We start from the raw sequence: 142353 nt of genomic DNA on the forward strand, positions 1-142353 counted from the left end.
GATCACGACCCTTTTGGTTTTTGAACCTCTCCTTAGGCCTTCCTCTTGTTTCCACTGATAGTGCAGCACTTGATGATTCTCCTGTGCTTCTCCTTCGCATTTCCTCGCTTAGAAGAACACCCACAACATCATCAAACTTAAGAGTATTTGTGCCAGAGATAGAATTACTTACAGCCATCACAAGGCTGTCCCAACTATCCGATAGAGATGATAGTATAAGGAGAGCTCGCACTTCGTCATCGAAATTGATTTTCACTGATCGAAGTTGACTTATGTTTGTGTTAAAGTCATTTAGGTGTTCTGCAACTGAACCATTCTCTGCCATCTTTAGATTGAACAAGCGCTTCATAAGAAATACCTTATTGGATGCCGATGGTTTCTCGTAGAAGTCGTCAAGTGACTTCATCAAGTCCTCCGTGGTCTTCATCTCCGAAACATCTCCGTGGCCTTTAAAGTGCCCCTGATTCTTGTCCGTGAAAATTTTGGTTTCCGGTGAGTGATTTTCCTTCACGCACGATGGCTTCTCCTCATAATGGGGGCCTTACAAATGTGCGCTTTTACCACAGAAAATTACAAGGGTAAATTAGGCTCCATACTTAACGTAAACCTAGTCCTAAATCTAAACCCTAATCCTAAAGCTATATATATATACACACACACACACACACACACACATACACATACACACACCATAAACCAAACCCTAAATCCAAACCCTAATCCTAAAGCTAAATCTAACCCTAAAGCTCAATTTCTCATCTCTCTATCTCTAGCTCTCTCTCTCTCTCTCTCTCTCTCTCTCTCTCTCTCTCTCTCTCAAGATGTTCTCATGGCGCATGAACATGCCAGCTCGTTTAGTGCCTGCTTGCATTAAACAAAAGATGTTTGTTGCCGTTGCAAAAGATGCAAGCATTTTTGAAGGTTTGCTACAAGCTTTACATTAAAGGGTGTTTCTTAAGCTTAACCATAAGCCCTTGATCTCACCACAGAGTTGAGCTATATAGGCATTCATCCCAACAAGGATAATTTTTTAGAAAATTTTGGCATCAACGACTTCCTTTGGCACTCTCGTTGTTGGGAAAAGTTTTCTTGCAGCAGCAGCAGCTCAGCAGGACCAAGGAAAGTGTGGGACGCATGTCTATTCTCACCAGCCTTCTTATTGCAGTATTAGTGAGAACCACGATTAATTTGTCAAACCATGGGACAAAGCTGACTCGACTAGTACATAGAGGCTACAAGAGGTTGTCAATCTCTCAAAAAACAACTAACAACTCGCATCTAACTCAAGTACACTCAAGTGATTGAAATCACCAAAAGCCAATCGCTTATCAGCAAACGATTCACATCCGCTACAGCATCAAATGGCATCCAAACGTAATGAAACTTCTAGGACAATTTTATAAGACCTAAGCACACATGCTTATGGTCTCAAACCCCACTTTCGGTCAAGTTCCAAAATTGCAATCATTAACAGCAGTGGATTTTTGACCTAGTCGTTTTCGATCCAGAATGCATCTAAATGCTTAGCAATGATGTCCCAATACCCTGCCTATGCTTAGTTTTCGATTTAAAAGTGTAAATTCCTAGTTATGATGAAATTAAGCTGCGGGTCGACGACGCCAAAAGCTACGAAATACTGTGAACTGCTTACGTCAATGCGTAGAGCTCTGACCTGCGGTTGCAATGCAACAACCGCAATCGCAATATGACAATCGAAGAGGGAGTAGGAAGCGCGAGAGGGAGAAAAGTGAGTGCTAATAGCTCACGTTGTGTATTTCTTATCCAAAACTTAATAAAATCTTTACAAAGTTGGCTTTTATACCTTAGCCAAGGTCTAAAATGTGTAATGTCCGGTGCCCAAGACCTTTGAGACTTCACACTTATTGTATCTACAACCTAGGTACACTAAGTGACCTATGCTTTACATCTTGGAACTCTTATTGAGCCCGTAGCACGTTACAATTATCACAATGGCTAAATAAATTAGGAAATTACAATAGATGGCCATTTTTGGAAAAATGTGAAAAGTGTGTAACTCCAATCTTCATTGCTTCTTCATATTCATCTTCGATGTTCATTTATAAGGCTTCGATCTTTAACAGCTCCTGTTAACTAACGTCGGCTCAGTTAACATTCCCCCATTCCGATTTTAGTGCCCGTCTGGCGCTGTTGAAAAGTGTCCTTGGAGGTTGTGCAAGGTTTTTGATTGGTTGTGATGGGCTGATTGTCTTCATTTGTTGTTGGATTTGTTGATGAGGTTCAATTTGGTGGAGCATCTTCATTGGTCCAAATATGTCTGATGTGAGAGATGATGTTGCATTTGTCCGTTGTAATAACATAATGAGGAGGCTTGTGTTTATTTATGAAAAGTATGTACAAGGGAAATATAATGATGAGGTTCTAAATTAGGGTCTAATACTTGGATGACCAAGGGAAAAAAAACCAGTGGGAAAAAAGTACCTTTGGGATATGCGCATTATTGGAGTACTTATTAGCATGGAAAATATTAATTAAGTACTCAAAGGATTATTTGCTGCTAGATATGGAAGTAAAAGGCAATATTTATATGAGAGGGAGCATGATGGAACATTGGTTTGTCTGTTGTAGTCCACTCAAGGTGCATAGGTGGAAGAAAAAGAGTGTCTAATCCATATATACAATGATGGGACATCCTATTTATGCATACACAAAAATGCATGGGAAACAATATGATGTGCAATAAAGATTTTGAGGGTTCTTCAGAAAGATGGTGTAGCTATAAAAGCATATGACATGGCTTTGCAAGCTAGAACCCCTTTAAGAATGGTTTTCGTTGACGAGAATATTTGCTCTCATCTTACTGTGCACTGTGCGTGAGTCTTGGACTCTACGACACGCCACCAATTATAAGTTAATAGACTTTGACTCTTACGCTCATCTCATCCAGCATGAGCAACACAATTTAGATATGCTCAACTCTTCCAGCTTGAGCGTAAGCCTAATAACTACGACTCTTAGCACAAAGTTTAATATGACTTGAAGCTTTGGGATTGATGCTTTGCTCATTTTATGGCTCAGCAGCCCGACTCTAACTATGCCAAAGAGTGTTTTTTGCACCCTAGCGACTTGACTCTTTACATTCTTGTGTTTACTACAAACATTTCTTCAGGTAAAAGTAAGCTTGAATCCTCAAAAAGAGGATTAGTGAAGGACCAAGTTGGCATTGAAGGTTTCTTTTACCATACCTGTTTTATCATCTTTGAATCTGCATTCATGTTGGTTCAATTGTCCTTCTTTGACTGTGAAGACTCCATTATCTGTTTGATTCTCTAAGTAGGCATGTTGATAGGAGTCTTTGATGTTGTTGTAGGCCTTTGTTTAATGTCTGCATTTGGCTGCTCTCTGTCATTTTTTTTAGCCCAGCCGGCGTCGGGAAAAAAAAAATTTAGCACACATTGAGAGAGGAAAAGAGAGAGAGAACATGCATAAACAAAAAACTCACACATTGAAAGAGGAAAAAAGAGAGAAAACATGCATAAACAAAAAAACGCACACACATTGAGAGAGAAAGAGAGAGAAACTAATTTAACGTCGTAGGAAACTAATTAAAATTAAAAGACCTAAAGATCTAGCCGACGAGGAGTTGAACTCAAGACATATTATTCAAGAGGGAAATGGCATAACCAATCTATCATACTTGGCATGGGTGATAGAAAGGTTATACCATTTATCTCTTTTTATTGGCACACACATCCACACAGGCGCACACACACAAGAAGAAGAGAGTTATAACGTCGTAGGAAACTATCCTAAAAGACGTTAAAGATTAGGTTAGATGTAGACTTACGTTAAATTAGATTTAGGTTTATTTAAGTTAAATTAGATTAGATTTAGGTTTATTTTTAGTTAGATTTACGTTTATTTACGCTAGATTTAGATTTACGTTATATTATATTAGATTTAGGTCTCCATAGACTGCGATGCCTGCATGAAGCGGGTGAAGAAAGCCCTCAATGGAATATAGGGTATTGCTGCCTTCACTCATGGTGGGCTCCGTCGATCCAAAAGTACTGGTGAAATGTCTTCAGAAGATAGGGAAGAAGGTGGATCTTCAGGGCGGCAAGAGTCACTACATCCCCGACAATGACCATCTAGACAACCTCTAGTCATTCAACAACAACTTCAAAGTTAGTAACAAGAGCAAGAACGGTCCAAAGGGCCAATTGTTGTCGTCAGATGTGGATGGAGATGAGGCAGCGTCACCGCCGGAAGTTAACTCTCACATCTTTAGTGATGAGAATGCCAACTCTTGCCGAGTTATGTGAAAAATTATGTGTTAAATCAGTTTTAAGGTTCTTATAATCCCTGTTAGTTTAGTTCTTTGTTTTTAATATAACTTAATTTACATTAGATTTAGAGTTATGTTATATTAGATTAGACTTAGGTTTATTTAGGTTTACCCACACACACACACACACACACACACAAGAAGAAGAGAGTTTTAACATCGTAGGAAACTATCCCAAAAGACGTTAAAGATTAGGTTAGATGTAGACTTACGTTAAATTAGATTTAGGTTTATTTTTAGTTAGATTTACGTTTATTTAGATTTACGCTTATTTACGTTAGATCGAGTCCACGCAAGAATTACTTACGGTTTAGGGTTTAGAGTTAGACGAACAGTGAAAAGATCTACTGTGAAAAGATGTTAAGATGCTGTGAAGTGCTACAGCTAGAGAAGAGGCAAAGGGGTTTTGTCCACTACATGCAGTATCATGTAGACGTGGGTCTGTAGATTTCTTGTACCCACAAATATAGGTATTGACCAATAAAGACGAGATGATAACCCGGTGGTTCTGATCTCCGTGCACCTCTAGACCGAGGTGTGCGGGGATTGGACATGACTAGAGAATGTGAGAGAGAGAGAGAGAGAGAGAGAGAGAGAGAGAGAGAGATAAGACGAAGAATGCCAATAGAATATTAAATTTGTTGTCCAGGTTATAAGATTTTTATCCTCATTATGAGTAGTGACGAGGATGTGGGACCATCCAACCGAAACACCTATCTCTCAACGAGGGTCTTATGTCCTTGTAATCAATGCAAGCATGCAGTGCGATGGACAAGACGTGTTTCTTTGCAGCACGTTCGCGAATTTGGCGAGTTTGATCCATCTATTATAGATCGAGTTGTTGCCAATTATAACTCGTCGGACTCTGACGCTGGCCAACAAGCAGCAATCTTGCAACCCAAAAGACGTGTTCGCAGGCGCTTTGGTCAAGCAGCATATGTGAGGCCACAAGATGTAGCCTCTGACAGCTCGGGGGATGATCATGCAGAGCACATTCCCAACGAGGCAATGTTTGAGCCCGAGATTGATGAAATGATCGAGACAATCATGGATTCAGAAAGGCTTATCTATGATGATATGAAAAGTGAAGCCGATACGCCATTGTATAATGGAGCACGTATGTCTAGATTGAAAGCACTCCTGGTTCTTCTCAACATGCAGGCAAAGTTTGGATGGAGTGACACTAGCGTCACAGCGCTTTTCAGGTGATCTATTACAATTAGTTTACTTTAATAAAACTCTAAATGTATAATGATTTGATAGATTTTTACACGACTGTATCGTATTTTTATGTTGTGTAGATTGCTTAAAGAGCACATACTACCAGCTGACAATGTGATGCCAGATTCCCGAGATGAAGCAAGAAAGATTTTGCGAAACTTGGGGATGGATTACAATTCTATCCACGCTTGTCCTAATGACTGCATTCTTTTCAGAGGGGAATACATAGACATGGAGAAGTGTCCGAAATGTGATTCCGAAAGATATCGAGTAGATCTCCACGGGACAAAAATTCCACAAAAGGTTTTGGGACATTTTCCTCTACTTCCTCGCATCAAGCATTTCTTCGAATGTAAGTCCATGGCCGCCCTAGCATCATGGCATGAGGAGAATAAATCTTCGGATGGTGTGCTACGAATTCCTGCAGATTGCGCAGCCTGGAAACATATAGATGGAACATGGTCGGATTTTGCCAGGGAAGCTCGAAATTTGCGCTTAGGCCTGGCTATGGATGGCGTAAATCCATTTGGTCAAAGATCAACATCTTACAGTGTATGGCCCGTTGTCATCGTCAACTACAACATTCCCTCGTGGTTGACTACGAAGAAGGGGCACCTATGGCTAAGCTTGATTGTGCCAGGGCGATATAAAGTGGAGAATATGGATGTGTATCTTCGTCCACTATTGGAAGAGCGACAACAATTGTGGATTGGCATAGAGGTGGTGGATATGAGCCGACACACAGGACGACGGAATGCTTTGATCAGAGGCATTCTAATGTGGACCATGCATGACTATCCCGGGCTAACAGAATGCTCAGGTGATCTATTGACACTCCTCACTCAGACACTGTAAATCTTGTTTTTTTCCATAGTTGATCTATTATCATGTGTATACATGCAGGGCTTCAAACAAGCGGATACAGAGCATGTGTCACATGTGGACCTAGACTGAATGCACGTAGGGCGCCCTCACTGAAGAAGCAAATCTACGAAGGTCATCAAGCGTATCTTCCAGAGAATCATGTGTTATGCGACGGCTTTTTGGGAAGAGAGCCACCAAGGATGTCTGCACAAGCATGGTTAGAGCAGAAGGAGATGTGCGATGACGGATTGCCTCCAGGGATGAAGAGACTATCTCTATGGTACGAGTTACCATACTAGCCCCGACTCATGATCAATCACTTGCTCGATCCAATGCACATATTCAAGAATGTGGGTAATCTACTATGGGACCATCTGACCGGCAAGAAAGATACTTTGGGAGCCAGAGTTGACCTTAGAAATGTGGATCGTATGGAGCAATATTGGCCGCAAACAGCGTCTGATGGATCGATAAAACTCCCTAAAGCACCATGGATTTTCACAGGAGCCCAAGAACGCAAAGTAAAAGAGACCATTTGATCTTTGCGGAGCCCCACTGGCATAATGCACTGGCTCCAAACGTGTTTTACTAAAGAAGGAAAGCTTACCGGTTTGAAGTCACACAATTGGCATAAAATGTGTCAGGTACGTTCATAGTGGACTTTAATATCATTGCATAAAATGTGGACTTTAATATCATTGCTGCACATACTTTACAGTTTATTTTACCGGTTGCCATTGAGGGATGTTTGTCTCTCGACATCCGTAACACAATCTACAAACTTGCAAAGCTGGTGCAATGGATCTCACAAAAGGAGATCAACGTAGACTCCATACCATTCGCCAAACTAAATGCTGCGGAGCTTGTGTGCATGTTTGAGAAACATTTTCCTACTACCATGGTAACCATTCAGGTGCATCTTCTTGTTCACATAGTTGATGAGGTGGAAATAGCTGGCACAGTTCATTCCAAATGGATGTTCTTCTTAGAACGTTTCATGAAAACGCTTAAGGGATATGTGCGTCAAAAGGCACGTCTGGAGGGTAGCATGGCAGAAGGTTGGTTGGTATCAGAGTCCCTAGTGTACATTGGAGAGTGGCTAGACGGATTTGATAAAGCCCGGGACACGCTATGGCGAACCATAGATGATGAGCGCATATATGGGATTGTCATGTGCAATCTCGGTGTTGAGAAGAAGATGACGGAAGATCTAGAGGCTAAAATCAACCGATTTTGCATGCTTCACAATCCAGTGATACAAAAGTGGATTTCACAATATGAGGATGCAAAGCAAGAGCGACAAAGGGCACGAATCGAGTGGAGACGGGGAAGACGACCACCGATGCACTATCCGACGGTTCTGGAGAGCCTACCAACATTCATGAGCTTAAGATGGTTGCACAACCAATTGAAAAGCGCACAACAATGCGGTGGCGAAGTGACTGAGGAAGAGTGGGAGTACTCTCGGGGTTGCGCGACCAAGGTAAGTTTGCAATGTACGACTAGCTAGTGACTTTATTTCTAAACGTTTGAACGGCCACTCATAATCTTTGTTCGTTGTAGTATAAGTCATACACAGCAGCATGGTGTAAAGGTCGACATTTTAGGGTGGAACGGATTGACAAAAAGCGTTTTACTCAAGATTGTGGAATCATGGCAAAATTTGAACAGTCTAGTCGACGACGTTCCTCTGATGCAGATCCTGTGGTGGTGGAACTCACTTACTTCGGCACGCTACAAGAGATTTTGAGGATCGATTACAGAGGATTTTTTGTCGACTTGTTCGACGTGCAATGGTTCAAGATAATCATGGAGGGTCGCAACGCTACTGTGCGTAGAGGAGAGTCTGGTTTTCTTGAGGTGGATTCTACTAAGAAATGGACTGACCTAAGAGACACTTTCGTACTACCCGAGCATTGTGAACAAGTAAGTATGTAAATAGTTAACATCCCCCTCTTACAAGTTATGTGATTGAAAGCTCTCATGTAAGTTATGTGGCTCTGGCAGGTAATATTTCATCCTACAAAGTCTACATCAAACTGGTGGTACGTCATAGAGGTAGCCCCTCGTAGTGCAAGGACGTATGAAGGCTACCATGTGCCAATCACAACGGCATCAATGGAGGAGATCAGAGAAGATGCTCAATCAGAAGCCGTTGCGGTGGTGCCAAACGAGCATCAAGATGCTACTACTCTATATGGGGTGCATGCAGAGGAGCTACAAAATGAAACAGAGGATATGTGTTTAAACGGAGAGCTCTATATAGATATAGGAAGTTATGCTGAGTTATGCGAGGATGAGAGAGAGATCTCTTACAGCCACAAATATTGTATTTGAACAATTTTGCTCCGTGTTGTAAAAGCTCTGGCTCTCTAAGTACTTTCCATGGTGTATAACGCTCTTTTCTACTCGCGCTCACATCTTTTGATTGAAAATTCTGAGTTTTCGACTTGCCTCTTCTATCACTCAATTCATTGCGTCATTGTATTTATATGCGTCATTACATCATTGTATTTAATGATCTTTGCGTCATTGTCTACTCTATTCATTCAATATTAAGTTTAAATATTCGTGTGTTTAATGCAGGTATGGATGATGAGGAGTTTCTTTCTTCTTTGTCACCGCAGCAGAGACAGTGGTACGTGGAGCGTCATCGCTCTGGCGCATCATCGCGCGTTCCTACTCCATCCGCATCTCCCTCTGTTTCGGAGCATTCGGCGCGATCTGAAGCTTCGGTGTCGACAAGACGATCTTCACACTCGTCTAGACACCGGCGCTCTAGTGGTGGTGGTGGCAGTTGCTGTGGGGATTCTGCCGCCGATGCCTCCACACCACCTCGTGTTCAACGAGGCTCTTTACCCTCCCCTTCTTTGCCCGCCCCCACACCAGCCACAGCATCGCCATCTATGCCAGGTTTTGCGCGGCTGACTGTTCCTAGCAGCTACACACCTCTACCTACTCCGCCAGGAGCCACCCCACTCGACACTCCTCGCTTCGGGGCCCAGACGCCGGTGGAGACACCTGACATCCGTACCCCCATGGACACGCCGCTAGAGACCCCTGCCGAGACACCCAGGTTCACGCGTGACCAGCCAGAGGGCTTGCCTTACTCCGTCGACTTTAGCGGCGGCATCATCATGGATGATGACGGCAAGAAGGTGATCTCGCGCATGCGTGGTCCTTGCTCTCAGCTGTTTAGACACTACATACTAAACAAATGGAGTGAAGTACCAAGTGATTTAAAAGCCAGAGTCATCAGCATACTTCATGACGAGTTTCCCGTTCCAACACGGGATCAGCGCTTCAATGAAGACCTGATGAAGATTCGAATGCGCGAATACTGCAAACACAAGCGTTCCGAAGGGCAAAAAGCAATCAAGCATGGGTGGAACAGGCCAGATTGGCTGGCCAAAGAAGATTGGAAGAATGCGAAGAAAGCAGCGCGCGAGAATCCCGACAAGTGGAAGCAACAAAAGGATGCAGCCAGAGCGCGAGTAGAGGCAGGGAGCTCGCACCACTTGGGGAGCGGTGGATGGGCATCATTTGAGGCCGATTTTGTAAGTGTTATCGCATTGCTCTTTATGTTCGATAGTTTAGGGTTTATGAGTTTTTTAATTCTAACATAATGAAATCTTTGTATGTTTTGACAGTGGTCGATGACAGGACGTGATCCCACACCGTACGAGCGCGAGTACGCAGGCAGGAAAGGCTTAAACGCCCTGATGGACATTCTCAGTTCTCGCGGCGGCATGGTTAGTATTAGGGTTTACTCTTTTCTATTTTTTGTATTGTTTTGTAAATGTCGTTATATGTTTATACTTACTGAAAGCTGTCTTATTGTCTTTTTTTGCAGAATCCGACAGATACGCCGCTTGGACGCGATGAGACGTCTGACTAGACGACGTCAGTTTAGCCGTAGCTAGATAGCATTACTTTAGGGTTTCTCATAGCTTATGTATCATGAGACGGATTTTATACGTCTTTTTGAACCATGTATATTATTACATTTGTCACCGCAGTTCATTTTGCCAATCAATTCTTTATGCCTATGATGTTGTACAATTGTCATTATTACATTTGTCAATCAATTCATTTTGCCTATGATGTGTACAGTTGTCAATTTTACGCTTGTCAATTTTGCAAACAATGCGTCTTGTGGGTGACTATTTTGGGTCTATTATCTACCCTTGCACTTTTTTTAAAAAGTGAATCAAGTACAATATGCCGGCTAGCCATTCATCCATTCACAATAGTTTAGGGGTTTCAGTCTTGTAAACTGAAGGGTTTCATGAAAAGATCCTCAGTGGGGGCACCAAATGACGGGAGCAAAGCGAACCCCGAACCCCGACGGCCTCTAAAACACCGGGGACCGAATGGCGCGCCTCGAGCCTGTCATGGTAAAGCAAACAGGGGGCACCACCTAGCTTCAGCGGCTAGGACGCAAACAACACACCACCATAACAAAGTTTTCATCCAAGAGAGATGGATGCTTGGGAGTAATGATGAAGAGGAAAGGGAATGAGATCAAGTGACAGAGAGAGTGAGAGAGAGAGAGAGAGAGAGAGAGAGAGAGAGAGAGAGAGTGAGGGAGGGGGTATAGCGGCTTAGTACTTAGGCACCACAAAAGGATGGCGAATCCGCACACCTCACATGGGCAAAACATTGCAAGAAAACATACTCACAAAACCTTAAGCTTTATTTAGAGAATAAGGCGATGAAATGGGGAGCATAGGGTAGGGGAATGAGAAGGGAGAGAGTGGTAGAGCACATGGTGGATAGGTGGGAGTTGATGGCGAAGACTCGCACGAGGGTTATGGCCATCATCCTTCATTTAGTTGCCTTTCATCTTCCATAGCCAAGGGTGTAGAGGTCATGCTCAAGACAAGCATGGTGATTGCGGTGATGGTGATGGTGTGGGTGTGTGTGTGTGTGCACTAGGCACACACAGTGCATAGTGTGTTCTTTGGTGATGTTGTGTGTGTATTTAGTGTGATGGTGACCCCTCTTTATATAGGGGAGGAATTCTAGAATTTAGAAATGAAGAAATCATTATCTACATAGGCCATGTGACTGTGGGCCCCACTTGTCTGGCTGTGTGTATATGTGCCAGAACAGCAGTCTCATGAGAGAGAGACTAAGAGAGAGAGATGGGTTGATGAAAAAAAGTGAGTGGTGACATGGAGAATAAAGTAATTACAAGAGGGGAGAGAGGGGAGTGTGTTCAGAGGTGAATCTGTGTGCAGATGTGTGTGAACACAAGAAAAATCAGGTAACCACCGGGTGGGGATGGGTCTGTGGGCACCTTTTTCAGTGAAACTGAGTGTGTGTGAGTGTGGGGAAGGTTATTTAGCTACAAGACAAGAGACATGGCGCCCTTTAGAGAGAGAGGGGGGTATTTGGGTCATGGGATATGATAGGAGAGAGAAAGAGGGGGTGGGGTATACTATTTTGGAAGATAGGGTAAGTTGCATGTGAGTTGGTGCATTATTGGTGAGTTATAATGCATTATTGGTGAGAGGTGGGGTAGCTTGAGGGGAGAGAGAAAGGAGAAAGGACAAGGGGAAGAGAGAGGGGGTTGACCTTTTGAGTGGAGGAGAGGAAAAGGGACACCCGACGGGGCAACAGTGAAGAAAAAGGAGGCAAGGTGGGGATGGGCTACCCCGCAGGCATGAGGTGGCCTATTTTACCTTTCTTATATATTTACATAATCATACTTTACTTTTTTCTTACTTTTTCCAATGCCTTTTATCACTCCCTTCCTAAGAGGGGGTTTTCATGGCGTGGGGACGAGAGAAGAGGGGTATGGGAGCTTGGCTTGTGAAAAGCCCCCATCAACGCGGTGGGTAGTCCTAATGATGCATTGATTGCAGATAGCACAAGGGAGGCGAGTACAGCCAGGTTTGTCCAGATTTCGTCAGCATTCGGACGTCTCATGTTTGACTTGTTAGTGTCGAGGCCCGAACTAGCAGCTGCAGTGGGAGCATTTGCAGTAGGGGTTGTTATTCGTGTGATGGCTGACACTAGCATGATGCATAGTGGAGTTTTGCAGACCATACAGAGTAGTCTGTGGGATTTACATGCAGGCTCTAGCATGGGTATGCACGCTCGCTAACCACCAGAGCGTATACGACTGTGTGTAGATCGGCAGAGTGAGACAATGGGCATAGGTTGAGAGTGTCTCTTGCCTAGTTTCTTGTACATACTAGTAGTTTAGATAGTAGGCCTCACTTATTGGTGCATCACCTTTAATTGGGAGTTTGTTAGGGTAAAGGCAGTGTGCCTCTTACCTTTGTCGGACATGTTAGAGACGTCCACTCACATCAAGCGTTCTCTCTCTCTCCCCTTCTCGCTCTTCGCAAATGTACCGCATTCCCACACTCACAACTGTTCTCCAGGAGACCTTGATGCAAAGCTATAAGTATCATGTCTAAAACTTGGCCATCTCACAATAGACTCACATTAGTCGAAGTGCTCACTTTGTAGCCATAACACGTGTACCATTCATGCCTATAAGCTTCCATCTTCATTCATTCACTCGAATTTTGGTTCGCTCAAAAAATCTCCCTCGCCACACGGTAGCACTCAACTCCACCCCATCATGTTGTGTTCTGTCTCGTCCTGTCTCTCCACTTCCTGCATGCGCATTGCACCTTCAATCATTTGATAAAATACAAATCCAAAAAATGGTTTGGTAGCAATAAAATGTGAGAAGAATGGTGTGTGGTCTTTGTGTGACTTCCTCCCTAGAAAAATACCATTGATACTAATGTCAAAGTCAACGACATGGAATTGTAAGTTAGAAAGAGAGAGATAAAAATCTCTGAACCAGTATACTTGGCAATGAATAGATGATTATACAATGGGGGTTGGTGGTTCTATTCATATACCTACTTGGGGACCTTAAGTATCCCGCCTTAGGAATTTCCCTTACCCACGCTATATCAAATAAGTAAAATAGATACCTACTAGAAAAATAAATAATGGGACCACATTAAGCATTCACTTGACATGCATAAACTTGAACACCCTTTTTGCAAATCATAGTGGACATATGTAAAAAGGTCGAGTCAATGAAGAAGATGCCATGAACAACCCATTAGTATGTCCACTACTAGGGATTTGCAACCATCAAATTGTCACTAAAAATAATGTCATCTTGAACATTGATTGCCTCATAGAAAATTGAACTCTAGACCACATTACGTTCAAGAATCCCTATTCACGAATTGTGAATACATCACGTCCAATATTTTTAAGATAATGAACTTTTGGAGCACACCTATCCCATAACTATGCCAACAACAATGGATTGCTTGCATTTTCAAAACAGTGAAATTGAGAGAACTTTGCATGCCAAGCATGTAGATGGTGTACTTTTAATCATTGTTCTTTGAGTTGATGACATATTGCTTGTAGACCAAATTGGGGGATGTATTGCTGATTTTAAGGTTGATTTGAATGCCATTTGAAATAGAGAATTTCGTGTTTTGGCATCATTGTTTGGGGAAACAATTTAAGCAGTGTGATGGAGGTGTTTCTTTGCGTCAGAAGAAATTAAATTGTGACTTTAGTCCCTGGATTCAATCTTTAAGACTAAAAGACTATCTATATTACTATAAAGACAAGTTTCAAGCTTGGTCTTCATGATGTTGAAGATTACTTTGAAGTTACTCTCTAATAATACACATTTGGTTACCTAATTAATGTATGCATTACTGAGGAGAGATCTTCAATATGAAGTCTCATTGGTGAGTATATTTATGCATAGCCTAGTGCCTACGTAGTGCAAGGAAATTAAGAGGATCTTTGGTGCTTAAATGGCACTATATAACTTGTGTTGTTCTATCCCAAGGGGGGATCATTGTTGCCATATATACAAGCCTTTTTGGAGTTGGAGTTGGATTGGGTTGGTTGCTATGATGCATGAGTGTTAATTAGTGGTTTTTATTTCATGCTTCTAGTTGTGAGATTGAGTTCAGGATAGCTTTCATAGTTATGTTTCAGTTTGTTTGTCTCACTCGCCTTATGATTGGCTTGGGTGTCGGATAGCAGTATGCTACCACCACCATCTTTACTGACAGTTAGAGTGCTTTGGCAGTTGTAAGAAACCTAGTGTTCCATGCTTGCACAAAGCACATTGAGGTGCATTATCATTATGTCAGGGGCTGATTGTGCAAGAGAGGCTAGTTTGGCTTATGTGCCTCTGCAAGACAAACTATTGATGTTTTCACGGACTAATCACATAGGTCTGGCACCTCCCTATAAATGAGTGCTAGCTCATGTTCAACGGATTAGTCCTAGGGGGATTTTCCTAAGAGAAATTTGTAGCTTTTGCAAAGCTTTGGGTTACTCCCCTTCGTGACATATCACATAGGTTTGGCACCTTCATATACACAATGCATGTTGGGCTCACCTCAATGGTGCCCTTGCTACACAATTCATATTTCACTTGATGCATTGATTGCCTTGCTTTTGTTTGAAATAACTCCACATTAGAGGAGATATTCAGCATATATGTAGAAGCACTTTTGAATTTGGTATCTAAAACAAAGAGTACAATTTATATTAAAATATTATAAATTTTTGATTTATTGCATAGGGTAGTGTCATGGAACTCTTAGCACATAGTGTACTTCTTCTTTTTAGGAGTACCTTTCTAATCACAAGAGCTACATGGTATGCTATGATGCAACATCAACTCCACTATCACAACTAGTTGACTCGTCTTAAGTAAAAGTACTTCATAAAAGGACCTCCCTTGGAAAAAGGCACGCAACCACTTGCTCATTAAAAATGGTTACTACAACTCGTTGCCAAATTGTGCAACTTGTACGTATAAGAGAACACAAATGTGACACAAAATTGTGTATAATATCCACCATAATAGGCAAAATGCACGTCCATGAAAAGTCAATAAGATATACAAGATCAATCAATAATGAATTAAGAGCCATTAGGTCTCCCCAATCTCAAAAAAATAAAAATTCTTTCAAATCATATTAAGTGCATAAGTGAAGGGTGAGTTTAGGAAATGAAAAGACACATGAAGGTGGAAAGTCAAAAGACGAATGAAAGTGGAAAGTCAAAAGACGAATGAAGATGGAAAGTCAAAAGACCTTTTGTGTCCTTGTAAATAGGTGTTTCTTTGCTCTTTCATTGTTAACCCTCACGGCTCACGGACACCTTATCACCTACAACGGACGTTGTATTATTTACTTGGTAGAGTCAGGTACCGGGCTTGTCGGTCCAATAGGAAAAGGGTAAGAGTGATCGCCGATGAGAGGCGCACTCTAACTGGAACATTCAAGGGATTAGTTGGCTAAGCATGGGTGCCCAAGTGTGAATGGGGTGAGCTTATATAAAAGTCAACTAAACCTAAAATTCACTCATTCTCTCAGTTGTGCAATTGAAGAGTGCTCTTGCTCCATCTCCATCTTCTTCTTCTTCATCTCCTTGTGTGTGTGTGTGTGTGTGTGTGTATGTGTGAGAGAGTGAGAGAGGGAGAGAGAGGGAGTGTGTATGCGATCGAGCATTACGAAGACACGACGGCGGCAAAGCGGTGTCTCCCTCTTCTTCGCAGCGAGGAATCCTCCACGAAGCAAGCGTAGAGCGGTGAGTGACACACCATCGTCATCTTTGAGCTTACTAGTTTAGGCTTGTTGTGTACTTGGAGCCATTTGTGGCTCGTACGCGGTGTATCGGCAAGTTCCTTGCATTGACACGTGCGACATACGCGCATATTTTTGGTGCCGCTGCCGGGGAATGCCATACTCTAAGCTTGAATGGCACTCTGTGCTTCTTTTGTGGTGCAATTTCTATTGTAGGAAAGGTAAGGAAGGAGGGTGTGTGTGTTGAGAAGAGGGATTTAGTGTTATATTGTGTGTTTTTTTTGTTAATGGAGTTTTCAAAGGTACTGTGTTTATTCTCTGCGTATTAAGGTTGTTAGTTTTCTTTCTTAATGGAGTTTTCAAAGGTACTGTGTTTATTCTCTGTGTACTAAGGTTGTAAGTTTTCTGTATACAGTAAGTAGGAAGTAGATATGTGAGAGTTAATAGAGTGTGTTAGTGTGTAACAGTAGGTGTATTAGTTAGAAGTAGGTAGATAGAGTGTGTGTGTGTGTGTGTGTGTGATCTTGCGCAGGCCGTGGCGATCTTATCCTTATTATAATATATATATATATATATATATATATATATATAATTTAAAAAATTAAAAGTACGACCGAGATCGGGAATATCTCCCAGACCCAAGCCCAAGCTCACGCTCAGGCCTAGGTCTCAGTCGCCTTTTAAAATTACGAATTTTAGCTTCACACGTAGCTAAAAATCGATTTTTTGAGGACCAACGAAATTTCAGATGCTCGAAAATTGTGTTGTAAAGCACACAACGACCCTCTAAGTGATACGCTCGTTTCGAGCTATCACACACTTTAATCAAAAAATCAAACATTAAAAAAATATTTTAAAACGTAAAAAACACGAGGAAAAACGGACGCTTAAAAAGGTAAGCGGTTAACCTTCGAGGTTATTCGCCGACGCTTGTAGGGTGTCAAAAGCACATGCATATGCGCTCTAGTCGTGTGCTAGAGACGGAGCAACTAGAGAGAATTTTGACTTACGCGAGTTCTCAATATCCACCTACTTTAGGTTCCGGGCCCTCGGCGGGGACCCAAGGTAGTATAAACCAAGACCCGAACATAGCGGCTAGTGACTCTTCCTCTGACTACAACGTCATGGAGGGTTTCCCAATGCCTAATCCCGATAGCTCAAGCCAAGACATGCATGCCATGGGCCCGCAGTCCGGGTCGAGCGTGCTTATCCACCTGAAGGAAACCTTTAGTAGAGCCACTCGCTTCGAACATGGAGCTAATGATGTAAATGAGGGGGGTGGGGAAGTAAATTCTCCATTCGTGACCAACGTAGACCCTATACCGTTAGAGAATGTGCACGTGAATACTTCATTCACTACACCTCCTGACTCTTCAGAGTTATTTCCCTCCGAGGTCATATTACCCGATGGTAGAAGCCTTGCCGAAGTGCAAGAGGTTCAGCGATATATCCTTGCAGCAAGGGAAAAGTAAGTCGAGAGCTTATGCAAGGCGGAGCAACGAAGAGAGTTAAAAGCGAAAGCCCCTATGTCAATATCTTTGCTAGGAGAGCAATCGAGTGCTCCTGACTTAGTAACCGCTAAGGGCCAACCCCTAGAAAGCAACATTGCATCTAACTCAAAGGACACCCCTAGCACCTCAATCCTAGATGGAGTGTTCCTAAATGAGAATGGGAGTACGAACTACAAATGGAAACTCTGACCGACCTATACACAGGTCACACCTATCACGTGGGTTGGTTAGATTTTCTACAATCCACAATGGGCGCTACTAGTGTGGAGGATCAACAACAAAGAGTTTGTGAGGTCATCCATAGGGTCATTGAGTTAGAGAGACAGAACAAAGCGATCAACATGCCTTCAACGGGTCTCATGAGATTCTTGGATACAGGAAAGACTAACAACCGACCTTATCGGATCCTCCATATGTTGTTTCTCCAGAGGTCTCAGTGCAATCTGAGCCCACAAGTGATAGCTTCACCTTTCCAAGTCTAGATCGTCTTTCCCTTGATGACACCACGGCTACCATGCCTACCCCAATGATGGGCATGCCGAGAAACACGCCATGGACCTCATTTGTTAGTAAAGCACCGCTACCTGGTAGCTCAATGCCTGCAATAGTACCTACAAGTGTGTACCAATCGTATACACCCATGGGTCCTCGTACTCATGTAGTCCCTACTCCTCCCATTATTTCAACTACCTATGCTCCACAACCACAACACCCAAGTTCTTTTTTCCATGGGACTATACCGGCTAGCATTAGCATGTCACATCCGACGTCTGCTATGCCTAGGGCCACACATATGAACTTTGGACCACCACCAGGCACAACATCGCACCCAACGTGGAACCCCAAGGGCTTCCTATGCGCCAAGCCCCGATGCCAATACCTACTCCACATGTAGTCTTTGGAGCGCCTTCACCCACGGTCCCTACTCATTAGGTGACTTGGCAACATTTGCTCAAGCTATTGGTCGATCTATTGCTGAGAATATGCGTAACACGTCTGATAGAGAGCTTAGAAGTAAGGTAGTACAAATAGCCAAGCTCACACAAAAATTTAGTGGAGACGGGGATGTGAGAAAGCATATCGAAGTGTTTGAACAAATATGCGATTCTCTAGGAGAACACAATGACCTACATAAGAGCAATGCTTTAAGCCTAACCTTAAGTGGAAAGGCTGGGGATTGGTATAGAACCCTAAGGGTGGAAGAAAAAACGATTTACTCTACTCTTAGGAGACTGTTCTTAAAAGAATACATATGAGAGGGAGTACTTTGGGGTGTAGCCTCTCAGCTCTAGAAAGCCCAACAAGAGGAAGGAGAGTCCGTGAGAGACTTTATAAGTCACTTGAAGTATTTGAATTCTCGTTGTAATCCAAATGAGCGCTTCAACAATAACCAATTGCTTGATAGATTCATTAGGGGATTACGATATGAGGATATCTACAATGGCCTAGTCATTAGAGGTATCACCACTTGGGAAGCAGTCACCACCAATGCGATCCAATTGGAGGATAATTTAATGATTCAAGGAGAAAGAGTGTCTGTTGAGACTAAATCTATTAGCTCACAAGCATCGGGGCATCAACCAATGACCCTAAAGCCTATTGCTAAGGAGCCAAAGATATCTGAGATGACTTTAGCAGATCTTACCAAGGCTATTCAAGAGAGTCTTAGAGACAATCATGCTCCGCAGAACAATCATATGTATCCAAGAAGAGAGCAACAATGGTGCTCAGTATGCTATGGACCGCATAATACCAGTGAATGCCCTACTTTTAAAGTAAAATTCAATGGGAATTGCAATGCATGTGAAAGGTATGGTCATCAAGCTAAGGATTTCATAGTATTTAAGCGCGCGAAGGCCAATAGACCAACCTTAGCATGGACAGACACACCTCGAGTGCCTGCGTTGATGCCGGCCCCACCTCTTGAACAAACATCACAACACATGGTCCCTAGGGCCCAAAATGTTGTTCAAACAACACCTTTACCACTTCCAATGCTAGGACCGCAACCACCACATATGAGAATCACTTATGTGAATCAAGTGGGTTGTGAGTCATCTATTTCTTGTTTGGAAGGTTGCGAGGAAGATATAGATCCTAATATTGCCTATGGGATGGATATGCTTGAAGAATGTCCACAATACTACATGGAGGACTATTGGGGACAAGTCAAACGTGTATATCAAGTAGCTGCTCTTGCGGCAAGAGGCCAAAATATCAATTACACTGCTAAGAGACCACCTCTTCAATGCTATGAGTGTGGAGGTCCACATCGTGTAGCCGAGTGTCCTATTAGGCTACAAAATAATGCCACACTAATGCAAACCAATCAAGCGAGCACGTTTACAATGCTGATACTCATGTGTAATCGATGTGGCATAGATCATTTGATTGCCCAATGTCCAAATAATCCAAATGCACCGAAGATCATGCCATTAAACTTGATTGAAGTTAACGAGGAGCCATCACCAAGTACACCTGTGGTACCAGTAAACGTACTCACACGATCAATGCTCCAAAAACAAAATTATATTCTTGAGGAAAGAGACACGGCATCAATTGCCCAATTTCAGAAAAAGAAGAAAACACGAAGAAAGAGATCGCAGAAAGCAGCGAAGTCAGACCCTAGTTCAAAGTCCAACATAGGGACTGGTGACGACCCCGTATATATGAATGACGCTGAAGAAGATTTTGATTCAGGAGAAACCATGGAGACCAAAACAACCACTAACATAGAAACCAACAAGGAAGATCTTCATGAGCCACAATAGCCAGGATCCAAAAAGAAGATAGGAACTTACCCAAACCCTACAGAGGAGATTGAGCGAATCAAGCAATTAAGGAGTTTGGTAGAAGATACCCAAAGGGATCAAGAACCAGCACCTAAGAAGATCCAGATTATAGACACCGTGTTCCCTACGCAACAACAACCTCACCAAGTCCATAGACCCTTAGACATACCTAGTGTCATCCAAGAAGAAAGTGACTTAAAATCATGGGAAAGTGGGCGTACTCACTTCTCGATGGAAAGAATGTTTACAGAGGGACTACCTGATCCTATCGAAGAAATGGAGATCCCATCTTCCCCACGTCAAGGGACTAAGTCCAAAAGGTGCCGTTAAACATTGCAAAATTGATGGATTTCATGTCTTCAGAAGTTAGAACCACCATTATGTCCAAACTATATAAAGACCCTAAGCTAGTCTCAGCTCTTCAAGCCTTCCTCAATGGAGAACTAAAGTTTGGGCTACCACAATTTGCAGAGATGGATGGAGCTGGGGAGATGCCAATAGAGGAGGAACACTTAGATCCACAACCCAACCTAGATGAGAACCTTGTTATAGAAATACCTGTTAACAAGTTGGGACAATACTTTGAGGGTGATGAATCCAATGCGACCATACCAATCACTACTAAAGGATTAACTGTGAAGGGAATCCTTGATGGTGGCGCTGGGGTTAGCATTGTGACTAAAAATTGATGGGAAACTATGGGAAGACCTCACCTTGCGACCACAACCATAGTAGTGAAAAATGCCAATTTTTCTATTGTTAAACCTATTGGGATGCTAGAAGACCTCAAGATCAAGGTCTTTGGACATAAAATAAGAGTTACCTTCATTGTTATGGATTTCTCCAAACACACTATAGCATCGGAGATGATCTTAGGACGTCCTTTCATGAGGGAAGCAAAAATGGTGCATGACTGGTCTAAAAACCATGTCTACTTGCAGTTCCAAGATTCTATCATTCGAGTGGATCTTGTGACTCGTGTAAAGTGGACATTGATGTTGGAGAAGATTCTCCTTATATGGATGTACTACCTGGGATGACTGAGTCGGACAATTTGGATTGGGTCCACTTAGCAACAACCATAGACGCTTGGGGAAACAGGGGGACGACCTGGGTAACACCTGAGGGGGATGAAATGCCCGTACCCTTAAATATGCTACAAGCAATGCATATAGCTTTTGACAAGAATAAATGGGTCCCTAAATCTTCTTTAGCGACCATAGCTAGTGCTAAAAAATAGAGGCCTTGTAAGAAACGTCCCACTCGCCCCAAGAAAAGTAAGAAAACGTGGTAGTGGATTCCTAAACGACTATTGGAAGCCCAAGGCTACTATCAAGGAAATGATCAAATATGGGTGCCAAAACGTAAATTGTGTTCTTACCTGTCACCTGACCCATGTGCACCCAATACCGTAGCTCCAAAACAAATCAACAATCACGGAAAGAAAAAAATCACAGAATGCTACACACCCGCTCCAGAGCTAGTTTGGGTACCGAAAAAAGAACGATTTGTTCCACCTAGCTCAGGAAGGGGAGACTCCCATGAAGCTTCTAGCTCCTCATGTAATGCATCCATAGAGGTAAAAGCTTCTCCACAGCCTCCACCTACAATAGTGGACCTCCATGAAGCTACAAAGGAATCCACACCTCCCAATGTTCAAGAATCACCTAATGAACCACTTCAAATTCGATCCTGGGAGAGTACCTTACCACCCTTGCAACTCGATGAGGAACCTAAGGTAATAGAAAACTACTGGCAAAAATCCCCACCTATTACCATCTGGAACAATTGGTTTCAAAGGGTGACAAGCTCATTTCAAACGGTACGATCTACCCAAGGAATTGCTGAGAGTCATCATTCACTTGCTTCCCTCTCAACCTTCCTCCCTGACCTCTCAATCTCCCAATCTTACGGAATGTATATAAAAAGCCTTATACTCACAAAAAGCAAAAAAAATAAAAATAAAGAGCAAGAGCAATTAGCAAACGAGTATGCACAATAAAAGTCAAAACATTGACTCCGACCTACACATTCACATCCGGTCCACTAAAACAGAAACCTATGCCATAAAACACCTTTGATCCTCATCACTCGAGTGATGGAGGGTAGGTAGGATTAGTACGATAGGAGTGTTTCTGTTTTAGAGTTGAGTGATTAGCAAAGTTCTTTTTTCCCACTGATGTGCCTCCTAGAGGTATTGTTTGTGTTTCATAGTGTGTACAGGAACGTATTGCTGTGGTTAGGATTTGGACCTTCATGGAATCTTTCTCTCGTTCACACTTCAAATCAACCGCGACCATCAACACAAACAGGTGTTTCTTGTCCATTAGCATTGCCCGTAATCTTTTTGCATCCATGTTTGTCTGCTTTAATTGTGATTGGTAGCATAATATTCAGTGCATTAGCTTAGTATCAAACATTAAATTCAATGTAATTTTTTGTCATAATCACTTGTTTAGGTTTCAAAATCAAGCAGTCCGACTAAGCTAGTTTGACCAAGCTAAGTGTTAGAGATCTTCTCTTAATACCATGGGGAATGCCTTCCTAATAATTAATGGATACTTAGGTTCTTAATCCGATTTAAGCAGCATTGTGTGAAATGTACTAAGGCTTTCTAGTGGGCTTTCCCTATTGACCTTTAGCTTAAGTATTATAAAGGGAGTTTACTAATGTGATGAGCCTGGGGAGGGTAACAGTGTTATATGACCCCCCAAAGTTACAAAATTAAAATGCTGAAAACGAACAAACAAAAAATCAAAGTGCCACAATGCAAAATCTAAAGCGGAAAGAGAAATCTCAGCTTTGATTTGGTACTTCACTCACATGTATCGCCTATGGTACTAGAGCCCTAGAGGTTCCCAGTGTGGGTGCTTTTCCTTGAAAAGCAAAAAACCCAAGGCATACAAAATAAGCACACACATCAAAATTGAATCAATGTGAAAAAACTTTTGGGGGGTCAAAGAAAAGGTAATCAATCAGGCGATGATTTCATGAGAAATTCCTTTTGTTGTAGCTTAACTACAAGGTCTTCTATGTATAGCCTCTAGTCAGCCCTCGAACATGAAATACTTGGCTCTCGCGATTAAACAACTTAATTGACCAAAGAAAATTAAGAAGCTTACCCATGGTATTAATAGTCGATCTCTAGTGCCTTTCGACTGTTAAATTAGCAACCCCAGACTTGTTTAATTTTTTACCTTTACATCTGTTTATGCATTTGATTATATTGCAATTTAATGTTTATTACTGACAAATGGTTTAAAATTCTGTTACCAATCACATTGTTTGCCTACAACTGCATATGCTTTTTAATTCTATATGAGAATGCAATTACTATGCCAATGTTGTTTGATTTTGCAGTGACTGAAGAAGGCTAAGGACATTCATCTCAAATGCTCTTCCACCTCGACGAATGAGCTTCAACTCAATAGCTTCCGAGGACGGAATCTACATCAGGAAGGGGGGCATGTTATCCCTCACGGCTCACGGACACCCTATCACCTACAACGGACGTTGTATTATTTACTTGGTAGAGTCAGGTACCGGGCTTGTCGGTCCAATAGGAAAAGGGTAAGAGTGATCGTCGATGAGAGGCGCACTCTAACTGGAACATTCAAGGGATTAGTTGGCTAAGCATGAGCGCCCAAGTGTGAATGGGGTGAGCTCATATAAAAGTCAACTAAACCTAAAATTCACTCATTCTCTCATTTGTGCAATTGAAGAGTGCTCTTGCTCCATCTCCATCTTCTTCTTCTTCATCTCCTTGTGTGTGTGTGTGTGTGTGAGAGAGAGAGTGAGAGAGTGAGAGAGGGAGAGAGAGGGAGAGAGAGAGAGAGAGTGTGTGTGCGATCGAGCATTACGAAGGCACGACGGTGGCGAAGCGGTTGAGCGCGGCGTAGCGGCGTCTCCCTCTTCTTCGCGGCGAGGAATCCTCCACGAAGCAAGCGTAGAGCGGTGAGTGACACACCATCGTCATCTTTGAGCTTACTAGTTTAGGCTTGTTGTGTGCTTGGAGCCATTTGTGGCTCGCACGCGGTGTATCGACAAGTTCCTTGCATTGACACGTGCGACATACGCGCACATTCATTTTTCCTTTAACGTTTTCTTCTAAGTTCTCTTTAGTGTTTCGCTCTCTCTCTCTCTCTCTCTCTCTCTCACACACACACACACACACACACACACACACACACACACATACACAATGTTGTATTCATCTTTCTTAGGTAATATTGTTGCAAATCTATGTGCTTCCTCATTGCCTGTCATTACGTGCTATAGATTATCGCATGGTTTTTTTTTGTTTTTGAGTGGAATCTTTGAATTAGGAGCACCTTTTAATTTTTTTTAAAGCCATTAGGAATACCTTTTAATTTTTTGAAAATTAGGCTCACCAAGTAACCTTTTAATTTTTTTAATGAATTAAGAGCCATTGTGATAGATAAAAACAATTGGAGTGGTAGGCAAAATGCATGTACATACAAAGCCAATAAGATATACAACATCAATCAAGCATGAATTAAGAGCAGTTGTGATAAAGAAAATCAATTGTAGTGGTAGTCCATAATTGGATACTCAAGGTCAATGGAGTAAAATATGATGGATTGACACAACATTGTATACTCAAGCAAGTTATCATCAATTTTATGCAATTGGAGTTATGACCTATTGTCAAAGTAGATAAGGATAGAGTGGAGAAATGATGGTACAAGCTAAAAGAAGATGCCATCATAATAGCTTGATGTGCACGAACATCCTCTTCGGTCTTAACCCACAACATAGAGGGAAAAAGCCACCTCGAAGAAAGATTAACTTTGTGCTTCCTAGCTTGGTATTTTTTGGCCTGCCCAAAGGGCAAAGGCTATAGAGATCACTTCTCTTTTTGCTGACTAAAATAGAAAAACAGTTGAGTTGTATTGTTAAGCATTTTTTGACATGTCAAAAATGTTGATTGGTTGAAATAAGATAGTAGGTACTCATTGAAATGAATTGTGTAAATTTAATGATGGGCATGTCTTGAGTTTTGAAATATGAAATGAACTCTCATATATCAAGGAAAAGATTTTGGGTTGCCCAATACCTTTGGAAGCATGAAACTTTGACAGCCTTACATGTTAAATGATAAAGCCTTAGAGGCTCCACAAATCCCAAGAGTCACCTTTTCATTTTGAAATTTATGCTACCCACCTTTTCATTCTGAGAATTTGGTTCACCCCTTGAAACTTGAGGTAATAGACTAAAGTTGTCATTTTTGTTAGTTAAAACTTTATGGAAGGAATTTATCATTTGGGCTTTAACCTTTAAAGATTTTTTATTTTTATTTTTAAAGATTTTAAAGCTAAGTTAGAACTTAAAGATGTAGAACTTTTAAAGTAAGGTCTCCGATGATCCAATGAGGACCTAGAGTTTTTTTTTATTAGAAAGTAAAACTTTGAATTAAAGAAAGTGATAATGTTACATGGATCCACAAGTAGGGGGAGGGTCACCCCGAGACGCTAGAGTTTTATGACTTAGAACTTTAAAGCTTTTAAAGTGGGATTTACAACTTAGGGATCTACAGTTTTAAATTTGTAAAAAGGGTTCTAGAGCTTAAAAATGTAGAGTTTTTAAAGTGGAGTGTAGAGCATAGGGATCTAAAGCTTAGGGTGTAGAGCTTAAGGGTGCTTTTTTAATTCAATTCTATGTGCACGCTTATGTTTTTTTTTTTTAAAGCTTAGAGATGTAGTGATTTTAAAGTGGGATCTACCCTCAGATCAAGGCCTAAAATTAACGTCTATTTTTTTTGTCAAGGGCTATTTTGCCTATCAAAACAATCTCAAAATTGCCTGTCATTTTTTGTATTTATATCTTTAAGTTAACGTTATATATGGCCAATTATATAAGTTGATTGCATTACACAAAGCATATGAAAGGGGGCTTGAAAAATTGGATGTCAAAAAGAAATTTTTATCATGCCTGGCAAGCCTTGTGATTTTATCACTTGTTATTCTTACCAATAGTATTTTGAACAACATCACCTTCCTTGCCACCAAGGTTAATAATTGCCTGGCAAGCCTTGTGATTTTATCACTTGTTATTCTTACCAATAGTATTTTGAACAACATCACCTTCCTTGCCACCAAGGTTAATAATTGAGTCTAGTGAGAGAACTTTTGATGTAGTTGTATTTGGAATCAACAACATAAATGTTGTGAGAATCATGCAAGTCAATACAAGACTCGTTTAACATTTGAGGTCCATTTGAGAAGGGGGGCGATCATGGTGGACTGCATAACAGAGGTAGAGCAGTTGGGAGGGCAAAGGCAATTTCGTCTTCTTGGTATTGAGAAGGTTGATGTGATAGATGGGTGTGGGAAATGTGTGTTGCAAATGCGGGGCACAATATTTTGGTGGCGGTGTGGTACATTGGGAGGATGTCAATAGCGTCAACAAATGTGACAAGAAGACATCGTACTTGGTCGATTGGCTAGTAGGCACACCTAACAAAGTAGGTATGGCTAAATCAACAACAATAGTCATTAGAGGCTTCAATTTAATTGTTAGCAAGACCGAAGAATAGGGGCCAATGGTAAGCTATGGTTCAAGGGCGACGATGAGGAAGTATCGGGGCCACATGTAGCGACACAATGTTGTAAAGAATAGCATAGTTGGTGAAGGTTTTATGATTGCTAGGGTGCACATACAACAACAAAAATGACAAGGGTGCAACAAGGTTGAATGGGTGCAATTTTAACAACTACAACGTGTGGGTGAGGTGCTTGTGTGATTCTTGATATGGATTCACAAGCAACACAACCCTCATTCTCATTGTCATATTTCTAGCATTGCCCCCCTCCTTTTTGGATCCTCTACTTCAATCTTTGGCATCGCCTTGTTGGATAAGAAAGCTGTATGTACGTGTCCCTTTTGGGCCTTCTCTTTGCCTCTTTCCAATGTCGGATTCAAGTACGACTTGCACGCACACAATAGATGCGGCTAGCTCCAAAGTGTCCTATGCATGGGGTGACTTGCTCCCATACCCCCTCTCTTTTCGTACACCTTTTACAAAAGACCTTTAAAGCTCAATGTCTTGTTGGATCAACATAGTTAGGCATTGAGGAGCTAGAGAGGAAGGCCACATACAAGCTACACACGAGTGTGTGTGTGTGTGTGTGTGTGTGTGTGTGAGAGAGAGAGAGAGAGAGAGAGAGAGAGAGCATACAAAAAGAAACACAAAGTAATTCTACAACGAATGACCCTTGTTTCAAATGATGATTTGGATCTTCAATATCTCTCACAATAAGTTCTTATCAATGTATTACATACCACTTTGTATTGGGTGTTTTTTTTTTTGGCAAAACGAATTTCCCATGTGTGGTGATACAAGAGGGCGTCTGTGAGTGCTACCAAGGTCGATTGGCCACACTCAAACACATGACCGAGTCACAGAGGACAAGTACTCAACCAACCAAGCTGGCTCCTTTGGACACCTCTTTGTATTGAGTGATTCTTATCGATTCAAAAGTTTTGCCCAAGCAAATGAAGAAAAACTAGTATGGTCGACGACCTTCTCTCTCTCTCTCTCTCTCTCTCTCTCTCTCTCTCTCTCTCTCTCTCTCTCTCTCTCCCCACATTTCTCTCTCTAGTTGCACGCGCATTGTCCTTTGTGTCGTCGGAGCTGCAAGGCACACTGTCGGATGAGGCAGGTTGCGACACGTGTTCGGGGGAGGGGCCCGGAATCCCTCCCCCTTTTATAGTAGTATTTATAGTAGTATATAGATATAGATATAGGTAGATAGGAATTTTAGCCACAAGCAAAGCCCAAGGGAAAATTCTCCTCCCATAGTGATGTGTTCCCTTTTTCATTATGAAAAAGGAGAGGTTTTAAAACAATGCAATTGTTTTGATTGGTTGGTTGCCCGAGAAAACACTCATTCTGAAGATTTATAAATATAGAGCTTTGCAGACACTCATTAAAAGACAACTAGTCTCTTGAATTTTTGATTGGTTCCAGGTGACAATGGGCATAAGTTGCAGTGAATCTGGCTATCCATGGGATCTTCTCCACAAACGAGGAATGCTAACAATTTCAAAGTGAATGTGTTGCGCTGTCGCCGTCACCTCTGCAAAACATCCCCCTTGCAAGTTGCCATGCTCGCCTCCTCACGGCCAATTCCCTACTCCCCTTCCCTTGCTGCATAATCGTCAACAAAGACGGATAGAAGCCACACTCGCTACCCATAACATTGCTTGGCCTTGTCTGCTTGCACAAGCCATACACAACCCTCAACTACCCGCATGCAATTTGCTTCTGGCAGGCTTGCACCCCGTGCCCTAGCAAGTTCAAGATCAAGTCATCACCCTCCTATGCGATTCAGATTGTAATGGTGATGAGCACATCCTCACACCCTTGTCCCAATCAGACACAAATCCTCATACCCCCTGCACCATCACATGTAGTGGCTCTGTAGAAATACGATGATCACGATTGTGCTCCTACACACAAACAAGAGAGAAATCTTACACATGCAAACAAACCACACACACACACACACACAGAGAGAATTGATTGTAGACAAATATGAGAGAGCGAGATAGATTTTTTAGTTCTACGATATTGTATCAAGCAAAGGTGTAGCGACAACTCAATCTCAAGCAACTATCGCTACGCCTTTGCCTAATACAATATCGCAAAACTAAAAAATCTCTCTCGCTCTCTCATATTTGTCTACAGTCAATTCTCTCTCTCTCTCTCTCTCTCTCTCTCTCTCTCTCTCTCTCTCTCTCTCTCTCTCTCTCTCTCTCTCTCTCTCTCTCTCGTCAACTTGCTAGCTTTTGTCACTAGAAAAAAAACTATTTTCAGTAGACGCAAAGGGAAGGCCTTTTCACTAGATGCCAATGCACGCGGCAACTAACAATGCTAGAAATGGGCATGAAGTTTGAACAATCTCTGAGGATTTATAGGTCTTGAGATTGCAAATGCCTCTAGATTTCTATGGGTGGATCTCATAATAGAAAATCCTTCGGTGGATCCATCTCTTCACGGATTGGGTGCCATGTGAATGGGCCCAAAGATCAACTCCATGGTCAAGTGTTTGCATCCATACAAATTCAGGGAGAATCAGGGTAGTGGCGACTTTATTGGAGTCTGCAGGCGTAACTCCAGAAGCTCTCACCCCAACTCCATTGATGAATTCATGTCTGGACTCTACACTGGAAATCTCTTGAATGATGATCTAGACCTTAGAGCCCTATCCCACCAGAGGATTGCAGAGGCTGTTGGGGTTGTAGCCACTCGAAGTTGGGTGCCACACAAGTATTGCAGTAGGTATGGGGGAATCAAGGAGGCTCTGTAACCACTATAATTTTTACAAAAATAGGCAAACTTTGTAATGCTTCGCACTGCATTTCATTTGAAGTCCTCTTGAATGCCTAGTCGCCTTTTACTTGCATCTTTCGATCATTGGCTTTTCTTACAGCGTATATGCAGTAAGTGTTGCAACCCCTCTAACCCTCTGGAGGGACACGGTTCTTAGTAGCACATATGTACTAGATCCCTCCTACGACAATCTGGAGGGAAACATACCCGAAGATATGAGTTATCTCACTACCCTAATGATGTTGAGACTAGGGCTCAACTTGCTGGCGGGTGCCATCCCTATTGGTTTAACACAGCTTTGAACCATAGCAGTTATTGATCTCTCCTATAACAAGCTTCAAGGAGCCTACCAATTGCTCCTTTCTAGTTCAAATTGATGTGTCTAACAATTACATCTTTATCCAAATTCCTCCAGCTTAATGAAGAAGTAATGCTAATCAAACCCAAGGATTGATCACATCTTCTAGCATACCGACACAAGGTGGGAGGGGTCCACCATATAGGTCTAAGTTGTGTTCAAAACTTTTTTTATTTATAGAAAAACTCACAATTGTGAGTAGTGATTATATTGAGCAGCCCTATAACGATAATGTCGGTGGCCTACAAAATTATAGCTAAAGCAGTGGCCCTCAGACTAGCCCCCTTACTAACCAAGATCATCTCCCCCCATCAACATGGATTCATTAAAGGAAGGTCCATATACGATATGTCATAAAATCTAATACCTGACCAACCCAAATGATTTTCTCATATTAAACTGATCATTTAATGTGGGAGAATAAACGGGAACAAGGGTTAAGATATAGATGTTCTTATAGATCTATTTTAAGCACGGGGCCAATGGTAAAGGGGCCCATATGAGAAAAGGTCTATCAAAGAGAAAGGTTAACTAATGGAGCAAAAGACCTTAGGGTTGTCTTCATTAAAGCCTCCAAAGGTAAGTGTTAAAAGCTTTAAGACATAGTCTTTAAAATTTTACTCTTTAATCACTAAAGTCCAAGCAGGCAAGGGGGTAGCTTGCTTAAGATAGGGCTGTGCTTAAGCAGGGGGGTTGCCTGCTTACCAAGTTCAAAGTACTTGCTACTAAAGAGGGGGCGAGCCCTACAATGGGGGGAGGTAGATAGTAAGTGAGCATCTCACCAAGGACCCATACCCTTATGAAAGGAAAGGGGCCACTTGTCAAGTGTAGAGACACGCTACTCAAGCAAGTAGGGGTTGTGCTTAAGCAGGGGCTGTGCTTAAGCAAGGGGGGTGCTAGCTTAGCCTCACAAAGGGAAAGAAGGACACTTGTCAAGAGGCTACACACCTTGCCCCAAAGGGAGCCCAACTCTCATTGGCTGAAGGGCTACATGGCCCAATCAACTTCAAAGGAACCCTAGGAAAGGGGGTCGACCTAGCTAGCTCTCTCTCTCTCTCTCTCTCATTTGAGCCTCCCACGAGCTCTCTCTCCTTCATTCTTCCCTTCACACACTCTTGTGAAGCAAGGAATCCATCTCCTTCTCCAAGCTTGAGAAGTTGAGTGCCTACTACCACAAGCTCTTGGCTATGGATGCAAATCCACACAAGAGAATGCTTATGCTTGCTTATCAATCTCTCTAATCTCCATTAACTCTATGCTAAGCTATGCTACAAGAGCTATGAGTGATTATGTGCAAGGGGTTATTTCTTTCTAGTAGAGCTTCTTCTACTTCTCTCTTCCTCCTCACTCCCTGCTAGCTCTCCTCACCTTTCATGGTGTTTGAGGTCTTGGGATTGAGGCTGGGCATTTTTCAAGTTCATGCTAATCATGTTTATTGTTGTAGTTATGCTAATGCTTGGTGAGTGAAGCTTACCATCTTCATCTCATCAAGAAGGTCTCAAGGAACACAAACAATTGTATTGTAAACAAGTCTTCCGTTATGGAAGAATCTATAATACAAATGCCTATTGGAGGGGGGGACCGGCTCCAACTAATCCGGTCCTCTATTGGGGTCAATTTCTCTAAACTCTCACTCTCTTTTACAAGTATTGATCATGCCATGTTAATGAAGTAATGTGTTAAGTGTTGCTCTCTCTATCCAAGCACTTTCTTTCTCACTATACATCTACACACTAAAGAATACTCAAGGAAATGCTCAATATGTTATTTACTTTCCGCTCCAACTCAAGTTAAAAGGCTAATTCCATTACACGATAATATCTTGGCAGCAATGGTGGGCATAGAATACGCAACTGTCACTAAGCAGGAGTGCATTCTACTGCAGTTGGACCTGGACAAGGCCTATGACAGAATAACATGGTCATATATAGAAGCCATAATGGAAGCTCTAGGCTTTGGGCTGCGCCACTGTCGGTTGGTTCGTGTAATGGGGGTGGGAAGCCAGGTAGAGCTCCTATTCAACGATAGAATTGTGGGCTCTTTTGAGGTCAAAAGGTTGATCAAACAGGGATGCCCTCTTGCCCCCCTACTGTTCGCCATAGGTTCACATCCTCTAATCACGACGCTCGAAGCTAGTGCTGAACGAGGGGAGGTGCAAGGCTTTGTTTTACCAGGAAATAGACAACTTATGGCAAAACTTTTTGCAGATGATTCTCTCCTCTTCTTGAAGGCGTGCCCCCAGGTCATTAGAAAAGCTATGGAGATTGTACAAATGTTCTCGGTAGCTTCGGGATCCCAGTGTAATATAGAGAAGTCAAGGATGATTTCCCTATCAGAAAATGACTCATTTTACCCTTCTGTTTGGTCAGGGGAGATTGTCACAAAAGGAGATATCTTCAGACATCTAGGAGCACCCTTGGGGGTGGATGTAACTCACAGCAAAGATTCGAGTGGGTGCTCGAAGAAATCAAAACAAAAACAAGTAGGTGGGAGTATTCTCTTCTCCCATTCCCAAGCCGGATAAAAGTGATGAATGCCTTTATGATTCCTTATATTGCCTTCACTAGCCCGCTTCTCAAGGTGGGTAAATGTCATTGGAAACAGTTTTTAAAACCATTGAAAACATTTTTATGGAAAAATAACACGAAATCGTCCAGGCCATGGCAATGGGCTAGTTGGGAATCGGTTGCTCGCCCGGGGAATCAAGGAGGCCTCGGGATTCTTAACCCTGTGACCCATGCGAAAGCTTGTTGCGCCAAATTTGTTGCTTCCTTAGCTAAACAGGATCAAGTTTGGGCAGTCATGATCGGAGATATGATAGGAGCAGCTAAACTTGGCTCGAAGGGAGGAAAGTGGAGAGGGGTGGAGGCTCATGACAAACTGCTTGCCCCGGCATGGTCTACCTTAAGACTGGGAGGCAGCTCAGGAGAATTGGTAAGAAAATGCAATAGAGTAGCATGAGTCTTAAAGTGGGGGGAAGAAGCCAAATACTTCAAGAACTCCATTCTGCATTGGTCCCCCTGGCTCTCCAAAGTTGAAGAAGTAATTCTCAACAGCTTTATCATCTCATCAATCCTTGGGTTTGATTAGCTACGGAGGATAGCTTTCGTTAGAAAGAAACCTTGAAAGTTGAGCTCAATGATGTGCCCTTTTCATTCGCAGGCCTCGTGATTTTTATCACTTGTTTCTGTTCCTACGATCTCCCCTCTAGCTCGAGCAGAACATACTAATGCGTCACCACTTTTAGACGAGACCTTCCCCCATGGCAACTTCCTGCTACTTCACCACCGCCTCCTCCTCCTCCTGTTCAACACAAGAGCTGTCTCCTGCTCTGTCGTCCACCTCATTCCCTCCTCTCTCACTGCAATCTGGGAGGCGAACCCGGAGACATAACACGTCTTTGCGATGGAGACCTACACGCCCTTGCTCTAGTTCCGTCTGCGTGTACGCGGTGATGGGAATGCCTGGTCCAATTCCTGCTTCCGCTAATGATCCCTTTCTTGCTCGCCTTGCAGCTGCAGCTTCTTCTCCAGTGGGCCAAGCTCAATTAGCAGAGTGTAGCAGTGACAGCCCTCCTCTTCTGGATGTCGTCTCTAATCCAATACTCATGGCAGCGCCAGGTCAGGTAAAAGTTTCTTCTGTTTCTGGGTTCTCTTTTGTTCTCACAATGAGCATCAATTTTCCTGCTTAATGAGATGCTTCTTTAATTAAAGGCCGAGCGCTCTGCCGCATACAATGAACACAAGCCTAGGAGGCCTCCTCCAGACTTGCCTTCTTTGCTGCTTAACAGCAGGATTGTGTATATCGGGATGCCGGTAAGAAATCTCTACAAATTTTGACCAGAAGTTTTTAATTCAGTTTTTTTCATATGAGCATGAACACAAACCTAAGAGACCTTCTTTAGGACTGTCTTTTGTACTTTTTATTAGCAGGATTATTGGCATGCCTTTAAGAATATCAACAGACTTTCACTGGTATTTCATGAATTTTTAAGTGGAGTGCATAAATATGTGAGGGTCCAAGCTCTCAATGCATTAAAGATTTATTGGTCAATGATTATCGACATCTTTCATAGATTTAGCCCAAAACCACACTCATCAAGCAGTATTTGGGTTCAGGAATTTCAGTCAAAAAATAGTGCATCATGATGTGTTACATTTCATTTGGACTGATGCCACATGCGAGTCCTCGTGCTATCTCCCCCTCGTTGAGTCGGGCTCTAGAGGCTCAGTTGTATCCGTTTTTCCCAGATTTTCCCCTTTAAATCGGCATCATTTAGGCATTTTGAGGGATTTTATATATATATAAATGTGTGTGTGTGTGTATATATATATATATATATATATATATATATATATATATATATATATATATATATAGAGAGAGAGAGAGAGAGAGAGAGAGAGAGAGAGAGAGAGAGAGAGAGAGAGAGAGAGAGAGAGAGAGAGAGAGAGAGAGAGAGAGAGAGAGAGAGAGAGATGCTTGCTTGTTTGTATGCGCCTTATTTCTTTTGTGTGTGTGAGATGCTTGTGCTTGTGGATCTGCATGTGCTTGGGTGAGTGCGACTTGCATGATTGCTTGTGGTTGAGGTGTGCGCGTGTGTGTACCTGTTCTGCTTGTTTATTACTTGTTCTTTTTTGTTTTTTTTCTTGTTTGATGGGTGATTTAGGTTTTGTGGGTGTGGGGTGGTGGGTGTGCTAGGCGGTTCCTGCCTCGCCTTCAGACTTGCACCATGTACTACTTCTGCTTGCAGGTCGAAGAATGTCATAGCGGTGTTGATCATTGCTAGGGATGGCTAGAGGCTATCTTTCTCCCGGATTTTTGGTGCAGGGTCGTCTTGCGGCAAGGATGTCTCTTCTGCTAGGATGCGCCCTTGTATATGGCCTTGGAGATCTGGAGTTGGCTATCAAAGATTCTTTGGTGGAGTTTTGGGCCTCCTCTCGACGTCAGGGTGGCCTGTTTTTGCTTTAGCTCTTTGCTACTTTCTTCCCTCACTCTCCTGCTCCTAGCTTTTGTCGTATCACCTATCTTTTGTAACTTTGCCTCACTTGTAGTGTTTCTCCTATCGTTTGTAATCATTGAATATCTCACTGGTTTTTTCACTATCAGATCTGTTATGTGTGTATGCCACGGGCTGATGTAATGCCTTCGGGTTTGTAATTTTGATTACATAATACAAAAGCGTACCAACCCCCACTTTTTTGCGTGGAGAGAGAGAGAGAGAGAGAGAGAGAGAGAGAGAGAGAGAGAGAGAGAGAGAGAGAGAGAGAGAGAGAGAGAGAGAGAGAGAGAGAGAGAGGAGCACACGTGTTTGGTGTATCGTGCTTTCTGCTCATCTTGTCGTTGCGACGTGCTTGTGCACTTTATTGTCTGCTGTTGGCTTTTGCAGGTGCGTGGCTATTTATCGCGTGATTTGGATGATGGCTTAGTGGTTTCTTTTACTTCACGAGAGAGATGAAAAGAGATATTGTGAGTGAAGGTACTGTTAGTGATAGAGAGAGAAGACTAACACCTGACGGGATCCCGAACCCCCTCTAAGGGCCCCCCTCTCTAGCAATAGAGAGGTATTTGCTTTCGATCGCACAAATGCTTATATGATGGTCCTAGATGCGGAGATGTAGATGGGATCTTGCTAATGATGCTTGGTTTTGCAAGGCTGAGGGCTGAAAATGCAAAATGCTAGGGAAACTCATGGGATTTGCAACCAACGACGAGGCTATGGGCTGATCTACTTTGGATGGGATGTGCTATTGATGGTTGAAAACATTGATGGTTTGCTGGTCAAGGGTGAAGGATGATGCAAAAACGCCAGGGATCTAATGGGGGTACTGTGACCAAAAACGCTAGAGGGCTGATATGCTTTGAGGGTGGTGTGTACCCATGCGGTACCATTATGACTTATTATGACTTATAGAGACTCCCACTGCTGCAATTTCAACTACAACAGTGATTTTGGGGCTGATTTTAGGCCCTCGATTGATTGTGCTTGCTTGGAGAAGCTCCCACTTTCCTCTCGAAGGCTCTGATACTAGTTGTTGGTGGCTGAGTGCTCGTAGGAGTTCAAGAGCAAGTGCAAGTAGAGAGGAATGTAGTGTGGTAAGTAGACGAAGAATGTGCTAGAGGGTGTGTGCAATTGATGGCACCATTGGTGCACACAGAGAGAGAGAGAGGGGATACGCTCGTTTTAGGAAGGCTCACGTTTTGGTGTGTAGCCAGCCCCCTTCTTTATGTTTTAGGTTTTATTAAAGTTGACCTTCTCACATGGCCACCTGGCCAATTGTAAAAAATAATGAATGGATCATTTTTGAGCAATATAATGAGTCTACACACACTATAAGGGGTCAAAAGGACTTTACCCCAACCACCACCAAAGGAGGAGCAGCCAGCTCTGCTCGGATGATCACATGGGGAACTGAGGCCTTAGCCTTGATCATCTTGGAGATCATGGAGATAAGTGGCCTCTCCATGTCTCGCCACCCATTTGTACCTCCATGCTGACGACTATGTTTTCTCTATTCTGCCCGTGCTGCCTTGTCAGGCCTTGCCCTACCTCCCTTGGGCACCTATTTATGGGGCCAGGGCGGTACCCACTTCCACATCTCACAGAGATCACATCTGATTGTATTGGGTCTTGTGCTCATGGTTGACATGGGGGGACTGATCGCCCCCTCTTCACCATCTCGCGTTTGTGTCTTATGTCTCTCGCCTGTCTCACGCTTCCACACATGCGCACTCACTCTACACAATATCAACTCATGGAGATGCAACGTCAACAACATGTTGATGAGTGTGTAAAGTAGATGCTCCAGTTTGCCAAGGATCCACAATATGCCAAATTTTTGACCTGGCACCGGATGGAGGAAGTGCATACTCATTGACAGAAAGCCATTGAGTTACCAATTAAACCGGCAATCAAGAAACCTCCTACTCCAAGGATCTTCACTGAAGAACTCAATGATGTTGTCGAAACCCGAATCAATCAACTTCTAGACAAGAAGAAGCCATTGAAGAAGCAATTGAAGAAGCGCAACAAGGGGACTGACTACCCCGGTTACTTGGGCCGTCAATCTTCTTTTGCAACTGCACGAAAACAGAAGAAGCATGTGCATTTCGAAGGACTACCCAGTTCTTCTTCCTCTTCTTCCAACAGTTCTTCTAGCTCTTCCTCTTCCTCCTCGAGTGAGGAGGACAAAAAGGGCAAGAAGCGAAGGAAGATCAAAGTTTTGGAAAGAACAAGAAAACGGCAAAGAAGATAAGATTCCGACCAATTTTTGACAGTTCTACTGAGGAGTCATCCTCTGTTAGTTCGGACTCCGATAATCACATGTTTTATGCAAAGAAGAAACACTTTTACAGAGCCAACCAGTATGATTTTCTTGAAGATAAGATGAAAAAGACTAAGGAATTTAAAGAGGGTGGACAATCAGTGAAATTTGAATCCTTTTTTGGATTCTGCGATGCTCCCAAGGCTTTGGCTTTCATTCAACGATTTGATATAGCATTCTTTGGAGGGCACTACTCAGAGCACTCAAAGATCCGGAGGGCAACATCGTTCTTGAAGGGAAATGCACGAACATGGTGGTCCACTCTTCTTCTGAGGAGAGAAGCTCCGACCAAGTGGTTAAAGTTCAAACGCCTCTTTATTTCTTCTTGGTTGACCCAGGATTACGAACGAGACGTGAGAACCGCTTGGAATCATCTTTGGATGACCAAGGGTGACACTTTGAGTGCATATTCTGAAAGGTTTTGGGATTCTTTTCTACCGACCTCTGCGTTTAAGAAGGTCACTTTCAAAGAGCAGATTGAGCGGTTTTGCTGCGGCCTCCATAAAGAGATCCGAGATCACTGCCTTGAGCAAAAGTCCGAGTCAATACACCAACTGATGGGACATGCTAAGCGGGGATTCTCGATACATTTGGGTAACTTGACCTACCTCACGGATGAAGTTTTGACACAAAGGGCGGGACAGAATCCGACGAACGACAATAGAAAGAAGAACTCCTAGAAAAAGAAGGATGCACGACTCCGATTGACTGCGGAACAGAGAGCTGACTATCTCAAAGAGGGGAAGTGTTTTGGTTGCAAGGAACAAGGACACATCTCCGCAAAGTGCCCCAAAAAGGCACAACAAGGACAATCAGAAGAAAGGCGAGAGAGTTCTAGAGCAATAGAAGAACGTGGCAGAAAAGGTAAGATGAAAGCAGGTTTCGGACCGGATTGCATGGGCACCGACCCGAGTCGGATAGACGAAAGTACGGAACTTTGTCGTGCATGGGCAAAGTAAAAGATTAGGAAGCTGTCACAAAGTGATGACTTGGCTACCGACAGCAGAAACCCTAATTTTTGCTAGAAACACTAATTCTTGCAAACCCTAATTTTTGCCAAAAACCCTAATTTCTGAAAAACCTAACCCTAACTGCTGGCTGAAACCCTAAAGTGGCTAGAAACCCTAAAACAGGCGGCTGAAAATGCCACGTAGCCAGCGTATGGATTTCCGGAGCTGAAAAATCAACCTTCTAGCGACGCAACTGATTTGCTTTTCTCCACGCATGGGCAAGGAGAGAGAGAAACTGATTTGCTTTATTGAGAGAGAGAGAGAGAGAGAGAGAGAGAGAGAGAGAGAATTTTTACTTTTGATTTAGAAGCTTTTGGGGCTCTGCTTTTGGGCATCCCTTGTAATCTTTAAATAAGCGGTGAGGGGCTCACTTTGCAGAGCATCTGGACGTAGAGTCTGAGAGTGAAACCCTAACCGCTCTCTTGTACTTTGATATTGATTTAATACATAAAGAAATACCGAAAGGGGCGCCAGTCTTTGGGGCCAATATCTCTAGGCACGGAAGTCCGCCGGGCCAGTGCAAATCTATTGTGATCTATGAATTGTTTTGAAGTGGTTATTTGGTGCTGTTGTGATTGATTCTTGACTTGGAGTGTCCAAGTTTGTTACAGTGGTATCAGAGCACGGCTGATTTCTCTTCTACGGGAAATCCAATCCCCAATTTTTTTTTCCGCGGCACCTATGGCTTCACGCAAGGATCAGTCGACTCCCTGTGCATATGGAGATGCGGGCAGGGATCACAATGAAGATTCCGACAGAGAGTATGGCCCGCCTCGGCCTACTCAGGCGGAGTGACGAGAGATGGAGCGTCGTCAATTGATCGGCGATGCAACAAAGATGATACTCAATTTTGTGAAGGATCCATAATTTGCAAATTATATGAGCGAGACTTCTTTTCAGGAAGTGCACGAGCAGTGGCAGAAAACCACACCACCCCCCCCGAAACCCGCTCTCAAGAAACCTTCTGCACACAAGAAATATTCAGAGAAGGACATAGAAGAGGTGGTTGATGCACGGATTGCTCAGCTTTTTGATGCGCAAAAGAAAGCCAAAAAGCACGGCAAAAAGCAGAAAAAGGGCATTGACTTCGCGGGTTATTTGGGTCGTCAGTCGACATTTGACAAAGCAAAGAAACAGAAGAAGCGTGTTCACTTTGAAGAGTACCCAGTTCTTCTTCTTCTTCTTTTGACAGTTCTTCTAGCTCTTTAGAAGACAGAAAAGGTAAAAAGCGAAGCAAGAAACAACGCTTCGGAAAGGGCAAGAAAAAGGCAAAGAAGTCTAAATCTCACCCAGAGACTGACAGTTCTACAGAGGACTCGTCTACATACAGTTTAGACTCCGATGATGGAAACTTTTATGCGAACAAGAAGAATTTTTATAAAGCCAACTAGTATGAATTTCTGGAAGATAAAAGCAAGAAAGTTCGAGAGTTTAAGGAAGGTGGACACTCGATCAAATTTGATACTTTTTCAGGATACTTAGATGCTTCGAAGGCTTTGTTTTTTATACAGCAGTTTGACATCGCTTTCGCGGGAGGACGCTACTCAGAGCACTCCAAGATTTGGAGAGCTGCCCCTTACTTTAAGGGGAATGCTCGAACTTGGTGGTCCACGCTTCTTTTAAACAAGACTGCGCCAGTTAAATGGCTGAAATTTAAGAAGCTTTTTATTTCTTCTTGGTTGACGCAAGAGTATGAACGCCATATATGAGCTGCTTGGAACCATCTTTGGATGACCAAGAGAGATGCAATAAATGCTCACTGCGAAAGATTCTGGAGCTCTTTTCTACCCGCCTCTTCATTCAAGAAGATCTCGTTCAGAGAACAAATTGAGCGGTTTACCTTGGGTCTACCTACAGAGATCCGAGATCACTGCTTGGAGCAGAAGTAAACTTTTATCCAGGAGTTGATGAGTCATGCGAAACGGGGCTTTGCCATCCACTCTGGCAGTCTGACCTACCCCACAGATGAGGCCATGACACAACGAGCCGAACAGACTTCTGGGATTGAAAGTAGAAAGAAAAAAGAGCAACCCAGAGAAAAAGGATGCACGACCCAAGCTTACTCCTGAGGAGAGAGCTCGCTTCATGAGAGAGGGGAAGTATTTTGGATGCGGGGAACATGGACATATCTCCGCGAAGTGCCCTAAAAAGGCACCGAAAGAACAAAATGATAAGGACGACGACAGGCCTGAGAGTTCGAGAGCAGCCGAGGAACGTGGCAGAAGAGGCAGATAGAAAAGCAGAACTGGTACCACATGGCGTGGGACTTGCACCGAATCAAATGAATGAAAGTACAAACTTTGCCGCTTTTTGGGGCAAAGTGAAGGATCAGGAAGCTCTTTTGAAGGAGCCAAGGCCAACTTCTTTTCACTTGGAATTGGCGGCTTGATTTGGAATTACGCCCGACAGACTGACGCCACAGGTGGAGGTAGTTCGATTGGCACTCGAACGGGATGTTGCCATTACACCGAGCATTGGCAAACTTCGTTTGCAATGACAAGGGTGTTCAAGGCACGCGAGTGACGTTCTACTCGGAATCCCTTGGTACCACAAGAACTACGCCGTGGTTGTCTACCGGGTCGAGAAAGCGACTTTGACAAATGAAGGGCTCAGAGATTGTACTTGATGAATTTCAGTTTCTTTACTCATTTTTTTTGGGAGCGAACTGAACGGTGGATAAAGGTTGAATATATTTTGACTTGAACAAAAGAACACCAAGATTTTTCTCCACACTCATGCCGATTACTTTTTAGAGGGCCTGAAGATCAGACCATTGATCTGATAGCTGGAAGCACACCACCGAACCGGCCACCTTACTGTGTGAGCCAAGCACAGAATGAAGAGATTATGAACCAAGTGAAAGACCTCTTGGACAAGAGTCTTGTCCAGCCTAGTACTTCACCGTATTGCTCTCCAGTGTTGTTGGTTTTGAAGAAAGACGGATCTTAGAGAATGTGCATCGATTATAGAGCTCTCAACAAAATCACCATCAAGAACAAATTTCCGATTCGTAGGATCGATGATATACTCGACAGGTTACAGGGATCCTCGTGCTTTAGCAGGATTGACCTAAAGAGTGGATATCATCAGATCTGAATCGCGTCGAGAAACGTCTACAAGACAACCTTTCGGACTACTTTTGGGTTATTGAGTTTTTGGTGATGCCTTTTGGCTTAACCAGTGCTCTTGCGGCATTTAACTTGATGATGGACAGGATTTTTCGAGAGTACATGCTATTTGTTGGCACTTTCTTTGATGATATCATTGTTTTCTCCAAGAATGAGGCAGAACACAGAGATCATCTGCTTCAAAGATACACTTTTTGGGACACATTGTCTCAGCAGCATGAGTGCAAATGGATCCGGCCAAGATAGAGACTATCCGTGATTGGCCTGATTTGAAGAATGTCCATGAAGTTAGAAGCTTCTTGGGACTGTGTTCGTACTACAGGCGGTTCATTCGACAGTTTGCAGAGGTTGCTTCTCTTTGCATATCTTGACACAGAAAGGAGTCCCTTTCTCATGGGGATCCACAGAGGTGATTGCCTTTTAGACATTGAAAGAGAAATTGACTACAGGACTAGTTTTGACTTTGCTGCACTTGCAGAAGTCATTTGAAGTATATTGTGATGCTTGTGGTCGTAGTTTGGGTGCGATCTTAATGCAAGAAGGCCACGTCATTGCTTACGAGAGCCGATCGTTCTCAAGGCCGGAGATGACAACACAGATTTATGAGAAAGAGCTATTGGCGGTTATCCATGCTCTTACTCAGTGGCGGCATTACCTACTCGGAGCGGATTTTACTGTCTTTACAGACCATCAAAGTTTGCGCTACTTCTTGTCACAGAAGCAGCTTTCGGAAAAGCAGATGGGGTGGGCGAACATCTTGTCATAGTTTCACTTCCAGATTGTCCATGTGTAGGGACAGAAGAATGTGGTGGCAGATGCTTTGTCTCGAAAATCGTTGGTTCTGGCTATTTCCGCGATACATCATAGGAGCTTCGAGGATATGGTTGACCAATATGCCACAGATACAGATTTTGCAGACGTTTTCACACGGATACGGGATGGGGAGACAGTAGCAGGATACTCCATTCGGGAAGGCTACTTGATGAGAAAAACCATGTTGTGTGTTACACAGCAGTTAAGGGAAAAGGTTATGACTGAATGCCACTGTCCACCTTTTACGGGTCACCGCGGCATTGCTACCACCATGAAGGGGGTAGAGAGACTTCTTTTGGCCGAGACTCAAAAAGGATGTGGAAGAGTTTGTGCACTGTTGCTTAGGATACCAGAAGGTCAAGTTTGACAGGCATAAAGCACAGGATTGTTACAGCCTTTACCCATATCCACCTGCCCCTGGGAAAGTATCGCAATGGATTTCATTTTTGATCTCCCGAGAACACAAAATGATCACGATGATTTTTCGATTACATGGCATGCCTCCGACGATTGTCTCCGACAGGGACCCCAGATTTACGAGTTTGTTTTGGAAGGCAATTTGGGAGAACATTAGCACGCGGTTGCAGTTCTCGTCATCGTTCCACTTGTAGACTGACGGTCAATCTGAGATTGCGAATTCAGTGGTTTTAGATTTATTGAAGTCTTGTATCTTGGATCAGAAGACTCAAAGTACTTACCTTTGGTGGAATTTGCCTACAATAACACGATACACTCTTCGACGGGGAAGGCGCCATTTGAGATTGTTGAAGGTGCTGCGAAGGTTCCACCCTTCCTAAGCACGAAAGATAAGATTTTTGAAGCGGATGAATATACCCGAGATTTTGGATACGGCTTTTGCCAAGGTTCGCGAGACTTTGCAGAAGTCTCAAGAACGACAGGAAAAAGGCAGCGGATCGCCATCGTCGCAACTTGAAATTGAAGGAGGATGATTGGGTGCTCTTACGTTTTGAGAAGGCACGCCTAAGAAAGAAAAAGGGAAAGGAGAAGGCTTTTTCCAAAGCTTAGTATGCGATACTACGAACCTTTCCAGATCACTGAAAAGATAAATGATGTCTCCTTCCGATTGAAACTGCCAGACACTTGGAGGATCCACAATGCATTTTATGTGAGTCTCTTGAAACCTTTTAAGGGTGATGTGCCTGATGATGGGGAGCCTGATGAGCAACCCGAAGTGAAGAAAACGAGGAGATCCTTGTTCTTGAACAGATTTTGGCACATAAGGATACGAAGAATAAAGGTAAAGTCCGAAGGTGGTTTTTGGTTAACTTCAAGAACTATCCTGCATTGGATGCGAAGTGGATGGAGGAGGAGGACCTAGCAGATACTTCTCAGATTGTGAAACTTTACCTCGATGCTTTTGGTTTAGCATAGTCTACTCCAAATGGAACCCAGGAATTCAGCTTGGCCGGAGATCTGGTGCAGTGGGATGCACAAGAGGGGAGTTACTCCACTCCTTTGTCAACAGATGCCTTGATTTTGATACCAAAGTCACTGATGTCTCTTTGAGCTTCAGGGATACTAAGAGTTGACAATATTCTGTTGGATGACTTTATGAAATGGAATTCTTGATTATGATACTGATTTGTTCTTTACTTCTTTTAAGTGCAGGAACTGATAGACGAAATGATTGCAACATTTTGGTTTGATTGATCTCGAATAGACATGGTTGCAATAGGGGTAAGTCAATCGGACATCGATGAGGTCCCGATTGGATCTAGATGTGATTGCTGGCTACATTGCCGATAAATCATGGTCTAAGGATGTCCTGTGATGTTGTGTGATGTGACTGTCAATTTGGTACATGTGCTAGATGTGTGTTCCTAGTATGTAGGTACTAACAGTCAGTGTCTGCTAAGACGGTTTGTGGCTTCTGTCGGTTTTGCAGGCGTAATCGCGGTCGATTACAATGCTTTCAAGAGGGGGGAGTATGTCACAAAGTGATGACGTGGCTATCGGCAGCTGAAACCCTAATTTTTGCCAGAAACCCTAATTCTTGCAAACCCTAATTTTTGCGAGAAACCCTAATTTCTGGAAACCCTAACCCTAACTGCTGGCTGAAACCCTAAAGTGGCTGGAAACCCTAAAAAAGGCGGCTGAAAATGCCACGTGGCCAGCGTACGGATTTCCGGAATTTGCGGAGCTGAAAAATCAGCCTTCTAGCGATGCAACTGATTTGCTTTTCTCCACGCATGGGCAAGGAGAGAGAGAAAAACTGATTTGCTTTATTGAGAGAGAGAGAGAGAGAATTTTTGCTTTTGATTTAGAAGCTTTTGGGGCTCTGCTTTTGGGGCTCTGCTTTTGGGCATCCTTTGTAATCTTTAAATAAGCGGTGAGGGGCTCACTCTGCAGAGCATCTGGACGCAGAGTCTGAGAGTGAAACCCTAACCGCTCTCTTGTAATTTGACATTGATTTAATACATAAAGAAATACCGAAAGGGGCGCCAGTCTTTGGGGCCAATATCTCTAGGCACGGAACTCCGCCGGGCCAGTGCAAATCTATTGTGATCTGTGAATTGTTTTGAAGTGGTTATTTGGTGCTGTTGTGATTGATTCTTGACTTGGAGTGTCCAAGTTTGTTACAAAAGCCTTCATCTTCTTTGATGGAGGAGCCAAGGCAAACTTCATTTCACCTGAATTGGCGGCTCGGCTTGAGATTACGTGGCCAGAATTAGTGGCACAGATCTATGAGAAAGAGCTATTGGCAATGATCCATGCTCTTACACAGTGGCGACACTATTTACTCGGAACCGACTTCACAGTATTTATAGATCATCAGAGTCTACGCTACTTCTTGTCACATAAGCAGCTTTCGGAAAAGCAGATGCGGTGGGCTAACATCTTGTCATAGTTTCACTTCCAGATTGTCTATGTTCAGGGACATAAAATTTAGCGGCAGATGCATTGTCTCGGAAGCCCCTAGTCTTGGCTATTTCCGCGATTCAGCACAGAAGCTTCGAGGATTTGGTTGACTTGTACGCCACAAGTCCTGGCTTTGCGAACATTTTTACTCTGATACTGAACAGGGAGAGAGTTCCAGGGTTTTCCATACGGGATGGCTGCCTGATGAAGAAAATGATGTTGTGTGCTACACAATCTTTGAGGGAAAAGGTCTTGATTGAGTGCCATTGTCCACCTTTTATGGGTCACCGTGGCATTGATACCACCGTGAAGGGTGTGGAGCGTTACTTCTATTGGTAGAGACTCAAAAAGGATGTGGACGACTTTGTTTGCAATTGTTTAGTATCAAAAAGGTCAAGTTTGACAGGCATAAGGCACATGGATTACTCCAGCCTTTACCCATTCCCACCCGCCCCTGGGAAAGTATTGCAATGGATTTCATCTTTGATCTCCCGAAGACAGAGTGGACACGATGGCATCTATACTGTCATTGACAAATTTAGCAAGCAAGCTCACTTCATTTTAGTAAAGAAAACAGTCAAGCCGGACTATTTAGTGAGACTGTTCATGCTCAGATATTTCGGTTACATGGCATGCTTGAGATCGTAATCTTCGACAGAGATCCCCGATTCACGAGTTTGTTTTGGAAGGCTATTTGGGAGACCATTGGCACGCGGTTGCAGTTCTCGTCATCATTCCACCTGCAAACAAATTGGCAATATGAGATAGACAATTCAGTGGTTTTGGATTTATTGAAGGCTTACATCTCTAATCAGAAGACTCAATTGGAAAAATATTTTCCTTTGGGGAATTTGCCTACAATAACACGGTTCACTCTTCGATTGAGAAGGTGTCATTTGAGGGAATCGAAGGTGCTAAGGTCTCTCCCTTTCTAAGCACTAAATACAAGATTTTTGAAGCCGATCAGTATACGAGGGGTTTGGACACTGCTTTTGCGAAGATTCGAGAGGCTCAGAAGTCTCAAGCACGACACAAGAAGGCAGCGGATCGACATCGACGGGATTTGAAGTTGAAGGAAGATGATTGGGTGCTTTTACATTTTGAGAAGGCACGCCTAAGGAATCGAAAGGGAAAGGAGCGGCTCTTTCCAAAGCTCAGCATGAGATATTATTGCTTTTTCCAGATTACAAAAAAGATAAATGACGTATTCTTTAGACTTAAGTTGCGAGATACTTGGAAGATTCACAATGCATTTCATGTGAGTCTGTTAAAACCCTTGAAGGGTGAGGTGCAGTTGATGGGGAGTCTGATGAGCAACCCGAAGTGGAAGAGAGCGAGGAGATACTCGTTCCAGAACAGATTTTGGCACAACACAAGGAAAGAAAAGTGAAAGGTAAAGTGATTCGACGGTTCTTAGTGAAATTTAAGAACTATCTGGCATTGGATGCGAAGTGGATGGAGGAGGAGGACCTAGCAGATGCTCCTCAGATTGTAGAACTTTACCTTGAGGCTTTCGGGTTAGCTCTGTCTACTCCGAAAGATCCCGTGGATCAGCAAGGTTGAATCTGGTATAGACAGGACTGCATAAGAGGGGAGTTACTCTGCTCCTTTGTCACATATTACCTCGATGGAGTAGAGTCTCTGATTTTCCTTTGGGTTTTAGGGATACTGTTGTGTTGATAGTATTTTGCTCTATGACTTCATGACATGGGAATTTGTCACAAGACGGGCACCACGTGCCAATAGAAAGAAGAGATTGAACAGACTTTTAGCACTTCATTAACAACTGAACTGAGAGAGAGAGAGAGACGACACGCGACCCGGAGTGGCGGAATTCCACCCCAGAGAGTATTGGCCCAAAACCTTGGCGCCCCTTTCGGTATTTCTTTATATTGCATCAACACAGTACAAGCCGGTGCTCCAAACTCTACACCTTCTCCAGGAAGCATGCCAGAGAATGAGCCCTTGAAACATATTTAAAGGCCCTTGCCCTATGAAAAGCATTTTACATGAAAAGCCTTCAAACTCAAAAGCTTCTGATAACAAAAGCAATGCCAAAAGCTGCCAGTGTAATTTACGAAAATCCGTACAGTTGCCAGGTCATCAGTGAGCGCAAAACGTGGAAATCCGTACAGCATGCCACGTCATCAGCCAGCGTGATTTTCGAAAATCTGCCATGTCATCATCCAGCTTCGCAATTTCTTGTGTGTGTGTGTCCTGCTTTATTTTAATTATTTATGTCACTTGAACGGGGTCCCCATAAGTTGGTAGGACTTCTTCTTCGGTTACTTGTTGTTCTTAGCCTCGGCCGGCATCTGTAAGTTGGCTCCATTGTTTAGGCTTTGACACGTCAGCCGTTTGTTACAGAATTCCCGAAATTGAATATGAATTATTTATACTCTCTCATATGACTTGTTTGAGTGCAGAAATTGCAAGACGAAATGACTGTAGCATTTCGGTCTTGAAAATCTCTATAGACATGATCGCAATAAGGATTAGTTAATCCGACATCAGTGAGGTCCGGGATGGATCTAGATGCGATTACTAAATACGTTGCTGACAGTCATGGTCTGAGATTTGGAATGAATTTTTTTGTTATTGATTTGATATGTCGTGTGATGTCATGTGACTGTCGTCTTTGTACAAGTGCTAGATGTGTCATGTCTAGTGCATCCGTACTAAGAGTCGGTGTCTACTGAATTGCTTTATGGCCTCTGTCTGTTTTGCAGGCGTAATTGAGGGCGATTACCATTCTTTCAAGAGGGGGGTATGTCACAAACTGATAATGTGGCATGCCAACTAACAGACAAACGCCGAGGGGACACTTAATAAACTGTCCCAACTTATGGTTTATTGTCGATTGGCCCAAAGTGACACTAGGAAATAAAAAGGGCTTGCGAAGAGGTTGCCGATGTGGCAGGGCATACAGATCTCTGCAAATCCCATTGTGTCACGTGCACATCTAACCCTATGTGTACGTGGACAAGCTACTTCATGACAAGGGTTCAGTTCAGTTCAGTCAGCCTAGCTTAGGAAGTGTTCTGGCACTTTTGTGAGTCTGTTCGCAGACCGTGCATATCGAGACACTTAGAGTAGATGCATATCCTTTGGTTGCACACAGCATGATCATTAGATTGCCATTAGAACCCATCAGGAGCATTTTACAGTGCATAGACCTATTTTCCCTATTTTAGCATTTTTCACTTATTATTAATAAGTGACTTTGTTGGGAAACTGGGTAGGGCAATTCTAGTAGGTCAGTATATAAGAAAACCTAGCGCCAACACTTTCTAATAGAAGAGGCAGTAGGGAGCCCAGTTCTGGCAGTGCACCTTCTCAGCAAGACCGGCTGGAGGACTTGGCGTTTTTCAGCCATCAAGAAGCCGAGCGTTTTCAGCAATTGCAGATCAGCCCTAGCGTTTTGCAGATTGCAGATCATCCTAGCGTTAGCAGTTTGCAGCAGATTCCCTAGCATTTTTGCAGCAGACAACCGATCAGCCTAGCGTTTTTGCAACTAGCAGATCCCCTAGCATTTTGCAGATTCTCGGCGACAGAACCATCATATGCACCAGCGTTTTCAGTTTTCACTAGTCAGAATCCGCAGAACAGTCCTCAAACCTCCCAGATCTCACCTTCCCACAACAGATCTTCGCCGCACGGTCTGATCAGCCAGCGTTTTCAGATTCAGCCTGGGAAACGCAGATTTCAGCACTGCGTTTTCAGCGCGTCATCGTCGCATCGTCATCATCGCCGTCGTCACCAACATAGTCAGAATTCAGCAGATAGAAGATTTGCAAATTTCAGCCCCTTAGCGTTTTCAGATTTCAGCCCGTCTCGTCGTCGTCCTCATTGTCGTCGACATCGTCGGCAAGTCCATTGCATTGTAGAGATTTGTGCAATCAATAGTAGACCACTCTCCCATAAAGAGTGGGGCCTTTGGAGGAGGGTTTGACAACGTGCTGGTGTCATATTCTTCTCTCTCTATCTCTCAGTCTCAGCATCTTCATTCACAGTGTTTGCCACTTTGTTTGTGATCATTTGCACTCTCTCACTAAAGGAACGGAAGGCTCTCCCTTCCGAAAGTAAAAGGATCCCTTGAGCACAGTTCGGAGCACTCACCTTGAGCAAAGTTCAACATTCACTTCTGCTGCACCTTACATTGGTATCAGAGCCTTTGACATCTCTCGGTGCTTTGATCCGGGTTACCTGACATTGGTATTAGAGCTCTCGAGGCGTGCTCCGCCTTCGCAACTCAAGGGAAGAACCTCAAGTAGCAAGAACCCCCATATTTTTATTTTGGAAAGAAGCTTCACATTCCTACTCTGATTTCTTAGCTTCTTCGTACCTTCAGCATGGAGTATCTAGTGGCAGTTCCCATCTTCATTGCTTTGTCTTTGAAGGAAGATCGACATCGGATACCCGAGAACTCAGATCTTGAGTATCAGGATCTGTTAGCAGCCTACGACGACAAAGGAGGGCGACATCCATTTTCAGCCTATTAGCTTTGGAGTCTTGGCATTGTTTGCAGAACCATTTGCTTGGAGACTTCCATCATACGGCAATCTAGTCGACGCCCCAAGAGGAGCCTCTTTTTCTCGGTTTGAGGAGTTATTTAGCGGTTTCAGGAGACAGCATACAGAGTTATTTGGCGGTTTTAGGAGACAACATACAGAGGACTTGCCATTGTTTGTGGGCAATCCAGAGGACATATCGAGTTTCATGTCACATTCGGCGTTGCACTCGCCAATCATCCCGCGTAGGGGCAGCATAGGTATTGCTGGTCGGTAACCTTCGTGGACAGTGGTGTTTGCATATCCAACCATTCGCTTATGAACATCCATCAGGTTTGCAGGTTGGTTCGCACCATCCGAGTTGGGGCAGCATAGGTATTGCTGACGGATACCCAACGAGGACATTGTGGTTCCAAAGGGCAGCCCATTGGTTGTTGTAGATGCATCATCCCCATCCTTGTCTTTTGGCCTTATCCACATGAGCCGACGGAGCCTCTCTCTCAACAATAGCCGTGGAGGTCATTATCTAGCCGTGGAGGACATTTTGCATTCGCATTCTCCTGTAGTGTGCATCCACTTCTGTCGACAAGAAACCCTTGGAGATAATTCCAGTACCATTCTTCAGTTCATTAGCTACAGTGTTGTTTTCACCACAGATTGTTTGGGTGTCAGCAAAGATTGGTCCAAAGTAGAGTGGCATTATCTGGTATCAAGCCCAGGCTAGTGTCGGCAATTATCTGATATCAAGCCCAGCCTGGCGTATCTATGGAGGCAGTTTAAGGAATTGTTGGCCGACTTTGGCTGCACAGCCTGGTGTGTTTGCTGGAGACTACAGATCAGGCCAGCGTTTTGCAGTGGGCAGCAGCAGATCAGGATCAGGGCAGCGGTTTGCATTGGCAGCAGCAGCAGATTGGGCTGGCGTTTTTGCATCAGGCTGTGGATCAGCCTATCGGTTGCAGATTCACCAATCAGCCCAGCGTTTTCAGTTTGCAGCAGGTGAGCCATCGATTGCAGTTTTCAGCTCAAGGTCCAAGAGCGGACGGGTGGATTCTGTGTGGCGAGATTGTCCCGTTGCAGATTGGATCCGGTAGTGCATTCAGTTGCAGATTTCAGCCCTAGCTTTGTCGTGCTTGACATCGCTAGCGTATTCAGTTTTCAGCCCATTGTCCTCTCACCTTGGGTGCGTCATTCAGCCAAGGTTCAGCCATCGGCAACCCACATCGAGACGGATCGGTTGGATCCTGAAGCCATCAGCCTCGTCGTCGACTTCTTGTCCTCGACATAGCCTCGTCATAGACATCCCCGTCTTCGACACACCTATAGCCCGTCGCCGACATTAGCGTGATCGGCACCGTCAGTCGCATTTGCATTGTAGCGGCATTTGTGCAAGGAATAAAGAAAGTACTTGCTCTGGCAACATAGCAAGGGGGCCCTTGACGGTTGGGACCCCACAAATCCCCGTTCGTCTCTCCTTCTCTCTCTCTCTCTCTCTCTCTCTCTCTCTCTCTCTCTCTCTCTCTCTCGTGTCTATCTCTTTCTTTACAGTTTAGTTTGATTCTTGAAGTGCAGTGAGTAGCCTTTGTGTTTGTGCGGAGTACTAGGTCTTGAGCTTCCGTAAACTCTTTCGCTGCGTTGGTCATTGGTGGCAGAGACGGTGTGTGCTTTGTGCTCTGACCTCGATACCTGACATTGGTATCAGAGCCTTTGACATCTCTCGGTGCTTTGACCCCGTTACCTGACACACGGACTGTACGGATTTTCGTGAATCGTGTTGGTTGCTTTTGGGGCCTCCTGCTTTTGAGTTACTGCTCTTGGGGGACTCTGCTTTTGGCATTCCTTTGTAAGAGTATAAGGAACCCAAGGGCCTCACTCTGCAGAGCATCTGTGTAACAATGTCAGATTTTGTAAATAATTAATTATTTACGAGAAAATAATTATCTAATTAGTTGTGTGCACATCAGAATAGAACTAGCAGTTTTAGGGCCTCAGGTGAGCCCAAATTTGGGCCAGAGCACCTCAGGGAGATCCTAGTAGAAAATACCTTGAAGCCCTAGTGATTGGGAAATAGGGTCTTCAATGAAGGGGTAGATAGTAGCCTCAGATTTTCGGCTCAGAAAATGACGCGTGCCAGTGCAAGCACAGAAATGAGATGGGGTCCTTAGAACAGTAACCCTAAGGCCTGAATTATTTTACGGCCTTAGGATAAGTGAGTTAAAATATTTTTAAATTGTTTATGCTGGACCAAATTGCCGGACAAGTGCGAACAGGTAATGCCAAAGCGGTGCTGGTACGGCATTGTGTTGGGGAGTAGCTAATATTTCATTGTTTGCATCCATGTGTGCAATTGTGGTTCAATTTGCACATTTCATTAATAGCTTATGAACTTTTAAATGTGAAAATGAAAGGTGTTTAAAGTTATTAAGTAAGTGTGCCACTTGACACACTTATCAATGCAAACTAGCTCTCTCTCTCTCTCTCTCTCTCTCTCCCCAATTCTCTTGAGTATTTGAAGTATAACTAAAAGTCAGTTTATGCTTTGTGACAATCTGGACGTAGAGTCTGAGAGCTAAGAACCCCCACTGAGAGCTAAGAACCCGTGGGAGTTGTACTTTTCTCAAAGATGAATACAAAAAGAAATACCGAAAGGGGGACTAGTCTTTGGGGCCAATCTCTCTTGGCACGGAACTCTGCCGGGCTGTGTCGAACTCAGTTGTGATTTGTCTGTGAAGTGTTTTAAGTGAATCTCTCATGTCGCGACAGATTCTAAACTTGGGGTGCCCAAGTTCGTTGCACGAGGGCTTTTCATCTGCATGTACAGTTGTGTGGGTTTATGTGTGATTCCGAGGCAAGAGCCTCTTGCCCAGGTACTTGTTTACCGCAGGTACAAATGAATTCGGAGAGATTTCACATGAGAAATCTCGTCTGATTCAAAGGGCAAGTAACCCTACAGGTGCGGAGCTTGAGGGCTTGCTACGAATGCGACTGACACGCGAAACGGAGCCCAAAACAGAGAATTACAGTCTGCTGTGTATTTTTGCAGGTTTAGGAGTTTGATCCTAATTGATCCCTAATACCCTCAAGAGCTTTGGGGAAGCGATGGGATTGTTGTACGGGTGATCGGGTGCATTTTCGGGGCGAAAAACAGAGAATTCAGCGTGCTGCAGATTCTTGCCAGGTTTGGAAAGTGCCGATATGTGCCCGGGGAAGTCACCTTTTGCATGGGGATTTTGTTTGTGAAGCTTCCTACTGCAGTTATGTTACTGAATTCGGGCGAGAGTAGGCCATTTTCAGCCCGGTAAAAGCGGGACAGCTCGTAGGAACTCACAGTTTTTCTCCCAAGTTTTATAAGAGCAAAGAAATACCGAAAGGGGCGCTAGTCTTTGGGAGTTACCGGGTGTCTCTGTTTTCTTGGTAGCACTCTGGCTATCATGCCGTGGTTTGTTTGAAGTGTTAATTCTAGTCATGTTTATTCGTGAAGTCCCTCTGTGTCGTAAAGTTCGAGTAAAGGTTTTCAAGTAAAGATTTGGGTGAAAGCTAAAGTCTATTGCCTACAGGCCAGTTTCATGGTTCTGTCGCGGAGACATAATCACTTTTTATTTAAAGAGTAAGCTTTGGTTGGTTTGCGGCAAAGATAGATCACATGAACTTGGAATTACACTATGGCTGAAAGGACAAACGATGCTAGGGAAAAGGGTTCCTCTTCACAGGACAGACATGCTTTTTCTTCTCCAGTGTTCAAGCGTGGCAAGAGTTCATAGCCACCCTTGTCTGTACTTTTGTTGATTTGAATGCTCCACAAGGTCAAGGGTATATGACTGGGCAACTAGACGAGGACGCGTTCATGACAGAGTTGGTTGCTGCCGTGAATGTGTTTTCTCGGTTAGTGCAGAATCCTAGGTTTATGGAATTTCTGCAAGCGCCACTCGTGTCACAACAGACAAGGCAACTCTCATGCAGTAGAGCTTGTTGAGGCTCAAGCCTAGGTCCCTTGTGCGTCCGAAGTCCAAACGTTGCATTGAATGGACAACGAACCAATTTCTATGCTATGCAACTGGTTTTTCCAGCACGCACGGTACTCCTAGGTATTTCGGGGGTGGATCAGTGTTTCAGAGCATGGCTGGTTATGCGCCTGGAAACCAGCAATATATGCCAAGAACAATGTTTTGGCGTATGCGGGGCATGATACCAAACCCCATGTATGGTAACATTGGCATGCAACAAGGGTTTCAGTGCAATCCGGGCCAGTTTGGGGTGCCACAGGGCAATTTTGGCATGGCTGGTTTTTCCGACTAGCAGGCACATATGGCACACGCGACGCAAAATGTCAATGGCCAATGGGCGTCGATGATCCCTATTACAGTGCCCATGTTGCAGACAATTCCCTATGACAATTTGGGAGCACTGGAAAAGCCAAAAGCATACAAAGAAGGTGGTGCAACTGTAAAGTTTGATACTTTCAGCGGCTTTGAGGATAAGGCAAAGGCTCTTACTTTTCTCAAGTAGTTTGATAAAGCTCATGCAGAGGGGAATTTTATAGAGGCCTCTAAGGTCAAGAAAGCTGCCACTTTCTTGAAAGGCAATGGGCTTACATGGTGGACGACACTGTTGACGCAAGGACAGACACCCCCCGCCACATGGGTATACTTCAAGAAAATGTTTGCATCTGTGTGGCTGTCAAATGAATTTGAAGCCAATGTCATGACGGATTGGCACCAACTCACTGCGGCTACTTGCAAGAGCCTATGGGAGTACAATTGGAGGTTTTGTAAAGTGTTGCTCTAAGTAACCTCCTATAGGTTTGTGCCACTGATAGAGCAGATTGAGAAGCATTGTTGTGGGTTGCCTAAAGGGCTTCGAGATTACTGTACAAAGAACAGAGTGGCTACCCTCACTCAGCTCATGGAAGTTGCCAACACTAGTCTTGCCTTGTTGAAGGGAGAGGACAGTGGGTTTCAGAGCAACATGAAAGGGGTCAGCAAAAGGAAAGTTCAGCAAAGAAGCATCTTGTCAGAAAAGGCAAACAAATGCAAGGACTCAGCCAAGATGTCTGAAGGACAAGCCAAGAAAAAGAAAAGGAAGCCTTTTGTGTTCAAGTCGTTCGAGGAGAAGAAGGCGTTAATGGTTTAGAACAAATGCTTTATATGCGAGCAACGTGGTCACTTTGCTACAGATTGTCCACAAGAAGAACAACTGATTTGGATGACAAAGAGGACAGAAAAGGCAAGAAGCTTAAACCCACGGTAGGTCTAGTGCCAGATATGGTGGGTGATAGGCCAAGTTCAGATGCTAGTGAGTTATGCAGAGCGTGGGGTAAAGTCAGAGACGAGGCAACACTTATCTTCTTTGATCCAGGTGCTAAAGCAAAGTTTATCTCACCAGAATTGGCCATATTGTTGGGCATCAAAGCTGAAGAGATGGGGTACACAGCAGAGGTAGGGTTGGCATGTCTTGGCCACTTAGAGTGTGTTATGCCTATCATTGGAAAGCTGTGTCTGCATATCCAGTCATATGTGGACACAAAATAATTTTACATCATGCCATTGGAAGGGTGCGATGCGTTGTTAAGAATTCCGTGGATGTTCCATAAACATGGAGTGCTTGATGCCTTCAACAAAAAGATCACCCTTCAACATTGGGGCAAAGCTCACATCCTTGATGTAAAGCTTAAAGGGGAGTCTGTCCCTATTGTGTTTGCTTTGGCTATCGATTCTCTAATTAAGAATCATCTTTCTGCGTACTTGATTTTTGCACGTGATGTTTCAGATATTTGTCAATTAAATTTATCTCTGTTAGATAAAAAAAGGTCAACATTTTTGCGAGAGTTTAATGGCTGTTTTTGTGACTCATTACCGTCTCGGTTGCCGCCGGAGAGGCCAAAGGATGATGCTATAGATTTGGTGCCAGGTTGCAGCCCACCAAATAGGCCTCCCTATAGGGTTAGTGCGGCTCAGCAGAAAGAGATTATGGGCCAAGTAGAGGAGCTGCTAGAGAAAGGGCTGATTCAACCTAGTTCTTCACCCTTTTTCTCCCCAGTGTTTCTAGTGCAGAAGAAGGATGGCTCTTGGGGCATGTGTATTGATTACCGTGCGTTGAATAAGAATACCATCAAGAACAGGTTTCCTATCCCAAGGATTGATGATATTCTTGACTGACTAGAGGGTGCTGTAATTTTCAGCAGGATAGACCTTAAGAGTGGGTACCATCAGATTCGTATTAGGCCAGACGATGTGCACAAGATTGCGTTTAGGACGACATTTGGTCTGTATGAGTTCTTAGTGATGCCGTTCCAAGGTGGTTCATAACGTATTGTATGTGGCGGATATGTACGTATTGCACGTTGTTCCGTACATAATTTTTTTTATGTACATAAAAACACGTACTCTTGTAAAAAACCTATGGAACTTTCTAGGTCATTTCCAATTAAAAACAAGATTACATGCATTAGCTTTTAGAGACATTTGAAGACATCTCTGTTTATGTGCCCAAAAGTGTACGGAATGGCTCGAAAACCCTCACGAAATCACTAAATGGCCTTATGCCTCGATTTTTTTTTCCAAGAATTCTGACTTGTATGGATCGATCTGTACCATACAGATTGTATAGTACGGCCATATGGTACAGAACGGATCGGTATGTATGTTTTGAAACAACCTTGTGCCGTTCGGTCTTACAAATGCTCGTGCCACGTTCAATAGGAGGATGGATCGGATCTTTTGCCCACATCAAAAGTTTGTTGGCACTTTCTTTGATGACATGATAGTCTACTCAAAGAATGAAGAGGAGCATAGGCGTCACTTGACCATTGTCTTCAAAGATCTACGCAGTCACATGTTGCTTGTTAATCCTAAGAAAAGTGAGTTTGTCACAAGACGGGTACCATGTGCCAATAGAAAAGAACAGACTGAACAACTTTAAGCACTTCAAATAACAACTGAACTGAAATGGGGAGAGAGACGATATGCGACACGGAGTGGCGGAATTCCACCCCAGAGAGTATTGGCCCCAAACCTTGGCGCCCCTTTCGGTATTTCTTTATATTGCATCAACACAGTACAAGCCGGTACTCGAGACTCTGCACCTTCGTACTGAAGCATGCCAGAGATTGAGCCCTAGCCTCATATTTAAAGGCCCTTGGCCTAAAAAGAAGTTTACATGAAAAGCTTTCAAAATCAAAAGCTTCTGGTCCAAAAAGCAGTTTACATGAAAAGTTTTCAAACTCAAAAGCTTTTGGCCAAAAAGCAATGCCAAAAAGCTGCCAGCATAAATCACGGAAATCCGTACAGCTTGCCACGTCATCATGTCAGCGCAATTTTCGGAAATCAGCCACGCTGTTGCAGTTTTAGGGTTAGGGTTTTCAGAATTAGGGTTTCAGAAGTTAGGGTTTCTGGAATTAGGGTTTCAGCAGTTAGGGTTTCCAGAATTAGGGTTTCAGCAATTAGGGTTTCCAAAATTAGGGTTTTTGGCAGAAATTAGGATTAGGGTTTTCTGCACTCGGGCAACCACGTCATCACTTGTGACACTTCTTCTGTTGCTTGTTCTTCTTAGGGTTTAGGCCCCTCGGCCGGCATCTGTAAGTTGGCTCCATTCTTTAGGCTTTGACACGTCAGCAGTTTGTTACAGAGTTCTTCTTGTAAGAGATTGTCTTTCTTGGCCACAATGTCAAAGGATGGTGTCCGAGGCATGGCCAGATTTGAAGACTGTGCATGATGTCCGTAGCTTCTTGGGCTTATGCTCTTATTACAGAAGGTTTTTGCTGATTTGCTTCACCCCTTCATGCTTTACAAAAGAAAGAGGTCATGTTCAAGTGGACACAGAAAGAGATTTCAACTTTTAATCTCTTGAAGGAAAAGATGACTTCGGATCCAGTAATTGTCTTACCAGACCTCAGGAAGTCATTTGTGGTCCAATGTGATGCGTGTGGCAATACTTTTGGGGCAGTGCTACTGCAAGATGGTCGGGCAGTAGTTATGAGAGTAGAATCTTGCAACGGCAAGAAAAGACTATGAAAATCTATGAGAAAGAGCTACTGGCCGTGATTCATGCGCTTTCTAGTTGGAAGCAGTGCTGATTTTGTTGTCCAAACAGATCATTAGACCTTGCGATACTTCTTGACGCAGTCAAAATTATCTGAAAAGCACATGCGATGGACAAACATTCTCTCTATGTTCTACTTTCAAATTCTGCATGTGGAAGGCAAAAAGAATGTTGTGGCTGATGTGTTATCAAGAAAGCTACAAATTTCAGGTGTGTCAATTCTTTATCATCATGAGCTTGGTGACATGAAGGAACAATATGCTATTGATGAAGATTTTGCAAGAATCTTTGAACAATTGCAAGATGGGCAACGCCATGAGCACTACCTCCTCAAGGATGGTTTTATGATGATGCATGGCAGATTATGTGTCACTAGGCCATGCGACATAAGGTTATGGTAGAAAGCCATGTCCCACCGTATGCAGCGATGAGCGCGCGGCGGTGTGTGCAAGTGAAAGAGCACGCGAGAATGTGCAGGGAGTGCACCTTGGAGAGGGGCGAGTGCAGAAGGCAAGGAGGGCGCTTCGTTGGAGAGAGAGAGAGAGGGCACGCTACACGATGAGTAGGGGAATGAGTTAGTGAGTTAAAAACTCACATTCCCTTTATTATTTTGTATAGGACCAATTTTATGGTTAGTGGCCAAGTTCAATGTGAACTTGGCCAAAGGTTAGTACCTTCAAAATATACATTAAAAGGGGGCCATTTGGGCCTTTAACCCAACAACCTCCCACTTAAAGGCATCTGCTGGATTTTGTGATGTATGGACCTTAACCAACGTAATAAGGCCATCCTTCTCGTATGAAGTGATACCGCACATCAATATGCTTTGTGTGTGCATGAAACATGGCGTTCTTTGCCAGACATATGGCACTCTGGCTATCACAACCAAGCATAGGTGCCTTGCTAGGCAAACCAAACTCTCTGCATAGGCGTGCTAACCAAATAGCTTCTTTGGAAGCCTCAATGGCTGAAATATATTCAGCCTCTGTCGTAGACAATGCAACAATCTTTTGCAATCTAGAACACCATGAAACAGCACCTCCCGCAAGAGTAAATACATAGCCACTTGTGGATTTCCGTGTATCCACATCACAAGCCATGTCAGAGTCACAAAATCCCTTCAACTCCATTGGTCTTTACCATAGTAGAGGCATTTGTTTTTAGTCCCTTTCTAAGTACCTCATAATGGACTTCATTGCATCCCAATGCAACCTGCCTGGATTAGCCATAAACCGGCTCACAACTTCCACTGCATGGGCTATGTCAGGGCTAGTAGCAACCATAGCATACATAAGTGAACCACAAGCTGAAGCATAAGGCACACTTTGCATGTCATTGGCTCCTTTGACTTGGGACAATCATCCTTTGAGATTTTGACATATGGCTGGAATGGCACACCAAGAGGCTTTGCTTCAGCCATGTTAAATATGTCGAGCACCTTTTCAATGTACTTTTCTTGCGACAAATACAATAGGCGCTTGTCTCTTTGCCTGTAACACGCACTCCAAGTATATGTTCAGCTGCCCCAAGGTCTTTCATTGAAAAGGCAGATTTCAGCTGCCCTTTAAGAGCATCAATAGTGCTTCTTTTCTTTGCAGCTATCAACATATCGTTTACATAGAGCACAAGAATGATAGGGCTGCCATCCTCATCACGTTTGGTATACAAACAATGGTCTGCATGGCTTCTTTTGTAACCATGTTTAAGCATGAAGCGATCAAACTTCTTGTACCACTGTCTACGTGATTGTTTCAGCCCATACAAGCTTCTATTGAGCATACATACCAAATGTTCCTTGCCAGGGATGACAACGCCCTCGGGTTGCTTCATGTAAAGCTCTTCTTCCACATCACCATGCAAGAAAGCGGTATGTACATCCATTTGGTCCATTTCCAAATCAAGAGCAGCCACAATGGCAAACAATACACGCAAAGTGGTCATCTTCACAACAGGAGAGAACACTTCTTGAAAGTCTATGTCCTTGGTTTGAACATATCCCTTTGCAACAAGCCTTGCCTTATACTTGGGTTTTGCATCAACAGTTTCGATTTTATACACCCATTTGTTAGGAATAGCCTTCCTTCCTTTGGGCAATTCAACCAAATCCCAAGTATGATTAGCATGCAAAGCTTTAATCTCTTCCTGCATAGCAAGCTCCCACTTGTCGCTGTGCTCACATGTCTTTGCCTCTTTATACGTTAGAGGCTCTCCCTCATCTGTCAACATGATGTAATGCAAAGAGTGGTCATATCGACTCACAGGCCGTCTTTGACGAGTAGACCGCCTCACCCAATGATTCACATTATCCGGCAATGGGTTTACATTAGGTGGCACGACAAAATCATCAACAATGGGCTACTGTACATCATTTTCAGCATTGTTTCTTGGCTGCAAATGCCCTTCAGGAACCTCAATTTGCTATCCAACATCATCTGGCTCAAACACCACTGGATTATCTACATTTTCAGCCATTTGTGGTGTATCCTGAAGGGCAAAAATAGGCCTAACAGGTGGCTGGTCATGCTGAAATTTCACCCTTTTATGGTCATGCTTTGAGGCACAATTGTTTTGAAGCAACCTTGCCTCATTAAAAACAACATCCCGGCTGCGTACAACCCTTTTGAGCTGAGGTAACCAAATCCTGTAACCCATTTCGCCTTCTTCACCATATCCCATGAAGAGGCCTTTAATGGACTTCGCATCTAGTTTACTCCTCAACTCCGGTCTTACATGCACAAAAGCTTCGTAACCAAAAATGCGTAAGTGATCGTATGAAGCAGGCTTGCCAGACCAAACCTCTTTAGGGATGTCACCTTTCAAAGACATGTGAGGGGATCGATTGCATATATGCACTGCAGTTTTCAAAGCTTCTCCCCAAAATCCATGAGAGAGATTAGCTGTGGACAACATGCATCTCACCCTCTCACAAAGTGTCCTATTGAATCTTTCAGCCACACCATTAGAAGAGGGGCTGTATGGCACAGTAAGCTCCCTCTTAATGCCCAAATTTTCACAAAACTTGTTAAATTCAGCACTTGTGTACTCTCCCCCATTGTCTGTACGCAAGCATTTGGGTGGTCACAAATGCATGAAATCTCTTAAACGCAGCAAAGGCTTCATCCTTAGACTTAAGCAAATAAACCCAAATTTTCCTAGAATGGTCATCAACAAAGGAGACAAAATAACATGCACCTCCCATAGACTTAGCAGGCATGCTACATACATCAGAATGTATAAGATCAAGCACACAAGATTTACGAGAGACACCAGAGTAATAAGAACGCTTTACTTGAAATTTATGCGCAGGAAATTTCAGCGAGCGAATTTGTGCTTGAAAACAACAAATTTAGTTGTTTTTAGCCTCGAAAGATATACATAAGGCTAATACATAGCCTTTAGAAGCATGTAAGCACAAAAGCCCAATTTGTAGCATCAAAATTGCATGAAATTGAGCCACAAATGGTCATACATCGACAAAATTTGTCAAATGTGCGTAGATTGCATCAATTTGCACTTTCCCCAATGTAATCGCACCATAAAAACACTTGCAAAAACCTGCGTAAATTTGAAATTTGCTTAAAACGCATGTTTTAGGGCTTGTTTTTCGGCAATTTCAAGGTTTTTGAGTAGCGGGGATTTAGCAAAAGTATTCCCACACCTTAATACATCATTTGCAAAACCTGTATTTTGCTGTCATAACTTGTAATTTCCTGTTTTTGACCTAATTTCAGCTTGTTTTAGGTCAATTTTGGTTGCCGGGAGCTCTCTAGTGTCCGGGGACGAGTCCTTTGGCGACGAAATTGCAAAATCTCGCGTGAAAGTTGACCTTCTTGGCTGAAATTCAGCGTTTGCAGGTTTGGGAGCAAACCCTAATCTGGCTCTGATACCAGTTGATGAGCGCGCGGCGGTGTGTGCAAGTGAAAGAGCACGCGAGAATGTGCAGGGAGTGCACCTTGGAGAGGGGCGAGTGCAGAAGGCAAGGAGGGCGCTAGCAGATCGTTGGAGAGAGAGAGAGAGAGGGCACGCTGAAACCGGCCTGTTCAATCCGAAAAGGGCGGTAGACTTTACTTTAAACCTTGATTTAGCTTTCACCCATTATTAGTCGTCTATTTTACCTGTACTTTCAAGACACATCAAAGGGGAGAGGGATACAGGCTGCTAAATTGCACCTGTATGAGTAGACGGACACCAGATTGGCCCCTAACTTAGGCGCCCCTTTCGGTATTTCTTTATTATTCAAAAGAGGGAATAAACGCTGTGGTTCCTACAAGCTGCCCCGCACAAACTCGGCTGAATTTCCACTGTTCCAGCCCGATTTCGGCAGCATAACTGTACTAGAACCCTTCACGGTCAGTATTCCCACGCATTGACTGACTTTCCCGACGCATACGGGCACTTTGCAAAACCTGGCGAGAATCTGCAGCACGCTGAATTCTCTGTTTTCAGCCCTGAAAATGCGCCAGATCGCCTGTACAGCGGTCCCCTTGCGTCCCCGAACCTCCTGGGGGTATTAGGGTCCGTTTAGGGCCAAAACCCTAAACCTGCAAAAATACACAGCAGGCTGTAATTCACTGTTTCGGGCTCCGTTCCGCGTGCCGGTCGCATCCCTAGCAAGTCCTCGAGCTCCCGCACCTGTAGGGCTACTTGCCCTTTGAATCGGACGAGATTTCTGGCGTGAAACCTCTCCGAATTCACCTGTACCTGCGGGGGGATTAGCCGCTAGCTAATCCAGTACCTGTGCAAGAGGCTCTTGCCTCGGCAATCGCGCATGAACCCACACAACTGTACATTGGTCAAATGAAAAGCCCACTAGAGGGGCATAACATACTGCCAAAGGGGAGAGAGAGGGCAGTGCGTAGCGTGCAGGGCATCACTCCTGGCACCGCACTGTGCATAAGAGGGAAAGCAAGCACTCCATAGCTCTTAACCTGTGACAGAGACTTGCAAAATGAGCCTCCCAGCTATAAATCACGTTTTTGCCTTCTCTATAAGTAGTAAACTGGCCTCAGAGTGCCAAGTGTCACTCATTTGTGCATTTTCCCGCTTTAGACCCTCGGGTCTAAAAATATCTCACCTGCAGCCTCTGTTGACTTGGCCACAGAGTAACAAAATGATCCCCATGTCAAACTGCACGTAATGACGCGAAGACATTTTCAGGTCCCAAAATAGCAGTTCCCTAAATTTTAGGAGATGCTGCCATTATATCTTTCTAGGTCATCCGACCCTCTTTGTACACTGTGGCCACATCCAAAACTGAAATGTAGCCTCTGTAGCAAAGGATTCCACTTTGGCTAGTCAATGACCCCACTTGGCTAACCATAGTCCTTGTCCAACCTTAGTGCTCTCTTGCCCTCAGGCCTGGACTCCCTCTGGACAGTTCCACACTAGCTATGCAATGCAGGGCAGTTAGATTTCCCGAGGGGTGTTTCCAAAAAGTGAAAGTAAATAGATAATAAGAAAGAAATCAACAAAAAGGATAGATAGTAGTCACACGCTGGTGACATACCCCCCTCCTGAAATCTCAAACGTCCTCGTTTGCATCTATGTCGTACATGCTTACTGTCAACACCTGTCGACACATATACGACACATACATGCTCATTGTCAACCCTGGTGTATTCAACACCTCGTCGACTCATGTATTGCCTGCGTGTGAACCCTGTCCCAATGACATAGTGGTAGCTTCGCACTCTGCCATTGCTTTGAGTCACTAACTTTCCAATGACAAAATGGTAGCTGCACATTTTGCCACTGTCTTATAGTACACGTTGGATCCCGTAACACTTTCGAGCATACCCAAACCGACAGTTTAAGAATGCAGTTACACATGTACTCTTTAATAGAAGCAATCACTGTATCCTTGACAGACTGACAAGAAATACTCACTTCTATAGCACTAACCAAACTTTTGGACATTCCATAAGAGCAATTGCCAAACTGACAATCTGTACAGCTCTAACATTCATGTAACAGGTATTTCATTTGAGCTCACTTTAAATACCATGTACATCATTTGTTTCAGAAGCCATTGTCACACTGACAATCCATGTAGCTTTGAAACTCAAGGGGTCAAGGTAGGTTGCAAATCGAAGGCTTCCAGGTAAAGTGATAACACAGTTGGTGACTCTGCAAGTTCACCTTCTTCCATCCACTTAGCATCCATTGGTGGATAGTTTCTGAACTTTACCAAGTAACGCCTAGCAACCTTGCCTTTCACTTTCCTTTCTTTGTGTGCCAAAATCTGTTCAGGGACCAAGATCTCGTCAAGTTCCTCGACTTCCGGCTGATCTTCAGCTGGAATAGCTTCTGGCACATCACCCACATAGGGTCTGAGAAGACTCACATGAAACGCATTGTGAATCTTCCAACTGTCAGGCAATTTCAGCCTATATGCAACATCACTGATTATGTCGCACACTTGAAAAGGCCCATAGTAACGCATGCTGAGCTTTGGAAACAGTCTTTCCTTGCCCTTCATCTTCTTTAACCTTGCCTTTTCAAACCGTAGAAGCACCCAATCACCAAGTGAATATACCACTTCACGACGGTGACGATCAGCTGCTTTCTTTTGCTTTGCCTGAGTTCTTTCTAAGGCCACTTTGACCTTCTTGTACATTTCATCCATGTCTTGAACATACTTATCTGCTTCAAATATCTTATCCTTTGTATGCAGTATGGGAGGAACTTTCTTGCCACCTTCAACTATCTCAAAGGGTGCCTTGCCAGTTGATGAATGCACTGTATTATTGTATGCATACTCCACCAATGGCAAATACTGCTCCCACTTTCCTTTATGCTCTGACACATAGCACTTGAGCAGATCTAGGACAGTAGAATTTGCCTCTTCCGACTGCCCATCTGTTTGAGGATGAAATGACGAAGAGAATTTGAGCGTGGTACCCATATTCTCAAACAAGCCTTTCCAGAACAAACTAGTCATGCGTGGATCACGGTCGCTAATAATCGACTGTGGCATGCCATGATACTTGAAAATATTGCTCATAAACAAGCGTGCCATCTGATCTGGCTTTATCTTCTTCCTGACAGGAATAAAATGAGCCTGTTTGCTGAATCTGCAAATAATGGTCCAAATACCATCATTTCCTGTCTGCGTTCTTGGAAGATCAAAGATAAAATCCATAGCAATACTTTCCCATGGTTTATCTGGAATAGGTAGTGGTTGCAATAACCCTGGTGCCTTTTGCCTGTCAAACTTGACCTTTTGGCATATTAGGCATTCTCGCACAAAGGCATCCACATCCCTTCTCAATGTAGGCCAATAGAAGAATGTCTCAACCGCTTTAACTGTAGCATCGATACCACGATGCCCTGCATACGGTGGGACATGACTCTCTTCCATAACTTTGCGTCGCAATGGCTTTGTGACACACAATCTGCCATGCATCATCATGAACCCGTCTTTAAGAAGATAGTGTTCATGACGTTGTCCATCCATTAGTTGCTCGAAGACCCTTGCAAAATCTTCATCATTTGCATACTGTTCTCTCATATCATCAAGTTCATGATGATAAGGAATCGACACAGCTGAAATTTGTGGCTTCCTTGACAAGGCATCAGCCACAACGTTCTTCTTGCCTTCCACATGCACAATCTGAAAATGGAACATGGACAAGATATTTGCCCATCGCATATGCTTCTCAGATAACTTTGTCTGTGTCAAGAAGTATCGCAAGGTCTGATGGTCCGTTTGGACAACAAAGTCTGCACCTAGCAGGTAGTGTTTCCAACTTAAGAGCGCATGAATCACAGCCAGTAACTCTTTCTCATAGACCTGCATGGTCATCTCTGGCCCTTGCAAAATTCTGCTCTCATAAGCTACTACCCTGCCATCTTGCATTAGCACAGCACCAATGCTACTACCGCAGGCATCACATTGGACCACAAATGACTTCCTAAGATCTGGCAACACAATGACTGGATCCGAAGTCATCTTTTCCTTTAAGAGATTAAAAGCTGAAATCTCTTTCTGTGTCCATCTGAAGGTGACTGCCTTCTTTTGAAGAGCATGTAAAGGTGAAGCAATCTCAGCGAAATTTCGAATAAACCTTCTGTAATAGGAGCATAGTCCCAAAAAGCTTCGGACATCATGCACCGTCTTCAAATTTGGCCATGACTTGATCGCTTCAACTTTTGCAGGATCCATTCTGACACCGTCCTTTGAGACAATGTGTCCCAGAAAGTGAATCTCTTCCAGAAAAAACTCACTTTTCTTTGCATTGATGAGCAACCTATGACTGCGTAGCTCTTTGAACACAATGGCCAAGTGATGCCTATGCTCCTCTTCATTCTTTGAGTAGACTATCATGTCATCAAAGAATGTACCAACAAACTGCTGGTGTGGACGGAAAATTCTGTCCATCATCCTATTAAACGTAGCAGGAGCATTTGTGAGACCAAAGGGCATCACTAAAAATTCGTAAAGGCCAAACGTCGTTCTAAAAGCAGTCTTGTGCACATCCTCTGATCTAATGCGGATCTGATGGTACCCACTCTTTAGATCTATCCTGCTAAACATAGCTGCTCCTTCTAATTTGTCCATAATATCATCAATTCTAGGTATAGGAAACCTATTCTTGATGGTATTCTTGTTCAGTGCACGGTAGTCGATGCACATACGCCATGAGCCATCCTTTTTCTGCACCAACAACACTGGAGAACAGAATGGAGATGAACTGGGCTGAATCAGCCCTTTTTCTAACAGCTCCTGTACTTGGCCCATTATCTCTTTCTGCTGAGCCGCACTAACCCTGTACGGAGGCTTGTTTGGTGGGCTACTGCCTGGCACCAAATCTATCGCATGGTCCTCGGGTCTCTCTGGCGGTAATTGAGACGGTAATGAATCGGAAAAACAGTCACTATACTGTTGTAAAAACATTGACCTTTCTTTATCTAGCACAGATAAATTTGATTCATCACAATCTGACACTTCACGTGCAAAAACCAAGTACGCAGAAAGATGCTTTTTCATTACAGAAGTAATAGCAGAAGCTGATACAGTAGGAATAGACTCCCCTTTAAGCTTTACATCCAGAATGTGAGTCTTTCCCCTGCTCTGTACAGTGATCTTTTTGTTGTAGGCATCCATGATTCCCTGTACACGAAATAACCAAGGAATACCTAACAACACATCACATCCGTCCAGTGGCATGATGTAAAATTCTTCAGCATCTACATAGGACTGGATATGTAGACGCAACTTTCCAATGATGGGTGTCACAGCCTCTGTATGGCCAGGACATGCCAAACCTGCCTCTGCTGTATACCCCATCTCTTCAGGTCTGATTCCCAACTTTGAAGCCAATTCTGGGGAAATAAAGTTGGCTTTGGCACCTGGATCAAAGAAGATAAGCACTGTTTGATCCCTAACCTTTCCCCATGCTCTGCAAAGCTCACTTGCATCTGAATTTGGCTTGTCGCCCACCATATCTGGCACTAGACCAGCCATGGGCTTCTTTCCTTTCTTGTCTTCCTTGTCTTCAGAATCAGCTGGCCTTTTCTTTGTAGGACAGTTGTAAGCAATGTGGCCAGGCTGCTCACATATAAAGCATTTGTTCTCTGTCCTCAGGACCTTCTTTTGCTCTTCTGACTTGCGAGGAAAACGTCTTTTCCATTTCTTTGCTGGTCCTTTTTCTGATTCAGCCGTAGCTTTGTCTTTCCCTGCGTTGGCTGACTCCTGAGTCCCTTTAGGAGCCTCATTGGGAACGTGCTTCTTGGCTGAATTTTTCTTGCCTGATCCTGCCTTGACGCCAGTGTTAAATTCACAATCTTCTCCCTTGAGCAAACCATTGCCAGTGTTTGCTACCTCGATGAGCTGCGTCAAAGTAGTGACTTTGGTCTTTGTGCAGTATTTTCTCAATCCTTTGGGTAGGCCACAACAGTATTTTTCAATCTGTTCTGTCAATGGCACAAACCTATAGGAAGTTACTGGAAGTAGAGCTTTCCAAAACTTCCGATTGTAATCATCCAGATTTCTGCAAGTGGCAGCATTAAGCTGGTGCCATTCTGTCATGACATCTGCTTCGAAATCATCAGATAACCATGCTGCTGCAAAAATCTGCTTGAAGTAAATCCATGTGGACGGAGCTTGCCCTTGAAGCAATAAAGTTGTCCACCATTGTCCCGCATTCCCTGTCAAGAAAGTGGCTGCCTTGCGGACCTTTGAAGCCTCTGTAAAGTTTCCCCCTGCATAGGCCTTGTCAAACTGCTGGAGGAATGAAAGAGCCTTCTTCCTGTCATCAAACCCTGTAAAGGTCGTGAATGACACTCCTTTGCCACCTTCTTTGTACGGAGTTGGCCTCTCCAGCGGCGTTAAATTGTCATATGGAAGTGACTGAAACATGGGAACACTATTAGGGTTCATCTGTGTTCCTTGGCCGCTATTAACTTGACCTGGAAATGCCATATTTGGCTGCTGATTTGTAATTCCAGCCATGCCAAAATTTGCTTGTGGCATCCCAAATTGTCCCTGAGTGCTTTGAAACCCTGGTTGCATACCCATGACACTGTACATGGGGTTAGGCATCATCGTTTGAGCACCCGCAAACACTGTTCCTGGCGTATAAAACTGATTTCCAGGTGCATGACCAGCCATGCTCTGAAATACCGATCCACCTCCAAAATAGCCAGGGTGTACTGAAGGTGGTGGGAAGACCTGTTGCATAGCCTGTAAGTTGCTTCCCTGCCCATTAGAACCAGCTATAGGCTGCTGAAAGGTGGCGGGCTGAATTGGTACAGCTTGAAAAACTGGCATCTCAGCCACCTGTTCTTGCACCTTAGGCACAGGTTGTGGAGACTGCATGTTCTCCGTCAAGTGTACAGGTGTTTCCATTGACTGTGCGGTATGAATCACCTGTGCTCGAGCCTTAACAGGCTTTTGAATATGATCCAGTGACCCAACTTGCTGAGACGGAACAGGAGGTTGCAGAAAGGCTAAAAACCTCGGATTCTGCATTACTTGTGTAAACATAGCCACAGCAGTAACCAACTGGGTCCTGAATATATCATCATCAGTCTGTGGTGGTCTTGAGGACTCACCCACTTCATGTGTCTGTTGACCCTGTGAAGAGGAAACCTCTTCAGTCACATCATCTGGTCTGTCAGCCATAATTGCAATTCCCTGTGTCTGGTCTATGATCCCCTGTGTCTTCAAGCCGAAAACTGCCCAAGGCTCACTTCTATGGGAAAAAGTGATTTAATCCCGTCGATGGAACCATGAAACCGGCCTGTTCAATCCGAAAAGGGCGGTAGACTTTACTTTAAACCTTGATTTAGCTTTCACCCATTATTAGTCGTCTATTTTACCTGTACTTTCAAGACACATCAAAGGGGAGAGGGATACAGGCTGCTAAATTGCACCTGTATGAGTAGACGGACACCAGATTGGCCCCTAACTTAGGCGCCCCTTTCGGTATTTCTTTATTATTCAAAAGAGGGAATAAACGCTGTGGTTCCTACAAGCTGCCCCGCACAAACTCGGCTGAATTTCCACTGTTCCAGCCCGATTTCGGCAGCATAACTGTACTAGAACCCTTCACGGTCAGTATTCCCACGCATTGACTGACTTTCCCGACGCATACGGGCACTTTGCAAAACCTGGCGAGAATCTGCAGCACGCTGAATTCTCTGTTTTCAGCCCTGAAAATGCGCCAGATCGCCTGTACAGCGGTCCCCTTGCGTCCCCGAACCTCCTGGGGGTATTAGGGTCCGTTTAGGGCCAAAACCCTAAACCTGCAAAAATACACAGCAGGCTGTAATTCACTGTTTCGGGCTCCGTTCCGCGTGCCGGTCGCATCCCTAGCAAGTCCTCGAGCTCCCGCACCTGTAGGGCTACTTGCCCTTTGAATCGGACGAGATTTCTGGCGTGAAACCTCTCCGAATTCACCTGTACCTGCGGGGGGATTAGCCGCTAGCTAATCCAGTACCTGTGCAAGAGGCTCTTGCCTCGGCAATCGCGCATGAACCCACACAACTGTACATTGGTCAAATGAAAAGCCCACTAGAGGGGCATAACATACTGCCAAAGGGGAGAGAGAGGGCAGTGCGTAGCGTGCAGGGCATCACTCCTGGCACCGCACTGTGCATAAGAGGGAAAGCAAGCACTCCATAGCTCTTAACCTGTGACAGAGACTTGCAAAATGAGCCTCCCAGCTATAAATCACGTTTTTGCCTTCTCTATAAGTAGTAAACTGGCCTCAGAGTGCCAAGTGTCACTCATTTGTGCATTTTCCCGCTTTAGACCCTCGGGTCTAAAAATATCTCACCTGCAGCCTCTGTTGACTTGGCCACAGAGTAACAAAATGATCCCCATGTCAAACTGCACGTAATGACGCGAAGACATTTTCAGGTCCCAAAATAGCAGTTCCCTAAATTTTAGGAGATGCTGCCATTATATCTTTCTAGGTCATCCGACCCTCTTTGTACACTGTGGCCACATCCAAAACTGAAATGTAGCCTCTGTAGCAAAGGATTCCACTTTGGCTAGTCAATGACCCCACTTGGCTAACCATAGTCCTTGTCCAACCTTAGTGCTCTCTTGCCCTCAGGCCTGGACTCCCTCTGGACAGTTCCACACTAGCTATGCAATGCAGGGCAGTTAGATTTCCCGAGGGGTGTTTCCAAAAAGTGAAAGTAAATAGATAATAAGAAAGAAATCAACAAAAAGGATAGATAGTAGTCACACGCTGGTGACACACGCTACACGATGAGTAGGGGAATGAGTTAGTGAGTTAAAAACTCACATTCCCTTTATTATTTTGTATAGGACCAATTTTATGGTTAGTGGCCAAGTTCAATGTGAACTTGGCCAAAGGTTAGTACCTTCAAAATATACATTAAAAGGGGGCCATTTGGGCCTTTAACCCAAGATGCAGGGCATCGTGGTATAGATGCGACAGTAAAAGCGGTCGAGACATTCTTTTATTGGCCTACTTTGAGGAGAGATGTGGATGCCTTTGTGCGAGCATGCGTGATTTGTCAAAAGGTCAAGTTTTCCATGCAAAAGGCACCCCGGTTATTACAACCTCTGCCTATTCCAGATAAACCATGGGAAGGCATTGCTATGGATCTTATCTTTGATCTTCCAAGAACACTGACAGGGAATGATGGTATATGGACCATTACTTCAACAAGCAAGCCCATTTTATTCAGGAAGAAGATAAAATCTGACGAGATGGCAGGGTTGTTTATGTACAATGTTTTCAAGTACCATGGTATGCCACAATCTATTGTCGGTGATCGTGATTCTCCTATAACGAGCCTATTTTGGAGAGGCTTGCTTGAAAACATGGGCATCACATTCAAGTTTTCATTCTCATTTCATCCACAAATTGATGAGCTGTCAGAAGAGGCTAATTCTACTGTCTTAGATCCGCTGAAATGTTATGTGTCAGATAATAAGGGCAAGTGGGAACAATCTCTACCTATGCTTGAGTATGCATACAACAATACGGTGCATTCGTCAAGAGGCAAGGCACCCTTTGAGATCGTTGAGGGTGACAAAAAGATTCCTTCCATTTTGCACACAAAAGGACAAATTTTTTGAAGCAGATTGTTATATTGAGAATATGAATGAAATGTATAAGAAGCCTTGGAGAAGACTCAGGCAAAGCAGAAAAGGGATGCTGATCGTCACCGTTGTGAATTGTTGTTTCCACCTGGTGATTGGGTACTCTTGATATTTGAAAAAAATAGGTTAAAGAAAATGAAGGGCAAGGAAAGGTTGTTTCCGAAGCCTAGCATGTGTTATTATGGGCCTTTTCAAGTACTTGCTAAGATCAGCAATGTTGCTTATAGGCTGAAATTGCTTGATACTTAGAAGATTCATAATGCGTTTCATGTGAGTCTTCTAAGACCCTTTGTGGGGGATGTGTGAGAAGATATGCCAGATGAAGATCAGCCAGAAGTTGAGGAACTTGATGAGGTCTTGGTTCCCGAGCAGATTTGGCACATAAGGAAAGAAAAGTTAGGAAAAGTTGCAAGACGGTATTTGGTGAAGTTCTAGAACTATGCACTTATGGATGCTAAGTGGATGGAAGAGTGTGAACTCCTAGAGTCACCGAATGTATTGTAGCTTTACCTTGAGGCCTTTGGGTTACAGCGTACGTATATCCCACTCTGTAAGGATTCTAGTTGCTAATTCTTAATTAAGTACTTAAACTCATGATTAAGACTTACGAAACTTGAACTGTACTTAGAAACAATACTTAGAAGACTCTGTGTTGATTGATTGAATGATTGATACAAGGGATCCTTATATAGGGGACGGAAAGACACAAATAAAAAGACACGTCTCCTGGTGAAGAGACATGACTTTAGACGTAAAGGCACATCCTTTTGGCGAAGAGCTACAACCATTGGGCGAAGGGTCGCACCCGTAGAGCGAAGGGGTGTGACCAGTCGTCGAAGGAGTGTGGCTTTTGGCAAAGAGGCACGTCTCATGGGCGAAGGGGTGTGACCATCCAAGCACAAGGGTCCTCCTTGGCTTGCACTTCGCGTATCTGCAACTAGGAGTAGATGTAATACTGCAACATAGTCACAATCGTGACATTTCCTCCCTATTTAAGTAAAACCCAGGGTAGTTGTAGAAACTCCGGGAGAAGGAAATGTATTTTTGTTGTGCTTTTGCATCCAAAGCTCTTTCTGTTAAGTCCCATGTCATGGCACTGTTATTGACCATGACTATTTTGCCAAACTGAAAACTGATCATATCTGCAACTTAATAAGTGCCTTTGTCAAAGTCTTTTGTAACTTCGAGCTTTATCCAAGAAAAGATTGAATCTGTATCTGCTTCGAGTGAAATTATTGGTAAACTGACTTGAGTTTTTTGTTGAGTGATGACCACTGGTTGGAAATCTGTAAGGTATTCCATTGGTTTGTCTGGAACAGTAAAATCCTCCTGAAGGGATGTTGTAGACTGAGACAGAGTAATGTTTGGAGGTATATCCATTTGTAAAGGTTTATCAATAGAACAAGTTGTATCCAAAGATTCATTTGCAGCGACTAAAGTCGTGCTGCAAGAGTCTGTATCTGCTTTATCCTTTGCACCGCTGAAGGTAAGGACTGAAGTCTTCAAGTTTGAAGAATTATCATTCACCATAGCATCTGGTATCTGTTTAGAGACGAAGACTGTCTTCTGCAAGGGTGGTGACGAGGCGACTTTTTCTACCTGGATCACGGCCATAGAAGGGTTCCTGTGCTTGTTCGTTGTCACACAAGAACAAGAATCTTCTGACTCTTTAGCTGTTTCATCGGGTATTAAGGCTTCCAATTGAGAAGGGGGAGGTCGAGGGAGTTGTTGCCTCTTAGACCTCTGAATGATCCTCTTACACAAGGAAAGAATCAATAAATCTTCAACTTTACCACCATCAGATAAGAAAGACTTAAATGCAGGACATGGCTCGCGAGGGGGAACTTGTCCAGCGTCGCAGCATTCAAGACTGAGTACTCGACTAGGGTCCGATATATGTGCCACTAAGTAAGCCCATCTTGATATTGCTGATGATCCTTTGGAAGCTTCATATTGCTGCTTTTGGTGTTGATGATTTTTGTGTCTAGTTGTCTTTGAGAAACCATGCTTTGGGTGAGAAAATTTGAGTTCCGAAGGCTTTTGTTTGAGTGGTTCTTTCTGGTCGACCACTGAAGCAAGAAGATGGTGGATAAGCAGCATTAGTCGTCCGAGAGGCAGTAGGACGACTTCGAAAAGTGTTTTGCGTTTGCATATGATCCAAGCGAGTGTAAATCGATGCAAGGCTCCTGGAAAGTGTGGCCATCTTCTCCTTGATAAGGGTAAGGGCATCGTGAGATTGACCACCTCCGTCCTGAGAATTCGGCATGGTTATGCCTCAAAGGGAACTCTCGAACAGGTGCAAGTTCTGGGACGGGTACTTCGGGAGCGAAATTATTTTTAGAACGGGTTTCGGCTCTGAAAAGGGCTTTGGAAAAACACGAACACTTTGTGTGCAGGAGGGGTACACTCGCAATTCTTCTTTGGTATCTCGTCTATGTACGAGAAGTAGTGGGTAGGTCCGTTGTCAGCCATCGTGCGCACACAATGAGGTTGCCAGAAGCTTTGGTGCTGGAGAAGTGCAGGACATTCGAACTGGTTGGTGGAGAGCACCCACACTGCAAATAGGCCATCGTTGGAGTGTTTGGGGTAATTTTTTAATGGTTTTGGGATTTTAAAGGTGTTCACACTGCAGCAAGTTGGCTGGTCACTCAATGAGTAAAATTGAGGTCATTATAATAAGGTAAAATTGACTTGCTATCTGATACCATTCTAGTTGCAAATCCTTTATTAAGTACTTAAACTCATGATTAAGACTTAAGAAACTTGAACTGTACTCAGAAACAATACTTAGAAGACTTTGTGTTGATTGATTGAACGACTGATACAAGGGCTCCTTATATAGGAGAGGAAAAGACACGAATGAAAAGACACGTCTCCTGGTGAAGAGACATGACTTTAGACGTAGAGACACATCCTTTCGGCGAAGAGCTGCAACCATTGGGCGAAGAGTGGCACCCGTAGAGCGAAGGGGTATGACCAGTCGTCGAAGGAGTGTGGCTTTTGGCAAAGAGGCACGTCTCTTGGGCGAAGGGGTGTGACCATCCAAGCGCAGGGTCCTCCTTGGCATGGCACTTCGCGTATCTGCAACTAGGAGTAGATGTAATACTGCAACATAGTCACAATCGTGACACACTCAACGTGCTCAAAGGAGGGGTAATGATGGGGCTAGCACATCAAATGTACATACGGATTCAGTGCAATAAAAGTGGACACTGCTCTATAAATGCTAAAGGAATTGTGCTCACTTCTATTGTAGATGAAATGACAAAAGTATGAAGGTCTCTATGTCATTTGTATCTATGTTTCATGCCTTTCATGCAGATACATGTGATGAGAAAAGGGTGCTAATCACACTAAATCATCTAGGGCATGTATGTGGCGCATGCAATCGAGGACGTTTGTGATTTCAAGAGGGAGGTAGGTCACGAGGCTATGGCAACCACTAACCTTAGTTGTTGGTTTCTTTCTTGATTTTTATCTGATTTTTGGGACCCTCTTATTGAAGTCACAAATGGTCGGACCTTGTGTGGCCAGTGTGAAACGGCCGACGATTGAGAGTTTCAGTCGAGTAGGGCAGGTCGCCACGAGATGGTCGGGCCAATCGGCACTGGAATCCGAGCAATAAAAGGGTGTGTAGGCTTAGTTCAAAGTCATTTAGGCCCTTACTACACTTTATAAGTCGGTAAGTACTAGGAATTAAGAGGCAAAGTGGACACATGGCCGCTCCAGATCAAATTTCCCAGCCTGCATGAAGAGGGGTTGCCCAATTTGAGAGTGGAGGCTGATTTTGACTTCATAAGTGAACCACAAGTGTGTGCGAGTAGTGGGTGCACGTGATCACAACTTTAATGGAAGGCTTGCCTTCTCCCTTGCTCTATGTAGCACGATGATTCCGCTCTTGTGCATCTCTCTCCCCCTTTGAATACAGAAACGTGATGCTCCGCTCGAGGGCTTTTCATTTTTATGTACAATTGTGTGGGTTCATGGGCGATTGCTGAGGCAAGAGCCTCTTGCACAGGTATAATCCCCCGCAGGTACAGGTGAATTCGGAGAGATTTCACGTGAGAAACTGGTCCGATCAAAGGGCAAGTAGCCCTTCAGGTGCGGGAGCTCGAGGGCTTGCTACGGATGTGAACGGCACGTGAAACGGAGCCCGAAACAGCGAATTACAGCCTGGTGTGTAATTTTGCAGGTCTAGGATTTTGACCCTAATTGATCCCTAATACCCCTAGGAGCTTGGGGGAAGCGATGGGATCGTTGTATGGGTGATTGGGTGCATTTTCGGGGCGAAAAACAGAGAATTCAGCGTGCTGCAGATTCTCGCCAGGTTTGGGAAACTGCCCTTATGCGCAGGGGAAGTCACCTTTTGCATGGGGATTTTGTCTGTGAAGCCTCCTACTGCGGTCATGTTGCTGAAATCGGGCAAGAGCAGGCCATTCTCAGCCCGTTAAAAGTGGGACAGCTCGTAGGAACTTACAGGTTTTCTCCCAAGTTTTTTCATGCGCACATTATTGCTGCTTACCTCAAGCATGCTATAAACATACTATAGTTTAACATCTGTGTTTGGATATTCATCAAATATATTGTTGTATGTTTGGTGCACGCTGCTAGTAGTAGGGTTTGGGTCATTGATCATGTCTTTAATTTTAGTCCCCATCGCTGTCTTCTTGGTTTTTGAAAGAAGACATGCACCATAGGCTATGTTCTCTTTTCTACATGAAGAGTCTCTGGCAGGTAATTAATTTCCATGCATTCTGTGTTTCAGCTTGTACCTGCAGTCACTGAGCTGGTGATTGCAGAGTTACTTTATCTACAGTGGTTGGATCCTCGGCAACCTACATATGTGTACATCAACTCAACAGGAACTTCTCGTGCAGATGGTGAAACGGTATGTTTTTGTTCATAGATCTTTAAGAAGCATAAGTTGTTTGAGAAAGTGAATTTGGTTGAGTCATGCATGCGACCCCTGTATTAGGTCGAGGCAGAGGTGCAACATACAGAGGTGAGAGAAGTCTTTAGTGGTAGAAAGTTGAGGTTTGTGAGCTGTAACAAGAAACCTTAGCTGAAAGTGGGTTTATGGAGTCTAAAGAGCAGGAGATAGGAATTGGTAGGAACTTGATCATGATATTGACTTCATTGCAAATGACCTCCATTGTGGTTTTTTTGAAAAGACATTAGCAATAGCCTGCCATATACATCCTTATTGTTTCTTTATAAATTTGGTCCCCTTGAGTACAAGTTTCTTCTGTTGTTTCTTGATATATTTGGTCCTATAGATCATGCATTCTTGACAATTTGGGATGGCATGATGTGTTTGTCCTTTCTTGTCTCTGCAAGAGCTTTCCAATAGTTGTTGAGAGGCTTGAAGAGGTAAGGTTACAGATTGACATGTGTTGTCTTTTAATGTGGTGTTATTTGTAGACGACCTTTCATTTCTTGAAATTGGTTTTTTTCCAAATTTCACACGTTCAAATGCAAGCCTTTGCCATGAAGGATATTGTCTCGGATTTTGTCTCAGCCACTTAATTGTATCTTGTTTGTGATTGATTTGCGCTTATTTTGTATGTCAATCAGGACACCTGTATGTTGGAACTCCATAGTATGACACTGCCCTGACCTAAAAATGCCAGTTTGACTATAATTTTGCTCACTCAAATTTCATTTAATGCTCTCAATGATTTAGGCTTTCTTTTCTCCTATATACACACGTTTTTGATATAATGAACTTGTTACAACAAGCCTTGAGGGGGAAATCTCAAAGGTTGTGCATCTCCTAGTGTTTGACATGTGTCTCTCAAGTGGGTCTTAATAAACTAAAGGATGTCAATTCATTTCTCGAAGTGTGGGGTCTTGATTTTAAGAGCTATCTCCCAAGGTTCCATTCACCTTTTTGAGTTTTGTTGTCACTTTTTTTGAGTTTGGTCTTAGTAAAACAAAAATTCCTAAACATACACAATGTCTTTTAAGGCTTTTCCTCAGGAAATTCAAAAATTTAGACATATTTTTTGTAGCTTTATACTTTTTTCAAAAATTTAGCATTATATTCCTTCTCCCTTTGCTCAGTTTTTGAGTTTTTGGACTTTTACAAGGAAGAATTGTACTGTGAGACTTTTTTGGGAGGCTTTTAGGTTTTAACATGCCAATGTGAGATTTCAAGATCACCTTGTTACTTCAACTATGGTGGAAGGTGAAGAAAGTTCTTTTACTTTGTTAATTAGCAAGGTTGTTAAGCATGATAATCTCTAGTAAATTTACCAAGAGCGTCAAGCTCGAAGGAAATATTGATTGCGTCCAAGCTTGAAAGCAATATCCTTTTCAAGCGTAATTTCCTCAGGTTTGCACGCGTGTGCTATAGCTAGTTCTGGTAATGCATGAGTTAATTTCTTATTTCAAATTGATAATGCCGTCATTTTTCTGTGTTACTCATCTCATTTGTCCATCTGAAGTGCCGAAAGTTTGTGAATTTTTTTCTAAAGAGTGGCGAGAAATTTTGGATGTCCTATTGGTCAGTCACATCTTACTGACCATACACTGTGCCTTGTTGTGCTTCACCCTTTGTCCATTAGGTAGGCATGGAGACCGAGGGATTTGCCATTTATGACACAATGATGCTAGTCAGGAATGAGGTATGGTCTTTCAAGATGGCTCACTCCTTTTACTGATTGCATCTAGCAGGGCACTTATTCTCACATTGGGCCACGTTCTGTCAAATAGTGCTTTTCAGGCATAATTTTTTGTGCTCTATATCTCCTTTATAGTTCGTATGGTTTTTTGACAATATCATGTTTCGTTCGTTCTTTTGGTCCACGAATGCTCAGAATCAGAGAATTCTCTGTCTCTTAACCTGCCTCTCAAATATTGACAGATTCAAACTGTAGCAGTTGGTGCAGCAATTGGACAAGCGTGTTTGTTGCTTTCAGCAGGAACAAAGGGAAAACGTTACATGCTTCCCCATGCCACAGGTTTTCTTTTGTGAGCTGAAATTCTGTTTTCGTTACTTACATTTTCTATGGACTGTGGATTTGTTTATCCATGTCTTATCTACAGCTATGATACAACAGCCACGATTACCATCAACTGGACAAATGTCAGCAATTGATGTGCACATTCGAGCAAAGGAGGTACATCAATTTCTCTTTTATGCTGGGTTGTGAAGAAAAACCGCAGCATCCATTTTTCCTGATTGTTGTTTGAGATGATTGGTTGTCTTGTTTCTTGTATTTTCTATGCAGGTCGTGAATAACCGGGATACACTGGCATCACTACTTGCAAAGCATACTGGGAATGTGAGTTACAAAGATCGTTCTAGGCTGGGAAGTGTATATCGATTGTTTATTTACTTAAATTGTTCTTTTTTAATTGGTAGTCATTCGAGAAAGTTTCAAAGGTTATGCAGCGCCCATTTTACATGGATCCCAGGAAGGCTATCGAATTTGGTGTTGCTGACAAGGTAAAGATCCAACAAAAAGCTGTCAAATTTTGAACACAGAATTTGGTGACTTGTATCATTGACTTCATTTTATTTCACGAGTAATTCAAGTCTTGGGCAGCTGCAAACAGGTGGAACTCGCAAGTTTAATTCTTAACACGATGCTTCTGCCCAGGGTGAGGGTAATGAATGGCAGTTGTAAATACAACTTGCAGTGTTGTTAGTTACTGCAATTCGTGCTGGAATGCACAGTTGTAACAAACTGTTAAGCAACACTTTTTGGCCATGTGGGGAAGTTTTTTGGCCATACCACGAAGTTCTCTGCATCTTATGGTCTCAGTGAAAGGAGAGGGACAAGTCCAAAAAAAATCTCTATGAGGAATAAGGGAGGCTAGCAAATTTCAGAAGCAAAAGGCCTAAGAATGCTGATGCTACATTTTTTTGTTTACTGCCTTTGAGAGGGTCTCTGTTCTAATTCTTGGGTAGTTGGGATAATGCCTTTGTGCCCAGCATAAGGAGAAGCATTAGCCTCGTTCATGACTTTCTGTCCAAGTGGCGAGCCAGACAAATAGCCTGATGAAAGTAGAGTTATCCATCTTCTATTGAGTATGGAGGGAAAGGGTTACTAGTCTGAAGCGTTTCTCATAGTTCTGAGAAGTCTGGATCTGTTGGATACATCTCAGGTAGAGATTCTAGTTCCTGATGATAACAGCTCATGATGGTATGAACGTTTGGTCGTTTAGAGAGAGCTTATGCTACTGCATTCTTAATCACAGCGGTATGTAGTATCTGGAAGTAAAACATGGAGAGGAAGTGTGGCCACTCGTATCTGTTTTCCGGTCAGCCTATGCAAAGAAAGGAAATTTCTGATGGTGTGTCTTGATCACAAAGTCTGCTCCAAGTAGATAGTGTCTGCACATAGAGAGAGTGTAAATAACAGCCATACGTCCCCGTCTCATAAATTGAGGCATGAAGTTCTTTATCTCGTAGGCGCCTGATCTCGTAAGCAACTGCATGTCCTTGGTTTAAGAGTAAACCAATGCATTCACCAGATGGATTGCAGTAAACCCCAAAGGGTAAAGTCAGGGACTGCATGAATCAAAAGGTAATTCAGCTTTTCAAAAGCTTCCTTCTGTTTGAGTCCCCAATCCGTTCTGTCATAGCTGTTGTCCAAGCTATGCGTGATTTGGACAAGCAGCGAAGTTGAGGTCACATATTGTCAAGTTTGGATCTTTGTTCTTCGTAGGTTTGTAGTAGTATTCATTTTTGGATTTCGTATTTAACTTACATTAGGACTCAAGAATTTGTTCCTTTAGAAGTTGTTGTGTGAAGTTTGATTTCTAGGATAGATGTCTTATCCTTTTTTGTTTAAAGGTACTTGTTTTAAGTTGAGGTCACATGTTGTCAAGTTTGGATCTTTGTTCTTCGTAGGTTTGTAGTAGTATTCATTTTTCGATTTCGTATTTAGCTTACATTAGGACTCAAGAATTTGTTTCTTTAGAAGTTGCTGTGTGAAGTTTGATTTCTAGGATTAAGTTTTTAAGATGTCTTATCCTTTTTTATCTAAAGTTGAGTATTTGTTTTAAGTTTTAGCCAAGTAAGCTGCGTCAATGTATTTTGCCCATGCCTTTTTTGAAAAATGTTCAAGTTAATAATGTTTTGTTTCGTAGCAAATAAAGTGATTTAGTTTTTTTTTTCTTTTCTTTTCTTGTGTCCTTGCTTTTATGGTTTATGAGTGCTTTATTCCCTCTTATAATTTGTGAGTTCAAACTATTCTGAACTTATGAAGGTATATCTTTTTCTTTGTAAGATCATGGAGAGGAGCTATGACGTGAGAAAAATGCCATATAAAGCATTGAAAATAAGAGCATGAGCCCGAAAAAGTTTGTACAGCATTTACTGAAGTTGGTTGAGGCCACTCTTGAATAGCTTGGATCTTTGCTTGGTACTCTCTCACTTAGTTGTGAGAGTGAATCTCCAAGAGAGAGAATCCACTTTCCTTGGAATTGATCCAAAGCTTAAAGACAATTTGGAGGTGTCTATGGTGTTCTTCCTTATTTTGAGAAAAGACGAACATATTATCAACGAAAACTCCTATGAGGTTCTAGTCGGACGAAAACTTCTATCCATCACTTGGTCAAATGTTGCTTGCATTGGTTAGACCAAAAGCCGTGACTATAAACTCCTATAATCTGAATGTTGTAAGGAATGCAATCTTATGCACATCTTTTGGAACGATTTGAATTTGATGATAGCCAATCAATCTATGCTACTGAAATTTTGTGCTCCTTGTCATCAAGGATGTCGTCATTCCGAGGAATTGGGAATCTACCGTTTATTATCATCTTATTAGAGATTGATAGTCTATGCATAGGCTGAAACTGCTATCGTTTAGTCAATACTATGCATGATGGAGCTGATGGTTATATTGTCTTGTGGGTGACTACCATGGGTCTACACCTTGCACTTTCCTTTAAGGGTGTATCTGGCTTATCTTGGAATCATCTAGGTATATTTTTCAGTCGTATGGCGGACATGCAGACTTCACATTGTGAAGTTTTCGTCTGAGTTACGACCAGTTGATATTGTGCTAATTCTTTCTATCTTTTGTGGTGCGTATGCCCTATCAACTACCTCATTTTTGTGCTAATTTTTTCGATTAAATGCTTCTTTTAGTGCTAAGCTTCATTATGGCTGAGTTTGCCCTTGATCTCCGGTGTCATGACAGAAACTCAATACGTTGAACTTTGTGTTGATGTATGCTCTTGTGTGTGTGTGTGGTGTGTGTTGTGTTTGGGAGCATATGTTAGTATCTAGTTCTACACCCACTATTGGGCACTGACAACGTTAGTGGGGATGTCGTGGTATTTAGTCAATACTATGCATGATGGAGCTGATGGTTATATATTCTTGTGGGTGACTACCATGGGTCTATACCTTGCACTTTCCTTTAAGGGTGAATCTGGGCTTATCCTGGAATCATCTAGGTATATATGAAACTGCTATCGTTTGTTCGAAGGAGTTTAACTAGCGAACAATATGGAGAAGCGCCAGGCCACATGAGACCCTTCTTCAAAATTTGTTCACTTGGTTTTGCAATTTTTTTTCTTGTTGTGTGAGAATTTTCCGGTAGAGGGGATGATTTGGAGGAGAGTTGTGCGGAATGAGATCAAACCTATGGTCTTTCGGCCTTTTTGCAAGTAGCTCATAGGAAAGAGTAGCTCATGAAGAAGAGAGTTTGTGAAGAATACTATATGTTGTTCAAGAAAAGTTGGTTTGTTCTTATCTAAGTTAGTCAGAGGCTTCTCATTACACCACCTCTCTCTTGGAAAATCAAGTAAGTAAAAACACACTTTCTCTTCTGACAGATATGCGACGTACCATAAGAACAGGCTAGTCACCTACATCAACATGCACATCATAATTGGAAAGTCATTTTCTAATTTACTTATAATGAAGAATCCATCTTATAATCAAGAATGGGATGGATTCTATAATGCAAAGGTGTTTCTAGGATGACATCACAACCCTAACTAGGGGCTAGTAGAAAGGATTCTTAATTTGCTTATTCCTCAATCCGAAGCTTGAGCTATCTTTGAATGGGAGTGGATTGTTAGTCAATCCCTCAAATGCTGATTCTGAATTGATAGGACTTCCGAGTTGTTGAGGAGGCAGGTCGAGATGCTTTGATTTGTGTAGAGATGAATGCCACAAAATGATAACGTGGTAGTCCCTGACCGAGTAACGGAGGGGAGAGAAAGAAATGTTATCTATGGATAGCGTTGGCGTGGCACATGGGATTCCCATCACGATTTACGGTGCAATAGTCCGGAGATGCTTTTTGGTAAGCAATTATGAAAGTAGTTGATAGCTTTTTGGGCCTCTTGTTTTTAGCATGTCAGAGCTTTTGAGGGCACTAGCTTTTGTATCTGTTGCTTTTGGGCGTGAGACTTGAGTGCCTTTAAAATAGTGCCTTGGGGATTCTCATTGTCATATCAGTGCATGGTTGCAATCTGCAAAGCGACTTCCTGGCAGTTGTATCTGTGGATTATCAATATAAAAAAGTACTTTTAAGGGGCGCCAGACATTGGGGCCAAGGCATTTAGTAGTGGAACTCCGCCACTATGTGTCTTTACTACATTTGCTTTTAAAGTTCCAAGTGTTGTTAATTACAAGTTTAGTCGTGTGTCTGCTGATTCACCACCTCGTCAGTGGATTGCCGGTTATAGTGGCATTAGAGATTCAATCGCTTCTTTTTCTACGAAGGATCCAATCCGACTATTCAAACCTTAAGGTGTAACGGAACCTCAAAGTCCAACACCTAAAAGGAATAACAGAGGGGAGTAGAGTGCTAAGTCAGCCAATTGATGAAGAGTGCATCAAGCAAGGGTCGTAAGTCCAAGTCTTTTCCTGGCTAATTTGACAAACAACCTACTTTAACCAATATAGCAGGAAAGGGTTACACAAACACCATCGAAGTGTTTATTTTGAGGATGAGAGCTTCAATTCCAATTCTAGTGAAGTAAGAAGTTGGTTAAGTCTTGAAGAACGAATCGAGTTTGGAAAAGCAGAAGACGTTTTAAGTGTCACACTGAAGGTCACATGAAACGAGATTGTTCTAAGAAAGAAGCCACGGAACCCAGATCTTCTGTTAGTGTCATAATTGAGAAAACTAATGTGTTGAATGTTTCTAATGATCATCTAGATGAGTCCCTTATGAAGTGTTATGGTCATGTGAATGGTCAACGCATTGTGATCTTGTTTAATTATGGCAGTATGCATGATGTGATTAGTGGTTCTCTTGTGAAGAGCGCATGTTTAGAAGCTATTCTAGTCGACCCTAAAGCGGTTACTAGATTTGCTCCAGGCATATACTCTTCGTTATGCATGAATGTCCTAATGTGCGACTTTGTGTGAGTCGCGTATGTTTTTGTCGCAATCTTGTTGTTTCTCCTCTCTCTGGTTGTGATATGATTTTGGCATTAAGTGGCTCCATGAGATTGATCCATAAGTTAATTGGAATGTCTTGATTATCTAGGATATTTGCACTTTACTTTAAAAAATGTTCATCTTAATGGTGCCCAACAATTCTTTGATATTATGCTTCCTACCTCCACTATTGACCATTGTATCAGCATTTGTACAATCTAAAGCTGCAAAGAAAATACCTCTCGAGTGATAGAGAGGGGGGCCCTTGGAGGGGGGTCTTCTTCTCTCTCTCTCTCTCTCTCTCTCACACACACACACACACACACACACACACACACACACACACACACACACACACACACACACACACATAGAACCTTCCCTCACAATATCATTCTCCCTTCTCTCTCCAGTCTATTGCATAGTTCTCTCATGAAGTAAAAGGAGCCTTGAATACGCATTGAGCACACATCCTTAGCTTTCGCCATCAATCACTTCCGTTGTACATTACACGAGAAGAGGATGGTTATGATGACAGCTCCTAAGAAAGTTTAAATGATTGATCTTCAACTTTTAGTGTCACAAACTGGTGATGTGGCAGCTTCCAGACACACACACACAGTGACTGCGGCAGAAATGCCATGTGGCAGCACTACGGACCCGCTACAAAATGCGCTGGCAAGCTGACATGGCAAACTGTACGGAATCTCGCTTTTTACGGCGCTAATGACGTGGCAGTACGTTGTACGAAATTCTAGAATCTACGCTGGCTGATTTGTATGGCAGCTTTTGGGCAAATTGCTTTTGAGATTAAAAAGCTTTTAAGTTCAGAGATTTTTGGGGCTCTGCTTTTGGGCATCCCTTGTACATGAGCAATCAAAGGAAGAGTACGGCCCACCTCGGCCTACTCAGTTTGAGATTGAAGAGATGGAACGTCGACAATTGGTTGACGAGGCAACAAAGCAAATGATTAAAATTGCGAAGGATCCAAAATTTGCAAATTTTTTGTCTCAGCAATCCCTCGCAGAAGTACACACCGTTTGACATAGCTTTCTCTGGAGGGCATTACTCAGAGCACTCCAAGATTAGGAGGGCTACATCTTTCTTCAAGGGAAATGCTCGAACATGGTGGTCCACCCTTCTTCTGAGAAAGGAAGCTCCAGTTAAATGGTTGAAATTTAAAAGGCTTTTTATTTCTTCTTGGATGACTTGGGAGTACGAACGAGATATACGAATTGCTTGGAATCATCTTTGGATGACCAAGGGAGATTCTCTTGACGCTTATTGCGAGAGATTTTGGAACTCTTTTCTACCAGCCTCTTCATTTAAGGTCTCGTTTAAAGTACAGATCGAGCGGTTTTGTTGCGGACTTCCTACAGAGATCCGAGACTACTGCTTGGAACAAAAGTCAATCAAATTCTATTCAAGAATTGATGGGTCATGCGAAACGGGGTTTTGGGATACATTCGGGCAATTTGACTTACCCCACTGATGAGATCTTGACTCAGAGAACCCAACAGACTTCTAACAATGAAAGTAGAAAGAGAAAGAGTTCCCAAGAAAAGAAAGACAAGGATTCATGACCCCGGCTCACTCTTCGAGAGAGGGCCAACTACATCAAAGAGGGAAAGTGTTTTGGATGCGAGGAACATGGGCACGTCTCCGCGAAGTGCCCTAAAAAGGTACAGCAAGAACAGAATGAAGACAGGTCAAAGAGCTCGAGAGCAGTTGAGGAATGTGCCAGAAAAGGCAAGATGAAAGTAGGACTGGTTCCAGATTGCATGGGTACTCATTCAAGCTCGATTGATGAAAGTACAGAACTTATGCCGAGCTTGGGGCAAAGTGAAAGATAAAGAAGCCGTGATTTTCTTTGATGGAGGAGCCAAGGCAAACTTCATTTCATCTGAATTTGAGATTACACCCGATCAGATGGGACCACAAGCAGAGGCAGTTCTAGCGGCACGCGGACGGGACGTGGCCATTACACCTGTCATTGGCAAACTTCGGAGCAGAGAATTTGATAGCTTGAAGCCATCTCTAGATGAAAGAAAAAGGTACTCTTTTTATGTATAATTTGAGATTTTGGGATACTTTCCTCGTAGCTTCTTATAGGACGGTTTCTCTCAAGGAACAAATGCAAAGATATTGTTGTAGTCTACCTAAAGAACTTCAAAGATATTGTGTGAAGAAGAAGTCTTGCAACATTTATCGAGCTTCAAGGAACGGAAAGACGAAGGCTGGAGTTATACTAGATTTCATGGGGACACTTGGAGACCATGAGGATGAGAGTATTGAGCTCTGCAAAGCGTGGGACAAAGTACAAGATCAAGAGGCCCTTATGTTATTGACACGAGAGCGAAGGCAGACGTTATTTTGACAGTGATGGTGGCTCATTTGGGAGTAAATGCAAGAATATAGGACCACAGATGGATGCAATGTTAGCGGTACCAGGGCATGAAGTCGCAGTTTCACCTGTCGTTGGGAAGCTTCGCTTGATGTTCTCTAATACCATTGTAATCACTTCTGACGAGGATGTTACGGAAACACAAAGATAACTGCAATCTACACACTTGGCAACACTTTTAGTACTTTAAAACAACTTGAATAACCGTAAAAGAGAAAGAGAGAGAATCCATGCGAGAGACACTAAGTGGCGGAGTTCCACACCTAGAAAGCACTGGTCCAGAAGACTGGCGCGCCTTTCGATATTTCTTTATTATTGATTTGCAAAGGTACAACTCTTGGGGCTCTCCTCTACTACTACACGCGGTAGAATGCCAGAGAGAGACCCCTGTTTACATATTTAAAGGTCCTTGGTCCAAAATCAAAAGCTGTACATGAAAAGCATCAAGTCTAAAAGCCATAGTCACAAGGGATGCATTCCGGGACGGGGAACGGGGGAGGGGGCTCAAATAGATTTTTAGTGTAAAAAAGAGGGCGGGATGGCAAGTGGGGGCGGAAAAGTGGGGATGAGGTTAGGGCTCATTCTTTGGCATGCCTCTTGGAGAAGGTGCAGAGTTTGGAGTACCGGCTTGTACTATGTTGATGCAATATAAAGAAATACCAAAAGGGGCGCCAAGGTTTGGGGCCAATACTCTCTGGGGTGGAATTCCGCCACTCCGTGTCGTGTGTCGTCTCTCTCTCTCTCTCTCTCTCTCTCTCTCTCTCTCAGTTCAGTTGTTATTGAAGTGCTAAAAGTCTGTTCAGTCTGTTCTTTTGTATTGGCACGTGGTGCCCGTCTTGTGACGATGGTATTAGAGCATCAGGCGTGTGCTTTTCTGAAAGCATACCGGTCCTACAAAAGAATAGACTGAGCTATTGGAATTTTATTCGAGGTATCTTTGCCCTCCAACCCGGACTTATTTTCCACTCCCACCCTTACTTCATCGCGCATCGGGCGCGCTCCCGTCTTCACCGCTCATGTCTTACAGGGCATAAGCCAATTAAGATCACTTGCGAGAGAAGGATCCAGATTTGTTTCAAGTCACTGTTTTTCTCAGAAGCAGTGCCATGCAGATGTTGATGTCTACAGCTACCAAGCAGCATACTCCAAGTACTTGGCAAGCTTTCAAGAAAAAAAATTTGCCCGAAGTTATATGGTCCTGAAATTTTCCTTCGGAGTGCAACTTCTGGCAAAGTGGGGTATCCTGAAATGCTTGCCATGGAAACCCTAGCAGATTATAACTTGAAATCTTTCAGTAGATGTTCTTCACGAGCAGATTGCTTTTTAAGTTTGAAATCTGTTTGAGAACTTGTTTGTGATCCTGTTTGGAATTTGTTTGAAATGGATGGTATTTGTTTTGAACCTGTCTTGGTGCCGATTTGAATTGTTTGACTTTGGTTTTAATACTGGTTTCATTGATTGGTGATTTTACTCCCGGGTGGAGAAGTGAGAAATACTGTTTTGGTATTGTTTGAACCTCAGAACGACGCAGTCCGATGCCTGGGGAGCGTTTTATTGTATGCTTGAAAACCTCCGAACGACGCAGACTACGGTTTGGGGAGTGTTTGATTGTACAGTCCTCTGAGCTCATGGCTCGGACCTTTTTAGGTTATTTGCGGGGGGAGTGACGAGGTAGTCATTGAGTAGCTTTATATCGTAGACCGTTTGTCTCGGGGGAGTGCTCAGCGGCGCTGTTTGTTGTGTCTTGTAACATGCATATGTAAGCATTTGTGTTGCATTGTGATGTGTCAATTACTGAATATTCCTAATTGGATGAGATTGCTTGGGTATGTAATTTTAGTGCATCAAGACACCTGTGGAAGATCAGTACGGTCTGGGTGTGATGGCTAATTTTACTACGCCGGAATATCAAGAGTTCCGATCTGGACGAAAGGAGAAGCTAACTCCTTGATCAAAAGAGCAGAAAGGAGAAGCTAACTCCTTGATCAAAAGAGGAGAAAGGAGAAGCTAACTCCTTAATAAAAGGAGCAAACTGTTTGTCCCTTGGAAATTTTTGCGCTAACTTGGGTTGTTTTGCAGATATGTTGTTTTCAAGAAGGGGAGATGTAACAAATTGCTGACGTGTCATAGCTCTGAAGAAGGGGGCCAACTTGCAGATGTCGACCCTAAGAAGAACAAGTAACAGAAGAAGAAGTCCTACCAACTTATGGGGACCCCGTCTGATGGGGCCCCAAGTGACATAAAGAATTAAAATAAAGTAGGACCTGCGCACACACATAGAAACCGATGACGTGGCAGAATTCCGAAAATTGCGTTGACATGATGACATCGCAGGCTCTATGGATTTCCACGTTTTGCGTTGGCTTGTGACGTGGCAGGCTGTTCGGATTTCGTGATTTACGTTGACAGCTTTTTGGCTTTGCTTTTGGACCAGATGCTTTCTAGTTTGAAGGCTTTTTACTGTAAACTGCTTTTTAGGCCACGGGTCTTTAAATATGAGGTTAGGGCTCATTCTCTGGCATGCTTCTTGGAGAAGGTGCAGAGCCTGGAGTACCGGCTTGTACTATGTTGATGCAATATAAAGAAATACCAAAAGGGGCGCCAAGGTTTGGGGCCAATACTCTCTGGGGTGGAATTCTGCCACTCCGTGTCGCGTGTCGTCTCTCTCTCTCTCTCTCAGTTCAATTGCTATTGAATTGCTAAAAGTCTGTTCAGTCTGTTCTTTTCTATTGGCACATGGTGCCCGTCTTGTGACATTTTGCCATTCATTCAAGCAGTTTGACCTACCCCACAGATGAAATCATGACGCAAAGGACGAACAGACTTCGAACAATGAAAGTAGAAAGAGGAAGAGCAACCCAGAAAAGAAAGAGGATGCACGACCCAAGCTCACTCTTCGAGAGAGAGCTCTCTACATCAAAGAGGGAAAGTGCTTTGGATGCGGGGAAACTCGGCATATCTCCGTGAAGTGCCCTAAAAAGGCAGCGAAAGAACATAACGATAAGGATGAAGACAGGCCTGAGGGTTCGAAAGCAGCTGAGGAACGTGGACAAAAAGGCAAGATGAAAACAGGACTGGTTCCAGATTGTATGGGTACTGACCCAAGCACGAGTGACGAGAGTACAACACTTTGCCTAGCTTAGGGCAAAGCGAAAGACCAAGAAGCCCTGATTTTCTTTGATGGAGGAGCCAAGGCAAACTTCATTTCACTTGAATTGGCTGCGCGGCTCGAGATCACACCCGATCGGATGGGATCACTAGCAGAGGCAGTTCTAGCGGCACTCGGCAAGGACGTAGCCATTACACGTGTCATTGGCAAACTTCGGTTGCATTGTCAGGGGTATTTGGGGCTTGAGGACTTCTACATAATGCCCTTGGAAGGTTGTGATGTCCTCTTGGGAATTCTTTGGTACCATAAGAACAACGCTGTGGTCGACTATCGGGCGAGGAAAGCGACTTTGACTACACAGAAGGGCCGAACTATTGTACTTGATGTAAAACTGAAGGGCGAGTCTGTCCCTATTGTATCGGCTTCGGCTGTTTCAAAATTAATGAAATCCAGTCTGTTTGTTTACTCGATCTTTTTGAAAGAGTTGAATGATGAAAATAGGACAAATATGTCTAAACTTGATAAAGGACGCCAAGATTTTCTCCACACTCATGCCGATTGCTTTTTAAAGGGCTTGCAAGGCGAGTTACCATCCCCTCCTCGTGAGGATCATACCATTGATCTGATACATGGAAGCACACCATCGAACCTGCCACCTTACCGTGTGAGCTGAGCCCAAAACGAAGAAATTATGAACCAGGTGAAAGACCTCTTGGAAAAGGTTCTTGTTCAGCCTAGTACTTCACCGTAGTGCTCTCTAGTATTGTTGGTTTTGAAGAAAGACGATCTTGGAGAATGTGCATCGATTATAGAGCTCTCAACAAAATCACCATCAAGAACAAATTTCCAATTCCTAGGATCGATGATATTCTTGATCGACTATAGGGATCCTCGTGATTTAGCAGAATCGATTTGAAGAGCGGATATCATCAGATCCGAATCGCGCCGAGAGATGTCTACAAGACAGCTTTTCGGGCGACTTTTGGGTTATTTAAGTTTTTGGTGATGCCCTTTGGCCTAACCAATGCTCCTGCGACATATAACCGGATGATGGACATGATTTTTTTGAGAAAACAAACTATTTGTTGACACTTTCTTTGACGACATCATTGTTTTCTCCAAGGATGAGACAAAACATAGAGAACATCTGCGAGAGGTCTTTCAGGCATTACGAGATAACAAGTTGATGATTAATGCGAAGAAAAGTGAATTTTTCATACCCGAGATACACTTTTTGGAACACATTTGTCTCAGCAGTAAGAGTGCAGATGGACCCGGCCAAGATAGAGACTATCCGTGATTGGCCCAGTTTGAAGAATGTCCATGAAGTTAGAAGCTTCTTGGAAGAAAAGTGAATTTTTCATATCCGAGATACACTTTTTGGAACACATTTGTCTCAGCAGTAGGAGTGCAGATGGACCCGGCCAAGATAGAGACTATCCATGATTTGCCCGATTTGAAGAATGTCCATGAAGTTAGAAGCTTCTTGGGCTTGTGTTCGTACTACAGGCGGTTCATTAGAAAGTTTGCAGAGGTTGCTTCTCCTTTGCATATCTTGACACAGGAAAGAGTCCCTTTCTCGTGGGGACCTACATAGGTGACTTCCTTTCAGACATTGAAAGAGAACTTGACTACACGACCAGTTTTGACTTTGTCGGACTTGCAGAAGTCATTTGAAGTATATTGTGATGCTTGTGGTCGTAGTCTGGGTGCGGTCTTAATGCTAGAAGACCATGTCATTGCCTAGGAAAGCCGATTGTTTTCAAGGTTGGAATTGACAACACAGATTTATGAGAGAGCTTTTGGCGGTTATCCATGCTCTTACTCAGTGGCGACATTACCTACTCGGAGCAGATTTTACTCTCTTCACAGACCATCAGAGTTTACACTACTTCTTGTCATAGAAGCAGCTATCGGAAAAGCAGATGCGGTGGGCGAACATCTTGTCACAGTTTCACTTCCAGATTGTCCATGTGCAGGGACAGAAGAATTTGGTGGTGGATGCTTTGTCTTGGAAGCCGTTGGTTTTGGCTATTTCCGCGATTCATTTTAGGAGCTTCAAGGATATGGTTGATCAGTACGCCACAGATACAGATTTTGCAGATTTTTTCACTTGGATACGGAATAAGGAGATAGTAGCGGGATATACCATTCGGGATGGCTACTTGATGAGGAAAACCATGTTGTGCATTACACAGTCGTTGAGGGAAAAGGTTATGACCGAATGCCACTGTCCACCTTTTACGGGTCACCGCGGCATTGCTACCACCTTGAAAGGTGTATAGAGATACTTCTCTTGGCCGAGACTCGAGAAGGATGTGTACGATTTTGTACGCAGTTGCTTGGTATGCCAGAAGGTCAAGTTTGACAGGCATAAAGCACAAGGATTGTTACAGCCTTTACCCATACCCACCCGCCCCTTGGAAAGTATTGCAATGGATTTCATTTTTGATCTCCCGAGAACATAGAGTGGTCACGATGGCATCTGGACTGTTATTGACAGATTTAGCAAGCAAGCTCATTTCATTCCATTGAAGAAAACAATCAAGCCGGATCACTTAGCGAGACTGTTTGTGGCCTAGATCTTCAGAGTACATGGCATGCCTGAGACAATTGTCTCCGACAGGGACTCAGATTCACGAGTTTGTTTTGGAAGGCTATTTGGGAGAAGGCTATTTGGGAGAAATTGCAGTTCTTGTCATCTTTCCACCCGCAGACTGACGGGCAATCAGAGATTGTCAATTCAATGGTACTAGATTTATTGAAGTCTTACATCTCGGATTAGAAGACTCAATGGGAAAAGTATTTACCTTTGGTTGAATTTGCCTACAATAACACGATACACTCTTCGATGTGGAAGGCGCCATTTGAGATTATTGAAGGTGTTACGAAGGTTCCACCCTTCCTAAGCACGAAAGCTAAGATTTTTGAAGCCGAGGAGTACACGCGTGACTTGGACACGACTTTTGCCAAGGTCTACGAGGATTTGGAGAAATCTCAAGAAAAACAGAAAAAGGCAGTAGGTCGCCATCGTCGTGATTTGAAATTGAAGGAGAACGATTGGGTGCTCTTACGTTTTGAGAAGGCACACCTGAGAAAGAAAAAGGGAAAGGAGAGGCTTTTTCCAAAGCTTAGCTTAGTATGCGATACTACAGACCTTTCCAGATTTCCGAAAAGATAAATGATGTCTCCTTTAGACTAAAGCTGCCCGATACTTGGAGAATTCACAATGCTATTCATGTGAGTCTCCTGAGGCCTTTTAAAGGCGATGTGCCTGAAGATGGGAAGCTTGATGAGCAACCCGAAGTGGAAGAAAACGAGGAGATCCTTGTTTTAGAATATATACTGGCACATAAAGTCAGAAAGATTAAGGGTAAAGTGATAAGGCGATTCTTGGTTAAATTCAAGAACTATCCTGCATTGGATGCGAAGTGGATGGAGGAGAAGGACCTAGCAGATACTCCTCAGATTGTGAATCTTTACCTTGAAGCATTTGGATTAGCATAGTCTATTCTAAATGGAACCCCGAACTCAGCTGGGGCGGAATCTAGTGCAGCGGGTATGCACAAGAGGGGAGTCGGTCCACTCATTTGTCAATAGATTGCCTCGATTTTTGATACTCACTGATGTCTTTTTGAGTTTCAGGGATACTATGAGCTGGCAATATTCTGTTGTATGACTTTATGAACTGGAATTCTCGATAATATGATACTGATTTGTTCTTGACTTGTTTAACTATAGGAACTGATAGATGAAATGACTGTAGCATTTTGCTCTGAGCAATCTCGATAGACATGGTGCAATAAGGATTAGTCAATCAGGCATCTTTGAGGTTCCGATTGGATCTAGATGGGATTGCTAAATACATTGCCGATAAATCATGGTCTGAGATCCGAATGAATTTTGAATGTGATGTCAAGTGATGTCCTATGATTTGACTGTCGATTGGTATATGTGCTAGATGTGTGTTCCTAGTGCGTCGGTACTAACAGTCAATGTCTGCTAAGACAATTTATGGCCTCTGTCTATTTTGCAAGCGTAATCGAGGGTGATCACAATGCTTTCAAGAGGGGGGTATGTCACAAATGGGTGATGTGGCATGGCAGTAGACCCCCGGTGTGACACGTGGCAGGCTGACGTGGCCTCAGTACGGACCTCCGCGAATTCCGACGCAATTCGCGTTGACAGGATGACGTGGCATGCTATATGGAAATCCCGTGATTTGCATCAAAGCGGGCAGTTGTACGGAATGTTTGCTTTAGCGTTGGCTGAGCTTTTGGGACAGTTTTTGGATAACTTGCTTTATTTTAAGAGGCTTTTAAAATTGGAAGCTTTTGGGGCTCTGCTTTTTGGGCATCCCTTGTAACCTTTAAATATGTGGTTAGGCCCTCACTCCTCAGAGCATCTGGACGTAGAGGATAAGAGTGAGACCCAACCACTCCTGTGTACTTTGTGCAATAGATTAATACAAAAAGAAATATTGAAGAATAGCTGCAGGGCATGCGAGGCCCGCTATTGCTGCTCGCCCCCCCCCTTTGCTGTTGCGCCATTGCTCTCCTCCCCCCCCCTCCCTCCCCCCGCTGCCTCTTCGCTGCCCCCCCACCCCCTTCAGCCCCTGCGCATTGCCTCTCAACCCACCCGCTGCCCCCCCCTATCTGCGCGCGCTGCCTCATTAGCTGCCGCAGCCCGCTGCCCCCCCCTGTCTGCACGCTGCCCCTTAGCTGCCGCAGCCCGCTGCCCTCCTCTCGCTCTGCCTTCCCCGCTCCATCCCCCCCGCTCGCTGCTGCTTGTGCACCCGCACATTGCACGGCTGCCCTCTTCGCCCTCGCTGTCTTCTCATCACCCCCCCCCCCCCCCCCCCCCCCCATTCTCTTCGCCTCGAAGGCCCTCTTCACCGGCTCGGCAACACTTTCTCTTCGGAAAAGTGCCTGGCTGACTTGTTTGTAGGTTTCTTCTTCGCCGCCCGCTTCTTCGACTCTGCAGTAGACACAGATGGAGGCTCCAGCTTCACCTCAGAGGGACTCGCCTGAAGCCCCCTCGCCCGACCCCTCTGAGCCCACCATTCGACTTGCTCTTACGCCGGCAGAGCAAGCGAGCCTTGCCACAAAGGTAGAACGCTTGCAGGCGACTTCTGTCATCTGCAAGGTTCTCGGCACTCGTCCCAGCAGAGGAGAGCTGCGAGACCTTCTCCAGGCTCGCCTCCTCGCAGAGGTGGGCAAGATCTTGGATGTCCAGATTCTCGGACTGGGGTACTACCAGATTGAGTTCGAGACTTCCGAGATGGCCTCCAAGGTCATAGCTATGAGTCCATTGGCCATCCGAGCATCACGCGCCCACTTTCGACAGTGGCGACATGGTTTTGACCCGTCTTCGGATGTGCTAGTAGAGGAGGCGGACATCCCCATCTCAGTCTTCTTTCCGGGTTTACGGAGGGAGTACCTTCCACTTCTCTCCAGGATTGGCTCCGCCATCGGAACTGTCCTGGAGACACCTCGTACGGCAGCATCAGTAGCTGCCAAGGCGGCTGGCATCCCTTCAGTTCGAGTTTTGGTCAGAGATACCCACACGCTCCCGAAGGTCATCCTTCTGCCTTGGGTGAGTGGGGGTTGGTTTAGACAGTATGGAGTACTCGGGTCTCCCGAACCAGTGCTTCATTTGCAGACAGATGGGCCACCTAGCGAAGGCCTGTCCACGGAGGAGACCACGACCCGCACCCCAGCCTCAGCCCCAGCCTGCCAAGGCTGGGCCGCAGCCACAACCAGCGACACAGAGCACAGATTCAACGCCACCCTCCGAGCCTGGGGCTCCAGCGGAGGAGGGGTGGCAGTAGGCCCGTGGCCGTCGACGCCAGGGGCCACAGTGACAGCCTGGCACTCAGAGTGGCCCCCAGGTGCCTACTCAGCAGCAGTGGGTTCCCACGGGGAACCGCTTTGGTCCTCTTGAGCAGGAGGAGCCCCCTATGCCAGCCACCACCTCCGCTTCACCCTTGCCAGCCGCTCTGCCTTCCGATCTCCCCTCCTCCTCCTCATGCCCTCCCCCGCCCTCTGCTACCGCTCACTCCCCACCTCGCCCCACCCCGCTTCTCCCCCCCCCCCCCTAGCCCCTTCTCCCCCTCCTCCTGCTTCAGTACCACAGTCGGCTCAGGAGACTAGACCCTCGCCGGTGGCTAGGAGATCTCTTGGCAGCGCCTTCGCCACGAGTTGCCTAGCGAGAGAGGGTCAGCCCTGCATGCGCCCCCCTCTGCAGATTCAGACATCTCCTCTTGCAGCTATCCCTCGTGGTTTGACGAGCATTGACCTCTGACGCCGCTGGGATTTCTTCGATTACGGGTTTACTCGTTTTCTTGGCGATTCCGCAGCAGACCACGAGGCAGCCTGCTTCAGAGTCCACGCTTTGTTCCTCGCCGCTAGGGGGATAGAGGCCTTGGACTCAGCAGTTGGTTTCTCCTTCCCCCTCTGTGGCAGGACTAAGACAGAGTGGTCCCTCGACTCAGTGGTGGGATGGTTGCATACACAGGTTCTCGAGTTCTCTCACCACATGGGAGAACTTGGCGTTACAGATTTGCTGCAGACTTTGTGGCCACTGGCCAAGTTTGCGGTGACACCCCCAGATTCAGCAGGATGTAGACACATTGTGGTGTACTTTTTTGCTGATACGCAGTGTTTGCCTTGCTATGTATTCATTCATGAGGACTCCTGGACAGAGGAGGTTGCTTTACGCACGACTCGCTCTACTTGGGCTTGGACCAGGCACTCACTGCAGTCTCGCCTATCTAGAGAACGCTCGGATGCGGATTACTCCCCATCCAAGCCTGGTTCGAAGATAGCTCGTCTTGCTGCTGCGGCAGCATCTGTTCTCTCTTGCTCCCCATGAGGATCGTCTCGTGGAACGTGCAGGGACTAGGTGGGCCCCAGTTTCAGCGACAGCGGGGCCGATTGCGTCAAGAGCTTCAGCGTTGCCTTGTGGGAGGAGAGATTGATCTCCTTATGCTTCAGGAGCACCATTTGTCTGAGAGCCGCATTCGGCGATGTGGTCAGATTTTGCGTGGACGCTATGATACCTTTTGGTCAGCTGCTTTTGGACCTGGAGGCATCGAGGGTGGGGTATGTATGACTATTGCGGACTCAGTACAGTAGGCCATTGTGGGCAGAGGGATTATTGTACCAGGTAGGGCTCAGTGGATTACTATGCAGGTTCAGGGTAGCCTTGTGGGTTTCCTGAACATCTATGCGCCCAATGTGGCGAGTGCTCGTGCAAAGTTTTGGTCACAGATTGTTGAGTCTTTGCCACAGGTTGACCAGTGGTGTGTAGGAGGGGACTTCAACATGTTGGAGGACCCTTTTGACAGGATCGGAGGAAGCCATGCTACTTTGCATGGAGTCGAGTTAGCAGCTTGGGAGAGGTTTTGTATGACGTTGAGGGTCTCGGATACATGGCAGCATTCTGGCTTTGTGAGGCCTCCAAAGAGTCTTGCCTTCTCTAGATCAGACCGCAGAGTGGGAGGAGTGAATCTATCTCGCATAGATCGCTTCTACACTAGTGACCACTTCAGTGACTTGGGGGGATCAGTGGGCATCCTGGCAGGGACATCCTTCTCGGACCATGCACCAGTGATCCTCACAGTGGCAGACAGGCAGAGGAGTGGGAGCACGATGCTTCGCATCCCAGAGCGGGTCTTGTTGGACTCAGCACTCAGAGAGAGGGTCGAGGCTCTATGGACAGAGGGCATGGACAGCCAGGCTCCACCTGCAGACAGAGTGGCCTCAGGCCTAGCTCAGCTTAGCCACTTCTTTCTCGAGGAGTCTCTGGCTCGACGGGCTGCAGCGAGAGAGGAGGAGCAGCGTCTCAGACGAGGCATTGCTTCACTACAGAGGATGCAGGAGCAGCATCCAGACAGTCCACGATTGGAGGAGCAGTTACAGCAGGCTCGACAGGAGCTTGCTTGCACAAAGGAGAGGCGCCATGAGTTTGCCTTTCACCGACAGGCATCTCAGTGGACTCAGGTGGGTGACAGAGTGACAGGTGCTTTTTTTGAGACAGTGGGACCTCGGCACTCGCATGCCAAGGTCAATCAGTTGAGGAGACCCGATGGGTCAGTTGTTTGTGAGCCAGAGGATATGTGTGCAGTTGCTACTGACTTTTACCGTGAGCTACTGTCGGCTGAGCCCGAGTCAGAGAGACAGGATGCATGCAGGGAGCAGGTTTGGGCACAGATGCCTTGTCTTGTGACTGAGGAGATGCGACAGAGGCTTGAGTTACCTCTTCAGCTTGAGGAGCTGCACACGGTTCTTAGGGCCCTCCCTCGTGGTAGCTGTCCAGGTGAGGATGGGCTGATTTTCAGCTTCTTCTTGGAGTATTGGGACCTGCTTGGTCCAGATCTTTGTAGTGCCTTTCAGTACATTTTGCACACAGGAGTGATGCCGGATAGCATGAGTGAGGGCCTGATTTACCTCATTCCAAAGGAGGGTGGCTCCTTGGATGAGATTCGACAGTGGCGCCCCATCACCATTCTCAATTCAGCCTACAAAATTCTTGCCAAGGCTCTGAGTTTGAGGATTTAGCCACTTTTGGAGAGCCTTATACATGGGACTCAGACAGGTTTTGTCAAGGAACGCAGTATCCTTGACAACATCTTCACTTTTTGGGAGGCTTCTGCCCTTGCACGGCTCCGTGGGGAGGACCTTGTGATTCTTCTTCTCGATTTTGAGAAGGCATACGACAGAGTTGACTGGGACTTTCTAGAGGGCACGCTACGCAGGATGGGCTTCTCAGAGGCTTGGATTAGAGGGGTGTCAGCTTTGTACAGACAGGCTCACAGTCAGCTGCTTTTGGCAGGAGGTAGAGGTGAGCGCTTCATGCTCACACGATCGGTCAGACAGGGTTGTCCTCTTGCCCCCTTTCTCTTTCTGTTCTATGCGGAGGCGATGAGCAGATTTTTGGTGTCACTGCAGGTTGGTTTGAGGGGCTTAGTACTCCCTATACGGGGAGATGAGCTACTGGACGCTGAGTTTGCCGACGACTCAGCCTTGTACTTAGAGGGCCAGGAGGCCAATTTACACAGATGTGGGCAGGCTTTGGAGACCTACTGTGCATCGGGCGCACTGATCAACTGGAGAAAGACAGTGGCTTTCTCAGTTGGTAGTGTTCCTGTGCCAGATTGGATGCCAGGAGAGGGTTTCAGGTGGATTCCTCCAGGGACTGCAGTTCGGTACTTGGGTTGTCAGGTTGGTTTGGATTTGTCTCCCGAGCAGCAGATTGCTCCTCTTCTCCTGTCCATCAGGAGAAAGCTGTTACATTGGAGCTCAGCACGACTTTCGCTGGCTGGTAGAGTAGTGGTTGCCAACCAGGTGTTGTTGGCGACTATGTGGTACATCACTTCTTGCTGGATCTTCTCGAGTTCTTGCATCAGCCAGGTAGAGAGGCTGATCAGGAACTTCCTTTGGTCAGGTCGCGACACTCAAATTGCCCGAGCCAAGGTGGCTTGGTCGGTCATCACACTTCCTTGTTCTCAGGGAGGGCTTGGGATCATTGATCCAGAACAGCAGAGCAGAGCCCTTCTTGGGAAGTTCGTTGTCAGAGGACTTTTTCCAGTGGAGGAGCCCTGGAAGGAGTTCTTGTTGCAGAGGCGTCATGCCAGGGTGCCTCAGTCAGGAGGCCCTTGGCAACCTTCGACTAGATGGATCTTTACAGAGTTGCGCCGAGTTGGTTTGAGTAGGAGACTGGAGGACCGATTCGCTGTGAGTTTGCTTCGTTCTTGGGAGCTATTGCGGCGTGGCCTAGAGCAGCGACAGCCGACGTGCACGGAGGAGCGCCTACGGCAGCCCCTCGTCTGGAACCCCATGGTTAGCACTCAGAGAGGCCACTTGGTTGGGAGTAGGCCTCATGTTTCTTGGGGTCCCATGGCAGCAGGTCCAGCGCGCTCTCTAGGTGACTGGCTAGAGTTCACGGGTTTGTCAGAGGAGGTGCAGGTTGTCCAGCTACAGGGCATGAGAGGGGTTCAGAGCATGTGTCAGGACATCTCAGAGTCAGCTCCAGCTGATTGGCTCACGCCTCTCGAGCCAGTAGCACCCCGGTGGATGGGAGCCTTCACACGACTGGAGGTTCTCATTTCAGTCAAGGCTTGCTCAGAGACTGTCCCAGCCTTGTTCTTCGAGCTTCAGGGTGGGGGACGATTACAGAGAGTTGCAGTAGAGGCCCTGCAGGTAGCAGAGTGTTGTTTCTAGAGGATCCGAGTTGTGGGCATCTGTGGGAGGACTTGCGTCATAGACCCTGACCCAGCAGCTCTTGAGACGGGACACTGGAGGCTATGGGCTTGGGAGTGCTGTCCGCTGGCACGAGTACAGTGGGATCTTGGTGAGTGGCTTTGGAGGGACCCATTCTCTTCTGCAGACAACCCAGGAGTCCCTTTCTTTTAGTACACTGTTCGGCTTGGACGTCATATACTTGCAGCACAGAGAGAGGCCCGCCCCGCTGCAGCACGTCATTGGCAGGAGGAGGGTCTCACAATTGAGTTCTTGGCAGCTTTTTGGCAGAGGCTGTGGGACTCTAGACAGCCGAGGCGCGTCACCTTGTTCCAGTGGTTGGTTGCACACAGAGCCACAGCAGTAGGGAGCTGGCTTGTACATAGTGGTCTCTCGGCCGCATGTACAGCCTGTGACCAGTTGGTGGAGAGTCAGCGACACTGTCTTTGGGACTGTCCCTCGGCCCAGCAGGTGTGGCTACGAGTTCTTCGGCTGATGCCTGCCCTCTCCACGGCTCGACAGTACACTTGGGGGGCGGCGGCTTGGTCCACCCTCACGGGCCCGGCACTTCAGTTTGAGCTATCTTCCACCAGCAGGATGATAGTGATACAGGGGGGTCGACCTACACTCCAGCCTGCTACAGACCTTACTCCACAGGAGTGGAGCAGTGAGAGAGCGGAGTGTTGGGAGCTCATCAGCGGCCTAGCTCTCTGGTTCATCTGGCGGGCCCGGTGTTTCCGCATCTTTGAGGCTCGCCTTGTACCACCAGCAGAGACTTCGTGACTTTTGGCTAGAGTTGATCCATACTCTCAGAGGACAGCTTGAGGGACTGCAGGGCAGCTCCGACCGCATGCGGGAGCGCCGCGAGGCTTTCCTTCGACTCTGGCGCCCTGGGCCATTTTACTCCATGGTCCAGGGGGTGCTCAGATGGCACTACTGTCCACCTGTGTGGCTTTTCCCTCCTCCCATCTCTTGATTTAGCCCCATTGTATATATGCTGTTTTCTCATTGGGAGTGTCTCCCCATCATGCTTGTTGTAGCCCTCTCTTGCAGAGGTGGATGTAGCCCTATGGGCAGCTTTCATTAACTAATAGAAGGATCTTTTTCTCGGAAAAAAAAAGAAAGAAATATTGAAAGGGGCGTCAGTCTTTGGGGCCAATATCTCTAGGCACGGAACCCCGCGGCCGTGTCGAATCAATCGTGAACTGTGAACTGTTTTGAAGTGAATTCCTGTCGTGTCGCGGTAGAATCTTGACTTGGAGTGTCCAAGTCTGTTACACCTATCACCATTCTCAACTCTACCTACAAAATTCTACCGAAGGCTCTGAGTTTAAGAATTCAGCCGCTACTTGAGAGTAGACAGAAACAAGCTTTGTCAAGGAGCGCATCATCCTTCACAACATTTTCACCTTCTAGGAGCCTATGATAGAGTTGACAGGGGCTTCCTTGAGAGCACTATGTGTCGGATGGGCTTTTCAGATGCGTGGATTAGAGGAGTGTCAGCTCTCTATAGGTGTGCGAACAGTCAGGTGTTATTGGCAGGGGGAAGAGGGGAACATTTCATACTCACACGGTCTGTACGAGAGTGCTGCACTCTGTCCCCTTCCTTTTTCTTATCTATGCTGAGGTGATGAGTAGATTTTTGACTTCACAGGAGGTTGGTTTGTGCAGACTTTATCTACCTATTTGGGGAGATGAGCTTTTCGATACTGAGTTTGTTGATAACTTAGACATGTTTCTGGAGGGCCATGAGGCCAACTTGCACGCGTGAGGAGTCTCTTGAGGTGTTTTGTTGTGGGTCAAGAGCATTGATTAATTGGCGGAAGACAATGGCTTACTAGGTCGGTAGTGATCCCACACCAAATTCGTCACCTAGAGAGGGCTTTAGGTGGATCCCTCCAAGTTGGATACTTGGACTGTCAGGCTGGTTTGGATCTGTCTCTAGAGTGTGTGCTCCTCTCCTTCTATTTATCAGGATGAAACTGTTCCATTGGATTTTGGCACGGCTTTCTCTTGCTAGTAGGGCTATGTGGCCAACCAAGTGCTTCTGGCTACTATATGATACATCTCGTCTTGTTGGATTTTCTCGAGTTCTTGCATCAGCCAATTGGAGAGGTTTATTGGGAACTTTCTCTGGTCAGGGCGAGACACACAGTTTGCTCGGTCCAAAGGTTCCTAGCAATCATCACTTAACATTGCTTGCAAGGAGGGTTGGGGATCATTAACACAACATGACAGAATAGAGCCCTCCTTGGGAAGCTCATTGTTAGAGGTCTCCTAGGGGAGGAGCCCTGGAAGGAGCGGTTGCTTCATCGGGTTTGTGCTCGCGCTCCACAGACGGGGGGCCCATGGAGCCCTTCCACTCACTGGATCTTCACAGAGTTGTGCAGAGTGGAATCTTTATAGAGTTGTAGGAGATGGGATGACCTGTTATCTTTGAGCCTGCTTATGTCTTGGGAGCAGCTACGAAGTGGCCTTGAGAAGCACCCGCCCTCATGCATTGGGGAGCACTCGAGGCATCCACTTACATGGAACCCTTTTGTTAGCACATAGCGAGGTCACATGGTTGGTAGCCGACCTCAGGTTTCTTGGGGTCCATGGTAGAAAGTCCAACCCGCACTTGTGGGGACTAGTTGCAGTTTACAACACTTCTTGAGGAGATTCAGAGCCTTTAGCTACGAGACACGAGGGGGGTGTAGAGCTTGTGTCAAGATATTGTAGAGGCTATACCAGCAAAGTGGCACACCCCTCTTGAGCCAGCATCACCTTGTTGGATGGGGGCTTTCACTCGCGTGGAGGTCTTCATTGGAGTTAGGGCTTTCTCAGACACAAGTTCTGCATGTTCTTTGAGGTTCAGAGAGAGGGTTACCTCCACAGAGTCACTACCGAGGCACCAGAGGTGTCCGAGTGTTGCTTTCAGTGGATCCGAGTTGGGGCATCAATGGGAGGTGACACGTCAGCTCTAGAGTGAGGACATTGGCGGCTATGGGCTTGGGAAAGCCACCCTCTAGTGTGAGTGCAGTGGCGAGGACCCCCTTTTTCCAATACACAACCGGGCTGGGATGCCACATATTGACAGCACGGAGAGAGGCCCATCTTGCTATAGTGGATCATTGGCAGGATGAAGGTCACATGACTGAGTTCTTGGTAGATTTTTGGGGGCGCTTGTGGGACAACAGATACGTGAGGAGAGTCACCATGTTGTAGTGGCAAGTAGCCGACTGAGCTACTGCAATTGGGAGTTGGTTGGTGCAGAGTGGCCACTACGCGGTATGCGCCGCCTGCGAATATTCACTTGAGACCCAATGTTAGTGTTTGTGGGATTGTCCCATGGCACAACAAGTTTGGCTTCAAATTCTTCTGTTGATGCCTATACTTACGACAACCAGCTAGTACACTTGGGTGCTGTAGGTTGGTCAGTTAGATTAGGAAGTGATCTGACACTTGTGAGTCTGTTCGCAGATCGTGCATGTCCAGATGCATATCCTCTGGTTGCACACAACATGATCATCAGATTTCCATCAGAACCCATGAGGAGCATTTTTACAGTGCATAGACCTATTTTCCCTATTTTTGACATTTTTCACTTATTATTTTTAAGTGACTTTTGTTGGAAACTAGGTAGGGCAATTTTGCCAAGTTTGTATATATAGAAACCTAGCGTTAGCACTTTCTGGCAGAAGAGGCAGCAGGAGTATTTTGCTCAACAGGCAACTTCTCAGCAAGACCCCCACAGAGGCCTAGCGTTTTTGCAAGAGATAGTAGAACCTAGCGTTTTTGGATTCAAGACCAGCCCTGGCGTTTTGCACAACAGATCAGCCCCGACCAGAGTAGACAGTAGATTCACTAGCGTTAGCAAATTCCACAGCAGGAAGACAATTCAGCCCTAGCGTTTTGCAATTCCATCGCGACAAGATCAACAAGTAGACCATCATTTTTCAGTTTTCAGTAGTCAAGCATCGCAGTAGAACCCCCAAACCTCGCAGATCTCACCTTCCCGCAACAGATCCTCGCTGCACGGTGAGATTCATCAAGGTTTACAGTTTCAGCCCGGAAAACGCAGATTTCAGCATCTGCGTTTTCAACGCGTTGTCGTTGCATTGTCGTCATCGACATCGTCACCAACATAGAGTCAGAATTCAGCAGATAAAGATTTGCAGATTGCAGTCCTTAGCATCTTCAGATTTCAGCCCGTCTCGTCGTCGACCTCCTCATTGTCGTCGACGTCGTAGGCAAGTCAAAGCATTGTAGAGATTTGTGCAATCATAAGTAGACCGCTCTTGCCATAGAGAGTGGGGCCTTCGGAGGAGGGTTTGACAACATTCTGGTGTCGTATTCTTCTCTCTCTATCTCTTAGTCTCAGTACCTTCATTCACAGTGTTCACCACTTTGTTTGTGTCCATTGCACTCTCTCACTAAAGGAACGGAAGGCTCTCCCTTCCGTAAGTAAAAGGAACCTTGAGCACAGTTCGGAGCACTGATCTTGAGCAAAGGTCAACATTCACTTCCACTGCATTTTACATTGGTATCAAAGCTTTGGCAGTGTTCTGTATCACTCAAGGAAAGAACCACATAATTTTTTTTGCTTGTTGCGGTGGCACGTAACCCAAGTCCTCTAAGGCGTGTCGATTCCTAGTCGTGTTTTTGAAGAGTGATAGGAAACCCAAGAAAGAAGGGCTTGTCCGGCCTCCCCTTGTGCCTCTTTTCACTCATTCAGATCGGATCGTGCACTTAGCGGCCGGCCAATCGACGTGAGGTGGGAAAAAGCAACCTTGGTGTGAGCGCAAGGCCGCCAAGAGGTGCGCCCGCGGAAAAGAGAAGAGCTCGGGTGAAGAGAAGATCCTTCTCTAACACAGATTACAAGCGAAAGAAGAACCTCAAGAACCTCAAGAACTGAAGAACCCAAGAATCCAAGACTCACAAGAACCCAAGTTCCTTGTGAACCTAAGAACCCAAGACTTCAGTGTATGGTCATCACCCGAATCGTAATGGATACTTCGCATGAAGGTGGTGAGCATGAAGAAGGCAAAGAAGAATTTTCCCTATTAGGAGGTTTTTCCGACCCTCCCCGTTCTCCATCTACGCCAAGGATTGCACTAACACCTATGGAGGCTTTGGAGCAGATGTTTACGGACACGAGGATAGAACTAGGAGCGCAACGTGTTGCCTCGGAGCGCAAGCTCAAAGAAAGACAAGCAGCATGGGAGCAAAGAAAGGAAGAATTGGATCGTAAACACGCAGAAAGAAAAGCAGAAAGAGAAGCAGAAAGAAAGGCCGACTTGGAGCGTGAGTGTGAGCAAGCGCGCTTGGCAGCCAAAGAAAGCCTAGCCGAATTCGATCGCAAGTGCGAAGAAAGACAAGCAGAATTTGATCGCGAGAACAAATCAAGAAAAGCAATGAACGACCGACACATGAAAGAGATGTTGCGACTCTTTTCTCAAGTGCAGGCACAGATGCAAGAGGATTCGGGAAAAGGAGACTCTCTTCGTAATTTATCTGAGCCTAAAATCTGAGGCTGTCGTCTATCCCTTATGAACGCCCGATTTCCCAACCACAAAGGCTTCATGGTATTTTTCTGCTAGGGTCTCCTTGAGATGTTCTAGCCCGCATTCAGGTATACCTGAGGCCCTAGAACTACTAATTCTATTCTGATGTGCACATAACAATTTAGATAATTATTTCGGGTAAATAAATTACTTATTTACTAGGACTTGTGGGGGAGCAGGAGAGAGAGCCTACTTGCTGTCCTATGCAATGAGAGTGAAGGAGAAGAGGAGAGTGGCGCAGAAGAAGCTCACGCAGAGAGAAAACGTGAGAGAGAGAGAGAACGCACGTAGAAATCTGGGAGAAGTCACTATTTTCTTTTTGGGCTTGACCTTTGAGTATATAAGTAAGTGACTAGGGGGCCATTCACACTTGGGCCCCCTCACTTATAAGTCTTTTAACTTATAAGCTAATAAGTACAAGACACTTGGGCCTTTATTCCCTAACAACCTCCCACCTAAAGGCAATGTACCTCGGGAGATCAAAGAATCAACTAACTATGATACATCAGCTGATCATGCACTTACTCATCCAACACCCATCATCTGACGGCAATATGCAAACCGCTCAGCTGGAAGACTCTTGGTCAAAAGATCTGCAGGATTGTCATCTGTGTGCACCTTGACAAGTGTAATGCTCTTGTCATCAAGCACACTCCTGATAAAATGATACTTCACCTCTATGTGCTTTGTCTTGGCATGAAAAACAGGATTCCTTGCAAGCATAATAGCACTCTGACTATCACAGTGTAGCACAGGAACCGGTGACTCAATGCCAAGCTCTTCTACCAAACGCATGAGCCACAAAGCTTCTTTGCTTGCCTCAGTGGCAGCCACATACTCAGCCTCAGTGGTAGACAAAGCAACACATTTTTGCAGTCTAGAAATCCAAGCAACTGCACCTCCTATGAATGTAAACACATATCCAGAGGTAGACTTCCTGCAATCTGGATGTCCAGCAAAATCTGCATCTGTAAAGCCATGCACAGATGTCTCACTCTTCCCAAAACAAATGCACAAGTCTTTAGTGCCTTTCAAGTATCTCAAGATACACTTCACTGCTTCCCAATGCTTTTTGCCAGGATTGCTCATGTACCTGCTTACCACTCCCACCGCAAATGCAATGTCCGGACGTGTAGCAACCATAGCATACATCAAACTGCCAACGGCTGATGCATAAGGAATCTTGGCCATTTCAGCCTGCATATCATCTGTGTTTGGGCAGTCATGTGTAGTCAGTTTTACATATGGAGGCAGCGGAGTACCAAGTGCCTTTCCCCCATCCATATGAAAACGATGTAGCACCTTATTAACATAATCTCGTTGAGATAGATACAGACGCCTGTTAGGTCTATCTCGAGAGATACGCATGCCCAAAATATGATTAGCATCACCAAGATCCTTCATGTCAAAACGATTCTTTAAGCTTGGCTGTAATGCATCCAATTCCGTGACATTTTTATCCGCAATAAGCATGTCATCAACATACAAAATCAGCAATAGAAGAGATCCATCACTTGCCGTTTTGATATACAAACAGTGATCAGAATTACTTCTTTTGTATCCTTGAGACCTCATGAATGTATCAAACTTGTGATACCATGCACGGGGAGACTGTTTCAAACCATACAAGCTCTTCAAGAGTCTACATACTTTCTTCTCTTGCCCCTTTGACACAAAACCTTCTGGCTGCATCATATAGATCATCTCAAGCAAATCGCCATGCAAAAACGCTGTTTTGACATCCATTTGCTTTAACTCCATATCTTCAGAAGCAACCAGGCCTAAAACAAGACGTAATGTGGCAAGCTTTACAACAGGAGAAAAAATCTCATCAAAATCAACACCATGCTTTTGCTTGTACCCTTTAGCAACCAAACGTGCCTTGTACTTAGAAGAAGCATCAGATGTGACCTTGGTCTTGTAAATCCATTTACATGGCAGAGCCTTATGCCCTTTAGGCAAATCAACCAAGTCCCATGTATGGTTTTTCTCCAAAGACTGCATTTCCGAAACCATTGCTTTGAACCATTTCTTACTGTCTTCCCGTTGCATAGCCTCTTTATAGCAAGACGGTTCACCACAATCAGTAAGCATGACATAGTCCAAAGACGGTTCATATCTATCGGGGGGCCTTGTCACCCGAGTAGACCTACGCACCCAATGATCCATAACAGGTGGATTTTCAGCCTGTAAACCATCAGAAACAGTAGGCTGTTCAGCCGGTTGCATCGCAACAACGGGCGGTCTAGGAGCATCAACCTGTTCCCCTACCTGTGGTGCATCAATGGCAACTTGTTGGGGCTGATTTTCAGCAGCTAATGGCTGATTTTCAGCACCATTTTCAGCATGTAAAGGCTGCTGAACATTGGGCCTTCTTGGCTGTCCATATGTAACATCTTCACGAAAAACAACCCGGCGCACTTCCTCGACCTTTGTGGGCTGTTTGTGCATGCAATTCTCATTGAAGATGAAATCATTGCTGCGTATGATTTTCCATAATGCGGGATCCCATAATCTATACCCCATTTCACCATCCTCACCATATCCTAGGAAAATGCATTTATGAGACTTTGGTTCTAGTTTGGTGCGCAGTTCACTCCGGATGTGAACATAGGCCTCACAACCAAACACTCTTAAATGTGCATATGAGGGTGGCTTGCCAGACCACACCTCCTCAGGCACCTTTCCACCCAAAGCCTTGCTAGGTGAGTGATTAATCAAGTGAATAGCTATTTGCACAGCTTCTGCCCAAAAACCATGAGGTAATGCAGCATGTGACAGCATACTCCGAACTTTCTCTTGGATAGTCGGGTTCAACCTCTCTGCAACTCCATTCTGAGAGGGATTAAAAGGAGCCGTGAGCTCTCTTTTAATACCTTTAGTAGCACAAAAGTCAATAAATGCTTTTGATACATACTCCCCCCCATTGTCTGAGCGCAAAGACCTAAGCTTCTTGTCAGTTTGATTCTCAACAAACGCAAGAAACTTCTTGAAAGTATCCAAAACATCGCTTTTAGCACGTATTGGATACACCCACACCTTACGTGTAGCATCATCGATAAACGAGACAAAATATTTCTTTCCCCCTAAGGACAACTGTGGCATTTCACGTACATCGGAATGCACTAAGTCTAACCTGTCATACTTCAAAGAAAGAGACCTTTTGTGCGGTGTTTGACTGTGCTTACCATAAATACAGTGCTCACAATGAGAAAAATCAGCATACCTCAAACACGGCAAATAACCACAACGAGACAGAGTTTCCATTCCTCTTTTACTCATGTGTCCCAACCGGCCATGCCACAAAGAAACACTTGGCTGCTCGGTTACGGCGACAACATGGTCACGCACACTAGATACATGCAAAGGATACAAAGTGTCTGATTTACAACCCTTGGCTACAATCCGGACCCCTTTACAAATTTTCCACTTGCTATCACCAAAAGTGGTGTGATAGCCTGCATCATCTAGCTGCCCTGTACTAATCAAACTCTTCTTGAGTTGTGGCACATGGCGCACTTTGTGCAAAACAAAAGTCATACCATCAGCAAAGGAAAACTGGACACTGCCAATACCTGCAATGTCACATGCATAGTTATCTCCCAAATAAAGAGTGCCCTGCACCTCACCTGAGTACTGTGTAAACCAATCCCTATGAGGTGTTACATGAAAGGAGGCACCTGAATCAAGAATCCAAGTATGCATGTCCACATCAGAACCCATAGCAAGGGTATGTGCATCCACAGAAGAGGCATTGAGTACATCAGTGCTGCTGTCACTGTCACAACTACTAGCAACATTGATTTCCTCAATCAACACAGTGCTCTTCTTGGCATTTCCCTTGTCCTTTGCATCAGTTTCAGCACCCTTGTTCTTCTCTTTCTTCCACTCATAGCATTCCCGTTTATAATGCCCTTTCTTTCCACAATGATGACACACAACATCTTTCCTACGAGATTTGCTGCGTGCCCTGTCCTTACTGTCGGATTTCTCCTTCTGTTGAGACCTGCCTCTCAAGTGCAATGCATTAGAAGACCCACCTCTGGTGTTCTTCCTGTTCATCTCTTCCATCAAGAGAGAACTCTCTACATCTGCATACTTAAGTGACGCACTTGAGTTACTAAGAGCTGTTCGGAATACATCCCAACTCTCGGGCAATGTGCAAAGCAGAAAAGTAGCTTTGAACTCCTCATCAATCGTGAATTTCAGCTCTGTCAGTTGGCTGAAAATAGAATTGAATTCATTGAGGTGCACTGACATGTGCGTGCCCTCCTTCATGCGGAGATCCATAAGCTTCTTAAGCCAATACACTTTACTGGCAGCACTCTGCTGTGCATACAACTCGTCTAAACGCTTCCACATGCCCCATGCTGTCTGCTCATTCTCTACATTGAAGAGTAAATTGTCAGACACCGAAAGCATGATCGTGGAGCGAGCCAACTCGTCCACTTCTTCCCATTCTTCAACCTCCATATCAACCGGTTTCACACCCTGTAACTTAATAGGTTTCGCCTGTTTCTTCTGCAACATTACATTATAACATTGCTTCTTCCATATAGCAAAGTTATGGGCACCTTCAAGCTTGCGAATGTGCAACAAATTGCCACTTTCACTGCTAGAAGCCATTCTGAGTGATTGCAAACACTGAAACCCTGTTTTGCCGACCTAAACACGTCCAAATGTGCGCAATCGGGCAAAAAACAGCTTGCTGTTACAGAAAAACAGCGAGTTCACGCGAAATCACCCCAAAACGGCGTACATTCACTGCCAAACCCTTACCAAAGGTTTCCACAAGGTGTATACATCATTTGCTTGCTGAAATTCCCTGTTTTAGGGCAAAAATCAGACCTGTAAACACCTGTTTTGCTGAATTTTCAGAACATCGTTGGTGGAAACACCTGTAAGATTGACTTGTGAGACTTGCCCTAATGAAATTGCATCAAATTGACCCCGAAATTGTTCAATTTCAGCAGAAATAGACTGCTGTTCGCCAGTTTTTGAAACCCTAATTTTGGGAAAACTGTCACCGGAGGTCGATTCTACACGGTGAGAGGATCCCTTCGCGACAGAGTTGATCGAAAACGGTTGAATATCCTTCCCGCAGCGAGCAAGAACAGAATTCTGATCTGTGTTGCGAAATTGGCTCTCTTGGAAACCCTAAAGCTCTAATACCATGTGTGGGGGAGCAAGAGAGAGAGCCTACTTGCTGTCCTATGCAATGAGAGTGAAGGAGAAGAGGAGAGTGGCGCAGAAGAAGCTCACGCAGAGAGAAAACGTGAGAGAGAGAGAGAACGCACGTAGAAATCTGGGAGAAGTCACTATTTTCTTTTTGGGCTTGACCTTTGAGTATATAAGTAAGTGACTAGGGGGCCATTCACACTTGGGCCCCCTCACTTATAAGTCTTTTAACTTATAAGCTAATAAGTACAAGGCACTTAGGCCTTTATTCCCTAATAGGACTGACATTGTTACATCCCTCTGGGTTCTAAACAGTGACCTCAATTGTAGAGCGTGAACATAACTATGCAAGATCTCTCGATAATCCTTGAGATTTGACTTGACCACCCACTTTGCATCTAAAGGGGTGTAATTTTTAAACTTGATTAAATACTTTCAATGTAATCTCCCGGACTTTAGTTTTCTCTCCGAGTAGTGTATTATTTGTTTTGGCTGAAGGATTACCTCAGTCTCATCGACGTTTGGAGGATCTTCTTGTATTGGAACCATGGGAGGAGAACCAACATATGGTCGGAGGAGACTTACATGAAAAGCATTATGGATGTGCCGATGAGAAGGCAAATCCAATCTAAAAGTCACATTATTGACTTTATTTGTGATTTTGAAAGGGCCGTAAAATCATGGGAAAGTTTAACAACCTTTCCTTTTCGACCTTCTTTTTCGATCTAGCTTTCTCAAACTTTAGCAAGAGACATTGTCCTTTTTGAAGATCGAGATTTCTTATGTGCTTGTCTGCTTTTCTCTTCTGCTTCTCTTAAGAGCGAATAATCGCTTGTTTTACTTGTTGATAGGCGATATCTATACCACACAAATTTGTTTGCGGCAAAGATGTTTTCTTTGGTAACTAAAATAGGAAGTAGAAGTGGCTTCCCATAAATAATTTTGATGAGAGCTTTCCCATTTGAGGAATGTATGGTATTATTATATGCAGACTCAACTAATGGTAAATACTGTTCCCATTCGGATTGTCTTTTCGAAACATAGCACTTGAGAAGGTCTAAAACAGTGGCATTAGCGATTTCGCTTTGACCATCTGTTTGAGGATGATAAGCTGATGAAAAATCAAGCTTAGTTTCCAAATTTTCGAATTGTGCTTGCCAAAATAAACTAGTCATGCGAGGATCCGTATCGCTGACAATAGTTCTTGGCAATCCATGATGTTTCAAAATCTGAGCTACAAATACTCTAGCCATGTGATCAGCTTTGATTGTTTTCTTAACTGGAAGGAAATGTACTTGCTTACTGAATCTGTCTATAATAGTCTAGATTGCATCATTTCCATTCTTTGATTTAGGAAGGTCTGTAATAAAATCCATGGCAATACTTTCCCATGGCGTGTTAGGCACAGGGAGTGGCTGAAGCTTGCCATAAACTTTATGTGTCATATTTCACTTTTTGACACACTAAACACTCACGAATATATTTTTCAATGTCCATCCGGAGTGTTGGCCAAGAGAAAAACCTTTCGAAAGCATTAGTAGTTGCAAAAATCCATTGATGTGTGCTTCTTCTATCACCTTCTGTCGTAAGGGCTGAGCTATGCATATAGTTGAGGATGTAAGGTATTATCTTTGATAGAATAAGGTGGCCTTGAGTGTCCTACTTGAAGATTGCCCCAGATCGCAACAAAATCTGGATCTTGAGGATACATCTCACTAAGTGATTCTAGTTGCTCATGATAAATAGTGGTCAAGGCAGTGACCTTAGAAGGTTTGGAGAGGGTATCTGCAACAACATTCTTGTTTCCAAAAGTATGTAAAATCTGAAAATGAAACACTGGAAGAAAGTTGGCCCGTCTCATTTGCTTTTCTGATAACTTTCTCTGTAAGAGAAAATAGCGAAGACTCTGGTGATCTGTTTTAATTACAAAATTAGCTCCTAAAAGATAATGTTTCCATATGGAAAGAGCATGAATTATTGCCACTATCTCTTTCTCACAATGGAAGGATGCAATTCTCATCTTTAAGGCGCCGATTTTCATAAGCTATGGCGTGACCCTCTTGGTTCAAGACTGCTCCTACACAATCTCTAGATGCATCGCGATACACCTCGAAAGGTTTGCGAAGGTCAGGGACGGTGAGGACATGCCGGTGATTGAGTAAGTACTTGAGCTTCGTCCAGGTCCCCAATGGAATGGAATCTGCTTCTTAGTTAAATCATGGGGAGGACCAGCTATGGCTGCAAATGCTCGAATGAAACGCAGATAATAAGAACAGAGGCCAAGAAAACTTTGAACTTCATGTACTGTAGTTGACGCGGGCCATTCTATGATTGCTTGAATCTTGTTAGGATCCATTCTCACCTGATTGTGAGATACTAAATGGCCCAAATAGTGAATTTCTTTAAAAAAGAACTCACTTTTCTTAGCATTCACAAATAACTTGTGTTTGCGTAATTCTTCTAACACTGAGGTAAGATGCTTGTGATGTTCGTCTTTTGTCTTTGAGAAGATTAAGACATCAGCGAAGAAGACTGCTGTAAATCTTCTATATGAATGGAAAAGTCTATTCATCATTCTGTTGAAAGTTGCTGGTGCATTAGTGAGTCCAAAAGGCATCACTAAGAATTCATACAACCGAAAGGTTGTTCTAAATGAAGTCTTATGCACACCCTAAGGAGCAGTGCGGATTTGATGATATCCTCTCTTCAATTCTATACGACTAAAAATGCTTGCTCCCTGTAGCTGAATGTGCCATCTTTTCTTGTACTAGCAAGACATGTGAACAATATGGAGAAGTGGGATCAAATCAATTGTACGATCCTTAGGTCAAGAGGGTGGGAGTTCATTTGGAAGTTCATCTGCAAAAAAATCTTCAAAACTTTCTAACAACTTAATTCTATTTAGCTTTAGAGAGGAAGGAAGTTGTGAAGAAGACACATCTCTCTCTCTTGCAAAAATTAAGTAGGGTAAAACACACTTTTTCATTTCTTTCTTAATTGCAATGTGGTTGGCGTTGGTCATCTACATGAACAATTACAACATAATGCTTTCCTTTATGATCAAAGGATAGTGTTTTCTGAACATAATTAGGGATAGGATGCATCTTGTAGTGCCAAGGCATTCCCAAGATTCTATCACATCCTTCAAGTGAAGTTAATAAGAAAGATTCTTGATCTTTATAGTTGTCTATTTTTAAATTCAGCTTCCCTATGATATGAGTAGAACTTGAGTTTTGTCCTTTAAAAGCAAACGATGCTTGAATGGAGACACCAAAGCGGTTGGGCTATAAATTGAGGTCTTTAGCAAGCGTCGTAGAGATGAAGTTATTTATACTGCCTGGATCAAACAATATAAGTGTTCGCTAGTTGTTAATGCTGCCCCATGCTTCTAGAAGAGATCTTTCTTTACCATCCTTTGTTGTATTACCTTGTACATCTGGTACTGCATTAGAAGAAGGGGCTTGTGGGGTTTTAGTAGGGCAATCACCTTTCATGTGTCCAATTTCTCCACACTTGAAGCATCTGCCTTCAATCATATAGGTTCTCAATTTTGCAAGAGAGAGATATTTCCATCTCTTAGGTTGATTAGGTTTTGCTTCTGCATCTGAGGCAGTTCTTTTCTTCTTTTGAGAAGTAGAAGTAAAAGTGGGATGATTGTTAAGAGCTTTGTGCTTAGCATGATAAGCGCTTTGTTCAAGCTTCTTGGGAGTACCTTTCTAGTATATAGCGTCAACTAAATTGCTTCGTGGATAAAGCTTCATAAATGTGCTACCCTATTTTTGAACCTTTTTTACTTGGTTCATTGTTTCTTCATTTTGGGCTCGACTAACTCGATAAGTGGCCGGTTCGGTGGTGTACTTCCAAGAATCAAATCAATTGTATGGTCCTTAGGACGAGGTGGAGGTAACTTGCTTTGTAGGCCTTTTGAGAAACAATCAGCTTGTGTGTGCAAAAATTCTTGTTTGTTCCTTTTCCAATTCAGACATGTTTAATCGTTGTTCAACATTTAGTTCTTCAAGAAGATCGAGTACACAAAAAGACTAGAAATGGCCGAAGTCGATACAAGTGGGACAAACTTGCCCTTCAATTTTACATCAAGTACAATTTTCATGCCCCTCTCATTCTTCAAAGTAGCTTTCTTGGCCGGATAATCAACCACGACATTGTTCTTGGGGAACCAAGGGATTCCTAGGAGGAGGTCACCCAAAGGCATGATGTAAAAGTCCTTGTGCTCTAAATACCCCTGACAATGCAAACGGAATTTGCCAATGACAGTTGTAATGGCAACATCCCGTCCGGGTGCCGCTAGAATTGTCTCCGCCTATGGCCCCATTTTGTTGGGCGTAATTCCAAGTCCAACCGGCAATTCAAGTGAAATGAAGTTGGCCATGGCTCCTCCGTCAAAGAAGATGAGGAATTCTTGATCTCGTACTTTGCCCCATGCGTGGCAAAGTTCTGTGCTTTCATCCATCTGATCTGGGTCGGTCCCCATACAATCTGGTACCAGTCCTGCTTTCATCTTTCCTTTTCTGCCACATTCTTTGGTTGCTCTAGAATTCTCTGGTCTATCTTGTGATTGTCCTCTCTGTGCCTTTTTGGGGCACCTTTCAGAGATGTGCCCTTGTTCTCCACAATCAAAGCACTTCCCTTCCTTGAGGTATTCTGATTTCTATTCCTCGGTCAGTCGAGGTCATTCGTCCTTCTTTTTCTGAAACTTCCTTCTTCTTTTGTTATCATTTGTCGAATTCTGTCCGGTCCTTGGTGTCAAAACTTGATCAGTGGAGTAAGTCAAGTGACTCAAATGCAGAGTAAATCCTTGCTTAGCATGTCCCATTAGTTGCTGTATGGACTCGGACTTTTGTTGAAGGCAGTAATCTCGGATTTCTTTGGGAAGTCCATAGCAAAATCTCTTGTTGCTTCTTAAAAGTGACCTTCTTAAAAGAAAAGGTAGGTAGAAAAGCATCCCAAAATCTCTCACAATAAGTATCCAAAGTGCTGGTCTTGGACATCGGAAGATGGTTCCAACAGGTAATCACATCTCGTTCGTACTCTTGAGTCAACCAAGAGGAAATAAAGGGCCCTTTGAACTTTAACCACTTTGTCTGGGCTTCTTTCCTTAAGAGAAGAGTGGACCACCATGTTCTTGCATTTCCTTTCAAAAATGATGTTGCTCCAGAGAACGCTATGTCAAAGTGTTGAATAAAGGCTAAAGCCTTAGGAGCATCTCGAAACCCTGAAAAGGTTTCAAACTTTACTACCTGTCCACTTTCCTTGAATTCCTTGGTCTTTTTGCCCTTGTCCTCGAGAAAATCATATTGGTTGGCTGTGTAAAAGTTCTTCTTCTTCTTTGAATAAAACATGTGGTCATCGGAGTTCGAACTCTGAGAAGCGGATGAATCCTCATCAAAATTGCTAGAAAAATCTCGAGACAATTTAGTGCATTTGTCAACAGGCAAAGCATTCTTTGAAATTGTTGAGGGTTGTAAAAAGGTTCCTCCCATTTTGCACACAAAAGTTACGATTTTTGAAGTAGATCGATATGTACAAACTATGGATGAATTGAATAAGAAAATTAAGCTTGCCTTAGAGAAGACTCGGGCAAAGCAGAAAAGGGCTACTGATCATCATTGACGTGAACTTTTGTTTTCACCTTGTCTCATGTATCGCGATGATTTGCTCTCGTGCATCTCTCTCCCCCCTTTGCACTTATGGTAGTGCCCCTAGTTGGGCTACTTAGATGACCATGTATTGTTTTGAGGTTTTATGCGCGTTTGCCAAGGCAAGAGCCTTTGAATAGGAACCTGATTAGCTAATTGCTAATCCCCCACAGGTACACATAGTTCCATCTCGACAAATTGCGAAAACGGAGACTTTTCTCACTTGAAAACTTGTCCAAATCAAGGGGGATCTGTCTTATTGCATACGGGAGCTCTTGAGACATGTGTAAACGTGTTTGCTCGGCTTAGAACGATCCAAAACACAGAATTACAGCCTGCTGCGTTTATTTGCAGGCTTAGGGTTTTGCCCCTAAATTGCAAGATAACACAAGGGGAGCCTCGGGGAAGCCTTGGGGTGCATATATAGGGCTTTGGGCACGACCAAACAGATATTACAGCACGCTGAAATTCAGCTACAGCTCACTGGAAAGCTTCTAAATTGCAAGAGAATCCGTCCTAAACGTGTACTTTTGACCTACAAGGGTTTTGGCATTACGTTGCCGAAATTGGATTGAAAAGCTGCAATTTTAGCCCTCGACAGGTTTGGACAGCTTGGTGAGAGTTTGGTGAAAGTGTTCGGATCGTTTATTTGCAATTGAATAAAGAAATACTGAAAGGGGCGCCAATCTTTGGGGCCTACAGTGTGTCATTGTTTACTTGGGAGCATACCAAGTTGTGAATCGTTTTGAAGTGGCGAATTCCTGTTACAGGCTCATTCGTGTAGTTACTGTGTCATAAAGTGCAGGGAAAGCTAGACGTTATATTTATGGGTGAAAGCTAAAGTTTACCGTCCTTTAGTAAGGCTACAGGTAGGTTTCAAAAGTAGTTGACTTCACAGCTTTTTGGGCCTCCTGTTTTCAGCAAGTCAAAAGCTTTTGGAGGTGCAAACTTTTGTATCTGTTGCTTTTGGGGGTCCTCATTGTCAAATTTTTGCATGGTTGCACATGACGAGTCCCCGACAGTAGTAACTTTGTGGATTATTAATATAAAAAGTGTTGCGAATACATTTGGGATAGAAAGACAAAAAGAGAATTGTGGAGTCGACTCTAGATTGCAGACGAGAAGATGGGTTGGTCAGCTCATAAAGAGCTCTTCTTTATTACTATGGGAAAAGATCACAAGCACATAAATGTAAAGGCCGGACATGATTGCCACACTTCTGTCCTCCATCTGAATATAAACAAGTGGAGAGAATGTTCTCTTGAATCTCAACACAGAGGTCAATCTTTTGGGTTTAAAGGACAAAGCCTTGGTTTTAGAGAGCTACGAGCCTCTTCGTTCTGAGTCTTAACTCTTGTGTGAAAGCTAGCTGAGTTGAAGCTCATACGTGAAACTTCGACTCCTATCTGTTGGTGGAAGATTGCAAATCTATTCACAATCTAAATTGGCAAATACTAAAAAGAGATTTTTGATAAACTTGGTTCTGGTTGGAGATTGCACACTACGTGCTTGCCAAAACTGTCTTCCTTGTGTATGTGGGGGAGATTCCCTTGAGAGATTCGTTCTTCATTTCGAGCTCCGTTTAAGTTGTCTATGGACTGAACACAGCAAAAGCTGCTGTTTTCCTCTGATTTTTTGACCTAAAGCTGCATCTTTATTCCTGATTCATGCTCATACCTCTTGGCCCCGCCAATGATGTCTATGGGCTGAGAGCTGCAAATAACAATTATCTGTTGCAAGAAACACGTGATAAGTGACCCTAAAATGTGAGAACTCAATTTGTTCCATGGAAAATGACTCCCCACTCTAGGGGTGAGTCTATGAGCACATCGCCAACTCAGGGGGAGAGTGCCTACGGGTGGAAGAGATGAAGTTTGCCTGTGTAAAGAACTTTGCTTGTGATAGATCTTAGGGGAAGAGAGGTAGCTTATGTGGCTGCAAGAGAAAGGGTCGCTAGTTGCTAATAGCAAGGGATGGTAGCTGGAGAGAGATTACCCAAAGGAGGTGTTGTAGGCTTGGATACTCAAGCGAGAAATCAATAGCAACACATGAACAAAATCTGCAAATAACTGAACTAAACTGGAATATATATATATATATATATATATATATATATATATATAGAGAGAGAGAGAGAGAGAGAGAGAGAGAGAGAGAGAGAGAGAGAGAGAGAGAGAGAGAGAGAGAGAGAGAGCATCACCTCCAAAAGCATAAAGCATGGGCCAAAAACTGCTATAACCAGCCAACGCAAATCGCGAAAATCCATTCAGCAGTGCCAAGGGGCATGTCAGGGCAATTTACGGAAATCAGCCCTAGACTTTACTCTCTAACTTTTTAGGGTTAGGCCCCTCGGCTGATACTCTTCAAAGTTGGCAGGGGTTAGGTTTTTGAAACCCTAGCAACCCCCCCCCCCCCCCCCCCCCCCCCCCACACACACACACACACACACACACACGGAGGACCCAACGGCCAAAATCACATAGTTCAGTTCTTTTGGGTTAGAATTTTTAAACTCTAACCCCTTGTCCTCTCGGCTAGTCCTTCCAGTTGAGCATTCCAGGTCATCAACTTGCAACATTCCCCCCTCGTGAAAGAATTGTAATCGCCCTCGATTACACCCGCAAAAGAGCGGAAGGACATAAACTTTCTTCACTAGACACTGACTCTATGTACCCAAGCACTAAACTCCACAAATCCAACACTTCTACATTTTCGTGGAGGGTCTTAGATACAAATTATGATCATTGTAACATACTTAGCAATCACATCCAGATTGCACTGATCTTTTCACGGATGTCTTGATCTACTAAATCTTGTTGTTACTATCAGATTTACATCCTTTCTTTTCACATTTCAAGCAAACCATGCCCATGACTATCCCCACAAGATTGTACATTCACAGAGCAAGCAATTCACAAAGTCACACACTTAGCTCACACTGAACACTGTGTTTCAATCATTCCATCTAGCCATCTCATCTCGTCCAGAACTCTTGATGCACCAAATCCTTCTGTAGCCATCTCATCCTTCGGGAACTCTTGATGCACTCACAATAGTATCCAGTCATCTCATTCATATATAAATCTTGATGCACTAGAATCACATTCAGTTCTCATTCACTTAGCCATCACATGTAGATCTCGTTGATCTCTAATAGATGTCTAGATGCCCTAAGTTCAAATCATTGATTAGATAATAAAAATGCTCTCAAGAAACCTTTTAAAACCACCCAAATTGGGCCAAATCAATAGGCTTTGAAGACTTTGAACATGCATAGCTGGACACTAGGTTAGTCCAACGTGGAAAAGTACGTGCTCACGGGCATCCTCAGGCATCATATAAAATTTAAATAATAAGAAAAAAACAAGTGCTTTTGTTAGGACACCATCTTCATTTATGTGCTTGTACTGGGGCACATCTTCTATTGAGTCCGGCCACTTTTTCCTAGTACTACTTTTGCCCAAACTATCAAATATTCTGGTCATGATACTTTAGTCAAAATTGATGCGTCGAGGATGCCCGTCTTTTAATTTAGACTATGGATGTGCACAAAAATTTAACGATTATGATGTGCACAAAAATTGAAGATTATATTTCTAAAATTTTCTTAGCTATATAACAATAGCCAAACGCTAGACCCTCGTGCAAAAAAGAGAGGTCCACTCCCTAATTCCCGACCCTGACTCCACCTATAAAGGTAGCAAAATGCTATGATTGAATCCAGTGGGCTCTGTGCAAGGGCCTCGTCTGCATGGTTCTATGTTACACACTTAACTTTTAAGGCGCCTCTCCTTCTTGGATTGACTTCCACATTGTTAACAAGTTGAAGGGAGGTAATCTCTCAGTTGTTTCTAAGACTAGTAACCCACGGCCTTGCAAGCTAAACATCAAGCCTCTATGACATCATTGAATTGTTGATCGTGCGAAGAATGTCTGCAAAAAATTTAATGCTGACAGCTCTAATGTTCTAGTCGATAATTGAAACTGGCTTATGGGACCACCAAAGTGTGGTAAAGCACAGAATGGAGCCAAATATTGTTGGTTTGGATTTACCTGTGGTTTGTTGCCACAAAGTTGGGAGGGATCTGCCACCCGTGAATGGAATCCTAGACTTAACGTGTACAGAGAAAGAGAGCGGGAGGAAAATAACGACACCAGATTGGCCCCTAACACTTGCGTCATTGCTTTATTGTTGCACCTTTAGCGAATTACTACCTAGGAGAGCCGCTGAATTAGAGGATGATTTGGAGATGCCCCAAAGAGTTGTGGCCCTCACAGAATCAATGAGCAGGCTGTCACTTGGCAACTACACAGTCACTCCGCAGGAGATCTAGTGACTAGTATACCACTGTGAAATCTCTCCCTGTCCTGGCTTGGTTCATACCACCAAACCCTAAAAATGCAGCAGGAATTTGGTCCCTGATTTGACCACTTTTCGGCGTGCAATTGTGGAGAAAATTATATGGGGAAGTGCAGGCTGTGTTGCAGCATCTCCTTGAGTTTCATGACGTTTTGTGCAATGAAAATGAACTTATGCACAAAACAGTGCATCAGCACGATCTTCTACTGCACCATTAACTTTGCACACGCTCTTCTCAGATGCAACCAAGCAGTGCACACACACACACACACACACACACACAAGCACATTCAAGCACACATAGGCAGACATGTACAAAGAAAACAGAGGCCACAGGCAAACATGCAAAAATTTGAAGTAACCAATCAAAAGGAAGAAAATCGATTGACTAGAAAAAACACAAAAAGAGGTGCAGCAAGCAAACAGAAGTTCACAGGCTTTTGGAACTTATATGCATAGTTCAGTTAGGGGGGCGTGGCTACCATTATGAGATGTTATTCTCGGACAAATTTCACTCGTGCTTTGATTGGTTCCAAACCAGGATTCATACTCTATGCATAGAAGGCGATAGTGCTGCCCATTATGTTTTCTTCAAAGTTGTAGGTTCTCTGTGTTTCAAGTTAAATTCTGTAAGTTCTGTCTGATAAAAAACGCTTGAGGTTGGACCTTTTGCTACAAGAAATATTAAAAAAGAAATTGTGTTTCAGATTTTATGGCGAGGACAGGAGGCTATGTCAGAAACATTGTCAGCAGAGGCTTGGGATAAAAGAGCCGGTATACGTGTCATGGAGCGACCGATGACCTATGGTACCAATGAATCAGGGCTAGGTTGATCATATTTCTGCGACTTGCACAGGCTATTCACTGCCGGGGTCTGCATGTAGCTTGTATGTTTTATATTTTTGCAGAAGGGTCTAAAAGCTTGGGGTCAATTATTAAAGCTTTGAACAGCATTGGATGACCAAGTTTCTACAGTTGGAGATAACAAGCTATTCTCATGTATATTGCAGTGGGTATTTCAACATAGAAAGATGCCTAGTGTCTCTTGACTTGCTGAACCTTTCTTTTTAAAGGAGAAGATTTGAATGTAGATCATAGACAACCAAAATCTGCTTTCATGCAGAAAAAAATTGAAAAAAAAAACTCACGCATTGCACGTTATTTTCGATAAGGGAGGCAAAAAGGCACAATGCAGACAATTTCTTCTGTACACTCCTGAATTTTCTCATCATTTTTATTTTAGCACACCATTCATAATCCAAACTGTTTTCAATATCTATGGGATTTATATGCCACCCATGACACTGGAGGAATCCTCCCTTGTAGTGTGATGGGTTCCAACTTAAGCTTGTTTATAAGACAATCTGTTATAGAATGTAGCTATGTGCAAGTATAGTGACCAATTTTGACGGGGGTCAACAATGGTCACAAGGGGTTGCAAAGCCTCACAATAGTAAAAAATGGGATGTGTTCTAATTTGCTTAAGCATCATCTGAATGCTTTTCCCCTCCTTTCCTACTGAGTTTAGTATTAGAAAGATTGCAAGCACCCTTGAGTTGAATGTAGTTGAGGCCATTGCATGGGCTGAAATAATTATGCACTCCAAATGAACTGACATGTGGGGCATTCTAATGTGGACAATATATGACTGTCTTGGCTATGGAGATGCTCATGTATATCACCAACACACCCTATAAGCACACTATGGAAGAATTGTGGGGGTAATTATTTTTGGCATGCCAAAACATGCCTTAAGAGGAGAAGAAACGAGCGCAACTATTTGAACGCCTTTCTTTTGTGTTGGAAGTGGGTCGTTTAAATTAAGACCTCATTCAATTTCCTTTTTTTGTTTTGAATGTGGAACTCTTTTACATTGTAAATGGGTCCCTCGATTTAAGAGCACTTTACTTCCTTTTCCTTGCACGTCAAAAATTTGCCAACGTGATCTCTCACCTTGTTTTAGTAGCTTATTTGATGATTTGTAGCTTTTATGGTCGGTGCTCTTGTCTTTGGGATACTCTGTACTTTTGCTTTGAATTAAAAGGTAAGGAGATCTCTCTCTCTCTCTCTCTCTCTCTCTCTCTCTCTCTCTCTCTCTCTCTCTCTAAGATAGGTAGCATTGTTTCTATCTATCTTTCTCCCTAATTTTTTTAGGGTTTAGTCTCTCTCTCTCTCTCTCTCTCTCTCCCCTTGTTGTGTGTGTGTGTGTGTATCTTATGTAGCACCATTTCAATCTCTTCATCTCCGTCTCTCTCTCTCTCTCTCTCTCTCTCTCTCTCATTTTTGTGCATTATATTTTTTTCAAAAGCATCACAATACTCACCAATAGCAATAGCAAACTTTATGTTGGTTTAGTGCATTCACACAACTATTCTCAATGGTTCCATTGATGCATCTCTATGTGAGAAAACATTACATGTAAAAATTTGAGTCACATGCATAAAATCTTTTAACAAACCAAGAGCTTTGATAGATGCATTATTCATAGTAAATAAAATTACAAAACTCGTTGTCTCAACCCTTGGTGAAGATTTCACAATAAAGAAAATTATTTCTTTAGATTTGTGTCTTGCAACAAAATCTTGTGTTTGTGATCGTCCAAATTGATGGATGTACAAAAAGTGATTTTTATTCATTCCAAACACTTGAATGTAAATGTAGAGGGATGATGTGAAAGAAGGGTGACAAGAATGAGAGAGGTAGAGGAAAGAAAGGTGGGAGAGATGAGAGAAGTAGAGTTTGGAGGGAGGGGATATGTACAGGATATAGAAAAGAGTGGAGAAAAATCGTAGGGAGGAGAGAAGGGTAGAGGGATGAAGGATGAGAAAGACAAAAGAGGTAACGGGTAGAGAGAGGACAACGGTAGATGGTGGAGAAAGGACTGAGGTAGAGGGTGGAGGGGGGAGAGAGGAGGGAGGTAGAGCATAGAGAGAGAGCGTGCATATGGAGGAGAGAAGTAGAGGGGATAGTGGTATAGTAAAGTGTAGGGGTGAGAGAGGTCAAGAGAGTAGGATTAGTGTTGGCGAGAAAGAAGAGGCAACGATAGATAGAAAGATAAACAGTAAATGGTTAGGGTGACCCTTTCCACCAGCGAGGTCATTCGTGCTTGCAAAAAATAAAAAAACGTTTTTTTTTAATGTTTTTGATAGTAGGGTAGAACCCCCCAATCTAAGAAAAATAAAAATCCTTTCAACACAGCCCAAATGCATAAGTGAAGGGTGAGTTTAAGAAATGAAAAGCCCCATGGAAATGGAAAGTCAAAAGAATTTTCATCTCCATACACATATAAAGAAGTGGTGGTCTATCCATTTCTTCTTTTGTACCTTTCCTTTAACATTTAATTCCCTTGGACTTTGTAAGGTAGTGCTTTTGGTAGTAGGAAGCTCACTAGTGCTTTTTTTGTTCTCCTTTGGTTACACCATGCATAATTTTCCATTTTCGGCCTTTAATATTTGTATATGTTAGCTTCATATTGGAGAATTTTTTGCCACTTATATTAAAGCACGACCCAGGATTCCTGCCAAGCCGTAATACATTGGTGTTGTAGAAAAGCTTCATTCACTTGGAGTCTATTGGTGCATCATATGGCAAGTGTAATGGATCCCATCTCCCAAATCACTTCTTTACGTCTTGCATCCATCTCGTGCAATTGTAGGAAGCTGTGAGGGGTTTTGATGCATCTTTATCATATACTCCACAATCCTTTCTATGCCCATTACCTCCATTGGAAGAGATCCCAACTCAAGAAGTAGGAGCATATCCTATCACCATAGTGAACATCTATGGTCCATGTATTGCCAAGGATAAGGCCAAATTGTGGATTCATCGTAGGGACTTCCCTTTAGAAGGTGAGTGGGTTCTGATAGGAGACTTTAATTTGGTGGAGAAGAGCAAGGACAGACAGGCTCTGCCAATCTGTTAACAGGTTCTGAAAAAAATAAATGGCTCGATCTCCATGAGAAACGGGATTTGATGGACCTGTGGGAGATGGGTCCCTTGAACAATACGCCAAGCTTCACGTACACAAGCCTTCAGTATGCCGGTACAACGTCTTGACTCGATAGATGTTACTTCTCTCACCAAGCTAACTAAATCCCGTCGCTATTTCAGATGAAGGTGCTAACAACAAAGAGCCTCTCAGACCATCTTCCGTTATAGTCACTTGGAACTCACGAAAGCCAAATGGGATGTGAAGACCCCCAATGGGAGTAAGAAGCCGATGGTCATGGGGGCACACTTATTTAAAGACCCTTTGTTTAGAAGTCTCGCGAAGAAAGCTATGTATAAACTCACTAAAGGTATCTGCCTAGAAAAACCTAAAGCTTGGGACCTCGTTGCTCGGAGTAGAAATTTATCAAAAGCTCAGACCTTGGGTGAAAAGGCCCGTGAAGAGCATGTGAAGAAGCTTGAAGAGGAGCTTGATTATCTTACTTTAAAAAAAGCTTATGGGATTGCCTCCAATAAAGATCACCAAAGATGGATGGAAGCTAAAGCCAACTTGTCCTAGTAGCAGCTCGAGGAGGCCAGGAGGGCTAGATTGGTATCTAGGGAGACCTTCCTTTAACCTGAGGCCGCTAATCAAGCACATTTCTTTAGGGCCTTAAAAATCAAGAAAAGTCGGGGCTCTATCCACTCACTCACAGACAAGAAGGGGGATGCTACGCAAGATCAGGATGAAATGGCTAGGATGATGCTGGAGCATTTAAGCTAAATCATTGGCTAGCCAAGGACCCGATCTCAAGAAGTGGATGAGGCCAGAGCGATCTTGCTTGAGAGTATCAATATAAAAATACACCAACCAAAAGCCAATCGTCTTGAGCTGACCTTCTCAGAAGATGAGTGCACGCTTGCATTGCATGTCTTGGCCCGATCACATGTATGGCTAACCAAGCTTTTGTCAAGGGGTGGCTGGCTCCTTCTGTAAACAGAGGGCTCATTGAGCCCATCCCTAAGTAGGTGCGTTGCTCGCATCTTAAGCACTGGCGCCCTATAACTATGATGTCTGTGGCATATAAAGTCATCGCCAAATCCATCGCTCTTAGAATTTCTCCCCTCCTAGACAGGGTTATCTCTCCCCATCGGCATGGGTTCATAAAAGGGAGGTTGATATCTTGGCAGCAATGGTTAGCATTGAGTATGCGTCCTCCACGAAGCAAGAGTGCATCTTGCTCCAACTCAATCTGGACAAGGCATATGATAGGATTATGTGGTCCTTCATTGAAGATGTCATGAAAGCTTTGGGCTTTGGGCCCTGCCTTTGTCATCTTGTTCACACTCTGGGTGCAGGGGGGCAATCTGAGCTCTTGTTCAATGAAAGAATTATGGGCTCCTTTGAAGCTAGGAGGTTGATCAAGCAAGGATGCTCACTAGCCCCTCTTCTTTTTGCCATTGGCTTGCATCCCCTAATAACGATGCTTGAAGCTGCTACTCCGTGGGGTGAAATTCAAGGTTTTACTTTGCCTGGAAATGATCAACTCCTCGCCAAGATGTTCGCAGATGACTCCCTCCTTTTCTTGAAAGCCTGCCCAGAGGTTCTCAAGAAGCGCTAGAGATTGTACAGACATTCTCTGTGGCTTTGGGGTCGAAGTGTATTATCGAGAAGTCGAGGCTAATCTCCCTGACGAAAAATGACTCATTTGACCCATCAGACTGATTGGGGGAGATTATATATAAAGGAATGAAAGCGCGAAGGAGAGGCTACCGAGAGATGTGCGAGGTGGAAGAATGCGAGTTTGGGGTGGGTGGAGCCAGGCGTGTGTGCAAGAAGGTTGTAGCGCTGCAGATTGGAGAGAGAGAGAGAGAGAGAGAGAGAGAGAGAGAGAGAGAGAGAGAGAGAGAGAGAGAGAGAGAGAGAGAGAGAGAGAGAGAGAGAGAGAGAGCTCGTACGATTTTGGGGAAACCCACTTATGTGGTTGTTGTGGCCTTCCCACTTTTATTATAGGTGACTTAAAAAAAATGTGTCCAGGTTCATTGTGAACCTGGACAAAGTATAAAAATATACATAAAGGGATCATTTAGGGCCTTTAACCCAACAACCTCCCACTTAAAGGCATAAATGATGCCTTTAAGTTAATCAACTCTCACCAGATGTATGCAATGCTCATGTTGAGCCTTAGCAAGACTCTTGGTGAGAACATCTGCAGGTTATCCTACGTATTGATCTTAGTCAAGGTGACTAGACTATCCATATGAGCCAAAAGGGTATTGATGTGCTTTCCTCTTTGAAGAGGGTTGATGTAAAAGGCAAAAACTTGGATTTTTATAACGATTGTCTTTATGGAAAGCAAAAGAAATCTTCTTATTACTCTGGTGTCTCTCTCTCGCAAAGCTAACCCTCTTGATCTTATTTACTTTGATGTATGCACTATGCATGTTAAGTCTTTTGGTGGTGCATTGTATTTTGTTACATTTATTGATGAGTGTACTAGGAAAGGATAAGTGCATTTGTTGAAAATTAAGAGCGAGACTTTAATGCTTTTAAGAAGTTTCATACTTTTGTCACTACCTCAAAAGAGTGCTAAGCTTAAATGTCCCAGGTCCGATAATGGAGGAGAATATGTATCTGCTGAATTTTAGTGTTTTTGTGATGATACTGGGATCAAAAGGGAATTGATAGTCCCTTATAATCCGTCTTCTGATGGTTTGGCTGAGAGTTACAATCGTATTTTATGTTAGAGAGTGTGTTGCATGATGTCTACAAAGGGAGTTGACAGTATCTTATAATCTGTCTTCTAATGGTGTGACTGAGAGTTACAACCGTACTTTATGTGAGAGACTATGTTGCATGTTGTCCACCGCTAATCTTTTCCAAGAATTTTGGGGAGAGGCATTAAAAACTGCAATTCATATTTGCAATCGCTCTCCTAATAGTACACTGAAAAATGACATTCAAGAGGAGGTTTGGTCTAGCAAACCTGCCTCTTATGATCATTTGAGAGTATTTGGCTGCGAAGCTTTTGTTCATGTAGCAATGACTTGAGAACAAAGCTTGATATGAATTCCATTAAGGGAGTCTTCCTAGGTTGAGGGGAAGAAGGTGAAATGGGCTATAGAGTGTGGTTACCACGATTTAGAAAGGTAATTTGCAGCCAAGATGTAGTGTTCAATGATGCAAAATTGCTTAAGAATGCTACAAAATCTGATTCTAACAAGAAAATAGTCAGATTTCAGTCACTCGTGCCACCCATTGATGCTGAAAAAGAGCCTCATGATGCATTACCATAAGCTAAAATTGATAATTAGCCGGTTAACCTTGAGCCAGAAGAGGTAGGACATAATATTGATGCTCCTAATGAGGATGGACAGTCACCTGAATTGGCTAAAAATGATTTTCAGCAGCATGATAGAGCTGAAAACGAGTTGCCTCCTGATGTAGAACCGTTGCCTGAGAATGTAGATCATTGGGTACGCAGGTCAACTCGTTTGAGAAGGCAACCGCAGAGATTTAATCCCTCTTTGCATCATGTAATGTTGTCAGATGAGGGTGAACCTCTTACTTATGTAGAGGCTAAGTCATGTGAGTCAAGCGGTAAGTGGGAGCTTGCAATGCAAGAGGAAATGAAATCCTTGTATGCAAATGATACTTGAGATCTTATGCCATTGCCTAAAGGGAGAAAGGCTCTTCCTAACAAATGGGTATACAATATTAAGATCGTGGATGAAAAACCCAAGTACAAGGCAAAATTGGTTGCAAAAGGATATGCACATAAAGAAGGAATTGATTTTCAAGAAATCTTTTCCCTTTTTAGCTAACCAGCTTCAATTAAATGGCATGGAAAAGTTACTTGTATGCAAAGCGGTCGAAGTCCTGGACAATGGTCATATGCCAATTTGGGATTCCACTTTTGAGTGAAAGCTTGGAAATGGCCCAAGAATAGCCTCTTATTTAAACCTCACACCAAGAACATCTATCAAGAGCTCATGCACAAGGATGATTGGTTCGCCCCCTTGAACAAGTAGTGGAAAAAATAGTGGTCATGGAAGCCCGTTGGGCTATAGTCACGATGAACCTTTGGGGGCCACAATGGCTCCAGTATATGAAGGTGTTTCTGTGGAAGGTGATATGGGGGGCCTTGCCGACGGGGGTCAAGATTCAGGCACGGGACATAGGATCCGATACGTGCTCAGGGTGTCGAGGGGCTAGCGAAGACCTCACACACCTTTTCATGGACTATTGGACCACTAGAGGAATGGTGGGGAAGGTGTGTAAGTGGATTTAAAGAATGTGAAAGATAGGTTTCTTTAAGAAGGATCTGTGTCTAAGGGGGAAATAGTTTCAAAGTCTTGCCCTTCTGGTTTGTACCCAAATTGTTAGATTTTGTTTCTTTTATAATATCTGGAAGGTCATGAACTGTGACATCTTTGATACCGACCTTCTTGTGGCTAGCTTCTTAGTGATTGTACAAGAAAGTGAGGAGTTTATCTATGTAATAGGTAAAAGTCACAACTTGGAGGACTGGCTCAGGGCGACACATGTGCCATTCTGGCAAGCTCTTAATAATGTTCTTGGTAATGGCTTGTTAGCTTGAATCTAATGTAGTTCTAGTACCTCAAGGCTCGGCATGAGCTTGAGGTTGGTTAGCATTTTTCTCTAAGACATTTTAATACAATCACTCACAATTGTGAGTTTTGAAAAAAAAAAGTAGGATCATATATGGTGTTCATAAACTTGGAGAAATTTTGTAAGATGACGCAAGAAACAAAACATGAGAGAAGAGAGAGAGAGAGAGAGAGAGAGAGAGAGAGAAGAAGAAGAAGAAGAAGAAGAAGAAGAAGTTAGTGAGAAAGAGGAGAGAAGGGGAATGTGGCTTGGGAGTTTTTGGGGCCCAAAATTCCTTGATGATGGCCTTGCCGCCTCGGTAGATGGCCCATTTGCCAGCTGCTCGTACTTCTCGAAATTTTTGGAGTTCTTGGTTCTTGACTTTGAGTTGGGCGGGGTTCAAGGCTTCGATTATCCGTACTTTGGTGCCCTTGAGAAGTCGTGCTTGTTGTAGAGAGAGAGAGAGAGAGAGAGAGAGAGAGAGAGGTGAAGGGGGGTGAGAGGAAGAAGTGAATAAAGAAGAGGTGTGTAGGCATGGGGAGGGAGAGGGCAAGAGAGGCAAATAGTAGTAAGAGGATAGGGAGAAGGATAAGAGGTAGGTGGAGGTGGGGGTGGAGGAGAGTGCAACAGAGGAGGAGAGGTTGGAGAAGACTCTTGTGGCCAAGATTAGCAACACTAGTGGTGTGCATGGGCGGCCAAAAAGAAAGCTCCCTTCACCATGCTTGCTCCATATCCTAACTCTCAAAATGGCATTTCTTCTCTTACAAATGACAAAAGTATTAGCATCAAACATGTTGATAAGAATTTTGGACCAATCATCCTTTTAAAGTCTTGGTACCTCAATGAAGCCTCCCACCTTCTCTCCGATCCGCTACCTATGCACCCTTTACCTCGACTTCTCTCTTGCTTGTGCATTCTTTCATTCTCAGGAATTTCTCTATCCTTCTCACCCTCAAAGAAAGAAACTTTATTCTCTCCTCCCCTTGCCTTATACCAAAACCTTGTCCCTTCAACTTTCTTCTTAAAATTCACAAACTGACCTTGGTCGGTTGTCCTATTTGCTCTTTCGAGGGCTATGTTTTTAAAGAATGCTTCAAAGGCTACATGTTCAACTTTTTACCCTATTTTACTCTCCAGAAGGCAACACTTTAAGAGTTCACACTCCCTCATTAGTGATTTAGTCTCCCTTCCCCTTCCCCTTCAACTTAACATTACACTCTTCACCTTTGATGTTGACTCTTTCTATCCAAGTATTCCTTTGAAAAGTGTCTATCCAAATCCATCTCTCCTTCCCTAAAGTCTCTCTTACTCTAGTCTTAGTTGTCCTTATTTTAAATCATCACTACATCTTCTTCAATGGTCATCTTTGACACCAAGTTAAAGGTACAGCCATAGGTTCAAACTTCATCGTTGTGTATGCTTGCCTTTTCTTTGTTACCTTTAAGAAAGCATACACCTACTAGCCCATGCTTCTCTTATCTACTATAAGAGGTTTGTGGATGATGCATTTGGAATATGGTGTGGCTCTCTCTCAAGCTTAGAACACCTCTTCTTCAAGATCACATTAAGTAGTATCACCCCATGCATCTCCACCCATGAAGCTTTTATCTTCGATATCCATTTTCATAAGGAACCCTCTTTCGCTTTGTAATGGTATCTGGCCACTCACTGTCACCAAAAGAGCCTCAACTCCTATAACTAAATACCGTGGCAATCATGGTACCCAACTCGCCAAAAGATAGTCTTCATCACCTCTAAACTAAAAAGATACATTGTTAGAGAAAGATGCCTCTCAAGCTTTCTAGCTAATCATAACAAGTTCTTCTCTTGGTTGAGAGCTAAAGGTTGTACCCAAGCACCCTTGCTTCATGTGTGTATCATATAGCTCGCAACCTTCTCTCCTACAAAAGAATCCCAACTCCAAACCCTCCCTCACCATTGTTAAGGTAGCTTTTACACCCTATATCCGTAAATTGTGCCTAGCCAGCTCCATTATTAGGCCCCTCTCTCACCTCCTTGCCTCCCACCCTCATTATTTGTTGGCTTAAATTTCCCAACCTTGGCAAATTTCGAACTTCTAACTCCTATCCCTAATCTTTTTAAATTCTTTTTCGCACCCTCTCATGGAGGCTACCCTTTTATATCTTTTGAGGTTATATCTTTTTTTCAAAACTGTCGTCCCTGAGTGTTTTGGTTCTCTCCAATTTGTCTTTTTCCCTCTCTTGTTATATTGATTTAATGGTCCAAAGTGTTGTCCTCTTTTTAGTGATTTTTTAGAAGCAAATTATGGGTCAATTGCATGATCCATTAATTAATTTCTTTACGAGATCCTCCTAGATCTTAACAATCGAGCCGAATCTCTCTGTTGTATGAGATGCACACGAACCCGTCGCGTATGTTATCGTGAACAGCTTCGTATTGCCTGTCGACTCCGTTCTTGCTCCTGCTCCTGCCCTAAGCATCCAAGCGAGGGAAATGCGGTCTTTCTCCTGCAGCTCCTCATGCACACGGCATGCATGCCTTTTGCGTGCAGAGGAAATAGCACGAGAGAGAGAGAGAGAGAGAGAGAGAGAGAGAGAGAGAGAGAGAGAGAGAGAGCAGCTTGGTCTTGCTCTGCGTGCGGACTCACCACTTTTTTGCCTCCGTCGACCAAGGAAAATGCGCCCACCCCACTCGTCGCGCCCATGAGCCTCGCCTTGATCGGCACCACCCTCCTGGCATGCTCCCTTTCCTGCTCTCTGGGTCGATTCCCACTTGTGAGCATCTGTGCACGCTGAAGCCTGTACGCCTCCCTCTCTCTGCTCTTGTCTCGGCTCTGGGAGAAAAACTCCGCGGCTGTAGCTAAATTCGACGAGGTAGAAAGACTCGGCTCCTGTGGGATACGTCCAAAAAAAAAAAATCCTCGCCTCTCACAAAACTGCTGACACACGGCCGTTCCCCCCCTTTTTTTCCTCTTTCTCTATCCGCATCATTGCAATTCCAGGGTATATCATGAGATACCTTCTAATTTGACGTGTTTCCAAAATCGTAGCAACATACTTTGATTCATGGAGTGTCCATATCTTGCGTGATTCTCTCTCTTAAGTGATGTTAATCGTTACATCAAGGAGATGGATGGTATAAATAGAGGGGGTGGGATTTCCTTTATCCTGAAGGAAAAGAAGAAAGGGGGGGGGGGGGGGGGGGGGGGGGGGGGGGTGTTTGTTGTTTGGGTTTTACCTCTCTCGAGTAGGACTATTGATGTAAGGGAATACAAGATTCAACTAGTGTTTAAAGAGTCCTTTAATAGAGTTCATTTTCTAGTGGGGCTAAATCAAGCAAAAAGTGTTTAGTGGCAATCACTTGTCTATCAAGAATGCCCCTATCCCCTTCTTTCATCGCTTTTCACTTTTCTTCGCTAAGATTTGCTTCTATTTTTAGAATATTTAATACACTTGTCACTCTTGCTTGCTTTGATGTGATAATCCACGGGCCCATACTGTTGCAACATCCTCACGGGATCCATGGAATGTTGAGCTGACAATTTTGGGGCCAATCAGAGCAAGAGAAGTTTTCGGCGGACTCAAACCTAGTAAAAGTTGCTCCATGGTGTGTAAAAACCACTCAGAGACCCCATGGCATCCCCACCTCCCATGCGCATATGGTTGCCCTACCTGGTCTCCTCTCTCTCTCTCTCTCTCTCTCTCGTACTAGTTGCATGCCAAAAGTCATTTTTGACTGTTAATGAAGTGTTTGAGAATTCACTTTAAAAAATATCTTTGACTTTCACTCACTTGCATGTTCACTTTTTGCTTATATTTATAATATTGCAAGAGGGGATATTCCAAGAGGGGGTTCAAAATGCAGACAAATGATCCATGCATGGTTCAATGGACTGTGAGTAGGGCCAGTCTTGTAATTGTTTGATTTGCTTACACTCACTCGTGTGAGTTTTGCAAAGGAAAAAAAAAAGATATTCCAAGGAGAAGCACTTTTTAGGTATTAGAGGGGAACACCAATTTAATTGTTTTCACTTTCTAATCTCACTAATACCACAAACAAATTGGGGGACTCATCTCTTAGCACCATCCCTTTCTTAGAGGATCGAAACTGTGCGATTGTGTGCACTTTCTTCTTGCGCCGTTTTAACTTTTCCCATTGCACCTTCACAAGATGGTGGAGCACGCATCGCCGCATAATGGACTCTCCACCCTATCGACATCCAGCTGCTCGTCGACGTCGACGTGTTAAGAGCTCAAGTCACCCTTGTGATTAAGGAGAACTATTTGGTTGATCCTACTAGTAGTCATATGCTTTTAGGTATGTATATGGAAGTACAATTGCTTTTGCACTATGAAACTATGAGTGGCTCATTGAATCAGTTATAGGTTCTATGATGGTACTTGCTAATCAAATAATCATTGTAATTTGGAGCTAATATGTGCGACTTTTGGAAGGGACGTATTTATTAGATGGAAGGAGGATGCCGGCTTGCTCGATACATGATGAATAATGACAACTTCTTAAAATGTATGGTCCTTGCACCCATGATGCTTCATTCAAATTTCTACCCTATCAACTCTCGATGGTAGGATAGAGGCCCTCCATGGTGATGACAGGTGACAGACAATTAGGGTTCAACTTTAAAGAGGGAGATTGAGAAAGTATACCACATCCAAGGATGGCAACAAGCAAGCTTACCAATCCTTATATGACGTGGTAGTGACAATAAATAACAAACATTAGGCTTTTTCAATTCTTGTAATTGGAATGAGTACAATCTAAATCCCTGTGAGGATCTATTGGAGGGCAAGTCCCATGCTAGCAGATGTGGTAATTCGAGCTTCAATATTGCAAATTTAAGTTGTTGCAGTTATAAAGCTTGTAGTTGCATCTTGGGACGGGGCAGTCGGTTCACCTCCTTTGGTGTGCACGGGTCGCTTCGTCCTTTCTGTCGCGGACATACTCCCAGTCTTAATTGGCTAGGATGCAAATTCAGCAAGCTCACTTTGAAAATTTTAGATTGCTTAAAGCAAGGCTATGCTCTAAATACATTAGCATGTAATAACATGATATGACTCTGGTCCTATTGTGTTTGTCTTCTAGACCGGAGTCATGATTAATAGGGACAGTCGGGGGCATTTATGTTTCATTGTCATAGGTGAAAGAGTTATTGGGTTCTAGTGGGAGTATGGTTGAAAGGTTGAAACTTCAAGGAATTGACAAAAGGAACCACCAGGAGCAGAGCGTGTGGCTTAATGCGACTCAACATGGTGATACTTACCAAGTTCAATAGAGTAAGGATTGATAGATTGAGAGATCTTTCAAGATTCTATCAATGGTGGTGCATTTCCATTCTTAGTTGGTGGAGTGATTTGTCTGGTCAATTCCAAAAACAAACAATACCACAACATGCTAAGTTCTAACTAATTAATTTAAGGAACCTCTTCACGGTAAACCTTTAAGAAGGACTATGGCCATCTAGGCCATGGACATTTGAGGCAATAACATGTCTATGGCACCCTTATATGTTTTGGCCTTCATGCACAACACACTAATGAATTCACCAAGTTGACCACCTAGGCCAACAAGCTCAAGCATCTTTTGAAATTTCATCATAATGGAGATAGATCATTGCAATTATTGATGTTCACCCACCAATAGGGAAGTTGGGTTCAGACTATCATTAGACATGTTAGTTTTACAATATTTATGAAAGATGCCACAATAATTATTCAGCTTAGCACGAGAGGAACCATTGATTCACATAATTGGTCATTGCACTTGGTTGAAAAGCTAGTGGCACAAAGCTTCCATGTGTAGGATTATGACAGACGCCTCTAAGTTGGAATGCATGCTAGAAGTGATGCTCTCTTCCTCTACCATTGTTACCCAACTAATAGGTGCAATTGTACATCCTTGAGAGCATGTGCCAAGCTTGAGATTCCAAGAGCCTCCCCATGCCACTTCAGGGCCTTTGAATGGAAATTTCAAACAATGAGGGAGATGAATCCTTTGAAGATGACTTGAATATGTGGTTGGGTATTGTAAGTGACAGAGTAGACTTCTTGGTATGATCGGTTGAGATTCAGCCTACCGTTGCACCAATTTATCCCCTCTCCATACTACACTGAGGGGTTCACAATCAAAAAAGCATTGAAAATTGTCCCCCTCCTCCATGTGCGCACGTACGTACCTAGGAGGTACTGATGCTTTGATGTTTTGGTGGTGGCGGTGATCCCCAATAGTGATGCCTTGCATCCCTGAGTATGGTAGAGATTGTGAGATGGTGTTGTGATATGCTTAGAGTATGTGCACTGCACTGGTATATTACACCACTATCACCGAGGCACAAAGCCGCTCTACCTAGCGACGTGCATAGGATGGGATGGTGGAGTTGGTGGATTGAGGGATCCCTCCTCCATCTATCTAGGCTATCTTGGCCCATTGACATCTAAGAATTCCACTTGTGGATGTTTCAAAACTAGCTTTGGCCTTTCCTTCATGGACATGGTATGTCATACGGGTGCTAATACACCACATCCCATCAGGACTTCATAGTTAGGCATGCTTGGGCCAAAGCAATACTCGGATGGGTGACTGCCCAAGAGTCCTAATGTTGCCTATCTTCTTTTGAGCCTTAGCAAACAATGCACATACAACCACATGCACTCATCTACTAATGTTATGGATGCATGTATGTTATGATTATTTTTTTGCAAGGTTGCCACATGCAAAGGTCATCCGCATATTGGGGACATCCATCATAGGCATTAATTCATCCATCATCCAAGCACTTTATCTATGTCCCCAAACACACTCACATGTAGATGCATGTATGTATGCATATGTGTACATATGTCACATGTATGTGTGTATGCATCCATGTATGTATCTGTACATATGTCACATGCATGCATTTATAAATGTGAGTGTGTGTGTGTGTGTGTGGACACACACACACACACACACACACACACACACACACACACACACACACACACACACACACACACACACACACACACACACACACACACACACACACACACACACACACACACAGTAGAAGCATGTGAAATGAAACCTATAATTCACTCTCAAATGAACGTTTCAAAACATTGAAGCCTAGGAACAACTGAAATGACTTGTGGAAGTGTAATACCTCAAACTACAGGATCCTCATTCAGTAGATAGATGGGGACTGGAAGTTGATACCCTAATTTTGAACATGACTGTAAAAGAAGGACAATTAGTGTTGGAGTTAGAAGGGTATGACTTAATAGACACCAAACCTCTAAAGCGCATACCCACTGATAACCCAAGACTTGGAGTCTATTACTGGGAGGACAAAAATGTTATAGATTTGTTCTGGACCGCTCATGCCAAACCAAGGCAGTTGACACCCTTGAAAATCGTGTATATATTCAAGATCAAGGAGAAGAGTTTAATGGAACTTCTTGTCCACCTCTTTAGGGATTGTTATTAAAAAATAATTGTTATGATGACTCCAAAGGAGATTGAACAAACGAAATACCACGGACATTCAATGCAAGACGTCATTACGGGAAGAATACGTGAAACCGAGTAGAACATAGGGCCAAATAATAGCACATATGGTAACATGGCCAATCAACGAGGAAGTGCAGCCAGAGGTAGTCACCTCAATGATGGATATTGGGGTAGCGACACGGAAACCGCCTGTAACCGAAGAAGAACGAGTGACCCTAGGACAAGGAGAGGTCCACACAAGTCACATCTACCAAGCACCTGGTTTGAAGGCCTAATGGGAGAAACACTAGCCAGGAGAGTGGGTGCTAAACACAACCATAGAGTCAGATTGGCAGATTTTTAAAAATGGGTTAAAAAATACAATGGGTCAGGGGATCTGTACGACCAAGTTTTGAGAGCTAAACGCATAACCAACTTTCACACACAATTTGAGAGGTTTGGGATGACCTTAGAAGGTAAGGCTTTCACTTGGTTCCAAACTATATCTCTTGGATCAATAACTAATCTACTGACCTTGGCTATGAGATTTGTTTTTGCGTGTCCAAAAATGAGAATCAAGCAAAACCCAGTGGCACAAATCTAAACTTTAAACAAAAACAGGGCAAAACGGTAAGAGATTGTGCGAGTCCAATGAGACAATAGATTGATAGATGTCTCGAGTTGGAAATTCCGACCAAGGAGTTGCTTTTCTCATTGTTTTTAGATGGATTGCTAAACAAATACTTGCATGCTATTTTGTATAGCAAAAAACACGCCACTTGGGAAGCATGCAGCCTAGACGCAATTGAATTGGTTGATAATTGCAAGATTTTCAACAAGGTTAGAACCATGAAGGATACACAAAGTGAGTAGACCACATCTACTTTGCCAGCACAAGTAGGATCAATTGTGGCAGCTCTCACCAGCGCTATAGAAGACATGCTTAAGCGAATGAGCGACATGATAACTAACATGCAAAGGATGCCTAGGAGAGGTCAAGGACATGGACCACCTCAGGGGCAACTTATGGGGTAGCACAAACCATTGAAATGGTGTGCCATTGAAGGAAAATGAACAAACCACGAGACAAATGACTGATATTATAAGCCTAAATAAGGTGGAAATGTCTAGTACGTCCTAATGAGACCACAAGGACAACCCATGTATCGGTATCCACCAAATGTAGCACCAATGGAGAGACCACCCATGAATATGGAGAGACCCCAACTAGTATTAGGCCAATAGTCACCACTACCAAGGAATAGTGCATTACCAATTAAGTACATGCTGCCTGGGGGGGGGGGGGGGGGGGGTGGATGAGCAAGCATTACAACCCATACCTGTACCTGTCCCTTTAACCTGTAACCTGTAACATTTAATTTGCAACCTGCAACCTGTAATCTGCAACCTGTAATCCCGAAGCTCGAAGCTCGAAGCAGAAGGTACTCGAAGAAGATCCTCCGTGGGGACGCCAAAAGAAATGTGAGCGGGATGAAAACACACACAGCGCCTCTATAACGACCCGACACACACTCTTGGGAAGATACACACACACACACTATGGGGCACCACTCGGCTTACACAACCAGCCTGGCCGAGACAGGGAACACACCTCTGGAGTGAGAGAAGAGAGACTATCCACTTGCCCACTCCACACACACACACACACACACACACCCAAAAAACTCAGCTCAAAAGAGGAGAATTTCTGATGTTTAGATACAATTGAGCTTGGGCCAACACCAATGGGGCAAATAGCTCACACAATATGGGTAAAATAAGCCAGATACAATCACAAACTAGAGCAGAAACTTCGCTCATAGGAGAAACTTACACAGAAAAACAGCAGGAAAAGAGTGAGGAATTTGGCAAAATGGACAGCGCCATCTCGTCCGGAACGGCCCAAAACCCCAGTCTACAATGTCAAAGTGCTCAAATCCGACCTTGGATGAGCAGTTTACGGCCAAAATAGGCTCCAAAAACCCAAAAAACACACCTGCGGCTGTTCCTCCTCTCTTATCCACGTTTTTTCTAGTCTTCTCTCTCTTTTTTCAGTTCCCACACTTAGCTTTATTACTTGGGCACCCTTGGCCTTTTAGATGACCTCAAACGGACCTCGAACAGGCCAAAAACTGACCTCGCAGTGCATAGTTGTCACCTTTTTTGCATCATCCGCACACCTGGCACTCATTTCTTTTCAATAATGCGTCTCACAACCACGTGAAGTGGCCCCAAAAAGTGGTCCTAATGATGACCTTTCTGCATAACTCTCACAAGAAAACACCCATGTTGTGTCCGTCCTCATCCGCGTGCAAATATTGACTTCGTTCGCCCTCTTGACGCCACTAGATGCCATCTGACGCACCTTCTGACCTCACGTCGTTGGCCCGCGGATAGCTTCCTCGAGAAGTTTTACGCGCTACCAACTCCTCCTTATTGTAGAAACAACACACTAGTATTGATAATAGTGAAAATCGCTGCACTATGTACATGCTGTCCTACCTGTACACATGTGGGCCCCACGTAACCACCTGGCTCTGGAAAATGGGCAATTCCTTATTTGATGCACCATGCATGTGTATGTACATATGCGCAATTCCTTGCTCCAAAAAACTCTTGACAACGGTTTCCTCTCTCAGCGAAGAACATGGTTTTGTAGTTGGGGGCAATATAGGTGGTGTAATGTATGAAGCGTGACCCACCGGATTTCTCCCAAGCCGTAATACATTGGCGTTGTAGAAAAGCTTCATTCACTTGAGAGTCAATTGAAGCATCATGTAGCAAGTGTAATGCATCCCATCTCCCAAACCACTTCTTTATGTCTTGCATCCATCCCGTGCTCAAGATCTTGCTTTTATGCGTCTTTTGAACTTTTTTGCTTGCTTCCCATGCAATTGTAGGAAGTCGATGTGAGGGGTTTTGACACATCTTTATCATGTACTCCACAAACCTTTTTATGCCCATAACCTCAATTAGAAGAGATCCCGACTCAAGAAGTAAGAGCATATATGGTGTTTGTGTCTTAACTTGGAGAAAGTTTGTAAGAAAACGCTTTTGGACATTCTCAAACTCTTTCCAAGTAGACTTTGAGATGCTCCCGCCCCACACTTCAACTCCATACAGAAGAACCGGTGTCACCAATGCATCAAAAAGATACTTCTTGAGAACCCAACACTTGATGTTTCCCGCATTACACATGTTCTCAAATGCATAATATGCTCTCTTTCCCGCTTCCAAACGACGCATAGCACATTCATGCCACTTGTGATTGGATGGAACCTCAAGGCCAAGGTACTTAAAGCTCTCAACAACTTCAAGTGTCTCGTTGTTGTACACAATGCATGGCTTCTCCTTATGGTTGGTTTTCACAAGCATAACCTTTGTTTTGGATTCATTTACAATCAGCCCACTATGTAAGCAAAAGTTCTCAAGGACAACCATAAGCTTTTGTGCATCTTCTAAAGTGTGTGCTAGAAGCACTACATCATCCGCATACAACAAAAGCATGATTACCGCATTGCAAATAGTGACCTCTTCAATGCCTTCTTCTTGCATAAAGTCAAGTACCATTTGTTCCAATTGATCGATGCATAGACCAAAGAGAGTTGGTGACAATGGACATCCTTGTTTAACCCCAATAGTGCTTACAAAAATTTCTGAAATTTCTCTTCCCATGCGCAATTGACAAATCACCTTCTCATAGATTCGAGGAACCGCAAGCATAAACTCACTTGGCACTTGGAGTTATTCCATCCTTCTCCACAAATTGTTACGTGGAATCATATCAAAGGCTTTCTTAAAGTCCATAAAACAACAATACAATCGTTTGCCTTTCAACCGACTTTCCTCCATGAGAACACGAAGAGTGACAAGATGATCAATGGTGCTATGGCATCGACGAAAACCCACTTGTCCCTTTGCACGCTTGTCATTCTCTTCAGCCCAATCACTCAATTTCCTCTCCATTATGCACCCAAACAACTTTGCCATAAGAGACCCAATCATTATAGTCCGGTAGTTGCTTACATTCTTTACATCCCCTCCTTTATGCAAAGGCTTAATCCAATTAGTACTCCAATCATAAGGCATACCATGTTGAAGTGCAAGGTTGAACATATCACACATCCACTCATGGGTGAAATCTCCCGTCCATTTGATCATCTCCAGCTTGATACTTGGAAGATCTCCCGCTTTGCGAGTGGCCAACTTTTCAAGCCCACCGCATACATCCTCAATAGTAAAAAAAGACGGCATACATGGGAGTGAACCATAAAATGGCATTTTTTCAGTATTTTCTTGCTCATATAATTGCCTACAATGTGTGTACATATCCACTAGACTCAAGTTACCAAAATTCTCAACCCGCTTGCCTCTCAAGTTTCTCCAAAATCTTCCACATGCATGTGCCTTTTCTTGGACTTGAAATTCTTGTTGCTTTACTTCCCATCTTCTTCTCTTCTTTTGAATCAATGCCTTGTATGTACGCAAATGACTTTGATAGTTGTCTTTGTCCATAGTTGCATCAAGCTTTATCAAGGACTTTCGAGCATCTTGACATTCTTTATCAAACCACCTTTTGCGTGATCTATCTTTGTGGATACCATGGAGATGCTTTATGGCAAATCATTCTTCGGCACAAGAACAAATAGCTTTCTTGAAAGCTTCCCATTTAGTTTCCAATGGTGCATTACATTGAAGCTTTGTCATCCATAATTTTTGCTCAACCATTTCAATGTACATTGGTGCCCGTTTGAAATCCATACATAGTGATAACTTCTCTTTCCTTTGGTTGAGATTATCATGCTTAGTTGCTTCTCCACATGAAAGGTCAATACATAAGGTGCGATGGTCGGATTCCGGGGTCCATTGACCAAACATAAAACTCTTTATGCGATACATGATGGCTTCAGAGAGTAGCATATAGTCAATCACACTATCCTCATTATGTCTTCTACATATAAATCCATTGGTTCCACTCCACAAAGATACACCATTAGCAATGAGCATACCCGTGCTATTACACATGTGTAAAAGTAACTTTCCATAGTGATCCGGCTCTTTCTCATCCATTGAAGTACGATCATACAAGTGAACTTCCTCCAACTCCCTTGAAATGTATGGCATATCAAATTGTTGAGTATCATGTTGCAATGTTTTTGTGCGAGCATTCATATCCCCAAATACAATAACATCACCTTCACCTTTGAAATAAGCAATGTCCTCTTCCAAATCAGAAAATGGTTGATCTCTATCCATGCAAGCATAAAAGGGAGAATCGTGATGAGGAATGTAGCAACCGGCTACAAAAATGGGTGCTCTTTTTGGTGTCATAATTTTCAGCCATACATAACGTTTGTACTTGTCATCTTTCACAATTGATACAAAATCTTCCAATCCTTTCTTAACCATACATGCTAACCCTCCTTGTCCTCTTCGTTGCTTGAGATTCTTTGACCACATCAATGAATGTACATTGTAATCCTCCAAGCCGTTAATCCTTTGTGTATCATGCTCCCAAGTTTCAACAAGAAGTACAACATCGGCTTTGCTTGTTAGTTCATCAATGCCAACCCCCGCATTCCATGGGTATCCATTACAATTCCAAAAGCATATTTTCAATTGTAACTCGGTCTCATAGGTCACGCATCCCTATTTTCTTGAGAGACTTGCCTCCTCCTTGGGCACATTTTCTTCATGAGAGATCTCCTTGTTTTTATTATTCTTTTCCTCATATGCCTTGCGACGCATATTTTGTTGCTTAATAGTGCAATCTTCACATACAAAACATTTTGTATCCCTCAAATAGATCCAACTATTATCAAGGATAATCTTTCGCTTGGTCTCATCCGGCATGGTGCATACAATTGGCCGTTCTCCCAAGCGAGGAGCTCCTTGCTTCCCCACTCTATGTGCTCCATATACCATAACTCCGGACATGCCAAAGTGTGTTTTGAAGAAATCTTCAATAACAATGGCAAGAGAAGGAGGTGTCTCTAACTTCTCTTCGAAAATTCCACGAATAACAATGTTCTTGGAACGTCGCTCCCGTTCCTTCAACTCCTCCACATCCACATTCTCAACATTCTTTGTTTGAACCATAGCTTGCATGAGTGAGGAATTAGAAACCACATTGCTACCACATACATCAGCCCAAGACTTGTTTGTGCAT

The 142353-nt window shown here is 43.8% G+C and overlaps 1 protein-coding gene across 1 annotated transcript; it reads left to right on the plus strand.

The window, feature by feature from the left end:
- Positions 1-33172: 33172 nt before the first annotated feature.
- On the plus strand, positions 33173-121450 carry LOC147457469 (ATP-dependent caseinolytic (Clp) protease/crotonase family protein). Its single transcript, XM_086512351.1, has 9 exons — positions 33173-33661; positions 33750-33851; positions 76088-76210; positions 77889-77948; positions 78188-78284; positions 78370-78443; positions 78555-78608; positions 78689-78772; positions 120883-121450. The coding sequence occupies exons 1-9, from the start codon at positions 33299-33301 to the stop codon at positions 121006-121008; spliced, it is 1083 nt and encodes a 360-aa protein (XP_086368477.1). The 5' UTR covers positions 33173-33298; the 3' UTR covers positions 121009-121450.
- The last annotated feature ends 20903 nt before the right edge of the window (positions 121451-142353 follow it).

This window comes from Adiantum capillus-veneris, chromosome 5, assembly GCF_014529385.1.
Source record: "Adiantum capillus-veneris isolate H3 chromosome 5, ASM1452938v2, whole genome shotgun sequence".
Taxonomy (NCBI): domain Eukaryota; kingdom Viridiplantae; phylum Streptophyta; class Polypodiopsida; order Polypodiales; family Pteridaceae; genus Adiantum; species Adiantum capillus-veneris.

Excerpts from the sequence above, each read along its gene's own strand:
- LOC147457469 (XM_086512351.1), top strand. The coding sequence starts at position 33,299 with ATGGCAACTTCCTGCTACTTCACCACCGCCTCCTCCTCCTCCTGTTCA. Across the intron at positions 77,949-78,187 it reads TGATGCTAGTCAGGAATGAG|ATTCAAACTGTAGCAGTTGG; the intron begins GTATGGTCTTTC and ends AAATATTGACAG. Across the intron at positions 78,285-78,369 it reads CATGCTTCCCCATGCCACAG|CTATGATACAACAGCCACGA; the intron begins GTTTTCTTTTGT and ends TCTTATCTACAG.